Here is a 144179-nt window from a genome sequence, read left to right as displayed (position 1 = left end):
AATCATTTCATCTCCAGGGTCATAAAACCAACTAGAGGAAAACTATGAATGATTTAATCTTTTAAAGTTTCTATCCAGTTCCTGACTTTATTTTTCACTTGGACATTGCAAATAACATCATCGAACCCTGGCTTGTGCCTTTGCAAAGCTGGCATTCCCACGATCATTGTTGGGCAGGAACTATAGGGAATATTTGATCCACCATATCCATGGTAACTTGTACAATATTGAACAGACAATAGACAATAGGTGCAAGAGTAGGCCATTCAGCCCTTCGAGCCAGCACCACCATCCATTATGATCATGGCTGATCATCCACAATCACTATCCTGTTCCTGCTTTATCCCCATAACCCTTTATTCCACTATCTCTAAAAGCTCTATCCATCGCTTTCTTGAAAGTATCCAGAGACTTGGCCTCCACTGCCTTCTGGAGCAGAGCATTCCATATATCCACCACTCTCTGGGTGAAGAAGTTTCTTCTCAATTCTGTTCTAAATGGCCTACCCCTTATTTTTAAACTGTGTCTTCTGGTTCTGGACTCACCCATCAGCAGAAACATGTTTCCTGCCTCCAGAGTGTCCAGTCCATTAATAATTTTATATGTCTCAATCAGATCCCCTTTCATCCTTCTAAACTCAAGTGAATACAAGCAGTCGCTCCAATCTTTCAACATATGATCGTCCCGCCCTTCCAGGAATTGACCTCGTGAACCTATGCTGCACTCTCTCAATAGCCAGAATGTCCTTCCACAAATTTGGAGACCAAAACTGCACACAATACTCCAGGTGTGGTCTCACCAGGACCCTGTACAGCTGCAGAAGGACCTCTTTGCTCCTATTCTCAGTTCTTGCTATGAAGGCCAGCATGCTATTAGCTTTCTTCACTGCCTGCTGTACCTGCATGCTTGCTTTCATTGACTGATGTACAAGAACACCTAGGTCTCGTTGTACTTCCCCTTTACCTAACTTGACTTCTTTTAGATAGTAATCTACCTTCCTGTTCTTGCCACCAAAGTAGATAACCACACAGTTATCCACATTAAACTGTAACTGCCATGCATCCGTCCATTCACCTAGCCTGTCCAAGTCACCCTGTATTCTCATAACATCCTCCTCACATTTCACCCTGCCACCCCGCTTTGTGTCATCAGCAAATTTGCTAATATTACTTTTAATGCCTTCATCAATATTATTGATTATATTGCAAACAGCTGCGGGCCCAGCACCGAACCTTGTGGTGCCCCACTGGTCACCCCCCTGCCATTACTCTTTGCTTCCTGTCAGTTAGCCAATTTTCAATCCAAGTTCATTCCTTGCTCCTAATACAATGTGCCCTAATTCTGCTCCCTAATCTCCTATGTGGGACCTTATCAAAGGCTTTCTGAAAGTCCAGATACCCTACATCCATTGGCTCTTCATAGTTACATCCTCAAAAAATTCCAGAAGATTAGTCAAGCATGATTTCCCCTTCATTAATCCATGTTGACTCTGACCTATCTTGTTACTGTTATCCAAATGAGTCATAATTTCATCTTTTATAATTGACTCTAGTATCTTTCCCACCACTGACGTCAGGCTAACCAGTCTATAATTCCCTTTTATCTCTCTCCTTTCATGAAAAGTGGGACAACATTAGCCACCCTCCAATCCGCAGGAGCTGATCCTGAATCGATAGAACATTGGATAATGATTACCAATGCATCCACGATTTCTAGAGCCACTTCCTTAAGTACCCTGGGATGCAGACCATCAGGTCCCGGGGACTTATCAGACTTCAGACCTAACAGTCTATCCAACACCATTTCCTGCCTAATATAAATTCCCCTCAGTTCATCCATTATCCTAGGTCCTTCAGCCACTATTACATCTGGGAGATTGCTTGTGTCTTCCCCAGTGAAGACAGATCCAAGTTACCTATTCAACCCATCTGCCATTTCCTTGTTCACCATAATAAATTCACCGGTTTTGTCTTCAAGGGCCCAATTTTAGTCTTAACCATTTTGTTTTCTTTTCACATATCTAAACAAGCTTTTACTATCCTCCTTTATATTTTTGGCCAGTTTGCCTTCATACCTCATTTTTTCTCCGCATATTGCCTTTTTAGTTATCCTCTGTTGTTCTTTAAAAGTTTCCCAGTCCTCCGGCTTCCTGCTGACCTTAGCTATGTTATACTTCTCAACCCAGCTTTCAATTCAGTATTGATTCACTTCCTTTTGTTGATAATGGATCTAATATTAATTGCTTTTGATAGGACCTGTTTCCACAATTTACAGAGAGAAAATGTTCTTCTCCTTGATTCCTACTAATAGTTCTTTAGATCTGCAATCGCTATCTAAATTATTTAAACCTAAATATCCCCATTCAATCTCTATTTGGGTTCTTAATACAATTGATTCCTTCCTCTAAATGAGTTGGGACAGCCGATAATGTTTCTCTCTTCAGCAAGAGATCTTTTTCCAATGGGATGCTTTAGAAGTTATATATTTGTCTGGTTACCAGTAGGGGGCTTGATTTCAAGAAAAAAAATGATTTGCAGGTGCCACTGTTGGACTGGGGTGGAGAAAGTTAAAAATTATACAACACCAGGTTATAGTCCAACAGGTATTTTGGAAGCACTAGCTTTCTGAGCGCTGCTCCTTCATCAAGATCTTATACTCCACAACCACCTGATTAAGGAGCAGCGCTCCAAAAGCTAGTGCTTCCAAATAAACCTGTTGGACTATAACCTGGTGTTGTATGATTTTTTAACAAAGACAAAAACATGGTTTTGAAATACAGGCTGTCAATCACTGAAAAATAACCAGCTTTCGTGATCGCAACACTAGTTCCAAGAGGAAAGGCATAGGAAAATCCATCTTAACCTATTACTTAAAATTGCATATTTCATCTTTATTGCTGTCCACTCACAACCAAGGAAGGTCATCACCTTTGTCATCGATAACCGTAAAACACAAGCCACAGTATTAATCTCAGTACTCCAATGACACATTGAGTTCACTGCTGCCTGGGCTGGCATATTGATATTGTTGACACATATCCAAGCGAGATTACACCAAACTCATTCAAGGAAAAAGAAATTACACACTACATCAATTAGAGTCAGTAATGTAATGTATAAATGATGAGCAGCTATTATGGAACAATTATTCCCAGAAGCTTGCTGCCAAGGTATAAGGAAACTGGAAAACTGTATGTTAGCACAAGCTAGATGAGCTGAATGCCCTTTCCTCATTGGTGCATTTTATGTGGAATCTCCACCACTCTTATTTAACCTATTTGATTTTCTGCCTCATCTTCAATGGCCCTGTGCTGGCTACCATTCTATGAGTGAAAGACTAGAGAAGGGACCTGCTTCACTAGTCATCCTGCTACTCAGATGTAGACAAGAGCAGTCAGAAGTGACCTGCCATTCTTAAAACTTTTTAAATTTGCTACAGATTAAGATACCACCACATTGTGCTCCACAGGAATTGTATCAAAGGTAGCATTATTGAAATTCCCTCTTTGCCTCTTTCAATCTAATTGTTTTATCAGCCTCAATCACTTTTTGTGCACATCGGCAGATGGGAAAGATGTGACTATCTCTGAAACATGCACTGAGACTAAAACTAATCATTTTTATTGAGTGAAACTCCCTCTTGATAAAAACAAAAATGATCCTTTCTGTTGCAGCAACATAATACTATACATCTTTCCTAATTTTTACACTTTTTGATCAAGTCAAAACATAAAATTAATTTTGTCTTATGCAAATATGATCCCGATTGACATTTGCAGTAATTACACATTTTAATTGGGAATTTGCAGATTAAGTGATTTTCTAATTATGCAAATGTTTGTCTGGAAGCCTTTACTATAAGCTTCAACAAATAATGGGGATTAAAATGGTTATCAACAGTGACATGAAATGAGCAATGATTATAGCTTTAAATCTGAAACTTTGGATGCCAATAAGAAGAGGGGAAGATGGACAAATGGGACCATGTGTCTGAATGAATAGAGACTGAAGAATGTTAAATGAGCTGAAGTTAACATCAAGCTGTTATGAGATGTACAATGTTTTAAAGATGGAAGTAGGCAGTTATTATTAAAGGAAGGATATGGGGTCAGGAACTCACTTCAGAGTTGATTCACAAATTGTACAAATGCATTGTTTTATTCTAAAATTGTCATCATCTTAATTGTCTATCTTTAATAACAGTAACAATAATAAATGTTCATTTGTGCCCCCACAAGTGACTATGCTGTTGTTGTGAAACTTCATGGTTCTGTTGGTCTGAAGGTTAGAAACAACAGAATTTCACCATCTTGAGTAACTTGTACTGCAGTTAAATGTCAGCACCAAATAATGCCTAAAAGTAAGAATACATGAAGTACAGACATTATGTAAAATAATTGAAGTGGACTCAGGACCAAATATTATTTCTTACTGAGAGATCCTTTCCGCTCTGTGACCAGAAATAATATCCTTTGTCTGAACCACATGGCCAACAGAAATCCAGAGCTGAGTAAAAGGACTGCAGATGCTGTAAATGAGAGACAAATATAGAGATTGCTGGAAAAAATCTGCATCTGTAGAGAGAAGTCAGAGTTAACGCTTCAGGTTGACTTGAAATGTTAACTCTGATTTCTCTCCACAGACACGGCCAGACCTGCTGAGCTTTTCCAACAACTTCTATTTTCGCCTCAGGGCTGAATGTTGTGTTTCTTTGGCTGCATGCCAGATTTTTGCTGCAAGACCTAGCATGCTCTCTCACCATATCTTATCAAACAGACCTCATTAACTACCTAACCCACCTCTATGGCATTCCTTTATTCCAATTCTATCCCCACCTTTCCACTTGGCAGTCTCAGAACAATTCAGCGTTGCTGGGACCTCCCAGAATTGACCAGCATCCTTGACACCAACACCATCTTTAAAAGTTCAGGCTGCCCACTTGTATTTGGGTCATACAAGAGAGCATAAAATAAGTTATGAGAAAAAGTTTCATGGATTTCATATGTTTAAGAAGAGATCATGGGTAAGAATAATGGGAATCAAGATAAAGTGTCTCCAGGACCTGATGGTCTATAAACTATTCAAAAAAAAGGTGAGGAATTTTCGGACGCATTAGTCAAAATTGTCGAGGCTATCTACAATCTAGAATTTTTTTTTTGATGGCAAAATTACAAATGTCACTCCTGTTTAAGAAAGGAGGAAAGGAGACATTTGTGGCAGCATTTATTTCAGGAGTTAAATGTCACAGGGCAATTGAAATTCCCAGGATTGAGGCAGATACATTTTTATTAACTAAGATTATCAAAGGGTAGAAAACATGAATCAAATGAAGTTGCGTTACAGACTATACACTACCTAACTGAATGGAAAAGGAGGCTTGGGAGGCTCACTAACTTAGTCCTATGTAACTAGAACAAAATGTTTTCTTAGAACAAAACTTCTTATTTGCTGGACATGCCACCCATGAGTCAATGTATTCACACCATGGATACCCAAATGAATAAGGCATACACAAGAGGAATTTGGTGAACTGTTTGCTACACCTCCGATCCTCATTACCTGTGTGATAGTATATCCACTTTCCCATCCATTCTCTCCAAGATGAAGGAATCATAGGGATAAAAATACATCTCACATTAACGTACCACTATTATTCTGAGCATCATTGTATTCTTGATGTATTGAGTTATGGGATTTCTTGTTTTAAGCTGCTATTGTAAAGTGTACCTCTGTAATGTCACACCCTGATGTGATTCAGATCTCAAATCGAGCTCTAATCAAGAATCAAAGGTATTGCAGTCCCTGTGTTTCCATTGTGCCTGAGATGTGGGGCCATAACCACTCTTACCTCTGAATTCCAAGGTCTGGTTTCAAGCCTTATTCCAATTCTTGAGCATAACAATCAAGGCTGACGCTCCAGTACAGTATTGAGGGGGAATTGCACTGAGAGGTGCAGTCTTTTGGTTGAGATGTTTACCCAACACCTTAGCTTCCTGCATGGGTGAAGCATAGAATCATACAGTCATAGAGATGTACAGCATGGAAACAGACCCTTTGGTCCAACTCGTCCGTGCTGACCAGATATCTTAAATTAATCTAGTTCCATTTGCCAGCAGTTGGCCCATATCCCTGTAAACACTTCCTACTCATATACCCATCCAGATGCTGCCATTGTCCCAGTTTCCACCACTTCCTCTAGCAGTTCATTCCTTACACGCATCACCCTCTGCATGAAAAGGTTGCCCCTTAGGTCCCTTTGAAATCTTTCCCTTCTCAGCTTAAACCTACGCCTTGTAGTTCTAGGCTGCCATGGCACAGTTTTGAAGAAGAGTAGAGGTGTTCTCGCCCAGTGTCCTAGCAATATTTATCCCTCAATCAAGGTCACCAAGATTGTCTGGTCCTTACCACATTTCCATTTTTGTGAGACTATACTGAGTGCAGTTAGCTGCTACATTTCCTCTGTTACAATAGTGACTACACTTCAAACATTACTTCATATACTTTCAATCTAAGCCTTTTCTTCCATATAAACAGCTGGAAAATCTGGGACTGTCGGTCTGCGATTTCATAATCAGAACTCTCTTTGAGCACATTCCAGAATTACACTGAAGTTACAATGTGTAAATAGGCCATTTAACAACTTGTCAGGTAGAGCATTTACCCTCTGCATGAAAACTAATCACATTTATTCCCTGTCTCTTCATCAACCATGTTTCTAAAGTGCTGTTATTCCCAAAAGAGTTATGAATTTACATAGAGAAGGAAGTGATGAAGAAGCAGTTATTGTGCATTTAAGAACAATATGAAGAAGAGTAAGATATTAGAGTTAATATATGGTAAACAAGTTAAGAAACTACTTAGGAGCTGTAAAATAAAAATAGCATTGAGCTCTGAGACAAAAAAGCACAACATAAAAATGATTTTATAAACATCTGCATTGCAAATACATAGCCAGTGAAACAATTGAATTCCTGCAGGTTCCTAAAGATATCATGATTTTGGGTGACCTAGAGAAACATGAATTGCTGAATGATTTATTTGTGTCTATGTTCAGAAAGGCAGCTGCCTTCTCAATTCTGAGATACAATTGCAAATCATTAAAAAATTGTGAATATATCGAAAATAGACAGCCTGAGGGCCCCAGAAAACAAACACAGACAAAGCACCAGACACAGATAAACTGTTAGCAAGCTCCTTAAGGTAGTGATTCATAAAATTCTAATATGTGATTTTAGGAATTAATTGGAAATTTCCAAGGAAAAGCAGAAGGGTAAGTGTAAAAATAGAGTCATTCAGATCCCTCTAACAAACAATGAAGGAAGCCTGATACCTGCAAGTAAGTAATGAAAGGGTCATCTGAAGGATATAGTAAAGTATCTAGAGAAACAAGTCAAGAAGGCAGTCCGCCTGGGTTTATAAATGGAAGATTATGTCTGGAAAATCCATTGTAGCTCTTCAAGTTTCTAATGGAGTTGGTGGATCACAAGCCCTTAGCAAATGCTAACAATATGAAATATGTCACAGATAGAAATGGTGTGTTCCTTTTTTACTGCCCATTATCAATATTGCTGTTTGTAAGGATTCTGTGTATTGTTAGTCTCAGAGCAATTTAATAATTCCAGCAGCACGTTTTTTGTGATCCTTAACATAAAGAAGGTTGCTTAGAATTGGAATTAGAATTTCTTTTTAGAATTAGAATCCCCACAGTGTGGAAATAGGCCCTTCAGCCTAACAAGTCCATGCCAACCCTCCGAAGATTCACCCACCCAGACCCATTCCCCTATCCTATATTTACTCCTGACTAATGCACCTAACCTACACATCCCTGGACACTATGGGCAATTTAGCATGGTCAATTCACCTAACATGCACATCTTTGGACTTACTTGAGCATATTTATTATCAACACCACTGCCAGGTGACACAGGGACCGCAAACACATACAAACAGAGCATTACTGTGTGCCACATCACTGTAAGGTGATGAACGCAGCTTCTTGGAACAAAGGTAATGCTGCCCATATAATCACACTGCAGTGCAGAGGCTAACTCCTGAGGGTCAACTTCTCTATCACTGAAATCAATTGAATTCTTTTCTCTTGGTGTGATGAAACATTTCAATGTGAAATAAGACCATAAGATATAGGAGCAGAAAACAGGCCAGTCAGCCCATCAAGTCTGCTTCAGCATTCAATCATGGCTGATAAGTTTCTCAACCCCATTCTCCTGCTTTGTCCCTGTAACTCTTGATCCTCTTGATACTCAAGAACCTATCTATCTCAGTCTTAAATATACTCAATGACCTGGCCTCCACAGCCTTCTGTGGCAATGAATTCCATAGATTCACCACTCTCTGGCTGAAGAAGTTTCTCCTTATCTATGTTCTAAAAGGCCTTTGAATGTTCCTTTATTTTATTCACCAGCATTTATTTATATATTCTCTTTACTTTCCAGATTTCTTTTTTAAGCAACCACTTTTCATATAATTCTAGATTTTCTGGTACCTTTTCTGGAGCCCTGTGTATCTGCAATAAACTTCCCTTTTTAACTCATCTAATCCTGTAATTATTTAATATCCAGGATTCCCTAGAATTGTTGGTTCCAACCTTCATCTTTAAGGGTACATGTTGGCCCTGCACTCTCACTATTTCCTTTTGGAAAGACTCCTATTGCTCTGATGTAAACTTTCCTACGAATAGCTGCTCCCAGTCCATCTTGGCCAGAATCTATCCTGCTTTTTCCCAGCTCAGAATCTTTATTTCTGGTCTTTCTTTTCCAAGACTATCTGAAATCATATTGAGTTAAGGTCACTCCCACTGAAATACTCTCCCATTGATGTATGTATCATTTGCCTAGCTTTGTTCCCTAAAATTAGGCCCAGCACCACCCTTCATACCCCCTCTCTGTAGGACTTTGTAGTCTCTTGTAGGACTTTTTAACATGCTGGCTTAAAAAAGCTCTCTTGGATACATTTTAAGAATTCCACTCCTCTAAGCCTTTCATACATTCTCTATCCCAGTTAATATCAAGAAAATTGAAATTCCTACCATTAATGCTCTATTGTTTTTGCACATAACTTAAATTTGCGTTCATATCTGCTCTTCTATCTCACCTTGATTGCTTGGGGGTTGATAATACACTCCCAACAATGTGATTGCCCCATTTTCTTTTTAACTTCTAGCCAAATTGCCTCAATTGAAGAACCTTCTAAGATACCATCCCGCCCTACTGCAAAAATTGACTCATTGATCAATATTAGAATTAGAATCCCTACAATGCAGAAACAGGCCCTTCATCCCAACAAGTCCACACCGACCCTCTGAAGAGTAACCCACCCAGACCTCTACATTTATCCCTGACTACATTTACCCCTGACCTACACTATGGGCAATTTAACATGCTCAATTCACCAAATCTGGACATCTTTGGATTGTGGGAGGAAACCAGAGCACCCCCACGCTGACACAGGGAGAATGTGCAAACTCCACACAGACAGTCGCCTGAGGCTGGAATCGAACCCAGGTCCCCGATGCTGTGAGGCAGCAATGCTAACCACTGAGCCACAATGCCACCTCAAGGAGCACTATCTCTCCTGTTACACCCCTCCCTGTCTCACTGAAGATTCTATAACACGGGATATTGAGGTGACACTTCTACCCCTCTCTTAACCATGTCACCATGATGGCAGTGATGTCATATTTCCATGTATTAATCAACGTCCTTACTCAACCTCCAAACTTGCAAGACTTCTTGCATTAAAATAAATGCTACCCAACATTGCTATAATCCATTATGCCTTAACTTGGCTATATATGCCCTGGCTACAAGACTGTCTTGGTTTTTCTTCATTATTTGTCTATGCATAACTCCCTATGATACCTCTACTGGATATTCTGTGCCCCTATCAGATCAGTTTAAACCCCTACCAAGAGCACTAGCAAACAACTCGCAAGGAGTTTGTCCCATTACAGTTCAGGTGTAACATATTGCACTTTTACAGGTCTCATCTTGCCCAGAAACAGATTCAAGAATCAAAAGCTCTCCTTCTGCACCAACTCTTCAGCAATGCATCCATCTATTCCACTGTTATTTCTACTTTTTACTCATTGATCACTGGTCATGAGTCCACAGACCAATCAGCTACTTGTTGCCAACCAGAGTTCCATCAATACATGCCCTTTGCCTATAGTTCACCTGCAAACTAGGCTCCAATCCTGCTTGAGCAAGCAGCTGTATAAACAGTACTTACATTGAGAGTCAGGTAGCTTTCATTTTAAAAGTGCAGCAATCATTCAGCTATCCTTTGGTTTTAAAATAGTTCTTTTCCCACTTCAGTCCACAATCAGGAATACAGAAAAATTAAAAATGAGGTCTTTAAAAATGCCTTCAGCTAGCACATTGTAAGTGGTTGTGGTGATATCAAGTGTTAATTCACTATGTGGCCAAGGTTCTGACATAGACAGCTGCAGTTACAGTGTAAGCTCTTGTGGAGCAAGTGACCACATCATCCCTGATTGGTCCTCAAGTGGTTGAGGATGTTTGGATATTCACTGAAATGTGGAAACCTGGGACTTCACCACTCGGTTTAATCACCAGGATGCGGTTGGTGGTGTTTATAAATGATCCCGAGGTGTGTCATTGAGTGGTGAGACCATCACCAGTTTCTTAGTCTGTGATCTATGTTCCGGTAAGAGCTACGGGATTTCAGATTAGTGTGTTAGTTTTGTTTGAGGTCCTGTGGCATTGAGAGTCTTATGTTAGCTGTGATCCAGTGGTGCTGTTTAAGATGGAATATTTAACCCATGGACATCTGGATGTTCAATATGTGCTGGCACAGAAAGCCACTGGAATTATGTTGGTTTCAGACAATCCACATGGCTTTCCAGAGATGGTGATTGACCCGTCAACCCTCGACCCTGAACCAGATTGAGAAACAGCACTCTGCTGTTGGGTAAACCAGGGTGAGTGAAGCACTAGGTGGTATGCTGGTGAAGTGACGACAGGTTGTACCCAGCAGTGTTGGTATGAAATTTGCTCTCATCTTGACCTTGGCTAACGTGTTCTGGAAGTATTGCTAGCCTGTCAATCTCCAATCAAGGATGCTGCCTGAATTGCTGTGCTCTTCCAGCACCACTGATCCAGAATCTGGTTTCCAGCATCTGCAGTCATTGTATTTACCTCAATCTCCATTCAAGACTGATGCCAAAGTATTTTGGCAGTGAGTCAAAGGTGAGTGCTCAACCTTAGAACTCAACACAAAGTTCTTCCCTGGCCTTTGAGTTTTTGAGGTAGAAGGCTGAAATTATATCAGTTGAGTCAGTCAATGAGAAGCCAGCAACAGTTTAATGTCAGCACACATTATGGGGAAGCAATGGGATAATAAATGAACAATCCAGAATGCTTTAGGGCCATGTACCATATCTCACCATGGTAGATGATGACATTTGAATTCAATTTTTAAAAATCTGGAATAAAAATAGAGCCTAATGACAACACTGTCACCAATGTCAACAGTGGTAAAAAAATCCATCTGATTCACTCATGTCCTTTAGGAGAAGGAAATCTGCCATCCTTACCTGTTCTGACCTATTTATGACTCCAGATGAATAAGAATGTGGTTGACTCTCACCTGCCCTCTGAGATAGCCCCAACAAGTTATTTAGTTCAAGGGGAATTAGAGATGGGTAATAAACATTGGCCCAGCTAAAGGCACCCACATCCCATAAGCTTTATAATAAAAATGTGGAGGGGATAGGAATAGGGAAATTAAACAGTTTAGACTGTTTTAGAGGTTGTGAATATATGAAACAGGAAGCAAACTCAAAAGGGAACTAGTTGCATACTTGGCACAAAGGATATACTTCAAGCTTTGGACTGAAGCCAGGTCCTGCGCAGTGGTGTCTGTGTTCCAAAGATTGAGAATAATAGTTAACCTCATTAGAACGAGAGATACTTTAGAGATAGCACATCCCACTCAGGAAATCTGTCCCACTGAAACAAGCGAACAGGGTAAGCCAGACGCTAACCCTATTCACTTTTCCCTTAACCCTTCATATTACAGTAAATAAAAAGGTTGGGGACGGCCTCAGCCATCATTAACATTCTCTAAGATTCCTGAAGATGACGTAAGGCCTTGTTGGAACCGAGAGGTGAGGACACTGAGTTATTCTAAGTGAGTAACTGAAATGCAATATATGACGACAACTGAATGGAGCAGTTCATTCGAAGAGGCATAAATCTGGAAAGAAAATAAATGTTTGATTATGAGGGATTCTATTTCAAAGCATCCTGAGTTTTATGAACAATCCCTTCAAGTTGTCAGAATTTAAAGAGCAAATAGTGTGCTGGTAACTTGAAATCCTTGGGCCTGACCTTTGAACTTGAACCTTATTAAAAAGTTAGTAAACCATTCCTCCTGTATTCCCCCCCCCCCCAACATCCAACGTCAATTCCTCTCAGCTCGAGCTAGTGAACCACAGTCTAAATGTCAACTAACGAGATCGTGGATTTTTTTCAGGTCTCTTTTTAACTCTTGGAAATAATTTAAATAAGTATCAAACAGCAAGGCTTGTGGCGTTTTCTGTTAAACGTGGCTGAGACCTGGCCTACCATTTCCTGACGATGTTATTTCAAATTGCAACCACTTGGGCTGCCAGTGCTTTTACACAAAGCAAGGTCACAGCAGGTGACTTTCAATTTCAACTCCGGAAAGGGAGAGAATGGAACAAAATCATTTGCACAAATTTGAATAATCCAACCCCTTTTTTTCAGGCTGACGCTGCATCTTCCACAGTCATTTAAAACGCGAAATATTAGACTTGTATCAGGGATTGGAATGAAACAGACACGACACATGAATCCAGGTGTTAGAATAAAGCCTTCCACACACCAGGGAATTTGAGTTGCCTCTGGTGAGCTCTTAAACTTATCATAAATGTATCAAGATTGCCTTGGGCCATGAAACAGCTGTAGACAATTAATCTTCCACAATTCTTCACCAAAGAATTGGTTTCAGAAGCAACATCTGCTGGGAGAGGTGATTATTCAAAGGCAATAGAAGGCTGCAGTACTTTATGCATAGTGTGATCGTTGCCAATGAAGCAAAATTTATCGTTTCTCTGGTTCAGTGGAATAACATTCAGCTGCATTAAAACATCATCCATCAGAATTGTCCCAGAGCTGGGCCAATATCATCTGAAGAAATTAAAAAAAATGCATTCAATTTAACAGGAACTTGTGATGACTACAGTAAGATAGCTTTCAGATATCCAGGAGTGGTTGTATATAAAAAAAAGGTTACAGAATGCAGTGAAGCTGGCGATTAAATACAGCAATACACACTCATGACATCCCAATTACAGCACTTCTGCTTTTAATGTATTCATTGCTTGAAAATACTTAATCAAACCTCTTGGCTGGTGAAACAGTATGCAGAAACCTCTATTCGGTTAAATATTATTTTTGCATAATCCAGATGATCATCTTTTAATAAGAGGGAAACAAAATACAAAGGAAAATATAATGGCGCAGACCCTTTCTACATTATATCTACTTTTAAATCTACTACATGAAAGATCAACTTAAATAAATCCTTTCAATTGTTAATTAGTGAGGGATAGGATGGCGTGTAGCAAAAATGTATTAAACAGCAAAGCTGTGACATATTGAATGTTCATGCTGGCCTTTGCTGCCTTAAAACAATGGTTCTGAATGCCTTCCCTAAAAGTTCAATTCCATTTGATTCAGAAACTAGAAGATATTTTGCTCATTATCAAGATACTGATTGTAGAGTTTGAATTACTTTAATTTGTTGATTGATAATGTACTTCTAAGACATACCTTGCAATCCCGTCTGTGCACATTATGTAAAGAAGACACTTGCTTCTGGTCCTTATCAATACCTCTAATACCTCCTGACATCTTTGTCGCAACTGTAACCTTTTTTTCAATGGACTTGTTGGGATGAAGGGCCAGTTTCCACACTGTAGGGAATCTAATCAAAAACTAGAACTGAGGGGCTGGCCTTTAAAAGGCAGAATTAATTTCATAAAACTACTTCAAAATAACCTGGCATGGTCTGTGTTTGTTTGACTTGTGCATGAGGGGATAGCTGCAATTCTTAAGAGGTTTCAAGATTGTAAATGTAAGACCATCTCCAGCAATTTAAGTGTGTAATTCAAGCTTACATTTCATTACAGTATTGAGGAAGTGCTGCACTGTTGGATATACTAATGAAATGTTAAACCATGGACTTGCCTGCTCTTTTGAAAGAACTCAGAAGATCCCCTGGGATATAATGATGATAAACAAGCATTTCCTGCCAGTGGCTTGGTTGATACCCATTTATTAAATCTCACTGGAAACAGATGGTATGTTCATTTTTCTCCTTGGTCTGTGGGATCTTGCTGTGCTCCAATAGGCTGCTTAAATTTCCTAACATACAATGCTGACTCCACGTCAAAGACAGTTAACTGGTTAAAAAATACCTTAAGATGTCCAAGTTTATAAAGGTTGTTATATACAGTAGCGCCTCGACATACGAACGACCCCGTTCACGAACAAATCGGTTTACGAACAGGATTGTACGTAAAATTTTGCTTCAATGTACGTACAAAATTCAAGGTACGAACGAAGGTACGAACGCAAAAAGCCTGTGTGAGACCATGTAGTTTCATTGTTCTGCTTTGCTACGCGCTTGTTGAACGCAAAAGCTCTCGGGCCCCGCGTGATCTCATTCAGTTCCTCTTTGGCGCGTGCGCTGTGAACAGCTTTTCGGTTCGCGAACCGGGTCCCGGAACGGATTAAGTTCGTAAGTCGAGGCGCTACTGTAATTGCAATTGTTTCTTACAATTACTTAATAATTGCAATGTTCCAATTATAATCATAGAGTCATAGAGATGTTTACATGGAAGCAGACCCTTACATCCAACCTGTCCATGCCCACCAGATATCCCAACCCAATCTAGTCCCACCTGCCAGCGTCCAGCCCATATCTCTCCAAACCCTTCCTATTCAGTTACCCATCCAGACGCCTTTTAAATGTTGCAATTGTACCAGCCTCTACCACTTCCTCTTTCAGCCCTTTCCATACACATACCACCCTCTGCGTAAAAAAGTTGCCCCAACGTCTCTTTTATATCTTACCCCTCTCATCCTACACCTATGCCCTCTAGTTTTGGATTCCCCAACCCCAGGGAAAAGACTTTGTCTATTTATTGTATTCATGCCCCTCATGATTTTGTAAACCTCTATAAGGTCACCCCTCTGAGGGTGAGGGTCGCTCCAAGGAAAACAACCCCAGCCTGTTCAGCCTCTCCCTATAACTCAAATCCTCCAAACCTGGCAACATCCTTGTAAATCTTTTCTGAACCCTTTCATGTTTCACAACATCTTTCTGATAGGAAGGAGACCAGAATTGTATGCAATATTCCAATAGTGGCTTAACCAATGTCCTGTACAGCCGCAACATGACCTCCCAACTCCTGTACTCAATACTCTGACCAATAAAGGAAAGCATACCAAACGCCTTCTTCACTATCCTAACAACCTGCGACTCAACTTTCAAGGAGCTATGAACCTGCAATCCAAGGTCTCTTTGTTCAGCAACACTCCCTAGGACCTTACCATTAAGTGTATAAATCCTACTAAGATTTGCTTTCCCAAAATGTAGCACCTCGCATTTATCTGAATTAAACTCCATCTGCCACTTCTCAGCCCATTGGCCCATCTGATCAAGATCCTGTTGTAATCTGAGGTGATCTTCTTCACTGTCCACTACACCTCAAATGTTGGTGTCAACTGCAAACTTACTAACTAAACCTCTTATGCATGCATCCAAATCATTTATACATAGGAACATAAGAATTAGGAACTGGATTGGGCAATTCAACTCTTCAAGAACTGCTCCGCCATTTAGTATGATCATAGCTGAACTCATCTCGGCCTTGACTCCATTTTCCTGTCTGCTCCCCATAACCCTTTAACCCATTATATGAGAACCTAAGAAATAGGAGCAGGAGTAGGCCATCTGGCCCACTGACCCTGCTCCACCTTTCAATAAGATCATGGTTGATCTTTTCATGGTCTCAGCTCCACTTACCCGCCCACTCCACCATAACCCTTAATTCTTTTACTGTTCAAAACTCCATCTATCTTTGCCTTAAAAACATTCAACAAGGTAGCATCAACTGTTTCCCTGGGCAGGGAATTCCACAGATTCACAACCCTCTGGATGAAGAATTTCATTCTCAACTCAGTCCTAAATCTTCTCCCCCTTATTTTGAACCCATGTCGCATCTGCCCAATAGGACAACTTTTATCCAGATGTCTCGCTATTTCTTCCTTAATTATAGATTCAAACATTTTCCCAACTACAGGAGGTAAGATAAGTTACAAATTAAAAATCTGAAATATTGAAAAGTTGCGCCCAAATTTGGAAAAATGAGAGCGATCTTATTGAGATATGTTTAATTCTGAGGGAGCTTGACAGAGTGGATGCAGAAAGGACATTTCCTCCAGTGGGACACGAATAGGAGGCACATTTTAATGATAAGTGGTCTCCCATTTAAGATGGGGATAAGGAGGATTTTCTTCTGTCAAAGAGCCTTTTGTCTCTGTAATTTTCTTCTACAGCCAGCATTAGAGGTTGGGCTATTGAATACATTCAAGACTGAGTTAGACAGAATTTGGGTTGATAAGGAATCATGGGTTATAGAGAAATGCAAGAATGCGCTGTTAAGTTCCACAGCCAAATCAGCCATGGTTTTAGTGAACATCAGAGTCAGATTGATGGGCCAAACAGTCTACTCCTGGCCCTATTTCCTATATAAACAAAGGAATAGGAGTACAAGTAGGCTATTCAACCCCTTGAGGCCACTCTGCCATTTAATAATGTCATGGCTGATCTGATTATAATCTCAAAACCACATTCCCAACTGCACTTGATAACCTTGAATCTTATGATCTAATGAGCAATCTGAGGACATCTAGGAGAAAAGACATGCCTTCAGAGCAATCCTGTGAGTTAGACTATACGATGGTAGGAGCAGACGTAAGCCATTCCACACATTAAGATTACTCTGCCATTTGGTGAGATTATGACTGATCTGAAAGTCCTCAATTCCACTTTCCTGTCCTATCCCTGTAGCCATTGATTGCCTTACTGGTTAAAAATCTAATATCTCAGCCTTGAATATGCTTAATGACCCAGGTTGGTCGGTCCTTTGCAGTAATAAATTCCACAAATTCACTATCCTCTGAGAGAAGAAATTCCTCACCATCCCTGTCTTAAGTGGGCAACCCTTTGTTCTGAGATAATGCCCTCTGGTCCTGGATGTTCCTACATGGGAAACAACATCTGCACATCCATATCGTCAAACCTCCCGAGGAACCTGTATGTTTCAATAAGATCTCCTCTTAACTTTCTGTACTCCCAGGAGTTCAAACCACACAACATACTCATTCTCTCCTCATTAAAAAAAATCCTAGATAACCTTCCCTGAGTGTCCCTAATGCTAGTCTATCTTTCCTTAGACAAGGGAACTAAAACTGTTCACAGTATTCCAGGTATGATCTGACTAGTGCCTTATATAGTGTTAACAAAACTTACCTACATTTATATTCAGTTCCTTTTGAAGTAAAAGCCAACAGTTAATGTGCTTGCCCTATTACTCACTGAACTTGGATGCTAGCTCTTTCTGGGTTCATGCACAAGGACTCCAATTCCTTTTTGCAGTATTCTCCAGTTCTTCCCCAAGGACATAATATTCAGCTCTTCCATTCTTCCTACCAACCTCAGATTTTCCCAAATAACATTCCATTTGCCAAGTTTTTGCCCACTCACTTAACCTGTCTATCCCTCTGTAGATTCTCTGTGTTATCCTCACTACTTGCCTTCCCACATATTTTTGTGTCATCCACAAACTTGGCATTAGTACATTCACTTCCCTCATCCATGTCATTAAGGTATGTTGCAAATAATTGCAACCGTACAACTGATCTCTGTAGTAATCTATAATTACAGGTTGCCACCCTGAAACTCTCACTTTTATACCAACTCATTTGTCTACTATTAGTTAGGCAATCCTCTTTCCATGCTACTATACTACCCCTAACACCATGAGTTCTTATCTTATAATTGAGCCTAGAGTGAATCCATCTCAAGCTTCAAGGTCTCCCACGACTGGATTAGCCCCTCCCCTTTCGCTCCTCTCTCCACTTCCGTATCAAGCTTCCCATTCAGGATTCCATTCCCCAGGAGCATATGCTAAACCTGGGATAACAAATAATATTAATCTTTAGGTTTGCCACACAAAACTGTTACCTCGCACTTACCTCTTTCCATTTGTGTCAGAATGATAAAATTCATTTCCCCCACCCCTAAATTTCAATTCTCAAATTACTCAGACTAGACTCCTGATTGGGTTAGTGATCTTGTCAAGCATTTTGTTTTACTGAATGTTGATAGGTGTAGATGGTCAAGACAAAATTTGACATTTTGCATTCCAGCAGTGCACTTGTAGATCATTTAAAATAGACCCAGGTTGGAGCTCATTAATAATACCCTGAACAGACGTGCAGCAACTCCAATCATTGTTCCTAAGATTAGAAGGTCAAAGAAATGATTTCAAAGGATTTGTACCAAAGTTTTAAAAAATTCAAGAGTCACATCTTTCTGTATTTTTGCAATTTGCTTCATAAAACATTGATAAGGAGTGTGATGATTGAAGCATAGGGCATCGCAGCAGTAACCGTTGGTGATTCTATGAGTTACACTGAAAAGTGAGCATTAGAATGCAAAGACAGAAAATAATACATTCATTAACACTTCAGATGATTTTAAACACACCTTTTTAAGGACTCCCCTCTACTAATTCAAAAACAAGAACTCTGTCATAAAAGAATATAAAAAGGTTTTGCTGGAGATTTCAGTGTGATTTGAACAAGTTGAGTGAGTGAACAAATGCATGGCAGGTGAAGTATAATGAGGATAATCTGAATGGCAATAGATTGGGAAAGGGGGAGGTGCAACAAGATCTGGGTGTCCTTGTACACCAGTCTCTGACACCTTGAATTCAAGGTGAGAGAATTCAAGTACAGGAGCAGGTATGTCTTGCTGCAGTTGTAAAGGGCATTGGTGAGACCACACCTGGAGTAATATGTGCAGTTTTGGTTTTCTTTTATGAGGAAGGATGTTCTAGCCATGGAACTGGTGTAACTGAGGTTTACCAGACTGATTCCTGGGATGGCAGGACTGACGTATGACAAGATATTGGAGTTTATTGAATGAGAGGGGATCTCATAGAATCCTACAAAGTTCTAACAGGACTAGACAGAGTAACTGCAAGCATGATATTCCTGATGACCAAGGTCCAGAACTAGAGGTCACAATCTAAGGTATGGAGTAGGCAATTTAGGCAGAGATGAGAAGAAATGTTTTCACCAAGAATTCTCCACCACAGAAAGCAATTGAGGCCAAGACATTAAATATTTCCAAGAAGGAGATAGATATGTAAAGAGAGAAAGCAGAAACAAGGTACTGAGCTGAATGATCACCCATGATCATGTTGAATGTCAGAGCACAATTGAAGTACCGAATGGCCTACTCCTGCTGCTATTTCTGATGTTTCAATGTTAACAGAGAAAACATTAAATAGTTCATACCTTCTTTGACCATTTTCACAAAACTGACAGTGACTAGGATTACACCAGAATCTAAGACCTTCCTGCTGTTTTTGTCAGTTTGTCTCCTTCTTAGGCAGTTCATTGAGGACAAGGATGATTATCTTTAATTTTGGAATCATAGGTCTTCCAGGTGACTAAACAGACCAATGTTGGATTAGTACATACTTGTGCAATGAACTTGAACAGGCCGGTGAGTGGGATGCTTGTGTTTTCAGATGATCCTTCCACTGTTTGTGCTTGTCCTCCATCTAGGCCTGTTTAGGAAGAGTCAGGGTAGTTGGCACCTTCGCATTTGCATTTTCTCAAGTTTGGGCAGTCCAGGGCAAGGGATTTCCACAAATCAGTAAGGTCATTGCATTTTTTCACAAAGGCTTTGAGGACATCTTTGAAGTGTTATCTCTGCCCTCCTGGTAACCACTTGCCATGTCGAAGCTCAGAGTAAAGTCTTGGTTTTGGAATTCTCGTGTCAGACACGTGGACATTGTGGCCCACCCAAAGTAGCTGATTGACAGGAACCACTTTAATCCTGGAGTTGCTGGCCTGAGAGAGGACACTGATGTTGGAGCAAAAAAACCATAGAAATTGGTGCCATTACACTCACAGGAATTTTCAAGGTATAGTCAACATTCTACTCCACCTAATTTTAGTACAAATTTAAAATTATAAATGAATTAAAATTGTGCACATAAAATGTACCTGAATAATAATGACATCAATCATTTCTATAATGTATCATACTTTTTTTACATCTTGTCTTTTTCAGTCACTTGTGCTATCGTATCCATTTTTGGCTCGATGGGATGTTTCGTATTACGTTGCTGTTAAAACCTTTGCTACTTTTTCACAAAGGTGCTGGGGTCAGAAATGTTGTAAAGGTTATTTGGAGTAATCCTTTTCAGAAAATCGTATTAATCCTTTAGCAACTAATATGTTTCTATGGTTACATTTGTACCTAAGTATTAAAGGTACTATATAAGTGCACGTTGTTCCTTCATTTATTGTAGTGCCAACACTAAATATGATGGAATACAACTAAAGAATAGAGCACCAGGTGGGTCTGATACTCAACTAATTGGCAAATATGTGGATTATCCACCTGCTGCATACTGCTGCTAAACAGGAATTACCCTTCTCCAGTTAATTGCTCGGTCACACAATAGTGCACTAATTATTTTCACTATTCAGGAATCACATCAGGCCTAATAGCTATTCAAGTGTTCTCGCTTAATACAAAGTGATCAGGAAATTTGTGGTCATCTTGTCAACTCCACTGCTCCATGTAAAGGAATGCCCTCACTGCAACAAAACATCATCCATTTGTCCTATCAAATAAGAGATACTTTTTTCACAGACATGACATAGCATTCAACACACTGCACAACATACGCATCTTATCATCAATTGTGATATTTTCCCAGAAGACATATCCTAGCACCTTGTGGTATGTGCCACCCCCACCTGTATGTGGCGCTGTGTAAGGGTTGTTTGAGGTAGGTTGATATCACCAATCCCCCTTTTTTCCTTAGTCTATCTACTGATTCATCTTACAGGATAAATCACTGTTGAGTACCAACCAAAGAGGTATTGCTCTTAGTTAACAGGAAAGTTTATTGCATGCCAACAATATGGACAATCACATCTGATCAGGGATAAGTACAAGGTTTTTGGGGACCTAGTAAAAATACGTCTGCTCCCTTCAAGAACTCTTTGTCTCCATCCACTAACAATGTGTGACATCAATCAAATCAGTAAAGCCACTGGAATGTGAACACTAATCCCTTCGCTACTTCATACAACATGGATAATATTCATCATTGTGTGGCCGAGGCTATGATATCATTGAAGTGTGCTGTACATGAAAAAAGACAAAGTGATAGACACGGGATGTATTGAAAACAGATAGGGTGTGAATCATATCAATCATAAAGAATTAGTGAAAGACATTGCAGTGAAGACAAGTAGAAAAGCCATGTTCTCAACTAACAAAACAATCAACACCTTATTCCTCAGAAACCCTCATTTCCCTGGTGTGCACTTCTGTTTGAGTTTTTAAAAAAATATTTCATAGGATGTGGCTATTGATGGCTGAGCTAGCATTTATTATCCATCTCAAGGTACCCTGAAACAGTGATGGTGATCTGCTTTCTTAAACCACTGCAGTCCATGTAGCGTAGGTATGCTATAGTGTTGTTGAGAAGGGAAGACCAGGATTTTGACTCAGTGACAGTGAAGGAACGGTGATATATTTCCAAACCAGGATGGGAACTTGCAAGTGGTGGTATTCCTATATATCTGCTGCTCTTGTCCTTCTAGGTGAATGATACCAATCTTTTATTCTATTGTTCCATTAATTATAAGCTCCATATCTCACGCCCAGTTCAGCTCATATGACCAGTCCATACACCTGTTTTTCCACAAATAGGCCAGGAAAAAGTTTCTAAGCTAAACTATTTGGCAACACAAGTACCACAAACTCAGGTGGAAAGTTATAATCGCTGGCCTTCTACTGTCTCCTCCAGGAAATAAAGTCACAATGCATGTGGGTAAACACATCCTATCCTGAATTCAGCCCCAACATCAATATAGTTCAAATGTACCACAATCCTAAATTACTTCAGGGTCTTTATTTTTGTATAATATACCTTGCATAAAAGAATGCATCAAAGCACGTGAAGTCAATATTTCAGTCAAAGCCCCAAGTGTGCACATAAGGATCTAGTTAAAAATCCCCTGATGAAGAAACAGCGCTTCGAAAGTTAGTGCTTCGAAATAAACCTGTTGGACATAACCTAGTGTTGTGTGATTTTTAACTTTGCGAAAGTAAGGACTGCAGATGCTGGAGATTAGAGTCAAGAGTGTGGTGCTGGAAAAGCACAGCAGGTCAGGCAGCATCCGAGGAGCAGGAGAATCGACGTTTCGGGCAAAAGCCCTTCATCAGGAATAAGGCTGTGAGCCGAGGGAGTGATGAGATAAGTGGGAGGGGGGGGTGGGGCTGGGGGGGAAGGTAGCTGAGAGTGCGATAGGTGATGAAGGTGGGGGTAAAGGTGATAGGTCGGAGGGGAGGGTGGAGCGGATAGGTGGGAAGGAAGATGGACAGGTGGGACAGGTCATGAGGATGGTGCCGAGTTGGAAGGTTGGAACTGGGATAAGGTGGGGGGAGGGGAAATGAGGAAACTGATGATATCCACATTGATGCCGTGTGGTTGGAGGGTCTTGAGGCGAAAGATAAGGTGTTCTTCCTCCAGGCGTCGGGTGGTTAGGGAGTGGTGATGGAGGAGGCCAGGACCTGCATGTCCTTGGCGGAGTGGGAGGAGGAGATGAAATGTTCGACCACAGAGCGTTGTGGTTGGTTTGTGCAGTTGTCCCAGAGATGTTTTTGAGGCACTCTGCGCATAGGTGTCCTGTCTCCCCACAGTAAAGGAGATCACATTGGGAGCAACGAATACAGTATGTGTGGAAGTGCAGGTAAAACTTTAATGGATGTGGAAGTTTCCTTTGGGGCCTTGGACGGAGGTGAGGGGGACATGTGGGCGCAGGTTTTGCAATTCCTGTGGCGGCAGGGGAAGGTGCTGGGAGGGGATGGAGGTTGGTGGGGCAAGTGAACCTGACGAGGGAGTCGCAAAGGCCTTTACGGAAAGCTTTGTCCACCACAGTCCAACACTAGCACCTCCATATCATAAGGATCTAGGGATCTATGTGACCTGATGTCACTATTCCCAATGTTCATTAACTTGTGCACCCACCAAGAAAATCATCAAGAATGCTAAACTGCCAATCCTAATGAAGAATTCTCACAAGCAGAATGGCAAGAAGTTTAATGGAATGAAAGAAAACCATTAGCTCTCCCAAAGAGCGAAATAATTGCCTATGTTTGACTTGAGGTTAAATTACCATAGCTACCACACCCTACGCCTCTGGCTGATACTCTGTATGACAATCTGGACACCTAACCAATTGAGTTAACTGACCACCCAAATTGAAAGATAAAAAACAAATATTACCCTTCATTTCCTTATCATTCTAAAGAGGTCTAAATAAGAGTGAGTCATGCACATTGGATTTAAAATAAAAATGGAAATGTCGTAAATTTTGAACAAAGAAAATGTTGCATTAAAGTGATAGGTAGTGGGGTGTTGGTGAGGGGTGTGCTCAAGCGCCAATCCCATTTCCATTTTAAAACCATTGATTAATTCATGCTCATAGTGAGGGAGCTTTGGCCCATTAACAGCCATTTCAGAAAATAAAATTTCCTCTAGCCACTTTAACAACTGTGACTTTTTGTGTTGTTTTAACTTTAATTTTTTAAAACTTTCAAATTAAAAGAGAAAGAGGTGTTTTAAAACCAGTGTTGGAAAGAGTAGCTGCAGTCTTGGAAAGCTCGTAACCTGAACCAGTATTTAAATTCATTCACAGGATGCGGATGTTGCAGGTTAGGCCAGCATTTATTGCTTATCCTTATTTGACTTACGAGTCAATCATATTTCCATTAGTCTGGAGTCACATGTAGACAGGACCAGATAAGGCAGGCAGTTTCCTTCTCTAAAGGGAAATCAGATGGGTTTTTTATGACAATCAGCAATGGTTTTCATAGTCATCATAAGACCCTTAATTCCAGATTTTTATTGAATTCAAATTCCACTATCTGCCATGGCAAGCTTCAAACCTGAGTCCCCAGGACATTACCTGGGTCTGTGGATTAATGGTTTAGTGATGATAGGCTGGTGATAATAGACCATCATTTTTCCTGTGCCAAACATCATGTAAACAATTATTTGAACAAGCAGTAAATACAGTAATTGCAAATAGTTTGGAGCTGAAGGGGTGTATTGATGCAGATTTTACTGACAATAAGAAGTTGATTGATCTACAGACTCTTGACCAGTTGTCAATGAAATAGACCTTTTTGCTTTGTGAATTGTTCTCAGGAAACTGAAAAGCTTGGAGCTGGGAACATGTTACAGACAGACAGGGAGAGAAGTGTTCTTCCTAAGTTCAGGAACAGTTTGTCTGTTCTCTGCAGTCAAATCTCAATTTCTCTTCCTTGCAACAGTTGTTTATGCTGTGACTTTTAACTAGGAAGTCAGAGATTCCTTATAAGTGTATCAACCATCCTATGTCTCAGCAATCAGTGGAAAATGATTGAAGCAACATGTTTAGCCAACAGAAAAGTCATAAGGATCATCTCATCATGGAACAAAAGCTACTGAACTGCATTTTCATATTTCCCCTCTGTCCATAACCTAGGTTACACTGTCTATCTCTTGTGTGTGTGCACACAAGGAGAAGTTATACAGGGATTAGAGTTTCAATTAGTAGTGTTATATGCCAATAGCTTATGATTGTTTACTGTAGCTAAAGTCTAATTAATTATAATAAATATTCATTTGTGCTCAATACAGAAACATCATCCATGGTTTCTATAACCTGTGCCTGAAAGTCAGGTAAATTGGGAACTTTGCTTACTTTATAAAATATTTAACTTTTGTGACAACTTTGGAATAGAAGAGTGTGATTTACACTGTGTTAGCCCAGCATCCCAACTTGTCTAAAATGAAAAACTGATAAAACTGTCAAACGAGACATATTGCTATAACTTGTCCTGTGAACTTAAAAATAGAGGTCCAATACATTCATTTCCCAGTGTTACCAGTTTTAAACTTTCTTTTTCCCTCTAGGCCCAAAACCCAAAACCTAAAACCTGTGCCACCACTGCTTGTACTATCTATTTTTGTGGAATAACATGCCCTTATTTTGCAAGAGCGAGATGAGGTTTTGATTGTGTCTTTTGTCTTTTGAAGGCTGAGAGGGAAGGAAGGCAAAAAGGTATTTTAAGACAGTAGACATGGCACGTCACTAACGATGGAACAGATAAAGCTCCAGTAGCAAAGCGTTTAAATTACAGGATTAGTAATCAAGAATCTTGAAGTAATAATCTGAACTTGAATCTCACCTTGGTAGCTGACGAATATAAATTTACTTTATTGAATAAATTTGGACTAAAAAGCTTGTATTAGTAATAGTGACTATGAAATAAATGGATTGAAGAATTGGTAACCATTTTGAGCCACTCTGGGGGGCATGGTGGCTCAGTGGTTAGCACTGCTGCCTCATAGTTCCAGGGACACAGTATAACTCCAGCCTTGAGTGACTGTTTGTATGGAGTTTGCACATTCTGCCTGTGTCTGCATGAGTCCCCTCTGGGTGTTCTAGTTTCCTCCCACAGTCCAAACATGTGCCGGTTAGGTGGATTGACTATGGGAAATTTCCCATCATGTCCAGGGATATGCAGGCTAGGTGGATTAGTCATGGGAAATGGGTTATGGGGATAGGGTAGGGATGTGGGTCTGGGTGGGATGCCCTTCGGAGGGTCATTGAGGATTCGAAAGCTGAATGACCTACTTCCAGGTTATGGAGATTCTATGATTCTTTGGTTCACTAATAGGGAACATTGTCTTTCCTATATGTGACTTAGGGCGGCATGGTGGCTCAGTGGTTAGCACTGCTGCCTCACAGCGCCAGGGACCCGGGTTCAGTTCCAGCTTTAGGTGACTGTCTGTGTGGAGTATGCACATTCTCCCCGTGTCTGCATGGGTCCCCTCTGGGTGCTCCAGTTTGCTCCCACAGTCCAAAGATATGCAGGTCAGGTGAATTGGCCATGCTAAGTTGCCCATTGTGTTAGGTGCATTAGTCAGGGGTAAATATAGGGTAGGGAAAAGAGTCTGTGTGGGTTATCTTTGCAGGGTTGGTGTGGACTTGTGGGCCGAAGGGCCTGTTTCCATACTGTAGGGAATCTAATCTAATCTAATCAAACTAACTGCAAGGTATTTGATTGTTAACTGTCTTCTGAAATTGCTCAGTAAACCACTCAGCATTAACTGAAACTTACGAGGAGCTACAGTAGCTCACATGGCTGTAGCAGTTCCACAAGGCAGCTTACCATCACATTCTCAAGGATGTGTAGGGAAAAGCAGTAAATACTGGTGATATCTACATTTTGTGAGTGGATGATTAAATAACGATTTGTAGTGCACAGGTGTGGAAACCAGAATGGAAGTACGTTCTTTTGTTATTTGATCACTTCCTGAGGAGATTGCCTCTCTCAAACCCCATCTGTCGAGTGGTTGGCTTTGAACTAAGCAGGAGAGGAACCCACTAACCAGATTCAGGAAAGGCCAGGGCCGTTGTAGAGCTATGGGACCTCAGGATGCATTTGTGAAGAGACACAAACTATGCTGCACATCACCACGGAGTGTCCACTTTTCTGATCAAGTGGCGGATTAATGACCATATATTCAGCAAATGAGGAAACTTTTACTGGGCTTTGAGGATTTGCATTCACCAAGTAACAAAATTGTTGAAGAAATTTGTTTTAATATGGAAACAGGCCATTTGGCCTAACAAGTCCACACCAACCCTCTGAAGAGTAACCCACCCAGACCCATTCCCCTACATTTACCCTGACCATAATGGGCAATTTAGCATGGCCAATTCACCTGATCTGCACATCTCTGGATTGTGGGAGGAAACCCACGCAGACACGGGGAGAATGTGCAAACTCCACACGGTCACCTGAGGCAGGAATTGAACCTGGGACCCTGGTGCTGTGAGGCAGCAGTGCTAACCACTGAGCCACCATAAGAAAACAAGTTTAATAGAAATTGCTTCTTTCTGGTATTTTGTTTCAGAAGAGGAGAAGCATGATGCTTGCACAGTCATTGCTTCAGCTTATGAAGGTCTGTATGACATTTTTCCCTTAGTCTCTGAATTTCTGGAATGGTCACCTCTTCTCCATTCACTGCGCTGAACGTGAATCAATTCTATGAAATGTTACTTGCGAAGTGACCTGTGTGGCATTGCTGAAGTACATTTCCTGCATTAAAAAGCACTTTGGATGCAGCCAGAACCTAGTGGTTGTAGAATGGTGGCTAATAACCACCTGCATAGAAAGAACAGCACTTTCAAAATGGTCCCTGGGGGCGTGTAGTGCACAAATGAATGGTTAGGATGAGTAAAGGACCTTTTTGCAAGATCTTGAACTGCGGAACGATGGATTTTGCACTAAAGCTGACTGAATTCCTGTAATTCACTAAAGCTTTCAGGTCGCTGTTGGTTGGGTAAGGTTATTTCAAAAACTGGAACTAGATTGTCGACCCCATTTAACCAGCAGGAGTCTATCCTGTTTAACACCTGACAAAATGGATTTCTGTGTTTTAGAGAAAAATTCAAAGTACAGATGAAATTTTTAGTGCAGCCATGTATTTGGTTAGGAACTCTCAAAAATCTCTCCAAGGCTTTCAATTCCAAATAGTCTTTCATCAGTGAATGCAACATAAAACTATTACCATTTGGTTTTAACTTGTACTATTTTGCATTTGTAACATTTGATATGCCTGGATGGCAAAAGTAAATTAACACAAAGGGACAAAACTGTTTCAACAGTAGTTCAGCAATTCCTTCACTTGCTGCTGTGCATCCCCACTGTTTATTATCTTCCACTTCCCCTGTGTTGTAACTTTCCTTTGATGCCAACCCAATCACCTACGCACTCTAAAGGAAATCTTTAGTCTTTTATTCCACATTCAAATGTAAAGAATTCCTCAGTGTTCTGAGGGCTATGAATTATCCAGAGCAACTCCTACAAACAATTCAATGTGATAGAAAGGAACAGAGCTTTATCTCATCACAGGTTGAGGTTGATGTTAAGGTAGAGATCAGTGTAATTGCGCTGACTGTTCAGGAATCTCTGCTGAGTGGCCACAGGAAATTTGAGAATGGATTTTTAAGGTTTCATTAAAATTGATGCTTGACAATAAATGGTTAGGTTTAATCTGATCATTATAAAACTCCTATTTTTGACATCCTGCAACAACTCAATAAAAAGCCTTTAGCATTCTAATTATTTGGTCAAACATATCAACTTCTTGAGAATATCCACAATTCAGATAGTTTGGGGGGAAAAACCTGATTCCTGAATTGGCTGAATTATTTAGCCCGTTTGTTAACTGGTACTTTTTTTTAAAAGTGAGGACTGATTTCTAAAATGCCTGATCTGTACAATCAGTGCGTTTCAGGTGGAACTCAGTTCTCATTAGGGGATTGTTGTTTCATTGGCTCGTTACAGCTCTTTTCTCTTCTCCTTTGAGAAAAAGACAATGTTGATTTTGTGATAGGGCTTAGCCCTTGCACTCTAGTTTTTGTTGTTTTTTGGTGTCTGGACTGAGCCCTTGTGAGAAAATACATCTTACCAGATGAGCTGTTCTTGTGGGTATGCCTGACCCTAGGATTAGGCCTCTGCAAAGACTGGACATCTGTGTGTGCACTGGGAGGTGAGCTTTTGCTGGATCCTGGCGTTTGAGAGTTGACCCTGCCTTTGGTAGTGGACCAAAACCCCTGTGAGTTAACTGCACCTTTACAATGTACTGTGTTCCTGTGAGTGGGCCTGTTTCTCCAAGGATGGGTCAGGAGTCTATGGAGACTAAACACCTGTGTCCATTTGCTGCCTTCCAGAGTGGACTCTGCCCTTGGTTGTAGACTCTGTTTTTAGCAATGGACTCTACAGTTTGGAGTGGACTCCATTTCTGACAATACACTTTGTATACTGGAGTGGACTCTGATCCTTGGAATGGACTCTACATTTTGAAGAGAACTGTTTATGGTAATGGACTGTGTACCAGAAAGGACTGTTCGTTGGTAAGTAATTGTCTTGTGCTTGTTGGGGTTATCACCTACATTGTCTTGTGTCCCTGGGTCTGGCAGGCCTTACTGTGAGCTGGGAGGCTCATAGGTCATCTTGAATCTGTCACCCAGAGAGCCGGAGGGTGGGTAGACCATCCTGTGAGTCTGAAGGTGGTTAGTCTGTCCCGAGAGCCAGAAGGTGGGTAAGCCACCCTGATGCCAGTTGCCTGAGAGCTGGAAGATGGGTAGACCATTCTGAGTGCTGTCGTCTTGTGGAGGGGTGATCGGGACGGACTGTTATAGAGGTGGTCGGAAGGCGTCAGAGTGGCCGATAGCCAGAACGTGTGTAGGGGCAGGCTGAGATCTGGAAGGCTTGTGGGCTGCCCCGCATGCTGTCGTCCCAGGGAAGGGGATGGGCTGTCCTAGAGGTGGCCGGAAGGTGTCAGGGCAGTTCACAGACCGGATGGCGCATTGGAGTGGGTGAGAGCCTGATGGTACGTAGGGGCAGACCGAGAGCTGGAAAGTGGGTAGGCCATCCTCAGTGCTGTCACCCTGGGCAGGTACCGGGGCGAGCTGTCCTAGACGTGGCTGGAAGGTGTGAAGGGCAGTTACGGAAACTTGAAGGTGGGCAGGCCATCCTGACCGCTGTCATCTTGGGGGGGTGTTGGGAAGCAGGACGGGCCATCCTAGAGGTTGCCAGAAGGTGTGTCAGGGCAGACCGAGAACCGGAAGGGGCATTGGGTGGACCAAGTGGCGGAAGATGCGTTGGGGCGGGCTGCCTTAGAGTGGTTGGAATGCAGGGGGATAGGGGGGCTTGCTGAATTGCTGGAGGTCTGTATTTTATGTACTTATGTAATTGGACTGTCTTTTATGTACTTACTGTTTTGTAATAATTGAAATGGGGATTTGAGGTTTGTCCTCATTTCCCTGAAAACTGGTTGAACTGTAGGGTTTGGGGCCTGGCTTTGACACTCCTCTCCCTTGTAAAATTGCTGTCTCTCTGTATATAGCTGTTAATGTTAATTGTTTTGTAAACTGTGTATTGTTTAATAAAATAAAAAGTGTAATCAGGAGGTTAAGCATCTCCTCAGTTTAGGGAATTGACTCTATGTTAGCTGGTGCTACAGGCAGTGTTACTGCTGCTGTTGGTTTCTGCTTTTTTTTTGGGGGGGGAATACCTGATTCTTGAACCAGCTGAATTATTTAGCCAGTTTGTTAACTTGTGTTCCTTTTTTAGTGAGCACTGATTTCTAAACTGTCTGATCCACACAGCCAATGTGTTTCAGGTATAACTCTGTTCTGAATAGGGGACTGTTGTTTCACTGGCTGGTTACAGTCTGTGTGTCACTCTTTTACTTTGAGAAAAGGGCAATGATTTTGTGGCAGGGCTTAGCCCTTGGACTCTAGTTTTCTTTGTTTTTTTTGTATCTGTCTTCACTGTTTTTGGTATTTGAACTGAGCCCTTGTGAGAAAATACATCTTACCAGATGAGCCGTTCCCATGGGTAGGCCTGACCCTACAACTAGGCCTCTACAAAGACTGCACTGTGTGTGCACTGGGAGGTGAGCACTTGCTATATCCTGGAGTTTGAGAGTTGACCCTGCCTTCGGGAGTAGACCAAACCCCTGTGAGTTAACTGCACCTTACAACGCACTGTGTTCCCGTGAGTGGGCCTGGTTCTCCAAGGATCGGCCAGGACTCTATGGAGCCTGAAAACCTGTTTGCTGTGAAGTGTCCATTTGCTGCCTTCAGGAGTGAACTCTGCCCTTGATTGCAGACTGTGTTTTTAGCAATGGACCCCATTTCTGACAAGGCATTTTTGTATACTGGAGTGGACTCTGATCCTGGGAATGGACTCTACATTTTGAAGAGAACTGTTTATGGTAATTGACTCTAACAGAAAGGACTGTTTGTTGGTAACTGACTGTCTTGTTACTTGTTGGGTTTATCACCTGCACTGTCTTGTGTCCCTGGGTCTGGAAGGCCTTACTATGAGCTGGGAGGCTTATAGGTCATCCTGAAAGCTGTCACTCAGAGAGCCAGAGGGTGGGTAGGTCATCCTGTGAACCTGAAGGTAGGTAGACCGTTCCGAGGATGTGTAGGCCACTCCAATGCCAGTCGCCCCAAGAGCCAGAAGGTGGGTAGACTGTTCCGTCTTCTTGAGAAAGGGTGATCAGGATGGGCTGTCCTAGAAGTTGTCGAAAGGTGTCAGAGCGACCAAGATCCAGAAGGCACGTAGGGGCAGGCCGAGATCTGGGAGGCTTGAGGGCTACCCTGTGCGCTGCCATCCCAGGGAAGGGGATGGGCTGTCCTAGAGATGGCCAGAAGGTGTCAGGGCATTCCACAGGCCAGATGGCGAATTGGGGTGGGTGAGAGCCTGATGTAATGTAGGGGCAGACCGAGAGCCAGACGGCAGATAAGCTGTCGTCAGCACTGTCACCCTGGGCAAGTACCAGGGTGGGCTGTCCTATAGGTGACCAGAAGGTGCAAAGGGCAGTTAGGGAAGCCTGAAGGTTGGTAGGCCATCCTGACTGCTATCATCCTGGGGTGTTGGGGAAGCAGGATGGGCTGTCCTAGAGATGGTCAGAAAGTGTTTCGGGGTGGGCTGCCTTAGAGTTCCCAGAAGGTGGCAGGGACAGGTGGATTGCTGGGGGTCTGTATTGTATGCACTGTTTCTAATTGGACTGTCTTATATGTACAAATGTTTTGTAATAGAAACGGGGATTTGAAGTTTGTCCTCATTTCACTGAAAATTGGTTGAACGGTGGGGTTTGGGGCTGGGTTTTGCCATTCCTCTCCCTTGTAAAATTGCTGTTTCTTTGAATATGGCTGTTAATGTTAATTGTTTTGTAAACAATACACTGTTACACAGTGGGCGGCACGGTGGCACAGTGGTTAGAACTGCTGCCTCACAGCGCCAGAGACCCGGATTCAATTCCCGCCTCAGGCGACTGACTGTGTGGAGTTTGCACATTCTCCCCGTGTCTGCGTGGGTTTCCTCCGGGTGCTTCGGTTTCCTCCCACAGTCCAAAGATGTGCAGGTCAGGTGAATTGGCCATGCTAAATTGTCCATAGTGTTAGGTAAGGGGTAAATGTAGGGTTATGGGTGGGTTGCGCTTCGGCGGGTCGGTGTGGACTTGTTGGGCCGAAGGGCCTGTTTCCACACTGTGAAGAAGTAATCTAATCTAATAAAATATATAATCATATCCAAGGATCTTTATAGTCTGCTCCTGGGCCTAGTCATAAACAGGTTCAGGCAGTGGGTCATGGAGGGGGTCATTATGGCTGATTGCCTGCCCCTCTCCCACAGTTACATCAGAGCCCAGGTCTACCTGGAGAAAGAGCACACGATGTCCACCAATACCCTCCAGATTTTCAGGGAAAGGTGGGTACCGCAGGGAGTGGAGTGTATCATTTGTCCCTCCAACTCTCTTTTGATTTAGTCCCTGCCATTCCTTTCACAGTTTGATCACACAGCATTGTCCTCTGAGAAGGGCACTGCTTGTCACTGGACACTCGGGTGTTTCCTGTTTTCCTGGTGGTGGAATATAAATAAAGATTTACACACTTGTTGTTTTTCACTGTGTCTGACACCTGCACACACGATATGGGGAAAAAAAAGAAAGAAAAATGAAAGGAAAAAAAAACAAGGTCAAAGGCTGTCCTTGTTGGTCTGCTTCTAGGCCTGGCCAAAAACAGGTCCAGGTATAGGGCCATGGAGGGTGTCATTATGGCTGACTGTCTGCCCCTCTTCCATGGTTACGTTTGAGCCAGGTTGTGCTTAGAGGAGGAACACACAATGTCTAGCAACATTGAGGTTTTTCAGGGAGAGGTGGGCACTGCAGGGTGTGAAGTGTTTTATTTCCCCCTCCAATTCTATTTTGATTTAATCCCTGCCCTCCCCTTTCACTTTTGGATCATGCCGCATTGCCTTTTGATGAGAAGGGCATTTCTTGTCACTGGCCACTCAGTGTGTTTCCTTCCTGCCTGGTAATGGTGGAATATAATAAAGATTTATGCACTTGTTCTTCACTGTGTCCTACACCTGCACACACACAACATGGGTGCTGGGGAAAATATAAGCTCTACTACTGCTAGATGGTAGTATGGGGGAAAAAGAAGAAACAAATATATGTAACCAGAAAATTAACATCTACTCAGTTCAGGCGACTGACTCTGTGCTGGAAAATGAAAAAAAATTAAAATTATAGATATAACCCAGGTCAGAGGATCTCCTCGTGGGTCTGCTCCTGGGCCTGGCCAAACTAGTCATAAACAGTGGGCCGTGGAGGGGATTGTTAGTGCCGATTGCTTGCCCCCTCTTCTGTGGTTACGTTTGAGCCAGTGTGTCCATGGAGAATGACTTGTGGTGTCCACCAACACCCTTGAGATGTTCAGGGAGAGATGGGCACCGCAGGGTGTGGAATGCTTTATTTCTCTCTCTGACTCCATTTTGATTTAATCCATCCCCCATCCCCCTTCACTCTTTTGATCATTCAGCATTGCCCTTTGTTGAGGAGGGCAAGGCTTGTCACTGGCCACTCAGCTGTTTCCTTTCTTTCTGGTGGTGGAATATGAATAAGGTTTTATGCACTCGTCATTCATTCACTCTATCTTACACCTACACACACACACAAAACATGGGTGCATAAAAAATATATAACCAGGGGATAAAAATGTCCTAAATTCAGGTGAATGACTCTGAGCTTGCTGGTTACATGTAAATAAAGGACAACTTTGGTGATGGGATACCAGCCTCTGAACAGTTATTTCACATAGTTATGCCAATAGATTTTGAAGATTTTTTACAGCATGTTTCTCCTTTCAAGTTTTTTATTGTGGTAGGTCTAGCACCTCACAAGAATGAAAGGTTCCCTTGACAGAAAGAAGGACTTGTGTTTTAGCATGTATATGGCACTCAAAGCCAAGCATTGGTATTGCAGAGTTCAGCTGTTCTGTGATTGGTTTTGTAAGTCTGGTAAAATAAATACAACCAGGAGATGAGAATCTCCTCAGTTCAGAGGACTTACTCTGAGCTGCATGGTCACAGCAGTGCACTGTGCGTAAGTAAATAAAGGGTGACTTGGTGATGGATACTGGCCTCTGGGCAGTTCTTTCACTTAAACAACATGCACAAGCAAGATGAAGCACAAAGAACTCCGGCAGGAAATGCCCTAAAGAATCCTGGAGAAACTCATCCATCAGATGCTTCGATAGTCAATGAGACATATTTGGGAGTTGGCAACTGACACCAAGAAACCTGTCAATGTTTCTCAGAAAGCTTCAGATATTTCATGTTTTCATGTGTCACAAACTAACCGCAACCCTCGACATTGTTCGTACTCAGTTTCACAATGTGAACACTTCTTTTGCACCAAAAACTTGTGAAATGCATATTGTTATTGATTTATATATTATTTACAAAAATGTTGATTGGACAGAATATTCTAGTGGGTCCAGTCTGTTTGAAACGTATCAATTTGAGCATCTATTCTGCTGCAAAAGAGAACAGGTAGATTTAGTCCTTAGTGTTCATCTGTCTACACTTGGGTTTAGATTCTTCTGTTTCTCTTTGTCACTCTTGCACCACAGTATCACCAAAGACTCGCTTCTTTATATATGTCTCATATTCAACACCAACAAACAAAAACTGGAAAAGCTCATCAGGTCTGGCAGCATCTGTGGAGAGAAATCTGTTAACGTTTTGAGTTGAGTGACCCATCCTCCAACCCTTCCTTTTTTTTTTGTCCCATATTCAAGTTGGATATGCTTCCTTCTTCAGGTATTACAGGGCATCTGCTAAATGCTTTAGCTCCTGGAATACAAATGAACAATGAGTTGGAAGATCAGATAATATCTTAAAAAATTCACATCACCTTATAATCAATTGTACTTCAAAAAATTACACATGCATGTCCACTTGTCCAATTGATAGCTTTATTATGTTGGATAATTATTGTTAATAATCCTAATTTTATGGATTGTGCCCTATTAAATTATTTCATAGTAGCATAGACCTCCCATACGATGTGTGCACATGTAACGGAGTGAGGAGTAAGCTTTACATTGGTTGGGAGCTGTGCTCCTGCAGTCATGCAGACATTGGACTGTGATCCCTGCCGTAGTGCATTAGAAACCAGAAGTGGAGATTGTATTTAAACCCAGACATCTATTGTTAAATGTGACATGCTCAATTTATCATTACTTATGAAGAGAGAACGGATGAATACACATTCAATTTAGTTTGGTCGCTTTCTTCATTTATCACCAGCCTTCGCCATCCATCATTCCTTTTTCTCTGATGCAACTAATACACAGTTTCATAAGTTTAATCTAATTAATCATAATTGTAATGTAATTTTATTTTAATGAAACAAGCAGTGGGATTCGTAAAGTTTACCATAATTCGATAAAATGTGTTCAAGGTTTTTTTTAAAAAGTGGCATTAAATAGTTCTGTAGCTTCTATCAGCAGTCAACCAGGTCAATCCAGCTGTTTACCCCAGCTCCTGGCATATGGAAAATGATTGAGATTTCAAAATAGTCACACATTCATAGTTTGCATTGCAAGATTATATGTGAAATCTCAGCATTACACTATACATCACCTGGAACAGACATGGACACTGGTGTTAGCATTCTGAACACATAATCTAATTATGTTTCACAATGTATTAGTTATGTATTGATAAATCCTTTCCATACCTGTTTATGTATCAATCAGAAAAAGTTGTCTAAAGAGCTATGCACAATTATCAAGAATTAATGATAACTGTACATGTTAAAACACAGATTAAGCTCATCCGACTGCAGCATGTGCTGCAAGTCCAGTGAAAAGGCTCAGGAGGAGATCAATTATACCAGGTCCTTACCTAATTTGGCAATCCTGTTCAGCCTCTGTGCCCCTAATACAATGTCAGCTCCATCACAAGTAGGGTGGACTCCCGACACTGCAACTGCCCCAACTTCACCCACCATAAGATACTTGCTGGAGTGTCATAGAGTCATAGAGATGTACAGCACGGAAACAGACCCTTCGGTCCAACCCGTCCATGCCAACCAGATATCCCAACCCAATCTAGTCCCACCTGTCAGCACCTGGCCCATATCCCTCCAAACCCTTCCGATTCATATACCCATCTAAATGCCTCTTAAATGTTGCAATTGTACCAGCCTCCACCACATCCTCTGGCAGCTTATTCCATACATGTACCATCCTCTGCATGAAAAAGTTGCCCCTTAGGTCTCTTTTATGTCTTTCCCCTCTCACCCTAAACCAATGCCCTCCATTTCTGGATGCCCTGACCCTACGGAAAAGACCTTGTCTATTTATCCTATCCATGTCCCTCATAACTTTGTAAACCTCTATAAGGTCACCCCTCAGCCTCCGACACTCCAGGGAAAACAGCCACAGCCTGTTCAGCCTCTCCCTATAACTCAAATCCTCCAACCCTGGCAATATCCTTGTAAATCTCACAAGTATAAGAAATAGGATTGAGAGTAGGACCTTCATTCCCTCAAACAAGCCATTTTATAAACAAAAACATTAATTGCTAGAAAAGCTCAGCAGATCTGGCAGCATCTGTGGAGAGAAATCAGAGTCAACGTCTCAGATTGAGCGAGTCTTCCTCAGAAAACATGATGTCAAAATGTTCTAGGGAGGAGTGAAGGGCAAGTGATATGGCATCTGACGTAGGTCTGTTGGTCTGATAGGCAAATTGGAGTGGGTCAAGAGTAGTGGGGAGGCTGGAGTTGATTAATGCCATGACCAGCCTTTCAAAGCACTTCATGACCACTGAAGTTAGGGCCATTGGGCAGTAATCATTGAAACATGCTGCATGAACCTTCTCAGGTACGGGTATGATGTTGGCCCTCTTAAAACAGGCAGGGACAGAGGCCTGCTGCAGTGAGAGGTTGAAGATGTCCGAGAAGGCCTCTGCCAGTTGATCTGCACATGCTCTGAGTGCACAGCCTGGTATTCCGTCTGGTCCCATCGCTTTCCTTGGATTCACACAAAGGAAAACTGATCTGACCTCTTATGCAGTGACTGTTGGGATAGATTTGTCAGGACTTGTTGGAATAGGTGTTACCTCTCCACTGAAATTCTGCTCAAAGTGAGCATAGAAGGCATTGAGACAATCTGCGAGTGATATGTCATCATCTGCTATCATTTCACTGTCTCATTACAGAACCTGTGATGTCATCAATCCTTGGTATATTCGCCAGGTGTCCGCCAGGGTCTCTAGTTTGGATGAGTATTGGTCCTTGGCTGTCTTAATGGCTCTGAGAAGGTCATACTTGGATTCTTTATATTTGATTGGGTCTCCTGATCTGAGGGCCTCACGCCTGGTTTTTAGCAGGGTCTGTATGTCCTGATTCATCCAGGGTTTTCTGTTGGGGGACACCTGGATTGACTTCCTCGGTACGCAGTCCTCCATACACTTGCTGATAAAGTCTGTGACAGTGGTGGCATACTCATCCAAGGTACCTGTGGACTGTTTGAACATGGCCCAATCAGCCAATTCCATACAGCAGGGGAGTTGATCCTCTGCCTCCTCTGATCAGTGAGTATCTGTATCCACAAAGAGGTCTCCTGCTTGAGCTTTTGCCTGTGCCGGGAGAAGAGCACGGTTGGAGTTCCTGAAATGAGGGAGATGGAGCGGTAGGCATCTTTCACAGTGGGGTAGCAGTGGTCTAAAATGTTTGGGCCCCTAGTGGGGCAGGTAATGTTTTGGTGGTACTTGGGCAATACCTTCCTTAGATTGGTTTGATTGAAGTTGCCAGTCACAATAAACAGGGCCTCGGGGTGTTCTGTCGTCAGGGTGTTAATGGTGGAGTATAGCACATCCAGAGCTTCCTCAACCTTTCTTGTGGCGGTATGTACACTGCTGTTAGTATAGCAGCGGTAAATTCCCATGGTAGATAGAAAGGGCAGCATTTGATGGTGAGGAATTCAATGTTTGGGGAGCAATGGCTGCCCAGGGTTGCAATGTCCGTGCACCACAAGTTGTTGATTAGAAAGCAAACCCTTCCAGCCTTTGTCTTACCCAAGGATCCATACGATGGATAGAAAACCCATCAGCAAACTGCGTAGTCGGGAATGGATGGGTTGGATGCACTGCCTTCCTAACCTGCAATCTTCTTCCCGACCTCTCCGCCCCCACCCCAGTCTGACCTATCACCCTCACCTTGACCTCTTTCCACCTATCACATTTCCGACGCCCCTCCCCCAAGTCCCTCCTCCCTACCTTTTATCTTAGCCTGCTGGACAAACTTTCCTCATTCCTGAAGAAGGGCTTATGCCCGAAACGTCGATTCGCCTGTTCCCTGGATGCTGCCTGACCTGCTGCGCTTTTCCAGCAACACATTTTCAGCTCTGATCTCCAGCATCTGCAGACCTCACTTTCTCCTCCAGAATGGATGGGTTGAGCCAGGTTTCTGTGAAGCAGAGTGTGCAGCAATCCCACAGTTCTCGCTGGAAGCTGGGCCGTGATCTGAGTTCATCCAGCTTGTTCTCCAGAGGTTGTACATTTGCTAGGAATAAGCTAGTAAGGGTATCTTGAAACCACGTAGTCTCAGTCTTACTAGCAGGCCAGCACGCTTACCCTGCTTCCTTGCAGGTTTCTTACATTTGAGTGGTCTGGTGGTCTGACGGAGCGGATTGCGACTGCTTCCAGTTCAGTGATCCTTCCTCAGACCCTGTGGACAGGTAGGGTGCAGTTTAGTGTATTTTTACAGAGGGCCTGCTTAGGACCCAGCATAGCAGGTGTGGGTTTTTTTCCAGGTGGAGTTTGCTTAGGACCCAGTGAAGAAGTTCCTGGTTTCAGTTGCTGCCAATTTGTTGCTCCAGGTCCAGACAGAGTCAGCGGAGGATGACTAGTGAGGGTGAATAGCTCGGAAAGGGAAGATACCAGGAAAACAGCAATTGGGAAAAGGACATTGGATGCTTTGCTAGGGTTGGCAGCAAGTTGGGCTGTTACTCTGGTGATCGGGGCAGAGTAATGGTGCCAGTCGATGTCCTTTAAGTGTGAGGTCAAGTAGAATATCATGGGTGATATATGTCATGCTTACGACAAGTTTCCACGCCCTGCCCACCATACGTAGGCAGAGAAGTTGCTGTTACTGGCCTAATGATCCAGAGGCTAATGCTGTGAGCATATGGTGGACCGCTGGTGGAATTTAAATTTAGTTAACAAATCTGGAATGTGAAACTAGTTTCAACAATGGTGACCACAATAACTTCATTGTTTATTTCAAAAACTCATCTAATCCACTAATGCTTTCCTTCAGAAACCCTAATCCATATGATTTCAGATTTGTAGCATTATGGTTGATTCTTGACTGGCCTCTGAAAATGACCGAGCAAGCCACAGACTTTAATCGCAGTTATGGACAGGCAAGAAATATTGATCTTTCCAGTGAAACCCACATTTCATGAAAGAATAAAATAAGTTATACCCTAAAATTTGGGTTACTATAGAACTGAGTTCTAGGTCTCTGTGTATTACCTCGTGTCACAAGAGTTGTGCGTAATTCTGAATGCACACAAAGAGAACAAAGAACATTACAGCACAGGAACATGACCTTCAGCCCTACAAGCCTGTGCCGATCCCTTTGTGAAAGAGAGGGATCATTGTGTTTAAAGATGTTCCGTTTTCATGAAGATCCCACCTCAAACACAAACCAATTCTCATGCTCAAATGCTGAAAAATCTGTTATGAATATCTAAGAGTTTTCTTATTTTTTCATCAAACAATACAATTCAGAACATGAATAGAAGGCGCATCATTTGACCATCACCATTTAGGATATCATCAAAACACCTTGATTAGATTTTTATCTTCCAAAACTTGATCTCTCTTTGGAAACATTTATTATACTAGTATGTTCATTAAAAGTAACTATAATCTGTACGTAAGATTATGGTTCTGAAGGGGTTGATGTCCATGTTTCATTGCTTCTGCCCATTTTACTGACACCACACAAACTCTGTTGGAGGAGATTTGTCCACCTCATCCTTCTCTGGTTTTTGGAGGGAAGAGGTCCAAGTAACTATGACTGACCAAATGTAGTGATACTTGTTGCTATCATGTAATACATCTAACTTATCTAAGAACAGTCCTCCTTCTGAAGGCACTCTATGGCCATGTGCTCCATGTCATTAATCATTAGATAGACGCAAACCAAACATGAGTCAAAAAGGGTTAGTGACAGTAAACTACCTCAAACACTCCTTACCAGTACCACACTAGTGCAGTGGCAAATACTGCAGGATTGGTACAAATCTGACCCTCACTATAGAAGGAGAAAACTAGAAGAAAGTAAAAGATTTCAAACAAGTGAGTTTTCTACTTTATGGCTGTATAAGTTTTAAGAAGACTCATATTCAATCAAAAACTGAAATGTGATTTATGACAGACAGATAGATAAATATGAGATGGAGAGATTGTGTTTTGTTTGAAACGCAATCATATACAAATGTCCTTCCTGGTCTGCCATAGTCATGCAAATTCTACCATATGGCACACATACTACAGGCAGCTATCTTACTAACACTTCAATAAAAATTCATTCTGACCAGACTGCTGCGCTCAGAACAGACAATACCAGCCATGAAAACTATAAAAAGGCAAGCTCAGTACTCAGAAAAAGCAAAACTTAATTCAGAAATTGATAAGAAGCACTGGGGAAATAGTGTGGACCACAAAAAGAGAAAAACCCTAGGCACACTTGGAAAATGTAAAGACTTAGTATACAAGGGTAAGCTTGGGGCAACTGAAGGTAAAAGCAAAGATGCCTAAAAGATAAAGGAATAACTACATGAAAAATGGAGCAAAGACCAGAAAGAGAAGTGTAAAAGAGGGTTTTCCCCTTTCACAATGAGCATCACTGTCATCAAGCTGAGGATCCATGAGGCTCAGCTGTAAGGAAGAGTGAAATAATCAGAAGATAAATCTAGACAGAAACTACCAAATCAGCAAGACATGAGAATTCATTTAATCTGAAAATGAGAAAATTTAAGGAAATCTAATTAAGCAGTGTAGCAGAAAAAGAAAAGTCAGGACAAGTTAAAGATTTGGAAGGACCAACAGTCAGTAATTAAGCTGCAATCTTGGTGGGAAGATTTATAAAGCACACAGCCAGAGAACTGTTTATAAATTACATAGAAAAGACCAGGAAAGACAGTGAAATATTAATTTTACTCAGGAAGAAGTGAGAAAATTCCATCTTAAATGCAGAAAGCAGGAAAACCTGAGAAATACCAAGTAACATCCATTTCAATTGTTAATAAATGTGGGCAACACTGAAAAGTGTGATTAAACCCAGGACACAGCAAAGAGATACAGTATTACAATGAAACAGATTTTAAAACATTGAAAGTAAAATGTTGCTACATAATAGCCATATGAAACTTTATTGAAGCATTCTATACAATATTACACAGGTAGAGCTTTAAAGAGTGACAGGTAAAGGAAATACTGTAAATGAATAATGAGTTGGAAGATCAGATAATATCTTAAAAATTCCACATCACCTTATAATCAATTGTACTTCAAAAAATTGCACATGCATGTCCACTTGTCCAATTGATGACTTTATTATGTTGGATTATTATTGTTAATAATCCTAATTTTATGCATTGTGCCCTGTTAAATTATTTCACAGTAGCACAGACCTCCCATATGTTGTGTGCACATGTAACAGAGTGAGGAGTAAGCTTTACATTGGTTGGGAGCTGTGCTCCTGCAGTCATGCAGACATTGCTATATTAGCAAACTTTACATACATCCAATTTAGAACAGCATTGAAATACAAGAAGAACAACAGATTTACAACAATATTGGAATGATATAAATTTTAAAAATCCCTTTGCACTCAGTCACAGAGATTTATAGTACAGAGAAAAGGTGTTAGAAATGCCCGTGCTGGCCAAAGACAATCACCTATTTTAATCTAATTTTCCAGCACTTGGCCCAAGTGCACATCTAAATACTTCTTAAATGTTCTGAGGGTTTCCACCTTTATCTGCCTTATAGGTATCAGATTAATCAGCACATTAAGAAGAAAGGGAAAAGAGATATACTGCTTCTGAGCAGATTATGGTCAGAGGAGGACCATACAGATCAAAAAGATTGGACATTTCAGACAGTTCTCAAGGTACATAATTGCCTCAAGATTAAAACACTAAGACTGAAACTGAGCAAGTTAATACATGATTATATTCAGTTGGCCTGATTGTGAATGATGTTATTAACAAACAAAGTGTCAAAGACGTTATAGATATTTTTGAAGATGTCCTGAAGCTTTTGAAAATTACTTCAATCAGATGATAAATGAAATTCTTGAACAAACAAAATTTAACAGAAGAATCACTTCCGGGGAAATCGTCAATAATTTCATTAATGCCCTCTACAAATTAATGAAAAACTGGGATTGTGGAGCTTTGAAATCAGAATTCAGGTTTATTGTTGAACTTCCTTAGGTTTCTTACAGTCCAAAGAAGATTTAACTTTGGCGACAGCTGTTTAGGTTGTGCTTGAAGCAAAAAGCAGAAAGACACATTGACAATTATTAAAGAAGAACAACCATACTTCAGGAGTTCAAGAATCCATTTACTTTATACGATATGTACAGACCTGCTAAAGAGGCATATGAGAAGCCAACACAGAGTCCAAATGGTGAACATTTATGTCAGTGCTCTGAAAAATAAGACCTCGTTTGCACAAAACAATGTCTAAGGGATACAATATTGACAAAACTGTATGTCATTTTCAGAAGATGTGCTGAAGTAAGAAATAGTAAAGAAAGTACCACAAGAGAAAATCCACTATTATTAAAAAAGATATCTGCATTTTAACAAAATGCTCCAATTTGGGCGTGTAGAAAAGCTACATATTCCACAACAATATAGTGCATATCCAAGAATTGAAAATATGTTAGTTGTTTACAATCACCCAACTTCACTGTTGAGTTTACACACATATCTTGACCTTAGCTCCATCAGAAGAGTTGTTGGAGGAGATTGACAATCTCCAAGAGAATAATGGGTCCAGAAGCAAACAGCTGTCCAAATACTGTTATGAAAACAAACCAATGTTGACCAACCAGTCAAGGGACACCAGTCAAGACTTTGGTGAGCTTCCTAGATTCATAGCAGAATCGAAATTAATGGAAGAATCAAATGAGATCACTTACATTGACATTAGAGAGCTGTGTAGCATAAAAGAAGTCACAAGCTTTACAGGAGTGGTAGAAATATTCAAACCCCATCTTCTAACATGTGTCAGTCAATGCCAGTGAGAGAGATAGCACTAAGTGTTCAGCAAACTTTCAGTAATATGACTGGGAGCCCAAAAAACATCAACTTCACCAGTGAAGTAACCACAAAGGTGACCAAAGACATCAAACCTGATCAACAGCTTGAGGGAAATTATCTGCATATGCTTCCATTGGAATCAGACCAACATCTACATATCCAGGTCAGAAAGAAGAAACTACCTCCGGATACTCGAAAAAAGAGGCCACCTCTTTTGGCGTGAAAGCAACTACATGACCAAGAAATCCAGGATACTACCAGGAAGAAAGTAATTATTTCAACAGTACAGCTGTATTCCAGGAAAGGATTTCAGGAGGTCATTGGTATTCCAGGTAAATTGATGGACCAACAACATTAACTATCAAGAATAAGAACCATCGTAAAAGATATCTGAGAAATAAAAGTTCCTCCAGGAGAAAACTGATCCACAGATCAGAACCAGGCTCACTGGTCCTCAAGTAAGAGACTGACCATTCTTCCAAGTCAGAAAAGAGTGCATTCTGAGAAAAATGTGAAATTCCCAAACTGTCTTCCTTTGTGAAGTCAGCATCTGAAGGAAGAAGTGTTAAATGTAATATATCTCTTTGTATAATAGCCTAACCAGGAGGAAAATGCTTGTTGGGGGAGATGTTATGCAAAATGATGGGATCGATGTTCCTGTTTCATTGGCTTACCATTGATATCTCAGACAATCTGTAAGTGGAAACAAACAGTATTATCATGGTTTTCAGAGGGAGCAGATGTATCTGCATCAACTCCTAAAAGTCCAACTCATAATGCCTAACCCCAAATGTCATTGTACTGATTTCTATCATACAATACACATTCTTGTTATCTGAGAATAGTGCCTCTTTGACAGATTCTCACCAGTGGTGTTATCTCCAGCACTAATCACTCGGTAGGCCCTAGACAAATTTGGACTGGTGGCAGCAAACAACTCTTACTAATAGCACATACTTCTCGACGTGATAAATATCATAATGTGCCAACACTGAGAAAATACTATAAAATCTGCAGATTTTCAGTACTGAAGTCCAAATTATAACATGTTGTGTTTTGCTTTGCTCACCTTTATATCAAATGTTTAGCATTTTCTAGTCATTCTCTGCGGGAAAGTAAAACAAGTATTAAAGTAACTAATAAAATCCAATTTATGTAAGCCCTTTAACGCTAATCTCAGAACTCTTTTTTTTCAGTTCATACACAGCCTCCCCTGCAGTTAAAAAGCACATACAATTATAATGTAACTTAAATTTTATCTTCGTGCCACTTTTAAGAACATGTAGAATACCAAGTAATATAATTGTCTGTTGGTGTGTTTAACACAATGCAGTAATGTCATAGTGCTGTTGTTCTACACCAGAAAGGCTCCATGTTCTCACAGACTATATGTAATGAAGGTTGAAATATCCAGCAGAATCTTACTAAGGTATCTTGAGGGTCTCGAATGCTAGCTGGAGAACTGGCAACAGATTGGCTGTGTCTCTTCTCAGCAAAATCCAAAGAATCTTGTGCCAATCAGGCCTTGGTGTGGCCACTGATAGATCTAACCTTAGAATCAAGACCCTAAAGGTTATTGAATCATAGAATCCCTACAGTGTGGAAACAAGCCCTTCGGCTCAAAATGTCCACAGTGACCCTCCGAAGAGAAACCCAACCAGACCAATTCCCCTGCCCTATATTTACTAATGCACCTAACCCACACATCCCTGAACATTATGGGCATTTTAGCATGGCCAACTCAACTAACCTGCATATCTCTGAATTGTGGGAGGAAACCAGAGCACCCAGAGGAAACCCATGCAGACATGGGGAGAATGTGCAAACTCCACACAGTCACCCGAGGCTGGAATTGAACCCATGTCCCTGGCACTGTGAGGCAGCAGTGCTAACCACTGAGTCACTATGCTGCCATGCCCAGCAAGTGCTACAGGCCAATCAGAAGATAGAGGCTCTTGCACTCTCAGCAGGGCCATGGAGGAGGCCATGGCTGCTGAAGGCCCAGGGATCATGGAGAATCCACACTGAAGGAAAAAAATCATTAAGACTGGTGTGTGTGATATATTGCTCTCACTTATCTTCTATTCTTCAAAATGGAGGTCCATACAACCCAATGCTTTTGTTCTCATTTAATTTTTTTTTGGTTTAGGTTGGAAAATGACAAGTGATGGGTAGGGGTGTAGTGTCTGAGATTTGGGGGAATCGTGATGGGAAGGGGCAGGTTGGCAGCAAGTGTGTGCTGGGCGAATGGCCTTGCTGCCCCAGAATTGTGAGGACAGAGGTGTGAAGGGAGCAGGGTTTAGGTATGCCTCCACCTAACTAATTAACTGCCCTGCTGTGGTCAAGCTCATCACTGCAAAGAGCAGGATATTCCGTGGATATGGAGTGTTGTCACTGTTTAATGTACATGAAACCCTAGCAGAGTCCGGTAGTGTAACACATAGTAACTAGGTGACCTGGACAGCACTAACCTTTGGTCCTCACCACTTCTCTATTATTTACCATTGGACCATTACTCCTGTGAGGCAGAGGGTCCAAAAATGTAACAAATAACCCATCAGAATAACAATAAAATGCCCTAAGAGTAACTCAATAAAACAGGAGATAAACAGGAGATCAATGGAACCAGTTAAGTCCTCCGAATAAAAATACTTCTTCTTATTTTTAAAAAATTATTCACAATAAGATTACTTTAATTCTGGGGTGAAGATTACAAGAATTTGTATGGCAAGAACAGAATAACGGGGGTAGTTAATCTCGAAAGGTTGTGTAATACGTGGACTTTAATATCTGACACTGATTTACAACTTAATCCTCTTTTTTAATTGGTGTCTCTGAAACATTTTATTGTGGTATTGATCATTCCCCACTCAATGGCTTTCAGTGGTGCAACACAGAGCAATGAGAGGTCAGTTCCCACCGTTTAGTATATCAGGGGCAAATTGTAATTGTCAGAACCGCACCCAGAGACAGTTACAACTCCCCTAATGGCACAGCAAGTAAGTACTGATCATTGTACTTAAATCTACGGGGAAAAGAAAATCCAAAGTTTTGATATTACATAGATGTAGGCAAGTGTAATGGATTTCATAGCACTATTTGAGCATCATTTATAAAATAAATTTAATTGGTTATCTCTAAGCTGTTTTTAGGACATTGTCCTCAATTTAATTGGCTGCCATGTTATCCTACTTTATATGAATGACTTCAAAATATTTACATGTGAGACATTTAGAAACATCTTAAAGCAGTGATAAGTATTATGCTAGTGAACTTTCTCTTTTTTCTGGTCCATTTCCCTCTTAAAAAGGAATTCTTTATTTTTATTTGGACAGTTGCTTTGTGTACTTTTGGACAGATATGCATCCAGGGTATTCAGAATGGAACAACTCCTGTGGGCAATATCATCCAGGCTCCTTGCACAGTCTGGCATCCATACATTCTGAAACTGACAAGTCTGTGTGTACAAATTTTTTTTCCTATACTGGTACACATATTTCTTACATATGATCAGCTATAAATATCTCTTTGTGCCATAGCATCCAAAAACTGGAAATCTGTTACTATCTACCCTTCATTACATCTTAAACTCTTCTTTTTTAATGAAAGCGACTCTAATTTGTAAGTTCACACCAGCAGGTATCAAAGTGAATTTCTGACATATGTCCTTTATTGTCTTAATGTTTTATTCCTGCAGTTTGGATAACTGAATAGACCTCCAAATCTGATCTTCCTTTAGTTTTATATAAATGCGTTAAATATTATCTATCCTTTTTCATATATCCGATATTCCACGTACTTGTCTACAGTATGGCCCTATGCACTTGAGGAGCTAGTTATATTGTCTTGCAAACTTGGATGCCTAGATCATTCTGTTGTTTTGCATTACCTCGTTTTCTCCCATTCAAGGCGTAATTGATTTTGGTTTACCAAAATACATCACTTCATACTTGCTGATTTCCATCAGTCACCTTATAACCATTGCTTCAGTTTACCAAAAGCCCCTTTGCAGCGTCCTTTGGTTTCCCAAAGAGTTGAAAATGTGTTGCTGGAAAAGCCAGCAGGTCAGGCAGCATTCAACGAGCAGGAGAATCGACGTTTCGGGCATGAGCCTGAAGAAGGGCTCATGCCCGAAACCTCGATTCTCCTGCATCTTGGATGCTGCCTGACCTGCTGCGCCTTTTCAGCAACACATTTTCAGCTCTGATCTCCAGCATCTGCAGTCCTCGCTTTCTCCTTTCCCAAAGAGTTGTCTAATTTTCTTTTTGGTATCGGGCTCAGATTTCAACACCACTCCCTTCAAGCCTATATATTACTCATTGACAAATACCCAGGATGGCCAAACCGTGGCTCACAGGTTGTATGTGTCTCTTTGACACACAAAGTGCAGCTCATGGAAAGGTATGGGGGCAGTGACCAGGGGAGGACCTGGGCCATTGCACTAATACTTGGAGGAAGCAATACAGGGAACTGGGAGGAATGGTTAATTCGAGTAGTGGCATTGTGCTGTAATGTGAGTGTGGTGAGTGGAACGGTCATCACAATCTTTGTGATTCTTTCCTTTCCCGTGTTTGTTATTCATTCATTAATCCTCAGTGAATGCACACAAAAGCTTTGCTGCAACTTAAACGTATTTCTTTCTGAGAACAGTCGGTGTTACAGCAGCAAAAACAGGGCCCTAAGTCACTCCTTGACTATCTGCAACTTCACAAAGTAGAACAGGGAAAAAGGAAGTGGGTGTGGAGGGAGGTTGGTGCAGAGATTGTCCAAGTTGGAAAGGAATTATGGATTGTAAGGAAGCAACCTACAATTGAAGGGGAGACAAATAGTAAACATTAGTAAACATTTTTGCATATTAGTACTTTTTATGCTATTTGCACCTTCATTGTTCATTGTAAAGCGAGCGCAATAAGAAAGAAATATGTGTCTGAATGTTGTCCATGTCTTGTGATTTTTGAAGGTTTAAACGGTATTGTAGGTGGCTCTAAGGTACAGAAATGTTGCCCACCCTGATATGCACAATGAATAAAAGTGAGACCAGAAACAAATATCTATGCAACATCACTACTGACTGCCAGCCACATGAAGAAACTGCCTTTAACACCTGGTCTCTATTTATTTCCCAACCAATTAGTTGTTAACCACAATTGCTGCTCTTCCTTTAATTCCATACCTTATAATTTTCTCCAGTAGTTCTTTGTCAAAAGCATCCTGACAGTCCTTGAACACCATGCCCACTCCATTTCCCTGTTCATCTTCCATTTCTGTACTAACTAATGTGATTAGTTGAGATGGCAGTGGGAGTTTACAATTGACTCCAGCAGCCATGTAAAATGGAGTCCAATAGAATTCCAACTTTTGCTTGCTACAATAAACAACTTCCCTGTCCTACAAGTTGGATGAGTATCTCAAGAAGTTGGATTGGAGCTCTGTTGTGTAGTCTCCCGTTTGTCCAAGAACTTGCAAACAGTCCAACGAGAATCATACGTGAAAAGTGATCATATAGTTGAGGTAATTGAGTGGAGTAGCCAAGAACTGAGACTGACTTTATGGAAAATGGATGTAGAAAAGGAGGACAGGAGGAATGAACACAAGGCAAGGGAAGAAATACATCACCATAGTTCTTTCCAGAGGTCAGGCGATTGCAGAGAATTAACATTAAGTTCATCATCTGCTTCTCCATCTCATTATTTTGGGTTCAGAACATGTTTAGACAGTGAGTACAGATGATATTTTTGAGCAGCTGGTTTAGAGGTGTGAGGCAGCAGAATTAATATCAGTAAAGGTATAAATTATTAAATCCCATTAGTTCTTTAGCTGCAACTGTGCAGGTTAATTCAGCTGCCTCTTGCGATTGGCTGGTAACTCCCAAGAGTCAGAACATGATTTAATCTCCTCCACATTTGCTAAAAAGCACTCAAAAATAGTATTGCGACAGAAATAAACAAAGAGACATCAAAGTTAGTGATAATATCTTGACATTACTTCCTTTTAAAAACGCTGCCTTGATTGTAAAACTAATAATGTTGATTATTCATCATAAAATGCACTTGCCTGGGATTGCTTCAAAACTGATATTATTTTTAAAAAGTTACTATGTATTTTTCATTAAATGTAACTTTACTTCTGGATTTTCAGTACATTTATAATTATCTTTCAAAGCAATTTGAAAAATTAGTTTCATAGTTATCACTCTGTCATGCTATCAGAGACAATTTTCATTCCCGAATTATTCAGATTGCACTCAAATACCCATTGAAATAGGATGAATTTTACTTCTAATTTACATCATAATATTCACAGTCTGTTAGAAAATAAACCATCCTGAAATAGCAAAGGGAGCTGGGACTGAAATATTCAGCAGTCCATGTAATGATGTTAGTTTGCTTACACTGTTCATATCTGCTTTGATTAAATAAGCAGTGCTCACTGTAAAAATTGAATGATGTTTTCAAAGAAAAACAATCTGAGCAGAGATGGAGAATGTAAGAGATTTATTTTAACATATTTTTAAAATTTGATTTTCTAAAGATGTCTTGGATGGGTTTCTTTAATCCCTCAGTGCTCTTTCTTTGTCTACCAGGATTGATGTCAGGATCCTTCAATAGCCCCTGTGATCAGCAGTGCAGTGGCCTAAGCCCTGCCAGGGATAATACAACAACAGGTTAAGACTACATTAGGAGTGTCCTCAGAATGGTTCATAAACAAGATTCTACAGCTTGTACGTAGCCCCCATTTTGTTTTGAATGTTTCTATTTAGAAATAATCATCAAAACAGCTTTGTGTTTAAACAAGAAAAAAAATTCTGTTGCAAAACTACTGTTTTGGCTATTCAAGTCCAGTATAAGTGAAAAGGTTACTGGTTAAAAGTACAAATACAAAGATTAAAAGCAGATGAGAATAAATGATACTGATAAAGATCAAAGTAAGATCAGTCTCTGTGCTCATTGTAGGCATGTTACGTTTTTGAATGTTCTCTTTCTGAAATGAAATGAAAATCAAAAGTCAGAAGTGAAATTGACAAGGCTGACACCGAACTGACAGTCTGTCCAGGTAGATCAAGGGTTCTCTTCCTCGAGCACAGGGCACAAGCAGTTTTATAGGGGTACTGTAGTGTGGTGTGAATTACAGAGCAATCAAGAGTAAAACACAATCAATAGGAGGACAATCAGCCATCCAGTAATGTTTCTCATCCTGGCATCAATGGGTTTCCATTGTGATTAGTCTGCAAGTAAAGAACCTTGGCGCCTTTCAGTCTGAGCATCCTTTGTGGAGTTCTAGTATGCGCGAGGAGCAAAGCTGCCGTTAGGGCTTTGGGAACAGTTGTATTTGCTGAGGGCTAGGGAGTTTATTGTCAGGCTGTCTCAAGAAGTGTATTCACCAGTTGGGAAGTGGCTTGAGTCATCTCCTGTTTGCTGCCCAGTGTCTTAGTTAGCCTGTTTGGTCAAGGCTGAGGCACTCTGGGTAGTTTCTGTTGTGGAGAAAGTGAGGACTGCAGATGCTGGAGATCAGAGCTGAAAATGTGTTGCTGGAAAAGTGCAGCAGGTCAGGCAGCATCCAAGCAACAGGAGAATCAACGTTTCGGGCATAAGCCCTTCTTCAGGAATGGAGAATCGATGTTTCGGGCATAAGCCCTTCTTCAGGAATGGAGGATCGACGTTTCGGGCATAAGCCCATTCCTGAAGAAGGGCTTATGCCCGAAACGTCGATTCTCCTGTTCCTTGGATGCTGCCTGACCTGCTGCGCTTTTCCAGCAACACATTTTCAGCTCTAGTTTCTGTTGTGGCTTGGGCAGACACGGTTCCTTATGTTCTTTGTGGCCATGATGTGGGTGGACAGGGAAGTGGACTTTCTCCCATAATTGTCTTTTGATCAAGGTAATTAATGTTTAACTTACACTCTGTAAGGATTTTCGTGAAGTAGGAATTGCTATTCACACCTCCAGGGGAAATAGTGTCAAGGAATTTCTGTCATTCTCGGAAATGGTCATTCAATTTCAAAAGGTTCCTCATGATGTCTTCTTGAGATAATTACAGTCCAGTCCCATTATCAACAGATTCCACAAGGCGTGTCATGTGATTTCTGGGAACCATTTTGTAAAACTATTTGCGTCCATTTTAAAGTCAGATTGGTCTGAGAGTCATTGAGATGTACAGCATGGAAACAGACCCTTAGGTCCAACTCGTCCATGCCAACCAGATATCCAAAACTAATGTAATCCAATTTGCCAGCACTTGGCCCATATCGTTCCAAACCCTTCCTATTCATATACCCATCAGATATCTTTTAAGTGTTATATTTGTACCAGCCTCCACCACTTCCTCTGGCAGCTCATTCCATACACACACACCACCCTCTGTTTGAAAAAGTTGCCGCTTAGGGCACTTTTAAATTTTTCCCCTCTCACCCTAAACCTATGACCTCTAGTTCTGGACTCCCCCACCCCTGGGAAAAAACCTTGTCTATTTACCCTATCCATGCCTGTCATAATTTTATAAACCTCTGTAAGGTCACCCCTCAGCCTTCAATGCTCCAAGGAAAATAGTTCATTTAGCTCATTCTACTTTTATCTCTGGCATCTGATGTTAATAAAGTTCAAAATGATAGAATGATTTACATGTGGGAAACACAAGTTGAGCCAGGTCCTCTTTTACAAAATATAAAATATTAGAATTACATTTAACATTAAAAAGTTCCAAGGCACTTCACAAGCATGTTATAAAACAAGATAGGACATTGAGCCACATAAAGAGGAATTCGAGGATGCTACAGAGTTACAGAATTAGAGGAGTGTAGGGAAGGTTACAAGGTTGGTGGATATTTCAGAGACAGGGAAGAGTAGCCTGTGGAAGGATTTGAAAACAAGGCTAAGAATTTAATAGGTGCCTTGAATCAGTAGGAGATCGGCCAATGGCTGCATTGATGCTCACTACCCAGGGCATGACTTATCTATTAGAATTTCCTTCTCCACTTCCACCTCTCAACCATCCTTTCCCCAACACCACCCTCGCCCCAAACTCCTAATGGAGTTATCACCACTGCTCAATTCCTGTGATTTTTATTCATGCTGATTGAGAGAATCTCATTTTTAAAATGGCCATTGCTGCCTTTCTGAAAACATCCTGTTGTAATTTAGCTAACTCAATATCTGGTGCCTCGTGTGAAATTAAATCCTTTACATTTGAAAAATCTGTAAGTTACAATGAATGGAGCGACTCGTCATTTTTGCCGCATATTTGCTTAAGTTGTTAACTGCTGTATTTATGCAGCCTTGATAAATGAGTAACTGCGTCAAACTATGTCATTTATTTTGGCAGTTTATTGCTGTTCCTTTGTCCTTGCTGGATCAAAATCCTGGAATTCCCAACCAAACTCTAGCATGGGAACAACATTACCTTGCAGACTGCAGTGGTTCAAGGAGAAGATGCACCAGTACACATTCCAGGTGATCAAGAATGGGTAATAAATACCAGTCTACCCAGCAACTCCAATATCCAGAGAACTAACTGCTATCTGAAATTTATCAACGATTCCAAATTAATTGGATATTTGCTGGTTATCTGAATAGAAAGTATCAGTATAATTATGATGATAATTGACAAATATAAATTATTACTACATTACCATTGTGTACTTTCAGTAATAATATGCCAGTTTAAAGAATTGCCCTCTACGCTATCTTAACAAAAGTGAAGTAATAAGCAAAGTGACCATAGTGCGAATGGATTATAGAGCTGCTCTCTCACTAGAGAGAGAGATGGTTGCTTGTGGGTTAACCTGAGGGTTACCATGCCTCAAGTGAGGGGAGGGGTTGAGAAGCAGATTCTTTCATGGTAACCTCAGCATGTGCAAGAAGTGAACCCATTCTGTTGGCGTTATGATGCATCACAAACCAACTAACTGACCCCTGATGTTTGAAAGAAAAATCAAGTCTCATTCAAATATATTAACAGATATATTGTAAAAATTACAATGTTAGTTCTATTTCCTTCTTCTATTCAAAGTTTTCTCAAGACACAACACATTTTTGAACCAATTATATGATAAGCACAACTTATCTGTTTAATATATATGGCTGATCTTTCGTTAGCACATCATAGAACATTATTCTATTTTTTGGGGATTTAGTGAAGATTTAAAAGTATTCTATGCTGCTGCAAAACCATCTGAAGTTAAATCATATTTCATTTTACAGTTAATATATAGTAACATCCTGTCAATTATATCTTACCATTTTAGATTTATAAATTGATTTAAATTTTATTTCGCTACACTGTAAATCCTATTGCTTTGTTGCAAATTATCAGTAATTTCAAACATAAAATGAGAATGTTATCCTATTGACTAGAAGCCCAACTCTCTGAAAGAAGTATTTTCCTGCCTGTGGAACAGGTCACAACCTGAAGTAAAAGTACATAGAACATTTAAATGAGAACATAAGCGAATGCACTGAAATAAACTGTAAGTTCTTCATACTTGAGTTCCTTGCCTGAAACTGATTGCAATGTTCTGACTCAGAAGACCTCAGATATTATTGCAAGTGAATTTTTGATTGCTTGGAAGAGGTATGGTTGGAAATACTTTTCATAGATGTATTGTACAGCTGCATAAAGAGGTCATTTGGTCCATCAGGTCCAGTCTGGTTCTCCACTGAGATTGGAGCACATCAACACAATCAACTTTTCCTGGTTTGTAAGGAGGATTTATAGCCATGAATTATGGACAGCACTACAATCTCAGGAACATAGGAACAAGAGTAGACCACTCAACCCTTTGAGCCTGCTCTCCCATTCTGGATATTGGCTGATCATCTACCTCAATGCATATTCCGATACTATCCCACATTCTTTGAAATCTTTCCAGATCAGAGGCTGGATTTTCTTTCACTTCACCATTTGGTTTCAGGTTGGCAGCAATATTTAGATTGGCATTCGATTGCCTTTTCCAGTGGGTAAGATCAATGCCATTGGAAACACCCACCTCAAACAGGCAGGTACACCAATATGCACTTGGATGTTTGTCTTGCCTCCACATCAGCTTCCATAGCTTAGTGCAGGCAAGTCACATGGAATGCCTAGAGGTAGGCATTAATGATAATGCAGGAAAGTTTCTGAGATATGCTCTGATATAACTGTGCCCTCAGTGGCATGTGATAGAGACTCTTCCAGAACCATAGAAGCTTTAGGTAGACATGGCAAATGCTAAATAATTGTAATGTTTATATTATTAATAAATATCATCTAAGGAAACATCTTGAAGTCCAGCCTGGGATTAACTAAACAAATGAATGCATATCAAGACAGAAAGCGGACATTTAAAATGGGCATCAATTGCCAAGCAACATCCAGAAGCTGATGGATAGGATATATGTGGAGGAGAAAGGATTTTAGTCATTATTAAGCTTACCTCCCTTTTCTTACCTTTAGTTCACTTTTAAGTTTTGAAATGCTTTTCTATCAATTTATCATAATTTTGAATAGACTCAGTCAGCATCTTCTGTTCAGACATGAAGAGAACGGGACTCTAGAGAGAGTACCAGAAGATTTTAGTGACACTGTATAAACATCAGGGTATGTACATGCATATCTGCCTTGCTTTTGGTAGACGATTAGTTCAGGAAGAGTCTTTTGACATTCTCATCCTTGTTTTCAAATTTCTCAATCATCTCAACTTTCCGAAACTCCATTGTCTCGTACAACCTTCCAAAATATTTGTCATCCACTGTGACCTCTTCAGCATTCCCAATTTTCATCATTCCACCTATGGTTCACATCTTTGACTTTTTAGACCTTAAGCCAGGAAAATTTATCTCGGGAGATTCTCTCTTTACATCTTTTCAATGCTATATTTCTTTCTCCGCTATTAGGATGGTCCATAAAATGTACCTCTTTGATCATCTGTCTTAATGTGGTAAGATTGGCTGATGATCCTGACTTGAATCAAGTGCCTCAAAGTATTTTCCTACATTAAAGGTACCACAAAAATTGGTGTTGGTATCTCAAAGGATGTTGAGAGGGCATAGCGGAGCCATAGGAATGCCTGACTAATCTTAACATCGGATAATTCTGCAGCATACTGTGTCTTCTGTGACACAACATGAATACCAGTGTGATTGAGAGGCTATGTAGCCTCATTGATTCCACCCACCATGTTTCTACAGATTCTGCCACATTAGCCTTCCATAGACTAAGAAGACTGTGTAAGACTGCCATCGGATGTGAGAAGACTTACCGCTACCATGTGGTGAAAGAACTGGCAAATCCAGTGTGAGTAATCATTGTCTATAGTCTGAAACTGGACTGGACCTCTTGTGTGGGGATATTGCAATGCCAACCAATGGAGATAGAATAGTGTGGCAGCTTGGAGGGCACCCCTTCTTGCAACCATATCAAGAAACAGCACCTTGCCTATCGGGATCATGTTCCCTGGAGCAATTTAGTGATGATGTCACGGAACTATACATCACTGAGTATGAATAATCACAGTAGGAGGAGTTAGAATAAGCTGAAAGAAAGCACCAGAGACACTAAAGTAATACCCTGGACTAGAAGACTCATATGAACACAAGGACATAGATGCATAAAAAAGACAGATTAGTCCATATGAAATGTAATTCAGAGTCTGATTATATCTATGAAGTCATGTATCACAATATATAGTATTAATGTATAATAAGTGGTATTAGTTTGAAGTCTTTAGCCTGAAGACAGTTCTTGATTGTATCTTCCTCTGGACCGGTCTGTCATGAACACAAGGTCATACTGTGGCATGAAACGAGAGATTAAGAAACTTACAATGGCACCTAAACAGGATGTTGGATATGTAACTGCATTGTCGCAATATTCCACATGACGTTTTGCAGTTCTCTTCTACTTTACCCTATATTTCTTAACATTCTTCAGATTCAGCAGAGGGTTAACATGAAGTTTAAAGCATTCCTGAGGCATAACGGAGTTCTATCCCTCTACTCTGACATTTCTATTTAATTATCCTATTCCATCAAATTTCACTTCGACACTAAGTAACTGCTGCAATAGCTTTTAAAAGGCCTGTAACAGCTAATTCAGGGAAGTTTCGATGTCAAAAGGTTGCACAGACTCAGAACCACTATTGTGAATAAACAACATCAATACGCAATGAGAGGTGTCCTCCACTATTCTAATGGAGCAGTGGAAATTTCTGTTGAACAACTGCAGCTTAGGAGACTAGTTTCCTTGTCACATTGACCATCAGTTAGAATGCCTGGGAAGAGGTGCCAATCCAAATCAATCCTAAAAGCATTGTGTTGAGGCTCTGAAAGAACTTTCATCATTCTTACAAGGCGTGCTAAAATAGGAAACCTCAACCCAAAACCTCACAATAAAGTAATTTTTAACCTCTGATCGACACAATCAAAAGCAACATTCCTACACAGAGCATGCCAGGATACAAAATCATCCATATTTGTCCATTAAGCAGCAGGGAAGAATTTGCCATAAGTCCACTTTGCAATTACAGATACTTTCGTTGACACATTAAAATGATGTTCCCTTAACAGCTCCTTCCATTTATTGAAATGGAACTGTAGAAATTAGGAGAAGGAATAGGCCATTACGGCCTTTTGAGTCTGATCCACAATCCAATATGATCACGACTACGTTAAAATGTTTTAGTTTTCTACGAGATTCCCCTCATTCTTCTAAACTCCAGTGAATATAGTTCTATTAATATGATTCATATCCGGTGAATATAGTTCTAATGATTCAATCTCTGATTATATCTCAGTCCTAAATAAATCTGGAAATAAGAAGGTTTGTAATCATTTTTAATGATTTACTGTAATCATTGTGAATGAGGAGACTCTGCCTTTGTCCAGACCTTATCGAGATCAGGAAGGAGAACACTAAGCAGATGAGGAGGGAACCATGCCAGAAGAAATGGCACCTTTGGAAAAGGCAGTGCAAAACAACTAATGCTCTTTCTTTTTTTCAACCAAGTCATTTGCTCACTGTGTCAGTCACAGAAATCAGAGGAGGCGTTGAAGACCATTGGTCATAAAGTGGAAAATGAATTGTGACCAGATTGGCTTCTGCTCTCCCTTTTGTTCCCTTCCCCTAGGTTTGGTACATAAATCACGTCTGTACAAGCAGCATCAATCACTCCAATCCTGAAAGCACCAGCACAGATATATATTCCAACTGGAATTTTGCACATGAGTTTGAGGTGAATGGTACAGAGAATAAGCTGTTTATCAGGAAGAAAAGGAACCAGTCAGTGTTGTCAACCAAGGAGGATAACAGTGCTTCATTGATTTCCAAAAGGACTTTCATTTTTCCAAGTTTTCAACAAATGGTTTCTAATGTGGAGGCATTCCGCAATGCACATCTGGGAATTCTGTGACTTATCCTGGAGATATGTCGCAGCAGACATCCCTCCCTCCTTCCAGCAGAGAGGGGTGTGACAGAGATCGAAAATCAGTCTCAGAGCGTTTCACAGCAGCGACCCACTTCGCACAGGCAACACTGGAGAGACACAGCGAGGAAGCACTATAATAAAAAAAAGGAAGCAGCATTTCTAAATTTGTAGACGAGAGCAAATTATGGGAATTCGTCAATACTGAGGAGAGCTGCAACAAATTACAGGAGGGCATTCATTAATTTGTATATTGGGCAAATAATTGGCAAATGAAGTTCAACATGGATCCGTGTGAGGAAGTAAGTTTTGGTAGGAAGAATAGGGAAGTCACTTATTATGTGGAGGGTGCAAATCCAGGTAGGGTTCAGAAACAGAGGGATCTTGGAGTACAATGCACAATAAATCTTTGTACCCAAGTTACTATTGAAATGATTGATCTCCAGTTCCTTTGCCAATCTTAAAAGTCTTCCAAATACCTTCTGCTCTCTGTCCTCTTTATCTTTTAAACTGCATTTTTATCCACATTAGACTTGCCCTGCAACATTCCCAGTCTGCAGCCTCAATAAAATTAAAGCTATCGTCCTTGACTTTGCTACTGTGCCTCTAAATGTATACTCATCAAGGTGGCAACACGCATTGAGAATGGTAAGTACTCCTTCTTTACCCTCTATCCTTTGCTCTGTCCTTTTGCACCACCAAATGAGAGCTTCTGCCCTTGCCTGCCAAGAATTTTTAGCTTTACTCACTGTGTTCTGAAATGATCACTTCACCATTAACCCTCAGATCAAGGTTGCCTACAGATCCTTCTTCTCCGATGGCCTTACAGAGGTTTATAAAATCATGAGGGACATAGATAGAGTTAATGGTAGGTTTCCTTTCCCCAGGGTGGGAGATTTCAAGACCAGCGGGCACACTTTTTAGGTAAGAGGAGAGAGATTAAAAAAAAATGACAGGCACATTTTTTACACAGAGAGTGGTTCGCATGTTGAATGAACTTGCTGTGGAGATAGTGGATGTGGGGACAGTCACAAAAGATACTTAGATAAGTGCATGAATAGGAAATGTTTGGAGGGATACAGGCCAGGAACAGGCAGGTGGGACTAGTTTAGTTTGGGATTACCTGTGGCATGAACGGGTTTAACTGAGGGTTCTGTTTCTATGCTGTATAACTCTATGACTCTATGACACTGTAACTGCCAGGTGTGATTAGCTTTTTAAGTTGTTACTAACTCACACTGCTTCTCCTGCACTTTTTATCTGGTCTGAAGTGAAGGTTTTAGTCCAGAGTGCTGCTTCTACCTTGTTCCTTCCATTTGTGACTGTTTCTTTGTACAAGCGTTTGCAGTTAATGACTGAATGGGTATTTTTAAAAGTGGTAAAATATTAAATGTGACAAACCCACTCGTCTTCTGAATTTTTTTCTCTCTTAGGCCCAATGGATTTGGTCTACCATTGTTACATTGTGATGTTTAATGAGTAATGCCAACTGCTGATCACCACATTGTATCTGCTACAGAACCAAGCTGAAACTTTATTGCTGGAACAGCACAGCAGGTCAGGCAGCATCTAGGGAACAGAAGATTCGACGTTTCGGGCACATGCCCTTCTTCAGGACCAAACACTGCAAGCAAATGGTTGGGGTTAGATTGCTGCCACTAATCTTTCTTTCTCAACTAAATAAACATTATACAGTCCCTGGTGAAGATTCTTCCTTTCTAGATAGTTTTGATCAATTTGTGAAGCCACGTCACTTTGGGCGAGGTGGGACTTGAAATCTTGTCTTTCTAGCACAGAGGGTGGGACACTAACTCTGTACCACAAGACCTTATATGATTCAAATCAAAGTCAGACACTTAATGAAATGCAAGTGAATCTTCCTTTCTGTTCTTAAGTAAACCTTAAACAGTTTAGACAGCCCTAGTAAGGATGAACCACTAATGCATCTTAATGAGAATTGGCACTTGTCTTAACAAGATATAATTTCTTGCATGATAGGAGAAGGTACAATGATGACTGTTATAGCCATCTGTATGATTGATCCAGGTTCGTTTCTCGGCAATCACTGTTTAAAGGGTTCTTGAGATGCGATGACAGTGTCCCTATTTCTGGGCCAGAAGATCTGTGTTCAAGTCCCATCTACACTGGAGATGTGTCACAAAATATTTGAACATGTTGATCAAAATAACTACAAGCTATCTTGGCTGGTCAGACATAATAACTAAGACTATCAGAAAATATTGATGACAAATCTTCCTCCTTCAGAACGTTGAGTTCATCATGACGGTACTAGCATAATCAGATCTTAATGTAGTCTCCAAAGTTAACCTTTTCAGAACCATCACCTTGTACAATAACCAAGATACAAAGAAACCACAAGCCCAGTGCTGCGGTAGAGGACACACACTTTGCCACCAATCAGTAAATCCTCAGAATTGGCAGCATACCTCTCCCCATTGCCAGCAGTTTCTGGCAAAGTAGATTTTAACAGCTCTCCAGTCTTGACTTTTAACCACTTCAGAGCTTAACTAAAGCAATTTGCCAACAACCCTTCTCTCCATGCTTCTTTTTTTCCCTATTAGCCAGACTGGGATTCACACCTATTGGGGCAGCAAAGTGACTCACACTGCTGCCTCACAGCACCAGAGACCTGGGTTCGATTCTAGTCTCGGGCAACTGTCTATGTGAAGTTTGCACATTCTCCCTATGACTGCATGGGCTTTCTCCAGGTGCTCTGGTTTCCTCCCACAGTTCAAAGATGTGCAAGTTGGATGGCTTGGACATTCTAAATTGTCCATAGTGTTTGGGGATGTGCAGGCGAGGTGGATTAGCCATGGGAAATGCAGCCTTTGGGTGGGATGCTCTTTGGAGGGGCTGAATGACATGCTTCCACACTGTGGGATTCTATGGTCTACTAATTGATTTTTACTTGTCAATTGGTGTGCCATGACCACCATATTAAGCCATCCTATCAAGCACTCATACCAATAGCCAGGAGAAAGGTGGTTTCCTGCAGCCGTTCAATGCCCAGTGCCTCTGAAGAAGAGTTACATCAGATTTGCATTGCTAACTCAGCTTCTCTTTCCATGGGTGCTGCCAGGCCTGCTGGGTTTCTCCAGCATTTTCTGTTTCCTTTATTATTACACCAGACCTCAGCTCGAGATTAACCAATTTCACATATTGAACAGTGCAGTGATGAGGAAAGGTTAGAACCAGTCCAAGTAAGAAGCGAATTCTCCACCACATGTTTTGACAACAGCCTTGGGTTTTGTGCCCTTACATCTATAATCTAACTGCACTGCAGGGGGAAAAAAAAAACTTAGGTTCCAGTACATAATTATTTTCTGACCCAAATAGTTGGCAATCCCACCGCAAATCAATCAGCTCTCCGCCCGTTGAGATTCTGACTCTATCTTAGCTCAATCAAAAAAAAATCAATCAAGACCAATTATAGCCAATCTACTTAAAGTATGCAAATAGAAATCAACAGAAAACAAGATCTGTGTCTTATACAGTCCCAAGAAGATTGACTTAGAGAAGTCTAAAAGTGTATCATTACTGGCCTCTAGCTGTCTGTGTGTAAAATGTGCATCACCCTCTGTATGTAGCTGGTAGTACCAGTGCTATGGTCTTATAGAGCACAGAACAAATAACATTACAGTGCAGTACAGGCCCTTCAATGTTGCGCCGCCCTGTCATACTAATCTGAAGCCCATCCCACCTCACTATTCCATGTACATCCATTTGCCTGTCCAATGATGACTTAAATGCACTTAAACTTGGCAAATCTACTACCGTTGCAGACAAAGCATTCCATACCCTTACTACTCTCTGAGTAAAGAAACTACCTCTGACATCTGTCTTAAAACTATCTCCCCTCACTTTAAAGTTTTGTCCCCTCTTGTTTGCCGTCCCCATACTTGGAAAAAGGCTCTCCCTGTCCACCCTATCTAACCCTCTGATTATCTTGTATGTCTCTATTAGATCACCTCTCAACGAGAACAGCCTCAAGTCCCTCAGCCTTTCCTCATAAGACATTCCTTCCATACCAGGCAGCATCCTAGTAAATCTCCTCTGCACCCTTTCCAAAGCTTCCACATCCTTCTTATAATGCAGTGACCAGAAAAGTACACAATACTCCAAGTGTGGCCGTACTAGAGCTTTGTACAGCTGCAGCATAACATCCTGGTTCCGGAACTCAATCCCTCTATTAATAAAGGCCAAAACACTGTATGCCTTCTTAACAACCCTGTCAATCTGGGTGGCAACTTTCAGGGATCTGTGTACATGGACACCGAGATCTCTCTGCTCATCTGCACTCCCAAGAATCCTACCATTAGCCCAGTACTTTGCATTCCAATTACTCCGGCCAAAGTGTATCACCTTACACTTGTCCACATTAAACTCCATTTGCCACCGCTCAGCCCAGCTCTGCATCCTATCTATGTCTCTCTACAACCTACTACATCCTTCGTCACTATCCACAACTCCACCGACTTTAGTGTCATCCGCAAATTTACTAACCCGCCCTTCTAAGCCTTCATCCAGGTCATTTACTCTCATCTACCTATTTGGTCACTTTGTCAAATAACTCAATAAGATTCATTAGGCACGACATACCCTTCACAAAACCGTGCTGACTGTCCCTGATCAGATTATTCTTTTCGAGATGGTTATACATCCTATCTCTTATAACCTTTTCCAACACTTTACCAACAACTGAAGTGAGACTCACTGGTCTGTAATTACCAGGGTTGTCTCTACTACCCTTTTTGAACAAGGGAACCACATTTGCTATCCTCCAGTCCTCAGGCATTATTCCTGTAGACAATGATGATTTGAAGATCAATGCCAAAGGCTTGGCAATCTCTTCCCTTGCTTCCCAGAGGATCCTAGGATAGATCCCATCCGGCCCAGGGGACTTGTCTATTTTCACACTCTGCAGTATTTCTAATACCTCTTCCTTGTGAACCTCAGTCTCTTCCAGTCTAGATGCAACTATCTCTGTACCTTCCTCGCCAATATTTTCATTTTCTATAATGAACACTGTCGAAAAATATTTATTTAGTCCTATCTCCTCTGACTCCACACGCAACTTCCCACTATTATCCTTGATTGGCCCTAATTTAACTCTCATCATTCTTTTATTCCTGACGTACCTATGGAAAGCCTTAGGGTTAACTCTGATCCTATCCGCCAACAACTTCTCATGTCTCCTCCTGGCTCTTCTGAGCTCTCTTTTTTGGTCTTTCCTGACTTCCTTGTCACCCTCAAGCGCCCGAATGAGTTTTCACATTTTGTCCTAACATAAGCCTTCTTCTTCTTCTTGAACAGGGATTCCACTTCCTTAGTAAACCATGGCTCACGCGTTCTATATCTTCCTCCCTGCCTGACAGGTACATACTTATCTAGGACACCCAGGAGCTTTTCCTCGAATAAGCTCCACATTTTTAATGTGCTGATCCCCTGCAGTTTCCTTCCCCATTCTATGCTTCCTAATGCTTTCCTAATTGCATCGTAATTTCCCTTCCCTCAGCTGTAACTCTTGCTTGGTGGAGTACACCTGTCCCTTTCCATCACTAAAGTAAACCTGACAGAATTGTGATCGCCGTCTCCAAAGTGCTCACCTACTTCCAAATCTAACACCTGGCCAGGCTCGTTACCAAGTACGAAGAAACGCGGCGCTCAGGCGAACGGCGAGTGGGACCTAGACCGGCAGCGTGGCTCCCCGCGGGATCCCGGCTTCCCAGAGGTGGGAGGCCCGGCAGCTGAGAGAGAGAAAGACGGCACCTCCCTCGCGTATCTTCCTCCCCGAACAGCAACCCCGCACGTGTCCATACCCCACATCCCACCCACCAGCCGTAACCGCATGGGGCATGACCACCCATTGTATCCACATGCCCTCTGCCTGGCCCCGAACCCCCATATCCACCGGCCACATCTAACCGTATCCGTGCCCAGACCCCAGCCTACCTCATGCCCGAAGAAGGACTTACACCCGAAACGTTGACTACCTTGCTCATGGGATGCTGCCTGACCTGCTGTGTTCTTCCAGCGCCACATTCTTCCCCAGCATCTGCCGTCCTCACTTTCTCCATATCTGCACTGTCCTGTCACCATCCTATAGTATCTGTGCCCTGTCCTGCTGTGCCCATTCTCCAGTAATCCCCGCTCTTCACCCCATTCTGCCACGCCTGAGTGCCCATTCTGTCCCACTTTAACCATTCTTACTTTACACATGCCCCCCCCCCCCACTTGTCCTGCTGTACCCAGGTGCCCTGTTCTGTCATGCTGAACCCATTCTCCCTCACCCAGGTGCCTTGTTGTGTCCGATGTACTCATTTTCCCCTACCTCATAGTGTCTCACCAGATGCCTTATTCTGTCCTGCTGAACTTGTTCACCCCTATGCACCCCCCACCCCACCTCACCTGGGTGCCCTGTTCTGTGATCCTTTCTCCCCCCATCCCCCAAACACCATCTCAGCCTACATACCCGAGTGCCCTATTCAGTCCAGCTTTTACCCTGTTCCCGCCCCCCCCACCACATCTTGCTCCAATCTCATCCTGCCGTATGTGGGTGTCCAGTTCTGTCTGGGTATACCATTCTCACCTAACTTCTTGGCGGCACAGTGATTATCATTGCCACCTCACAGCGCCAGAGACCGTCTGTGTGGAGTTTGCACATTCTCCCCATGTCTATGTGGGTTTCCTCCGGGGTCTCCGGTTTCCTCCCATAGGCCAAAGATGTGCAGGTTAGGTGAATCGGCCACGCTAAATTGCCCGTAGTGTTAGGTGAAGGGGTAAATGTAGTGGAATGGGTCTGGGTAGGTTGCCCTTTGGAGGGTCGGTGTGGACTTGTTGGGCCGAATGGCCTGTTTCCACACTGTAAGTAATCTAAAAAAAAATCTAAAGTGGCTTCGCCCCTTGTAGGCCTGTCTACATACAGTGTCAGGAAGCCCTCCTGCACACACTGGACAAAAACTGACCCGTCTATAGTACTCGTACTGTAGTGATCCCAGTCAATATTTGGATAGTTGATGTCCCCCTGCCTCTCTCACTCCTATCGAGAATCAACTTTGCTATCCTTTCCTCTACATCTCTGGGACTATTCAGAGGCCTATAGAAAACTCCCAGCATTGTGACTTCTCCTTTCCTGTTTCTAACCTTAGCCCATACTACCTCAATTAACGAGTCCCCAAACATCCTTTCTACAACTGTAATATTGTCCCTGATCAACAATGCCACACTTCCCATCTTCTTTTACCACCTTCTCTGTTCTCACTGAAACATCTGAATCCCGGAACCTGCAACAGCCATTCCTGTCCCTGCTCTATCCATGTCTCCGTAATGGCCACAACATCGAAGTCCCAGGTGTCAACCCACACTGCCAGTTCACCCACTTTATTTCGGATGCTCCTCGCGTTGAAGTACACACACTTCAAACCAGGTTCTCACTTGCCAGTGTCAGATACTTGACTTGGGAACTCCCTACTCTCATCCTCTTCTGTACCTGTCCTACAATTTTGGTTCCCATCCCTCTGCTGTATTAGTTTAAATCCACCTTAATAGCTTTAGCGAATTTCCTACCCAGGAGATTGGTACCCATTTGGTTTAAATGAAGACCATCCTGCTTGTACATGTCCCACCTACCCCAGAAAGAGCTTCAATTATCCAAAAACCCGAAACCCTCCCTCCTGCACCATCCCTGTAGCCACGTGTTCAACTCCTTTCTCTCCCTATTCCTCACCTCACTAGCATGTGGCACAGGCAGCAAACCAGAGAAAACAACTCTGTTTGTCCTAGTTCTAAGCTTCCATCCTAGCTCCCTGAATTTCTGCCTCAAAGCCCCATCTCTCTTCCGACCTATTCGTTGGTGCCAATGTGGACCATGACTTGGGGCTGCTCTCCCTCCCCCCGAAGGATCCCAAAAACCTTCTTTACAAGAAGCAGCATCTGAGACCATTTGCCACAACCAACATGGAGTCAGAGCAATTAGACTCGCATTCTGATAGAATTCACTGTAAACTCCTTAGTAATTGTCCTAAAAATTGATAAATATCCATATCACTGGACACAATGCAGAAGAAAAAGTTAACTTTTAAAAGAAATATTGAAACATTTTCATGTCCACCTTACATTTTCAAAGTTTTTAGACCAACAGATAGTATTCCTAGTCTGACAGGAGGAGTGTGATGGGAATCAAGCCCATTACTCCAACAGTCACACAAAATTGTAGCTGCCTTCTTTAATCTACACAACTGCCAATTTGTTTCTCTTTATCTATAACAAAAGAGACTTCCACCAGTTAGCTCAATAAACTCAAACAAAATGCATGTTTATTAGGGCAAAATGTATTCTTACAGAAAGGGTAAGAAAAAGATTATCAATTAAGCTACTATAGAGGATTAACATATATCCCTCTTCATCCCAAACACACATAGATTTGTGTACTGTATAGAGGTTTATAAAATCATAAGGGTCATTGATAGAGTAAATAAACAAGGTCTTTTCCCTGGGGCGGAGCAGTCCAGAACTAGAGGGCATAGGGTTAGGGTGAGAGGGGAAAGATTTAAAAGGGACTAAAGGAGCAACATTTTCATGCAGAGGGTGGTGTGTGCATGGAATGGGCTGCCAGAGACATCAGGATGGGTATATGAATAGAAAGGGTTTGGAGGGATATGGACCAAGTGTTGGCAAATGGGACTAGATTAATTTAGGATATCTGGTCAACATGGACACGTTGGACCAAAGGGTCTGTTTCCATGCTGTACATCTTGGCGAATTAGTGATAGCTCGGTGTGTGTGTTTGTTTGTTGGTGGGTGGTGGAGGAGGAATGGGCAAAAAGAATATATTGCTCCTGGTTCAAGTACAGAAGGTAGAATGGGTTGGATTTCCTGTCGACAGGGTCCAATTGCTGTCAGTCACAAAACGATGGGATGATCTTCAGATTTCATATTCCATGGAGGAACAGCTAGTAACACGAATATTTGAAACTCTCAGGATTCACGAACACTTCAGTAAGAGAAAGATAGAGAGAAAGAGTAAGAGCACTTCTTGACTTGCAAACATTTCCAGTGACTGTCGCAGCCAAGTGTGTAATGTAAACAAACCACACTTCACATTAACCTAGACCTTGTTGCTAGGCAATGAAAAGGACACATCCTTAGGACTTTTCCAAGCATGTTTGTCCAACACCTAAAGGTAACAGACCTATCTCTTACCTTTCTTTAAAGCTTCAGCCTGTATTTGTTACAAAGTTAGTTGGGAACAGTATTAAATTCCCAGTTCCCTTTAACCTTTTGACTTTCGAGTCAATTGGTAAACCCTCTGCAATGCAGGATTTGTCTAAATCTTCCATTTTACAATCCTCATAAACTCTCATCATGCATGTATTTCTAACAATAGTCACAAACAAATCCAAAAGCAACTTCAGGGGAAATCTCTATAACCAGAGAATGGAACTGATTACCACAAGAAGCAATTGAAACAAAAAGCATAAATGCATTTTAGTGGAAACTAGCTAAGGACATGAGGAAGAAAGGAACAGGCACAGATGAAAATGGGTAGGAGGAGACTGTGAACCATAAAGTCTAGCACAGATCATTTGAATGAAATAATACTATAAATTCTGCATCTATAAATCTTATGCAATCCACAATGTCCAACCAAAACTGTTTCCTTTGCACGCTGGGGATCTGGGATGCATCAAAGCTGAATCTCTTTTGATTGATAAAGGCCTTAGCCTTAATTGAGTTGAATATACCACCTTTGGGGACATCATTGATGTCAGCACACCCAAAGTGCAATGGGCTAACCTTGTTCTAGGAGAACCATCTACAAAATAAGATGGAACAGCAACAGTCCAGGAAGCCCAATGTCAACTTCATGGACAATGAGACTTCCAAGCAAACCTGATGCAAAGTCCATTCCCTTATATCTACCTGGCAGGGGAGAGACCATGATCATGAAGGTGGTTCTTCTAGCAGTACTTTGCAGTCCCTTTCAGATGGACAGCCTTGAGGAAATGTGAGCTATTAATATTTTCAAATTGATGGATTACTGGACAGCAGAGCAAATGGTTTTTCTTTTGATTGAACAGAAAGAAATGAAAGGTAGAAAATTTGGATCTTCTATTTCAATTTCAGATTTCCAGCATCTGCAAGTTGTTTTTTTTTTACTTATGCATTTAAATAGCAGTTTGGACATTGTGAAATACCTCAAGGAGCTTAAAAGCAGTGCTGGCAAACAAATTGTGGCACTAAGCCAAGTCAGGAGGTATTAGAAAAACTTGATTCAAGCAGGCAGGTTTTGAAATGCATCGTGAATAGAGAGGTAGAGAGATGAGGGAGGGAGTTTTCAGAGTTTCGGGCGTAGGCTGCTGAAGTTGCGAAATTAGGGGATAAGAGGCCAGAATTAGGACAGAACAGGGGGAGATTGTTGGGCTGGAGCAGGAGAAAGAGATAGGAAGAGACATGGCCTCAGAAGGATTTGACACTGAGGATGAGAATTTATACATGATTTTGAAGTTGCATAGGTGATGTACCGAAGGGAATTAAAGGGAGCCAAGGACAGTGCTCAGACTAAGATTCGATCCATTTTCCATTGTGCTTGAACATTCCCGGACAGCATTATTTCTCAAGCCTCTCATGTTAGACATGCAGCTTTTAAACCTTAAGCCCCTGTCATGCTCTCATATACAAATTTGCAACTCTCATGCCAAACCACTAGTGTTGAGAATTTGTTTGATCTCGCCAAGTAAAACAACCAGTGATGTGTGAAATGGTTTGTTACACTCTAAGGTTCCAACCAACTATTATCCTAACTAAGCGTGTGCCCAGCTTTTAGTCTTGGCTCTTGCTAGAGTCACCCTTGTCTGACAGCACACAGTAAGATAGCAAACAGTTTATTTACATAATCTTATCAAGCTGCTGAAACAGGGTTGTTTTTAAGCCAGATCGTTCTCGCAGCTTGTGGGATTTTAATCAATTTGAAGAATGATCCATTTTTACTAACAGTCATTGCTGTATATTGGGAGGTATAATATAGGTTATGAAATGACAATTTCACTAAATGAATCCATTATGTGTTGACGGGGATAAATTGCTTAATGAGTGGCATAATAGATAGATGAATATCCCTCATCCAGTGCTGTGAAAATGTTAACAAGACATCAAGAAATGGCAGAGAAGTGGCCTTTTGCCAATACAGTACTAGTGATTGACATATCACCTTAATGCCGTGAATATAGGGATCTCATGGAAAGGGCTTTTTGTGATACATTTCTAATTTCGTTAGTGGATGGAAGAACCCTGCAAAAAGACGTTCTCAAAAATCTTTAGTGATATTTAAGACATGATATAGTTTCTTTACAATTAAGTATTTTATGTTTACTTTTTGCTTTAATTTACTGCCGGAGTTTATCAGACATAACTAATGTGGTTAGAAAGACAGGTTGCGGGTTTGCTTTCAGTGTTCAATAGGACTGGTGATGTTTCATAGATTTTCCCATTTGTTTTTATGCATTCTCCATTATGCTCCATTATTTATGGGGAATTAAGGAGCCTGCATGAAATATTGTTCCTTAAACTATGCCATGTGGTCTCTTTGCAATGAAATATGATTTACTGTCACATAGCACATAATTGTGAACAATGAATTTACCAATCATGTTTTGACTCCATTGAGTTTAATTTAAACAAAGGCTACATCAACTAAGAAGAACTGCATTGTTGGAATTGTCATTGTTCAGTTCATACAGTAAATAGGGGTCCGGTTTTATTATTTGAAAGGATGTATAGGAATGCCTGGCACTGTTTGGAAAGCAGGGGTATTCTCCCCATATCCCTCAATCAAAATATATGGTAATAGCTAATTTAGCTGATTGTTTTTTTTGTACTGTGCATTAAATATCTGTCATTTTCACTCATCAGCAACTACACTTTAAATAATTCAGTGCTGTGAAGTGAATTGGGATATCTTCAGGTCATGAAATTCGTCATGTTTGTAAAGGTTCACTGGCTTGCTTTGTGAAAACCTGTTGAGAAATTTGGCCAAAGTGTTTAGGCTGCTCAGTTGTTTACACCACCGTCGCTCAATTTGTGCTAAGTTACTTCTCAGGGTCAAGGAGACAGAGAAACCACAGCAGTGAGAGCAACTGTTTGTCGCAGCAACTTAGTGACCCCTGCTGGAAAGTGCGGATATGCAGGTGCCAGGAAATGACAAGATTTAACTTAGCGACATTGGTCAAAACACAAGCTGAGATGGCTGAGGAACTGAATGACAATGCAAATCAATATAATCATTATCATTATTCCAGGACAAATTATCACCTCAATGAGTCAGCATCGCATCTATCGTTCAAGGACCAAGTGTAAGTTAGCGTCCTGACATCAGTCTGTACCCCAGTGAGTCAATGTAAGCCACTGACCCTTTGCATTGCATTGAATCAGAGAGTGAGGTAAGCTTGGGCCCCAGCACAAATTAATCCCCCCTACCCCACCACATTGGGAGTCTGAATTTAATTATCGCCTGCACACCCTCACTAATGAACCAAGTGTAAAAATGGAATGGTACACTGCCTGGAGAACTGTAAAACTCTGACAATCCTAATGTACAGAACCCTCTGAAATTCCATGCAGTCTATATACCAGTAGCAGGAGGTTGAATTCTGTCTGGAATGTATTCCACACTAAAGGTGAATTTCCAAAGCATTAAAGGGTTGTAGCAGCTTGTCAATACTGTGAAAAGGCAAAGTACTCAAGATGCTGAAATCTGAAACCAGAACAGAGAATGCTGGAGAAACCCAGCAGGTCTGGCAGCATTTGAGAAAGAGTCATATTGGACCCAAAACATAAAGTCTGTTTCCTTCTCCACAAATGCTGCCAGACTGTCTCAGTTTCTCCAGCATTCTCAGTGTTTGTGCCAATACCTTGGCTAGATTATTGAGGGAACAACATAAATTTATATCAAGATTTAGGTCAATGAAACAATCCAAAAATGTTGCATTGGGGGGATTCAACAGTGAAATATTTCAGCCTATACAGCTTTGAAATGTACGATCACCATCCTCCACCTTCCAAAGGTCATATGGAACTCAAACACCTTTGTGCAGCAACTCAAATATAATGACAATTATTTACTTGCGTCACCACTGCAATTGAGAGACTCTGGAAAATGTTCTCTTGATAACGCATTGCAGTAAGTCTTAACAGCTACAAGTATGATCTCTCTGGGTTACGTGTCCTTTTTACAGCTGTATTATGCTCTTTGTGCTACCTCATACCTGGCGTGTGAAATCAGAATACATTTAATCTGGCTCTGGTCAGTCTGATTTCCTTAATTATATTACACAACAATCAGTATCATTGTCTCACTTTTTTTTGCAAAGTGTGCAGAAAGATACAGGTCAAGTTCACCAGCTGAAGTAGCAAGCAACTCAACACATTCTTGTGATTAAAGTCTTTGAATCAATGTCAAGAACAACATCAACTTTAAGTTGCAGTGACTGCAGTGTAACTGAACATACGTCTTTTTTTCTTACCTCAGGAAGTTATTAAAGAGTGCATTCACAAAACAGCAGCCAACTTGCATTTATGAAATACCTTCAAAATAACCAGATTTTTGTTCAGCAGGTGCTTTATCAGATGCAAGTTGAGTCTAAGGATAGCTGGAGATGTTAAGGCAGGGGTGCTTAATTGAAGAAATAGGATTTAAACAGCATCTGAGGGGACAAGAGCAAGGTACAGAAGCAAGAGGATTTGGGGAGTGAATGCGAGAATCTACATCACGAAAGGCATGGTAACCAATGATGAGGCAGTTGATTTGGAAGATGTGCAAGAGGCCATGTTGGAAGACTGCAGCACTTTGGGATAGAACAAAAAACAATACAGCACTGGAACAGGCCCTTCCCAAGCTTGTGCCGACATGTTTTGCTTTTCCATACTAAAACTGTCTTCATTTACAGGATCCGTATCCCTTTGGTCCCTTCCTATCCATGTATTTGTCCAGGTGCTTCTTGAATGCTGCTGTTTGTCTGCTTCCACCACCTCCTCTGGCAGCATGTTCTAGGCTCTCACCACCTTTTGTGTGAAAAACATGCCTCAGACGCATCTTTTAAACTTCTCTCCTTACACCTTGAACCTGTGTCCCCTATTAACTGACTCTTCCACCCTGGGTTGAAACTTTATTGCTGGAACAGCACAGCAGGTCAGGCAGCATCCAGGGAACAGGAGATTCGACGTTTCGGGCACAGGCCCTTCCTCAGGGGCCTTTATTGTTCCAGCAATAAAGTCTCAACTTTGATCTCCAGCATCTGCAGACCTCACTTTCTCCTCTTCCACCCTGGGAAAAAGCCTCATACTTTCCACTCTATACATGCCATTCAATTTTATAAAATCAGATCACCCCTCAACCTCCTGCGTTCCAGTGAAAAGAAACCCAGTCCAGCCAACCTTTCTTCATAGGTAAACTCCTCTGTACCAGATAACACCCTGGTAAACATTCTCTGTACCCTCGCCAAAGCATCCCACATCCGTCTGGTAATGGTGGTGACCAGAGCTGGATGCAATATTCCAAGTGTAGCCTAACAAAAGCCTGCAGCATAACTTGTCTACCCTTACACTCAATGTGCCTTCAAATGAAGGCAAGCCTGCCATTGGCCATTTTTACTACCTTATCTACCTGCGCTGCCACCATCAGTGATCTGTGGACCTGCACACCCAGTCCCTCTGCATATCAGTCCCTTTGCTAATCACCGTGTAATGTCCACCTATACTTGACCTTCCAAAATGCATCACCTCACATTTAGAATCATAGAGATGTACAGTTCAGAAACAGACCCTTTGGTCCAACTTGTCCATGCCGACCAAATATCCCAACCCAATCTAGTCTCACTTGCCAGCACCCAGCCCATATCCCTCCAAACCATTCCTGTTCAGATACCCATCCAGATGTCTTTTAAACGTTGCAATCATATGAGCCTCCACTACTTCCTCTGGCAGCTCATTCCTTACATGTACCACCCTCTGCGTGAACAATTACCCCTCAGGTCTCTTTTATATCTTTCCCCTCTCATCCTAAACCTATGCCCTCTAGTTCTGGACTCCCCCACCTCTCCCCCAGGGGAGAGACTTTGTTTATTTATCCTATCCATGCCCCTCATGATTTTATAAACCTCTATAAGGTCACTCCTCAGCCTCCAATGCTCCAGGGAAAACAGCCCCAATCGATTCAACCTCTCCCTATAGCTCAAATCCTCCAAACCTGGCAGCATCCTTGTAAATCTTTTCTGAACCCTTTCACATTTCACAGCATCCTTCCGATAGGAAGGACACCAGAATTGCACGCAATATTCAAAAGTGGCCAATGTCCTGTACAGCCACAACATGACCTCCCAACTCCTGTACTCCATACTTTGAACAATAAAGGAAAGCATACCAAATGCCACCTTCACTATCCTATCTACCTGCGACTCCACTTTCAAGGAACTATGAGCCTGCACTCCAAGGTCTCTTTGTTTAGCAACACACCCTAGGACCTGACTATTAAGTGTATAAGTCCTGCTAAGATTTGCTTTCCCAAAATGCAGCACCTCGCATTTATCTAAATTAAACTCCATCTGCCACTTCTCAGCTCATTGGCCCATCTGATCAAGATCCTGTTGTAATCTGAGATAGCCTTCTTCACTGTCCACTACACCTCCAATTTTGGTGTCATTTGCAAACTTACTAACTATACCTCTTATGCTCACATCCAAATCATTTATATAAATGATGAAAAGTAGTGGACCCAGCACTGATCCTTGTGGCACTCCACTGGTCACAGGCCTCCAGTCTGAAAAACAACCCTCCACTACCACCCTCTGTCTTCTACCTTTGAGCTAGTTCTGTATCCAAATGGCTAGTTCTTCCTGTATACCATGAGAGCTAACCTTGCTAACCAGTCTCCCATGTGGAACCTTGCTGAACGCCTTACTGAAGTCCATATAGATCACATCTACTGCTCTGCCCTCATCAATCCTCTTTGTTACTTCTTCAAAAAACTCAATCAAGTGTGTGAGCCATGATTTCCAGCGCACAAAGCCATGTTGACTATCCCTAATCACTCCTTGCCTTTCCCTCCAACAACTTGCCCACCAATTTGTCTGGATTAAACTCCAACTGCCATTTTTCTGCCCATGCTTCCAACTGATCAATATCCTGCTGAGTCCTATGACAATCCTCCTCACTTTTCGCAACTCCACCAATCTTTACATTGTCTGCAGACTTACTAATTAGACCACATACGTTTTCCTCCATATCAGCAATGTAGATCACCAACAGAGGTCCGAGCACTAATCCCTGTGGAGCATCACTTGTCACATCCCTCCATTCCACAAAGCATCCTTCCACTGTTAACCTCTGTCTCCTATGATTAAGCCAGTTCTGTACCCATGTTGCCAACTCTCCTCTGATACCATGTGACTTCACCTTTGGTGCTAGTCTGCCATGAGGAGCCTTGTCAAAGGCTTTACCAAAGTCCATGTAGACAATATCAACCACTTTTCCCTCATCAATCATCTTCATCACCTCTGCAAAAAACTCGATCAACTTTGTGAGGCAAGATCTCCCCCACACAAAACCATGCTGTCTATCTCTAATAAGTCCACTTACTTCTAAATGGGTACAGATCTTGTCCCTGAGAATCTTTTCCAATAACTTTTCTACCACCGAATATTAGACTCACAGTCCTGTAATCTCCAGGATTATCCCTGCTTCCCTTCTTAAACAGTGGGGCAACATTTGCTATTCTCCAATCGTTTGGCACCTCACCTGTGGCCAAAGAAGATACAAAGATGTCTGTCAATGCTGGGATGGTTCTTATCATTCAGAGGGCTAACACTAAATATGCAAACACCTATTATTCATTATCAGGGAAGTAAGAGGTAGGTTTACCTCAGTTGGCTGGATTGTTGGTTTACAGAGCAGTGTGATGCTAACAGTGTGGGTTCAATTCTCATCACCGGTTTGAGGTTACCATGAAGGACTCTCCTTCTCAACCTCATCCCTTGCTTGAGGTCTGGTGGCCCTCAAGTTACATCACCATCAGTTGCTTCTCCCAAAATGAGAGCAGCCCCTATGGTCTGACAAGACAATGGCAACACAACAAGAAGAGATCACATGACAACAGACACAACAAACAGCAGATAATCTTGTGCTACATCTTCTGCAAATAGTTTGAAGAATATTCAATAAAAGGTAATTGTTTCCAACTTTTGCCAATCTATTAACAATTTGTCTTTAACATAGCTCAATATCTAGAAGCACTTCATAGATGTTATGCCAGCCTCAAAATAACATTGGTAAAAGTTTGTGGAATTCTGATTAATATTTCCCATCCAAATCACTAGGTGGTAGCTGCAGTTTGTCAATAAAATATCACGTGATCAAATCATGGTGATATTGTAGCATTTGATTTAAAAAGATGTCATTTTTCAATGTTTAATATCGAGCAAAACCATTGTACAAGGAACTAAATAACGTTAATATTGAGCAAACAATTCTCCTCATTTCTTGTGATGTTTCACCAAATTGTTGAATTGGCCGCATTCAGATGTCTATTGCTATGCATCTGTTGCCAAGTTTTAAAAAAAATATTTTGGAATTATAAATTAAAACCATTATTCTTCAGGGCTTTGACCCATGGTAAGGGCACAATGCCATATCCCTCTGCAAATCTCTCCATTCACTTTCCTTTTATGATACTGAGTAAAAACTGTTCTTTGATCAAGCATTCTGGGTTACTTAATTCATTCTGTTGTACTTGTAGCACGGCCAATTTTCATGGCATTTACACTCCTATGTCAGAAAGATAAAAGCAATTTGTTGTATGTATGTATGTGTGCGTGTGTGAATCTACATACAGTTACATTGTTGGTGAAATGTTTCATGAAAAATTATCATCCAGCTGAAAGATGACCTAGAATACAACAATGAAACCTGAATACGAAAAATGTGGAGACTGAATAAAAGCTTTTGACAGCTTTCTCAGTTCTTGGATATATTAAAGAAAGCAGAAAAAGTAGATAAATAGAAGAGTATTTCAAAGTATTGGGGAATTGTGATTTTATCTAGACAAGACAGAAGATCTGTTGAACTGACAGAATATAAGTGCTTTGCAGGAAATCCATACTATGATAAACTATACACTGTACAGACTAACACTGTAACAAAGCCATAACATACAATTCAATTTACAGACCCACATTTTAATCAAGCTTTCTATTCAAAGTCAAGCATAGCTTTAAACATTTGGTGTATGCCTTTCAGTTTTTTCTAGTTATCAGTTTGAGAAAAGCTGCCATGCATATTTGCTTATGACTGCCTTCAGTGAAAGCTAATCTCAGCAGCACTTTGGTGGAATGTTCTATGAGCGTAAGGTTCTGGGCTTTTATGGTGAAAAGTATGAAGATCTTACAAGTGTATTTGTGTCCTTTTTCCAACCTTTAACAATAGTTAGCCTACAAACTCTGCTTAAAACCAAATTAACTGCTGTAAAAGAAACCAGCGAATTTTGGCATTGGTTTAAGAGGGAGAGGGCTAGTAGATTGCAGAAAAGGAATGGGGACAGGAGCCTGACTTCTTCCTGTCACTATGGTTTGTGGGTGACAGTGGGAAACCTGACACTGCAGCCACCCACTAGGTACCCAATTCATCCACTCCATCGAGAGCTATACCCCACCTGCACAGAATCTCCCACTAATTCAGGAGGCCCCAGCCACTGCTTCCACCAGCCTGAGGGCATCCACCATTGTGGTGGCCACACACTTGAGTTATACCCTCAGCAACAGTGCTCTCCTTGGGCTATTAGGTCTTGCAAGTGTAGCCTCTCAATTGGATATCAATGGCAAAAGTGTCACTTTCAGTCCCACTGAAACTGAGATGAACAACCTGTGTTCAAAACAAAAACACTGTGGATGGTTTGAAATGTGAGAAATCAAAACAGAAAATGCGAGAAATCAAAACAGAAAATGCTAGGAATACTTGGCCAGCGTCTGCAGAAAAAGTAAAACAAGTGGTTAATATTTAAGATGGTCAATGTTTCATTAAAACTGACAAAAGATAGCGATGTGAATGTTGCTAACCAAATAAAGGGGGGATAGGAGGGATCAGGGGAAAGAACAAAAGGAAGGGTCTGAGAGAGGGAGGGAAACAGAGGAGATTAAAAGACAAAAACGGATGATGAAAATGGAAAAATGAATGAGTAAAAGATGAGTCCAGAAGATCAGTACATGACAATGATTAACCATTTTCACCCCCTTGTGTCTGAAAAGGTAGGAGCAGTCACGTTCTGTGATTCACATCTCAAATGGCAACTGGCCTGTTCTCTTCACAGACCCCGACTGTTCTGACCTCCTGATTTACGATGCCAAACAGTTTCAGACTTGGCAGTTCTGCTCTGCACATTTGCAAACTTGTTATCTGTGGCTCTAGGTGTCTCTTCTGGATTCGTGTGACCCCAATGGTTTCTTCCTTATCTACGAGTGATTGTCGTCTGACTCTAGTAGGTTCTGCAACTCTGACTTGATCTGCAATACACAAATGTTGATTCTCTCATACACCTTTCAGGTATAAGTTGTTCAAATTTTGCTTCATCATCTCTGGTATGATATTAATGTTACATCATCTCATTAACATATCTATTCTCATTATACTACACTGAGTTTTTTAAATTACATTTGTTTCTTTAACAAGTTATTTTTGCAGAGAAAACAAGTTTGTTACCGATACTCCTGCCTAATCTGATATTTCTTCTGTGTTCCATACAGAAATGACCAGCTGAGTGTTTCCAACATTTGCTGTTTCTGTTTCAATATTTCTTGCATTTGCAGTTTCCTTTAAAGTCTAGATGCTGCAAGATCATCTGGATCAATATCCTGACAGGAACATTCATCAAGAGCACCAGAACCTTTAGTTGTTTGAAACATCAGCTGAAGTGGACCTCACAGTCTATGCCTAGGAGTTCATAATGTCTAAATACTGGCTTGTCAAATAACTTTATGTCTATCAGTTCAGAGTATACTAAGAATTTCATCTTCTGCCTTCTTTGTTTTCATTTACAAAATGATGGGGTCAGTTGCTGTGCCAGAATGTATTGCCCATCCATAATACCCAAAGGATCAAGTTAAGAATCACCCATATTGCTGAGAGTCTGAACTCATATGGAAGTCAGACCAGATAAGGTTGGCATGACATTAGTGAACCAGATTGGTTTTCGCAACAGTCATTTCATGGTTTTCATTAGACTCTTAATTCCTGATTTTTATTGATTTCAAATTCCACCATCCACCTTGGCAGGATTCAAACCCGGGTCCGCAGGACATAATCTGTGTCTCTGAATTAACAGTGAAGCAGTAATACTTTGAGGTCATCACCTCCAGATTGATACAAGCCACTGAGTGAATGAATGAGTACTCTTGACAACTAAAGCCTGACAAAAAAGTCATGACCTAACAATCATTTGTTAACCCTACAAATTAGTTGGCAATACTGAAAATGCAAACAGTTAGTGAATAGGATTATATCTGACTAGTATAGCCATACAATCTTCTGTAAACCCCCTTCACTGTGCCACTTACATATATCAAGATGGTCATTTATACAGAAACCGTTCCAAATAGGAAAGGGCATTGTTTTTAAAATTGAATCAGCGTACAAGCCTGTGATTTTGATTTGTTCTTTTCTTGATATTTTCTAATCAACCCATCCGGAGATATTGTTACACAGCTCTAGAGCCACTGAGACTTGAACATGGGCCTCCTAACTCAGAGGTAGGGACACCACCATTGCATCACAAGTGCCTTGTATTGCTGGTGAGGAATGTATTGGCTGTCACAGTATACTTCATGCCTTCACTAGCAGTAACCCACTCCTTTTATAGCATTTTAAGATGACAGTTCTTAGTACTTCCCACCTATAGCCTTTAATCAGAAACCATCTCCAAACTTAGATAATGGCATAGATTTCCCACTTTCTCTTTATATGCACTTGAGATAGAAGCAGAGGTTGTCATCTCTGCTCAAGAAAAGTGATATCAACTTCAACATTGATAAGGCAGAGAAATGAGAAACTAAATTAATCATTATAACTCTTGGCAGGGAGGAATGATTTTTCTTTTTATATTATAGGAGAAAGGGCCATGAGAGGCAGGAGACTTGGCGTCACAACCAAAATTTGAAGTTCAGATCCTAACTAAATCAAGTTTGTTTCATTTTTGAAAGGTTCATGCCCACTAACGGGCAGATTCATAACTGTTGATGGGAATAGCATTGGTTACGATCCAATGACAAATAAAAGTTTGCTTCTGAGAAAAAATTATTTACATTTCCCTTAATGGGCTTTGCATGTAAATGAATCAATTGGAAATCATGGGTGAACTACTGGTGGTGGTTAATAGCTGAGAAAAAAAAACCATGGTTGATTTGGCAGTGGGGGAAAAATACATTTAGTTGTACATACTTCCAAATCTTAAAAAAAAGGAAAGGTTATTTGCAGGGACTCTTGTGGAAGAGAAGTAACGTCCTTGGCCTTTGAGGCAGGAATTGAAAAATGTGGTGTTGGAAAAACACAGCAGGCCAGGCAGCATCCGAGGAGCAGGAGAATTGACGTTTCGGACATAAGTCCTTCTTCAGGAATCTGAAGAAGGACTTATGCCCAAAACGTCGATTCTCCTGCTCCTCGGATGCTGCCTGGCCTGCTATGTTTTTCCAGCACCACATTTTTCAACTCTGGTACTCCAGCATCTGCAGTCCTCACTTTCTCCTTTGAGGCAGGAAACCTGGGTTCAAGTCCAATCTGCTGTGAGGTGTTAATGAAATTACTGAACAGGTTGATTTGAATATATATATAAAAGGTTATTTGTAACACCCTCAAAGTATTAAGAGAGGAGTACATTATTTCCCATTCCAATTTGAATTAGCCCAGCTTTCTTTCCCTGTCCTTCTGTTATAGGTGCAGTGTCTCGGTGAGCAATGTTTGTGTCTTGTACTTTTAATAAGTAAAATGGGTGATTCAGTTGTAGGATATTTAAGGAAAGAATAAAATGTACTAACTACTGAGAAAAGCACTCCTCTGATGTGTTTTTTTTTGGATGCCCCAGAACATCATACAAGAATCCCCTCAAGTATTACTCCTGACTAATTCTACAGAGTACACATAGCAAGTGGGCACTGAGGAGTCAAGGAGTCAGAGATGTACAGCATGGAAACATTCCCTTTATGCCAACTTGTCTATGCTGACCAGATAGCCTAACCTAATCTACTCCCATTTACCAGCACTTGGCCAATATCCCTCTCAACCCTTCCTAATCATATACCCATCCGTGCCTTTTAAACATTGTAATTGTACCAGCCTCTACCACTTTCTCTGGCAGCTCATTCCATGTATGCACTACTCTCTGTATGAAAAAGCTGCCCCTTAGGTCCCTTTTATATCTTTCCCCTCTCACCCTGAACCTATGCCCTTTAGTTCTGGACTCCCCCACCCCAGGGAAAAGACTGGAGTCTGCAATGTAACAATTCAGAGTTGATTCAAATATTACTGAAAATAATCACTGAATATCCAAGGCTTTTATATTATTTTGAAGCCAAAAATGGATTGAACAAGCAAAATAATGTACTGCTATGCTATTTAGAGTCATAGTCAGAGATGTACAGACCCTTCGGTCCAACTTGTCCATGCCGACCAGATATCCCAACCCAATCTAGTCCCACCTAACAGCACCCGGTCCATATCCCTCCAAACCCTTCCTTTTCATATATCCATCTAGACGCCTTTTAAATGTTGCAATTATACTAGCCTCCACCACTTCCTCAGGCAACCCATTTCATACACACACCACTCTCTTCATGAGGTCTATTTTATTTTTTCCCCTCTCACCCTAAACCTATGCCCTCTAGTTCTGGACTCCCCCACCCCAGGGAAAAGACCTTGTCTATTTATCCTATCCATGCCCCTCATGATTTTATAAATCTCTATAAGGTCACCCCCTCAGCCTCCGATGCTTCAGGGAAAACAGCCCCATTCTATTCAACCTCTCCCTATAACTCAAATCCTCCAACCCTGGCAACATCCTTGTAAATCATTTCTGAACTCTTTCAAGTTTCACAACATCCTTCCGATAGGAAGATCGGAATTGCACGCAATATTCTAAAATTGGCCTAACCAATGTCCTGTACAGCCGCAACATGACCTCCCAACTCCTGTACGCTGACCAATAAAGGAAAGCATACCAAATGCCTTCTTCACTATCCTATCTACCTGTGACTCCACTTTCAGGGAACGATGAAACTCCACTCCAAGGTCTCTTTGTTCAGCAACACTCCCCAGGACATTACCATTAGCTGTACAAGTCCTGCTAAGATTTGCTTTCCCAAAATACAGCACCTCACATTTATCTAAATTACATTCCATCTGCCACTCCTCAGCCCATTGGCTCATCTGATCAAGAACCTGTTGTGAATGAATTATTAGCTTTGTTTGATAAGAACGAGAGAAACGAATATTTATATGATTTTATTATGTCAATTCAACTTTCATCATGAAATATTTGTGTGTTAACATCATACTTGGCATTTTACGTATACTTACATTAGAACTTGTACTAAACTAGGAGAATCTACTTTTCTCTCGGTGTTATGGAATGTGGTTATGAACTGAGAAAATAGCTGCAGGATAAGTTTCTTTTGTACAAAGAAGCTGCAGTTACGTATGGTAGCCACAGTAGCCCTACACATAACAGAACAAACTCCATCCCCACTCAAAGTAAAGATGAAGAATGATCTGCAGCTATTATAGTTCCAGAAATGTTTATTTCAAACATCACCAAATTCTAGTCCACTGCTGTGGTTCTGTACACCATCTTGGCAGTAAAATCAGGCACCAACTGATTTATTAGAAGATCTACAGATTTCAGAATCCACTTAGCTTTCCAGGACCAAACCCCCTCCCAAAAACCAAAATTAAACTACATGGAATGAGCAGAAAACATTCAACAGCTAACATCCTGCTTTGATATTGTGCCTTTAATGTGCTGAGATGTCTCAAAGTGCTTCACAGAAGTATTACTCATATTTAACACAAGCTACATAGGGAGATATTAGGGTGGGTGATAGGCAGCACTGTTGCATTAGTTCAGGTCCATGCAAGGTGAACAGTGAGACATCAGTCATAACAGCACTGGAACAATGCTGGTTCAGCCAACAATGCCAACATCCCATGAATACATTTTTTAAAAGTCTAGGTGGTAGGAAAGACACAGCTTAAAGTTTCAACAGCAGCAAAGTTGAGCTATTGGCAGAGACACTGAGGTGGAAGTTGGTTGCCTTGGTGATATGGCGGCGATATGCAGAGAAGTTCAGGCCTATTCCCACTCCTAATTCATGTCACTAATCTGTGACAGCAACAGAGTCGGTGGTGAGGGGACAGAACCAATAATTAGTTGGAGCAAAGTTCTGCTCATTCAGCACTGGATGTCACACAAGCAGTGAGAAATCAGAGTGTGTGAAGAGTGTTTTGAGAGAGTAGCTGGTGAGGTAGAAGCTGGAAGTCAGTTGCCTGTATGTGGAAACTGGCATTTCTTCGGATGATATTATTTCAGAGCTGCATGCAGGAGAAACAAGGTGGCTTGATTTTAGATTGTCTGCTACACCCTAAAGGGCAAGAGCTCAGATACGGAAAGAATAGCCACCGGAAGCCAAGTAAACACAGATAAAATTCAAAAACCACGTTTTTTCCCTGTCATGCTTTCCTTATCAAATAGTATTAACGGTCAGTCTGCTGATCAAGAGTGCAGTCTTTGCAGCATTTCCAACACACGTAACACAACACATCAATTCCTCTCTGGGATCAGGGCACCCTCAAGACTACTCAGTGTTTTCCAAGCTGCACAGAAAAGTGTTGGAAGCCGAGACAAAGCTGGTTAGCATCTCACAGTTTCAGAAATCCATTAAAGATGAGGATTTTGTCTTAGGCCTGTCATCCCATCACATATATTAAACAGGAGCATTGCTTGCAAGGACACAGACCAACTAAAACAAATCCACTAATCATCTACTAACGAATCAGATTTGTCGCTAAACTAAACAAAACAAACAATTTTGAATCTTTACCATTTGTGTATATTGTTCTATTTGGGACTCAATGTATAAATTTGCTCAGTTTACAAAAATAAAAAGGCATTCATTGAAAACCCAAGTGGCATAAAGACGTAAACAATGACCATAAGGACGGAGGGACTAACATTTCATTTTTCTTCAGCTGCTTTCATTCCCAATGATCATGTTGCTGTAGAATTTCTGCTGCTGTTCTTTCATACTGTCTTTGACTTTGGCTCTCTTCAGAGCTCCGTCCCTGGAGAGAGAGAGAAAAAAAATGCACTCTCATCTTCGGAGATTTATGAATTTATAAGGACAAAGCTTGGATTTACTGGAAACATCTAGAGAACACACAAAATCAACAGTAACACTGGTGCCAGATGCCCATCCTTACATGAATTTTGATAATATCCAAACACATTCAAAACAGTACTCTTTTGTTAGCTTCAAGATTAGAAGATTGTGTTTCCCATGCTTGGCAGAATTATTAGGGAGCTATTAGTTGTGCCAGCGTGATCAGTAGGCTATTTAGTGTAGAATGTGGAAGAGGGTACTGCAGATGCTGGAGATTAGAGTCAAGATTAGAGTGGTGCTGGAAAAGCACAGCAGATCAGGCAGCCATCCGAGGACCAGGAAAATCGACGTTTTGGGCAAAAGCCCTTCATCAGGAATGAGTCCTCAATCCTGATGAAGAGCTTTTGCACGAAACGCCGATTTTCCTGCTCCTCGGATGCTGCCTGACCTGCTGTGCTTTTCCAGCACCACTCTAATATTTAGTGTAGTATGTTCATCCACACAATTTTTTTTTTTTTAAAACACATCCCTTGCTTCCACTGTTACTCTTTTCATCTTCCTCAGACCTGCATTCCCATCCCCACAATCCCTCCATCCCAGAGGGTGGCAGAAGTTCGCAAATTGTACAAAAGTACTCTGATACTGGAAATAAAATAGAAAATGAAGAAAACAGTCAGCAGGTCAGGTTGTACCTCTGGAGAGAAAGAGAGAGTCCGCATTTCCAGACAATGACCTGGCTTTACGGAAGTGAGATACATTAGAAATGTTAAGAAGTTTTGAGCAAATGGAAGTGGGGGGTGGGGAGGGGAGATGAAAAAGGGAAGATCTATAATAACATAGACATCAAAGAAAGTAATGGGAAAGTAAAGAACTAAAAAGAATTCTGTATTATGATTATGGTGTAATTACTCAACTTTAATGCCCAAGGTTTTCATGGACTAAAAATGGTTATAAAAGGATACTACTCTCCCAAAATGGCTGCTGTGATCACCTGACAAGCTCAGGGAACCCAAGTGGAATACATGAAATGGGCTGCCTCAGAATTACCATGTGGAACTGAAACTCAGTGAGGAGTTACATTTCATTTTCCACTACCTTGGTTGACTTAATATCAATCAAACCCCAATTCTTAAAAGAGAAGTCTCCAAACATTCACTCCAGTGCATTATCCATTTAAAATAATTGCACAGATTAGTTACCAGGCGAGATCCACCAAGCCTCCCTGCTGAGCTATAGCCGCTTTGACTCTGTTGGCAAACTGCACAGCATCTTCATCTTCCTGTAGAGTAAAGGGAGAGGCAAATGGTCACTCAGTCATCACTCAGTTCCTGAAAGTTAAGATGTGCAAGAGTCAGTCCTTCATGAAAAAAATATAATATCTCAACTAACATGATCATACAAAAGAATTTTTAAAGCATTCATTTTCAGAGTCTCAATTTCAGTGTAGCGCGCGTGCAAACCTCCTTTGGTATCACTCATGCAATTACAATTGGGGCAACTGTTCTTCATAAGCCTTGCTCCTGACCCAAGGAATCAAAAAAATCTGGTTGACACCAAACTGCTGGACCTCCAGCCATTATCAAGGGGTGTTCAGGATCTGTGCAGAATTGACCACCCAAAGAGTGGCAGCAGACTCCTTTGAGTCAGAAGGTTCCAGTTTCAAGACCCACTCCCAATAACAGTGCACAAACTGTAGACTGACACTGCAATGCAGCATTGAAAGAGTGCTGCACTGGTTACGGAGCAAATCTTTCAGAGCAGATTTGAGACTTCTCTGTCTTTGCTTTTTAGTGATCTTAGGAAATTGCAACAATCCATCACTATGTGCTAGAATGTGTTATTTTCCCCCAATTCTTCACCCTTTGCCAATCTTTATTCCTCAACAAACAAGTTTTGCCTGAGCATCATCGTCATCTTATTGGTTCTGAGACTTTGCTGGGAGTATATTGGCTCCTGTTTCTCTCAGGTTTCAGCAATGGCTACACTACAGGAGTAACACCATTGGCTGAGAGGCTTTGGGATATCCTGAGGTGTGAAAAGGTTCAACACAAATACAAGTCTTGCTTTCTCCTTACATTGCCTCTTGATTGCTTTTCGATGGTCAATCCAGCATTGGACTTACAGTCATGGAGTCCTACAGTCAGACAGCACAAAAAGAGACTCTTCAGTCCAAATAGTCCATGCCAAGCGTAATCCCAAACTAAACTAGTCCCACCTGCCTGCTCCTGGTCCGTATCCCTTCAAACCTTTCCTATTCATGTACTTATCCAAATGTCTTTTAAGTGAAGCCTCTTCTGGATTACTGTGTCCAGTTCAGGTCACCTGGTTATAGCAAGGATATCATTAAGCAGGGTTCAGAAGAGATTTACCAGGATGTTACCGGGTATGGAAGGTTTGAGTTATAAAGAAAAACTGGATAGGCTGGGACTTTTTTTTTCTCTGAAGTGTAGGAAATTGAGAAGGATCCTTCATTGGATAAGTACAATGTCTGCCTAAAGTTCACATTAAACCCACCAATTCCTCAGCCTTCTTTCACAAAAAGCCACAAAATGCTGAACCGTGACCATCCTTTATATTTCAGCATATTTGGTTTTGACATTGGCATTGAATTTTTGCCCTTCCTGTTTGTTGAAACTTCCTCCGTGCAGCTGTTTCCTGTTTTGTAAGTATGATTACCCAGTAATGAACAATGCTTGATGCCATCTCAGAACAATCCATATCCAGGGAGGTGCTACACAAACACTGCCTGAGTACAATTAGCCTTATAAAACTTACCCGTCTCCAATTATTCTTATACAACTCTCCATGGAATTCTTCATTACCTTCAGGCATTTTGAGTCTTTTAAATTTGGTGTCACCGAATACCTTTCCTTCCTCGCCTATTTTTGTTTAGTCTCTCTGATTTCGGTGTCATCTGCAGTCCAAACCCTGATAGTTTAATTCATTTTCTAATTAAATTTGGTGCACAATTTGGCAAAACTGAAGTCAAAGGTAAATCAGTTCAAACTGAAGTGAGTGTATCAGCAGCTAGTGCTGGAGTGAATACCCTCAGGAGTGCAAGTTCCTGCAGTACCAGGGTTAAAGGGAAATGAATTCCATGAAACTGCAATACTGCCATGTCAGTGGACTGGAATCACCACTTTTTAAGTCTGAATGTGAAATAGTAAAATCAATGGCCTGTTCATCAATTATCCAGTTATTGCAATATAAAATGAGTTGGCAATTATTGTGATTCTGAGAAATCATACATGGGATGGGCAAATAGGGTTGTTCTAATGTTGAGAATGTGAGACATGATTATGGGTTAATTAGTGAGAAATTTGCCCTGCTGTACCTGCCCGGGAAGTCTTTATTAGGGATAATGTAAAGGGAGCTTTATTGAGAATCTAACCCATCCTCTACTTGTCTTGGGGTGTTTGTTAAGATATTGTAACAGGGAACTTTGGCAACTAAATATCCCAGGATATCAATGCTTTAGGCAGGATGGAGAGGGAAGTAAAAGGGGTGGAGGAGTTGCATACTGATCAGAGAAGATATCACAGCTGTGCTGAAGGAGGGCACTATGGAGGCCTCGAGCAGTGAGGCAATATGGGCAGAGCTCAGAAATAGGAAAGGTGTGGTAACAATGTTGGGGCTGTCCTACAGGCCTCCCAACAGTGAGCATGAAATAGAGGTACAAATATGTAAACAGATTATGGAAAGATATAGGAGCAACAGGGTGGTGGTGTTAGGAGGTTTTAATTTTCCCAACATTGACTGGGATTCACTGAGCGTTAGAGGTCTAGATGGAGCATCCAGGACGGTTTTCTAGAGCAGTATGTAAATAGTCCAATTCGGGAAGGACCATACTGGACCTGATGTTGGGAATGAGCCCAGCCAGGTGGTTGAAGTTTCAGGAGGGGATTACTTTGGGAATAGTGATCACAATTCTGTAAGTCTTAGAATAATCATGGACAAAGATGAGAGTGGTCCTAAGGGAAGAGTATTAAATTGGGGGAAGGTCAACTCTACCAAAGTTCAGCAGGAGCTGGGGAATGTAAATTCAGAGCAGGGGTTTGAAGGCAAATCAACATTTGATATGTGGGAGGCTTTTAAAGAGAGGTTGATTAAACTGCAGGAGAGACATGTTCCTATGAAAATGAGGGATAGAAATGGCAAGATTAGGGGACCATGAATGACAGGTGAAATTGTGAAACTAGCTAAAGAGGAAAAAGGAAGCATAAGGTGTGGGGGAATGAAGACAGATGAAGCTTTGGAAGAATATTGGGAATGTAGGACCAATCTGAAATGAGGAATTAAGGTGGCTAAAAGGGGTCATGAGATATCTTTAGCAAACAGGGTTAACGAAAATCCCAAAGTCTTTTATTCATATATAAGGAGCAAGAGGGTAACTAGAGAAAGGCCCATTCAAGGACAAAGGAGGAAAGTTATGTGTGGAGTGAGGGGAAACGAGTACTTTGCGATTCTTAATGAGTACTTTGCATCGGTATTCACAGAGGAAAGGGACAGGATGCTGAGGTTAGGAATACATGTCTGATTACTCTAGGTCAAATCAGCACAAGGAGGAAGGTAGTGTTGGGTATTCCAAAAGGCATTAAGGTGGTCAAGCCCCAGGTCTGGATGGGATCTATCCCAGGTTACTGAGGGAAGTAAGAGAGAAAATAGCTGTGGCCTGAACAGATACCTTTGCAGCATCCTTGAACACAGGTGAGGTCCCGGAGGACTGGAGAATTGCTAATGTCGACCCTTGTTTAAGAAGGGTAGCAGGGATAATCCAGGTAATTATAGACCGGTGAGCCTGACGTCAGTGGTAGGGAAACTGCTGGTGAAGATACTGAGGGGTAGGATCTATTTCCTCCCCCCCCCCCCCCCATTTGGAAGAAAATGGGCTTATCAGTGATTGGCAACATGGTTTTGTGCAGGGAAGGTCATATCTTACCAATGTAATAGAATTCTTTGAGGAAGTGACAAATTTGATTGAGGGAAGGGCTGTCATATACATAGACTTCAGTAAGGCATTTGATAAAGTTCCCCATGGTAGGCTGATAGAGAAAGTGAAGTCACATGGGGTCCAGGGTGTACTAACTAGATGGATAAAGAACTGGCTGGGCAACAGGAGACACAGAGTAGTGGTGGAAGGGAGTTTCTCAAAATGGAGAACTGTGACCAGTGGTGTTCCACAGGGATCCATGTTGGGACAACTGTTGTTTGTGATACACATAAATGATCTGGAGGAAGGTGTAGGTGGGCTGATTAGCAAGTTTGCAGAAGACACTAAGATTGGTGGAGTAGCAGATAGTGAAGGGGACTGTCAGAGAATACAGCAGAATGTAGATAGATTAGAGAGGTGGGCGGAGAAATGGCAGATGGAGTTCAATCTGGGCAAATGTAAGGAGATGCATTTTGGAAGATCCAATTCAAGAGTGAACTATTCAGTAAATGGAAAAGTCCTGGGGAAAATAGATGTACAGAGAAAACTGGGTGTTCAGGTCCATTGTTCCCTGAAAGTGGCAACGCAGGTCAATAGAGTGGTCAAGAAGGCATTTGGCATGCTTTGCTTTATTGGACAGGGTTTTGAGTAGAAGAGTTGGCAGGTCATGTTACAGTTGTATAAGACTTTGATTCGGCTACATTTGGAATACTACACACAGTTCTGGTCACCACATTACCAGAAGGATGTCGATGCTTTGGAGAGGGTACAGAGAAGGTTCACCAGGATATTTCCTGGTATGGAGGACACTAGCTATGAAGAGAGTTTGGGTAGATTAGGATTGTTTTCATTCGAAAGATGGAGGCTGTGTGGGGCCTGATTGAAGTCTACAAAATCATGAGAGGTGCAGACAGGTGAAAAGCAAGAAGCTTTTTCCCCCCCAGAGTGGGAGACTCAGTTACTATAGGTCACAACTTCAAAGGGAGAGGGGAAAAGTTTAGGGGAGACATGCATGGAAAGTTCTTTACACAGAGGGTGGTAAGTGCCTTACCAGCGGAGATGGTAGAAGCAGGCATGATCGCGTCATTTAAGATGTATCTAGACAGATACATGAATGGGCAGCAGCAGAGGGATACAGATCCTTAGAAAATAGGTGGAGGTTTAGATGGAGCATCTGGATCAGCGCAGGCTTGGAGGACCGAATGGCCTGTTCCTGTGCTGTAATCTCCTTTATTTTGTTCTAGTTTTGGACTTGCCCACCCTAAAGATAAAAACCTTGACTATCTATCCTAGGCACGCCCCTTGTGATTTTATAAACCTCTGTAAGGTCATCCCTCAGTTTCACACACTCCAGAGAATATAGTCCCAGCCTATTCAGCCTCTACCTATAGCTCAAACGCTCTAACCCTGGCAACATCCTTGTAAATCGTTTCTGCATCCTTTCAAGTTTAACAAAATCTTTCTGATAGCAGGGAGACCAGAACTGAATGCAGTATTCCAAAAGTGGCCTAACCAACATCCTGTTCAGCTGCATAATAGAACTATCTGAGTTTTTCTGATGATCCGACAGCTGTTGAGGTCAGATTTCATCAAGCCATATATGTGACTTGAATGTTTCAGTTCATTTTCAGTATTGGTCCTGAGGAGATTTGACCTTTGCCTCAGGTGGTTAATCGGTATCACTGCAATTGGTTTCTGAGGGGGCTGTAACATTGGCAGTCTAATTACAAGAAGATTGCAAATACCATTTGTGATCTTCATACAACTGCTTATGTTTGGACTCCTCAAAAATATTATTGGAACAAGTGTGAACAGTGCTTGACATGATGAACATTCAGGGTAACAGTATAGGTTGCTACGTTGTTAAATCCATCCCACACAAGCTAAAGCAGGTCCATACTGTTTTTGCTTTGAACATTGTCTGATGCTGATGAAACTCTATTGCAAGCTTGCATTCTTACCACACAAACATCCCCAATACATTTGCAAGTCATGCATTCTCCTTTTTTGCACACTTCTACCAAATATTCCTCAATCCACAAGCATAAAGGAAACGGCCTGTCTAAATATGCCACGCGGTAAGTTGGTCTGGGGACCAAGAGTGACACTGTAGCTCCGTTGTTTAATTTTCTCATCTGGTACTGCAGAGAAACGTTTACTCTCCAACCTGCTCTACTTCACAACTTTCCAAGTTACGACAAGTTTTCCTGACCAACTGAAAACAATCATATAAAAATCTTCCATAAAATACAAGCCGCTGGATGCGAATACGAAATAGGAAGTGAATTACCCCTGAACCAATTACCTCCTGCCCTCTAACCTTGTAGAACTTGGTGGTCCACTTAGTCTCAACTGCTGAATGACAAAGTCATGTGAAGTCAGTTAACAACAAACAAATCAGTTACCTGTCTGGTCATTGGAGGCAGGTACCAAACGTTGCAGACTATGGCCCAGCTGGTCATCATCTGGAGCAGGTAGGACACCATTCCATATTTGCTGCTATTCCAAAATGCATCACCAAACTGAGGATCGTACTGTGACAAAAACAATGAAGCAAGCTCACTGAATGTTTGTTACTCTAGTCAACATTCAAAGAGGACAACTGCAGCAAGTAAAAATATTAGGTGTTTATGAAAGCAAAATCTCACAATTAGCATGATTTCACAAAGGCAGCCTTATTTTTTCGTCAGCCAGAAAGGTACTGAAATCTTACACTGAAACTCAAGAGGAGGGGATTGATTATTTTGAAAAAGCAAAGAAATTAACTCTCTGCAATTATCTTGAAGCAGAACACACAATCCTATCAATATCAATAACTGCAAATTTGAGAACATGAAGGGTCACATGGTAACAAAGGAGAAATTTGTTTCCACTAGAAGAGATGTCTATAACCACTTATTTTCTAAAGGTTGTGGCTTCAAATAAACCTGTTGGACTGTAACCCGATGTCATGTGATTTTTTTTACCTTTTTTTAAAAATACACAGAGTGGTTTGTGTGTGGTGCAAGTACACTTACATTATTTAAAACACATTTGGACAAGTACATGAATTAGAAACATTTGGAGGGATATGGGCAATGTGCAGGCAGGTAGGACTAGTTTAATTTGGGATTATGATCAGCAGGGACAAAAGAGTGCGTTTCTGTACTGTATGACTCATAACTAGAAGACACAGATTAAAAGTCATATGAAAAGAGCCAGTGGTGAGATGAGGAGAATTATTTTTCTTAAACACAAAGAGTTATGATCATCTGAAAGCAGAGCTTCCAAAAAGGTGTAGGATACAGTGGTCTTGAAGGGAGGAAACAAAAGCAATTTCCCACAACTGATTCTTACGCCTGAAGGAATTTCAGAGATGAGACTTTTAACAAGCGCACTTTAGTCAGTTTGAGCCTGCAACATAACTTGATGGCCAAATATCTCGAGAAGTAAAATATATTTTCTTAAAAATTGAAACAAAATGGTAACAGTCAAATTCAAGATGATCACTAATCATTTACCTTGATTGCAACAGGATATATTGTTCCTCCTATTTCAAAACTTCCTTTTTTAAACATCATCACAGACGTATTGTTTATGCAGGTACCTGGAAAGCAAGTTTCATATTCAACAGTTAGTTTGCAAATGTATACCCAAAAGGAAATACACTTTGCAAAAGATTCCACTGTTAATCAATCAAGCTAACATTCCATAGTATCACATAGCCTAGGTCAACATCCAGTGTTTTTGTTTTAGGTGTTATTCCATTTGCTACAGTATGATCCATTCCTCATGTAAGGATCAAAAGGAAATATTTGAATGTAAAATTGACTTATTTAAGAATCTTTATTTGTAAATTTAGTATCACAAGAATTATCTTCAGACCTGAAGCAGGAGCATGAGTCAGCAAATGAACTGTTGGCTAAGTAAAGACCAGTGACCCTGGACATTCCCAAAGACCAGAAATCAATCAAGTCTCAGAAGAAAACCTTTGAATCCTAGACAGCATTCTAATTTCTAACATGTATGCACACCTTTGCATACCAAAATATACATAAAAACAAAAGAATGGAGAGCACGAGTAGGCTATTCAGCCTCTTGAGCTTGCTCTGCTATTCACTAAGACCTTGGTTGATGTAATTGTGTATTCTCACCTCCTCCAATAACCTTTGACTCTCTCGTCAGTCAAGTATCTATCTACTTCTGCTTAAAAATATTCAATGCCCCTGCCTCCACTGCTCTCAGGAAGACAGTTCCAAGGACTCTCAATCCACAGAAAAATATTTCCCCAATTTTCACCTTTGAGTAGAAGGCCTTTTACTTGAAAACTTTGCCTCCTAGTCCCGCAAGGGAAGACATCGTTGCAGCATCCACCTTATCTGGTTCCCTCAAGATCATATAAGTTTCAATACAATCAGCACTCATTCTTTTAAACTTCAATGGTCATACACTCAGATTGCCCAGCCATTCCTCGTAAGGTAACCCCTCCATTTCAGGTATCAGTCACACAGATTTTCTGTGAACTCCATCCAATGCATTTAGATTTTTTCTTAAATAACGAGACCAAATGGTACAGAGTATCCAGAAGTTCAATAAGAATATGCAAGGGATGGAGGAGAGATTACACGTAGAGCTTGTGCTAAATTATGGGACAGGTAAGCACATTTCTTTTAAATATGCCAGTTAGTTCAAAGTGATTCCTTTTGCACTTTCATAGGCTTTCAAGTAACACATGAAAGAAACGTGCTGGCCCTAAAGTTGTCCTTACCTTCAGGAAATATTAAAATTGGCAATTTTGTCTTGTCTGCAATGTGATCACTTAGTCTGTGAACAGAACAGAAGACTCATCACAGGGGAGAAAGCCTTTTGACAACTGTAATGGTTCTCTAATCTTTGTTCTATTTATTAAACAACAGGCCAGTTATTAATGCATATTAAAAAACCCAAAACATCAAACTCTAGACTACTCCGACTCACCATGCTCACCCATGATCCTCACCATGAAAGCTCCTCCCCTCAGAAGATTTTTTCAGGTTGAAAATATCAAACTGAGATTCACTGATTTTTGATGTGTAAGGGTACTGAAGAATACTTAAGCAAGGCAAGTAGATGAGGGTTAAAATAGAAGTTCACAATAAACTAATGGAATGGCAGAACAGTTTGAGGAGCTGAATTGTATACTCATGCATCTATATTCCACTCTTTTGAGTGAATGTTTGTTACAGAAGGCAATTAGTTATACTGTCTGTGTGGTAGATTCTGAGTCTGTATTAATTACAATGCCTGGAAAACAAACATACAGTTTTATCCCCAACAAGCATCACCATGACTAAATGATGACTGAATGACCAGCAAAACAGTTTTACTCAGAAGTTCAATATTTGCCTCCAGCAGAAAAAAAGCAGACATTTTGAAATGTCATCGACTGCTTGCCTTTCCATCAGACAGCACAGAAACAACATCTATTCACAATACACACACTGCCATGCATTTTCCAAATTCACAGCAACCACTCCCAATGTCCTATACAATCCCATCGTCCTATACAATCGGAAGGCCATCACAGAACTTCCCATTCATTGAGTCTCTGAGAAAGGGGGCAATAACAGCCCCATTACTACCTGGGAGGTCACATCAAAGGAAGAAAGACCTTGCCCAATATAGGCAAAACAAGATATTGCGGACATTGGCAAGCTGAAATTAAAGCCAAAATTGCTGGAAATATTCAGCAGGTCAGTCAACATCTATGAATAGATGGAGCTAACATTTTAGTTCTTAAAAAAGATTCTCAACCTTAAAGCTTAACTTAGACGTTCTTTTCAGAGATACTGATGCACTGTACTGAGCATCACCAGTAATTTCTGTTTTGTATAGGTAGCATCGTCCAGCAGCAAAGGACATGGCGAAAGCACTTTGCAGCCTGTGTAATATTTCTGAAGTGTGTCATATTGTAAGGTAAAAATCACAGCAGTCTACTTGCACTCAAATATCATGGTCCTGTAAACAACAAGGTGAGAATGACTGTTTAAGTGATGTTGTTTAAGGAACTCAATGGCCAGCATAGGAATGGCTCGGCAGAAAAGATTTACAAGGTTGTTGCCAGGGTTGGAGGGTTTGAGCCATAGGGAGTGTCAGAATAGTCTGTGGTGTTTCCCCTGGAGCATCGGAGGCTGAGGGGTGACCTTGTAGAGCAGCATGGGTAAGGTGAATTCCTAAGTTTTTCCCCCAGGGTAGGGGAGTCCAAAACTAGAGGACAGAGGTTTAAGGTGAGAGAAGAAAGATTTAAAAGAAACCTAAGCGACAAGTTTTTCACACAGAGGGTGGTGTGAATGGAATGAGCTGCCAGAATTGGTGGAGACTGGTACAATTACAACATTAAAAGGCATCTGGAAGGGTTTAGAGGGGTATGGGCCAAGTGCTGGCAAATGGAACTAGATTAGGTTAGGAGATCAAGTTGGGTATGACAAGTTGGACTGAAGGGTCTTTTTCCATGCTGTACATCTCTGTGACTCTCTCTCAATATTACAGTAGGATCATCAGCCTTCATAAGCTCAGCCCTGGAGCGGGAAGTAAAGCATGATCTTTCACCTCAGAGATGTGAATGCTCCCACTGAACTGCAAATTATAATCCAAATGATAAACCTTATTAAAGGAATGCAGGAAATACAACATTGTGGATGCTGCCTCTACTTTCGAGCAGTGTGTTTAAACCCTTGTTGGGACAATAAAAAGATTAGCACAATGATAAGTTGATAATTACTAGGCTGATAACCATTACTGACCCAATCTTTCTCCACTTTAACTCCTGCAATCACCGACAGGAAAATCTGAACGAATGCAAGTTCATGATTGCCACGTGTAACAGTCAGTGTGTCTAACCTTTTTAAAACGAGATGGCGATCTTTCATTTCAGATCGTTCAAACCAGACATGTGGGCAAGCCTTCACCATTGACCTCTGAATGATTCCCATCAGCCCACCGTGGACTTGTCCAACCTGTTCAGAAATGGACCAATTAACTTTTTTTGCAGCTGATTTCTTTTTCCTCTCCACCATCATCACATTGAAAGAAAACAATTAGCAAAGTACATTAAAAAATGTATCAAAACACCCATTACAAGTTTTGCCTACCCTTTCAAACTCATGGATACTTCATTAAAATTGTCAACGTTTCATCAAACTGATGCTCACTATTTAACAAAACTCACAGCAATTCTAAAGCAAGAAAACAAATATTGACAAAATATTATGTTGCAGGTTTTGTTGCAGCTGTATAGGGTGCTGGTGAGGCCACACCTGGAGTACTACATGTAGTTATTATCTCCTTACTTGAGAAAGGAGCCACACCTGGAGTACTACATGTAGTTATTATCTCCTTACTTGAGAAAGGATTTAGAGCAGTGCAGAGGTGCACAGGAGATTCACTAGGTTGATTCCAGAGTTGAGAGGTGTGGCTTATGAGGAGAGACTGAGTAGACTGTGATTATGTTATGTACAGAGAGATCTGGGTGTTCGGGTCCATTGTTCCCTGAAGGTGGCAACGCAGGTCAGTGGAGTGGTCAGGAAGGCATACGACATGCTTTCCTTCATTGGACGGGCTATTGAGTACAAAAGGTGGCAGGTCATGTTACAGTTGTATAAGACTTTGGTTCGGCAATATTTGGAATACTGCATACAGTTCTGGTTGCTTCATTACCAAAAGGATGTGGATACTTTGGAGAGGGTGCAGAGGAGGCTCACCAGGATGTTGCTTGGTATGGAGGATGCTAGGTATGAGGAGAGGTTGAGTAGATTAGGATTATTTTCATTGGAAAGACAGAGTTTGAGGGGAGTCCTGATTGAGGTCTACAAAATTATGAGAGGTATTCACAGGGTGGATAGCAAGAAACGTTTTTCCAGGAGTGGAGGACTCAATTACTAGGGGATATGAGTTCTAAATGAGGGGGGAAATGTTTTGGGGAGATATGCGTGGAAAGTTCTTCACACAGAGGGTGGTGGGTGACTGGAACGCATTGCTAGCAGAGGTGGTAGTGGCAGGAACGACAGCATCATTTAAGATGTATCTAGACAGATACATGAATGGGCAGGGAGCAATGGGACACAGGCCCTTATAAAATAGGCAACAGGTTTAGATAGAGGAACTTGATTGGTGCAGGCTTGGAAGGCCGAAGGGCCTGTTCCTGTGCTGTAATTTTCTTTGTTCTTTGTATATTCCTTAGAATTTAGAAGAATGAGGGGGTATCTTATAGAAACATCTGAAATTATGAAGGAAATAGACAAGGTAGAAGCAGGGAGGGTGATTCCATTGGCGGGTGAAACTAGGACAAGAGGACATAGCCTCAAAATTAAGGGGAGCAGATTTAGGACTGAATTAAGGAGGAACTTCTTCACTCAAAGGATTGTGAATCTGTGGAATTCACTGCCCAGTGTAATAGTTAAGGCTTCTTCCTTGAATGTTTTTAAAGCTAAGAATTTTCTGAACTGTAAAGGAATTAAGGGTCACGATGAGTGGACAGGTAAGTGGAACTGAGACCCCAAAAAGATTAGCCAGGATCTTATTGAGTGGGGGAGCGATCTCGAAAGGCCAGATAGCCTACTCCTACTCCTAGTTCTTATGTTACTATTATGTCAAGCCTTTTGTTTTAAATCACGCTGTTGACAGGGTTGGATTGAATCACCAAGCCATGTTTGCAAGGAGGAAACAGCAGCAGGTAACTATGGTTATTACGTGATCTGCAAACCATTTGTTTTCCATGTTTTCCTGTTTATGTGGCATTCTCCGATTGAAATATTCAAACTAAAGGAAAAATCTAGAAGGAGTAAATGGCTCATTGGCTGGTGTGCCCATATTTTCTCAAATAAAATTGCAGGACATACAGCACACTTACACTATCAGATGTTGCAGAGTACACTCTGTATCTGTTCCTGGGACATCTGTATACTCTGCTGCAGCCATCACTCAAATCTAGTTACCAGTGTGCCCAATTATTCCAGCATATTGTCTCTATGGTAGTTTTCTCATCAACCAAATTTCAGAAGAAAACCATATGTGCACATAGTATTGATCGTGGTGGATGGGAGTAGACATTTACGTTAGTTGGAGAACACAGTCCACCCACTGGTTGAAAGCAAGCAATTATCATCCATTCTGCCAACTGGAACCCAGAGTACTATATAGCCCCATCCACTATGCTGAACAATCATAGGGCAGATTAGGATCACATGGCTTCTGATGTAAACACACAAATTATTAATAATAAAACCAAAATACTGCAGATGCTTTAAATCTGAAATAAAAACAGTTCTGAAGTCATATTGGACTTGAAGTGCACTTTGTACTGGGCAGTTACTAAGCTCCAGTCAGAACTAAAGAACATACTAACTCAATATTTGCTGCAACTCAACTTGGAGGCTTCATTCCAAAGTTGTGCATTCCAAGAACCCCAAACAAGTTTGAACAAACCCACAAACCCGGCTGATGACCCACCAATGTTCATGTGACACATTTTTTAAAGGGATGCTGTCCAAACATTAAGATACACCAACTATAATACAAAACAAAATGTTAACTCTGTTTCTCTCTCCAGAGATGTTGTCATAGTTGCTGAGTTTCTCCAACATTTTGTTTTACTCCACGCAATCATTAATGGAGCATACAATGGATGGACATTTAAGCAACTCTTGGATAGGCACATGGAAGATACTACAATGAAGGATATGTAGGTTAGTCCGATCTTAGGATAAAAGGCTGGCACAACAGTGAGGGCCGAAGTGCCTGTACTGTTCTATATTCCACACAATCAAGGACATGGTTCCTGAAGCAAGGATATTATTTAGTCTGGATAATCACCAGAAAACAGAGACAATATGGTGACTCCATCATTAGCTCAGTGTGCTCCTCTTTACTCAAACTTAGCTCATGCGAATCTGTTATTTCAGGTTTTTGAGCCATAACAATATAGCACTCCAGTGTCAGTTGGCTAGATGGCTGGTTTGTGATACAGAATTACACTAACAGCATGGATGCAATTCCTAAATCGGCTGAGGTTACCACAAAGGACTCTCCTTCACAAACTCTCCCTTCGCCTGAGGCGTGGTAATCCTCAAATTAAACCACCATCAGTCGTCCGTCTCTCTCTCTCTCTCTCTCTCTCTCTCTAATTAAACAGCAGATCAACAGTCCCATAGGATTACGGTGATTTTACATCTAAAATGGGCATTCTAAAACTAGGGGGCACAGTCTGAGAATTAGGGCCAGAGATGTTGGGAAGCTTCTGCACACAAAGGGTCGTAGATGTTTTGAACATCCATTTCCACAAACGGTAGTGAATGCTGGATCAGTTGTTAAATCTTAAATCAGACAGAGACAAATTTGTTAAGCAAGACCTTTTAACTGATATGGGCCAAAGGAAGGCATATGGAAATTAGGTCTCAGATCAGCCATTATTTCATTGAATAGTGGAACAGGCTTGAGAGCTGGGAGCTCTACTGTTGTTCCAATGTTTTATTGAAATTGCTTCACCCAAATCATTTCATAAATCCAATTGTGGGAGCAAAACAATTTAATTCACTGGAGAAGAATTCAGGACATTCCTTTTATTTTTGGCTGAGGAATAATAGTTGTTAATGAAGGAGATCAAAGCTAAGAGAGAAAAGACTGGATAATAGCGATGGGAGAAGAGTGAGAGAAGTGGGTAGGAAAGGGGAGGAAGAGATGCAAATGGATACAAGAAACAGAGGAGAGAGGATCATACAGAAACAGAGATGCAACAGAGAAATGGGGACAAATCAATCTCCGTAAAAGGATAAGCTGTCTAAGTAGCCTACAGCAGGGAACTCAAATGTTTCAAACAATCATACATTGGTGTGAGGCTTCTTAATCTGCATATTTCTTGCTGTTTTTATATAGAAATAAACAAGTTACAGGAGCATCATCCCTCTCACCATTGCGTAGCCTCCATCATTGGCTAATATGACGACATCAATTGGTGACGTGTGGTTGGCTACACAAATGCCTCCTCTCTTGGGTTTGTTTTCCCTGTAATTACAAAGCATTACTCAAAAGGTTGCCCAATATCAGAGTTGACAATCCCTTAAACCTTCAATATCTTAATTTATTCTACATCAAGGTGAAAGGTGCCCATACCCTATATTAACCAAAACACAAAAAAAACTGTTAGCACTTGTGATTCTGACCAAGTCTAGACTATGACAACCTTTGGAGACCATCTCCAACCAGATGGATTAGACTAAACTTTGTTCAGAGCTGGCCACAGCCAGACTGAAACTGCCTTTTGTACTGCAATCCAATTCTTTTCTCATGAAGGGAGGTAAACAACCTGCCAGCTGTTTACCATCCAGGCAGAGAGTGGCACCAAGAAATAGTTAGTGCAAATAAGCAGTGTTCATGCATACCCTCATTATCATTTACACAGCATGTACACTACTGAAACAAGTCACCAAGACCAACCAGCTCGTGTTGACATTTATGCCCCACTCAAATCTACACCCATCTTTGCTATCTAACTCAATCATCATATCCCTCTACCCCCTTCTCCCACATATGCTTATCTAACCTTCCCTTAAATGTACCTGTATATCTGTGATGCTAGGAATCTCTAGAGGAGGCCAAGATGGATTATTCACTCAGCATATCTGACCGAAAATTGTTGCAAATGTTTTTGCACTGCTTTTTATTAAGGATGGAGATATTTGTGGAGCTTCCTCCTTCAATGAGTTGTCCATCACCATTCATAGCTGGATGTAGCAAGACGGCAGTGTTGGATTCTGATCTGTTGATCCATGGAATTGCTCAGCTCTATAATGTGCTGCATTGGCATGCAAGTAGTCCTGTGTTGCAGGTTCACCAGTTTAACACCTCATTTTTAGGTATGCCTGGTGCTGCTCCTGGCATGCTACCTGCACTCTTTGTTGAGCCAGAGTTGATGATAATGGTAGAGTTGGGGACATGCTGGGCTATGAGATTACAGATGATGCTACATTACAATTCTGCTGCTAATGGCCCAAAGCCCCTCATCATTCCCAGTCTTGAATGGATAGATCTGTTTGAAAAGCTATCCAATTTATTGTTATTGTGTTGTACGGCAGCACTAAAGGGTATCCTCAATGTGAAGACAGGACTTTGTCTGTTGCTTGACTAGTCAAAGACAGCTCTCCCAATTTTGTCACTAGTTCCTCCAATAAGGAGGACTTTGCAGGTTGGAGTTTGCCACTCTTGCTTCCAGTACTTGATCAATGTCAGGTGGTCCATCTGGTCTCATTCCTTTTCTGAAATTTATTAGTGGTTCTAGGTCACTGAAGAGGGCATAAGAGTTAATTACATTACTGTGGGTGTAGAGTCACATGTCGGCTGGACCAGCTTAATGATGGCCAATTTCCTTCCATCTAGGACATTACTGAACTAGATTAATTTTTTTGAGAATGGATATCATTAGACTACAATTCTAGATTTAGTCAAAGGTATATTTCACTAACAGCCGAAGTGGGATTTTAACCCATTCTCCAGAACATTACTTTGATTTCTGGATTACTAGTCCAACAGCTATAATATTCTATTGCCTCCCATCTGTTCCAAGTTACAAAGTGAATCCAACTAAACCATGAGAGTTAAACAATGGGGCATAGCATTAACTCGGAGCTGATTTCAGAACAGCTGCAGCCAGATACTTACGAATATACAGACTGTTGTCCAGATTGAGCAATGGAGGAAAAACTTTGAAACATTTTAAGAAGCTGCTGGATGTTATCATGGGGGAAAATGCGTTGGTATGACTAATCGGTCAAATCACACGAATGAGCAGAGATCAGGAAAGTGTTTCTCTCCAGTCCTTGCTTATCTGGTGGCCAGAGCTTGCAAAACAAAATACGAAGATCATGCCAAAAAATGGCACAAAATGACTCGTTCAGCAACCATAGCCATTCTGCACTCCAGTTGTCACTGTCCTATTTCTTTTGAGGCAATGTGATGCTGTATGAACACAGACATGCCACAGACAGAAGCATTACTCTAAATACAGACTTGATACTAAGAACAGACATGCTCGCCATGTGCAGCGTACTGTATGCCAAGTTCAATTCAACTTTTCCCATCTCTTTTCCAGTCAAATTTGGAGTTTGGGCAAATTGGCTCTTCCACTTGAGCCAGTCATAATTTGGATGAAATTCTAACCTTCAAAGATCTACCAACTCTTCAAAATAATTAAAATGGAAAATGAAGGCTAGAGAAAGCCCACACATTTCAGAATGTACAGCACTTGCTTCGGAGCAGGTTTAAACTGCTTAATCAGGATAGAATAAAATGGGCAGTTGTTTCTTGTGTGATTAAATCAAAGAAAAGCTCACTGGGAATTCAGTGGAATGTGTAGGAAAACAGAGAAACTATTCAGAATCTGTTAAGTTGAAGTAAGCCGATCTGAAGCCAAGCCAACTGACAACGGAGCAAGACACATGCACACTAAAACAAGGGATTGAAGGTGGAGGGGGAGGCGGGGAAAGAGGTTGGAGGGGGAAGCAGGAGGGGGAGGGCAAAGAAGGGGGAAGAAAGGGGTGGGGAGAGACATAGGGAGAGGCACACACACAGTGCAACTTGCACAAAGAGCCCCATCTTTGGATGTTTAACAATGCAACTAAGTCATATTCCCTTAAACCAATTTGCTGGTACCTGTATTATTAGAATTTGGGTGGTTGGCAATTTCTGTTCCAATTCCACTTTCAGCTCCCTTTACTTAAAAAAAATGCATTTCTTTTGAAATCCATTCAATATTTATAGCAGCAGTTAGATTGGTTTTTTTTACACAGTCAGGCAGAGAGAATACAAGAAGAAATTATAGAGAAATGAAACTCGGTTCAGACCCTGCACATGAGAATGAATAGTTATCAGGAAGGAAATAGGTTAAAAACACAAATAAATGTTTCAATCAGCTCATTTCCCAAACGCAAATCAACTATCATGGGGAAAAAAAAGCTTTCTAAACCCTAAAGAAAAATGGTTTTGCAGTCTAAAATAGTACCAGGTTAACATAATCATTTTCTATTAGTGTTGATACCAGTGCCCAGCCCTGATGCGTCAAACGTAGGGTGACTAGATCTACAGAAGTGAACAAAGTTAAAAATCACACAACACCAGGTTATAGTCCAACAGGTTTATTTGGAAGCACACTAGCTTTCGGAGCGACGCTCCTTCATCAGGTGATAGTGGAGGGCTCAATCCTAACACAGACTTTATAGCAAAAAATTTACAGTGTGATGTAACTGAAATTATACATTGAAAAATTGATTGTCTGTTAAGCCTTTCATCTGTTAGAATAGTGATAGTTTCACTTCTTTCATGTGTAAATCACAAAACCTTTTTTTATAAAAAAGGTTGCATTCTCAGGTTAGCTGTTAACAATGGTGATAGCTAGACAATATGTTGAAGGTGTTGGCCCCCTGTGTTCTCTGTCTATGCCATGATGTTTAGATTGATTCTAATCTAAAAAGTGAGATAACGGAGTTTTTCATAAATGCATGCAGTTTTTGAGCAAAGTACAATGTAATCCTGCAAGTACAAATTCACCCCACAAAATATATGTGTGCATGTGGGTCTTTGTCTGTCTGTGTGTGTGCCTGTCTGGGTTGGGGGTTGTGAGTGTGAGAAAGTGTATGTGTGTGTGTAGCGAGTGCAGAGTGTCTTAAGTCTGTGAGGGGGTGCATGTGTGAGTGTGGGAGAGTGTGTGTGTCTGTGTGCGCATCTGTGTGTATGTGTGTATTGGAGTGCGTGTGTGTGTGTGTGTGTGTGTGTGTGTGTGTGTGTGTGTGTGTATAGGAGTATGTGTGTGTGTATCGTGCAATGGTGGTCACCTGTAATGTGACATGAACCCAAGGTCCCGAACTTAGCTATCTGCTCGGCCACTTTTCTCTGCTGCCTGTCCCAAAGTCCACCTTGGAGGATGGTCACCCGAAGGTCCGAGGCTGAATGTCCTGGACCACTGAAGTGTTCCCCAACTGGGAGGGAACCCTCCTGTCTGTTGATTGTTGTGCGATGCCCATTCATCCGTTGTCGTAGCCTTTGCTCGGTTTCCCCAATGTACCATGCCACCGGGCATCCTTCCCTGCAACGTATAAGATAGACAACGTTGGCTGAGTCACATGAGTACCTGCCATATACAAGGTGGGAGGTGTCCCCACGCGTAATGGTGGTATCTACGTCCACACTCTGACACGTCTTGCAGCGTCCACCGTGACAGGGTTGTATGGAGTTGTCCTGAGAGCCGGGCAGCTTGCTACGAACAACGATCTGTTTGAGGTTTGGCGGTTGTTTAAAGGCAAGTAGTGGAGGTGTGGGGAAGGTCTTGGTGAGGTGCTTATCCTCATTGATAATGTGTTGCAGGTCACGAAGAACATGGCATAATTTTTCAGCTCCTGGGAAATACTGAACAACGAAGGGTACCCTGTCGGTTGCAGCACGTGTCTGTCTCCTGAGGAGGTCATTATGGTTCCTTGCTGTGGCACGTTGGAACTGGAGGTCAATGAGTTGAGCATCGTACCCCGTTCTTGTGAGGGCATCCTCGAGTATTTCCAGGTGTCCGTCACGTTCCTCCTCATCTGAGCAGATCCGGTGTAAGCGTAGGGCTTGTCCATAGGGGCTGTTTTAATATGTTTTGGGTGGAAGCTGGAGAAGTGTAGCATTGCGAGGTTGTCTGTGGGTTTGCAGTAGAGTGTGGTGCTGAGGTTTCCATCCTTGATGGAGACGCAGGTGTCCAAGAATGAGACAGATAGTCGAGAGTAGCCCATGGTGAGTTTGATGGTGGGATGAAACTTGTTGATGTCACTGTGTAGTTTTATCAGTGACTCCTCGCCATGGGTCCAGAGGAAGAAAATGTCGTCAATGTATCTGGTGTATAATGTTGGTTGGAGATCCTGCATAGAGAAGTCGTCTTGTTCGAACCTGTGCATAAAGATGTTGGCATATTGGGGTGCAAATTTGGTCCCCGTGGCTGTTCCATGTGTCTGGATGAAGAACTGGTTGTCAAAGGTGAAGACGTTGTGATCAAGGATAAAGCGGATGAGTTGTAGGATGGTGTTTGGAGATTGGCAGTTGTTGGTATTGAGGCTGATGCCACGATGCCATCATTGTGGGGGATGCTGGTGTAGAGTGCGGAAACGTCCATTGTGACGAGGAATATTCCCAGTTCGACTGGTCCATGGGTGCTGAGTTTCTATAAGAAATCCGTAGTGTCGCGACAGAAGCTGGAGATCCCCTGTACAATAGGTTTCAAGATGCCTTCCACATAGCTGGAGAGATTCTCACACAGGGTCCCATTGCCCGACACGATGGGACGTTCCGGTGTGTTGGCTTTGTGTACCTTTGGAAGGCAGTAGACGTCGCCTACACGAGAAGTACGTGGGATGAGGGCGCGTAGGGAACTCTGAAGGACTGGATCCAAAGTTCTGATCAGTGTGTTTAATTCACGGGTGTGTTCTTTGGTTGGATCAGCTGGTAGTTGCCTGGTTGTTCCTGGTTGTTCAGTTGTCAGTACACTTCCTTGCCGTAATCTGTTCTATTATGAATGACAATGGCTCCTCCTTTATCTGCTGGTTTGATGACAATGTTGTGATTGGTGTTGAGAGCCTGGATGGCATTGCGCTGTGAACGGATGATGTTTTGCTTTACCTTGTGGGTACGGCTGATGAATCTGGCATTTATATATTTCCTGACGGTTTGAGCATACATGTCAAGCCCAGGACAGTGGCCCTCCGGTGGGGTCCAAGTTGACACCTTCTTTGATCGCTCCTCTAAAGATCCCTGTGATGACTGTTCCAGTTCATCAGTGGGCTCATTGGGATCACTGCCAGCAACTTGAAAGAATTCCCAGAGTCTCATTCGTCTGATGAACTCCTCCATGCTGCCAGAACCAAGGGTCCATTTTGGTGGTGGGGCAGAAGTTGAGACCTCCTACTCAGGACTTCAATCTCTTCCGGTCGAAGGGTGTGGTCCGATAAGTTGATAATAGACTTCCCCGCAGTGATAATGTTGTCTACTGTGGTTCCAGGGTGGGCTTTGCTATTACTGCTGAGAATGCCAATCCTCCAAGGTGGACTTCAGGACAGGCAGCAGAGAAAAGTGGCGAGTAGGGGCTGAGAGCTAAGTTCGGTACCCATAGGGAGGGCCTCAACCGGGACCTTGGGTTCATGTCACATTACAGGTGACCTCCATTGCACTATACACACACACAGATACTCCTACACACACACACACATACACAGGCACTCCTATACACACACACACACACACACACACACACACACACACACGGACACACATATACACAGACGCGCACACAGACACCCACACACACCCTTACAGACACACACTCTCCCACACTCACACATGCACCCCCTCACAGACTTAAGACACTCTGCACTCACTACACACATACACTTTCTCACACTCACAACCCCCAACCCAGACAGATACACACACAGACAGACAAAGACCCACATGCACACATATATTTTGTGGGGTGAATTTGTACTTGCAGGATTACATTGTACTTTGCTCAAAAACTGCATGAATTTATGTAAAACTCTGTTATCTCACTTTTTAGATTAGAATCAATCTAAACATCATGGCATAGACAGAGAACACAGGGGGCCAACACCTTCAACATATTGTCTAGCTTTCACCATTGTTAACAGCTAACCCGAGAATGCAACATTTTAAAAAAAAAGGTTTTGTGATTTACACATGAAAGAAGTGAAACTATCACTGTATTCTAACAGATGAAAGGCTTAACAGACAATCAATTTTTCAATGTATAATTTCAGTTACATCACACAGTAAATGTTTGCTATAAATTCTGTGTGTTAGGATTGAGCCCTCCACTAGCACCTGATGAAGGAGCGTCGCTCCGAAAGCTAGTGTGCTTCCAATTAAACCTGTTGGACTATAACCTGGTGTTGTGTGATTTTTAACTTTGTACACCCCAGTCCAACACTGGCATCTCCAAATACAAAAGTGAAAATCGTGATACCCTGAACTAATTAATGTTTCCTCACACACATACAAATTTCTCTTTTCAGCTCCAAAGGAACAGCAATTCCTCCCTTTGAACCCTTGTACAAACTGAAACAAGTCCAGTATTCCATAAACTGGTGCCCTTTCTTCTCTTTCCAAACTTGATTCCCTGATATGTCTTGCAGATAATCTGGCCAATCAGGCACGGACTTCCTGCCACATATTTTTGCTCCACCTTACAAGTGCTCTACAAGTTACCCAGAAATGCAATGTTGTGGTGTGGAGCAAAACGACAGATCAAGCTTGCAAGCAGAATGCTAAATTCAGTTCAAACTCATTCCAGTCTGTAGAATAACAGGAAATCTGAACCAAAGGACATTTGAACCATTTTGGGCACAGTTGTCAGGACACAATGAGGTGCAAACATAACTCTGGAGTGTCTTGGCAAAACAAGGATGTTTGATCAACCCAGTCTAAAATTATCCTGTTATATATTTGCACACTCACAGGTATTATATACTGGCATGGACCCAATGGGCCAGCATCTGCAGTCCTTGTTTTTTACCTCGATGCTATAGACCATTATGACTCTATTTCACAGGTATGTTTCACCCACAATTATGTAAAGAAAGACCAGGAGGTCACCATGCTAAAAAGTTAAAGCTACACTAAAGATAAGCCCCAGGGGTCATGACTCTGTTTATTGATTGGCAGTGAAGTTAAGTGTCACATTGTGTTCTTTTGAAAGTGATTTTTCTCAATGTTTGAACCCTGAGATTGTCTGGAGCCTGGTAGTGATGGGGGACTGGAAAAGAAGCAAAAGATTTAAGAACAAATTTCAAATTTAGAAAATGGTAGGGAAGGTAGATCACTCAAGATGAAAAGAAGTATTTAAAAATGTGAACAAGTCAAAAAGGGGACGGAATTGAAATGAAAAAATAAGTTAAACATAAAGCAAAATCATCATTGTCCTAGAAAACTGTTCTCTCGTGAAAGAGAAATGACCGGTGGTGGTTTAACTTAAGGAGGCTCACCGCAACTCAAGCAAAGGGAAAGGTTGAGGAGTACAGGCCTTCATGATAACCTCAGGCAGCTTGGATGAACCCATGCTGCTGATGTTATACTACATCGCAAACCAGCCATCCAGCCAACTGAGCTAACCGAATTCCAAAAAAAACCCAAGGGAATAAGAGCTCAAAAATGGACTGGAAAGTGGCCACATAAATGCAAATCTATCTTTTTAATATTCGCAATTACTTCACTGGTCTTGCATGAGCTGAAAATCATTGTTGCTTATTTCTTTGAACTTGCAGAGCTAAACTATCTCCCTCACTGAAATTTACCAGATCACCTTCCATACATGTCGACAATGAGTTTTGAACGAGTTAAGCTATAAAACCTAATATAATCCAAAATAGGCAACTATAATGGGAAAAAAAGGCACATAAGATAAAATACCTGCACTGTGCTGAGAGATATACTTGGAATAAATTATATTCTGTAATTAGAAAGTAATGTGTGTTTCATTAATTCGAACAGCGTAGAGAAAAAAAAAATTTCACCCTACCTCATCCCAGCATGAAGCCAGCCTTTCTCTACCTCAATACTTCTCTCAAGTCTATAGGTATACACAACTGAGTGAGGGCACATTCACTCTGTCTGCCTGAACCCTTCTACAGTTCTGCTGAAACCCTCATTCAAGCCTTTTTTGCGTCTAGCCCCAACCACACCAATGCTTTCCATTTTGCATCCTTCATGCTTATCCAAACCCTGCTAACCATATCCTCATATGCACCAAGTCCCATTCACCCACCACTCCTGTAAGTAAAACTTAAAATTTTAAACTTCTCAACTTTCTTGTCAAATCCTTCCTTAGTCACACCTCATTCCATCCCCATGGCTTTCCATACACTTCTCCAAATTTGGTCTCTTGCCCCACATTTAATCTTTAATCCAAAACTGGTACAAATGCCTTTGATTACCTCAGCACCAAGCTCTGAAATTCCCTCCCTTGATTTCCATCTCCATATCTCTCACTCTCCTTTAAGACCTTCCTTCACACCTCTCTTTTTGACCAAAGTTTTGGTCACTGGCTCTAATATCTGCTTAGACGGTACAGCACTAATCTCCAGTGAAGAACTTTAAGACATTTTATTCTTGTGATCCCAAGATTCATTTGAACTGTTTAAAACCCGGAGGAGAATCAAGGCCAGATAAGAATCAAAACGTCCACAATTGCTAACAGTACCATGTTGAATAAACTCACACTATATACTGAAATACAAGAGCTTTATTGTAGTAAAAACAATGACTGCAGATGCTGGAAACCAGATTCTGGATTAGTGGTACTGGAAAAGCACAGCAGTTCAGGAAGCATCCAAGGAGCAGGAAAATCGACGTTTCGGGCAAAAGCCCTTCATCAGGAATACAGGCAGAGTGCCTGAAGGTGGAGAGATAAATGAGAGGAGGGTGGGGGTGGGGAGAAAGTAGCATAGAGTACAAGAGATGAGTGGGGGTGGGGATGAAGGTGATAGGTCAGGGAGGAGGGTGGGGAAGGTAGCAAAGAGTACAATGGGTGGATGGGGGTGGGATGAAGGTGATAGGTCAGAGAGGAGGGTGGAGTGAATAGGTGGAAAAGAAGAAAGGCAGGTAGGACAGGTCATGGGGACAGTGCTGAAGCAAATGTGGCTGTGGTAGTGAGTCTGTTTCAGGACATGCAATGAAACATTGCTAGTTAACCTGAAGCTCCATCAAATTAAATTGTAGAGTGTTCAAATTCAAAGGACAGAAGAGCAAAAAAAATTCTTCATTAAAAGTAAAGATTATATTTTCAATAGATTTGGCTGGAGACAGTGGTGTAGCGGTAATTTCACTGGGAAAGTAGTCCAAAGCCCCAGGTTAATGTTCTGGCGACATGGGTTTGAATCCCACCATGGCAGAGGGTGGAAGTTGAATTCAATTGGAATCATCAGAGTTTCGTGGAATTCCTACAAGTGTGGAAAGAGGCCATTCAGACCATCAAGTCCTAACCAACCCTCCAAAGGGCATGCCAATAGACCCACACCCCCACGACCCTGCCCCTCTAACCCTACATTTCCAAAGGTGAATTCACCCAGCCTGCACAACTTTGGACTGTGGGGGGAAACCGGACCACCTAGAGGAAACCCATGTAGACACTGGGAGAATGTGCAAACACCACACAGTCACCCAAGGGTGAGAAGCAGCAGTGCTCACTACTGAGCCACTGTGTCGCAATTTCAAAAAATTTGGAATAAAAGAAAATGCTAGTCTAATGGCAACCATGGAACCACTGCCATTTGTCATTAAACACACATGGCTCACTAATGTCTTTTAAGGAAATAAATCTGCCATCCTTACTTGGTCTGACCTACATGTGACTCCAGACCCATCATAAATGTTTGATTTTTCACTGCCTTCTGGGCAAATAGAAATGGGCAATAAATGCTGGCCTAGCCAGCCGCCAACATCTTTTCATGAAGAAGTTAACAAAAAACATCAGCATGTATTAATCGCGTTATTATATTCCCAAATTCAAATTGCAATGTTTGTAATTTTTTTATGGAGATCAGAACTGTTCACTATATTGCAAGAATAATCTAAGAACTGCTCCATAGGAACAAGAATAGGCCATTCTGCCCCTCAAACCTGTTCCACCATTAAATGACATCACGGCTGATGTATGGCTTAACTCCATATACCTTTGCTTAACAAAAGTTTATCTGTCTTGGATTTAAACTTAACAACTGAGCTGGTTTAACATCTCTGATTTTCAATTTGGCCCCTCTAGAAATAAGCTTAAATGTATGTTTGCTTCTTTAAAGGTTTTATAAATCTGTGTCACTAGGTTTTATAATCTGTGTATTGATATCACTGGAGCCTTGTACTCTGCTCCTGTACCTACTAAGGAACTTAGTTTCTTAAGAGTATGTAGAGTCTTTGTACTTTCTATCATAGTGAACCTCACATGTACCTGTACATGCACATAACTGGTAACAATATATTCACTTTCCAGATGCTCATTCTGGGAGTGCTGTCTCAGAGTGAACTTCAAATGATCACTGTCAGTTCATTACAACATCACCATCTCCAGTTATCCCACTTTGCAATTCAACACAATTTCATTCTTAAGTATATATAACTGTTGTTTATCAACTGAATCTAACACACATTTATGAATATCGTGCTCTAAGTCACACATCACTGCTCGTGGTCTGAACATTTCTATCCTTCAACATGGAACAATTCCTAATGGTTAAAGTGTAAAATTGGAAATCCCACTTCAGTGCTCACTGAATTTTCTGGTAAAACTGTCTGCACATTTTAGATCAACGTAACAATCAAGTACTCGCAGATCTGATATTTCATTACGTTGGATTAAAGGAAACTCTCTCCTATAGTATGGCAGAAACCCAAATCATCCTCTCCTATGACAAAAAAGCAAAAAGACTTGCATTTATGTCACACTTTTCATAACCACTTGGGCTTTGCAATGTGCTTCAAAGCCAGTGAAGTGTTGCAATATTGGGAAAAATTGTTTTCCAATTTGTTATTCATTGGAATTTGCTGGGTGTGCAATGTGTTAATGACCAGAGAAGCTGTGTTTTTATAATGTTAATTGAGGGATAAATATCAGAATACCAGGAAAAATTCACCTACTCTTTTTCAAAGTACTATAGTGAAATTTTAGATCGATCTCAACAGATAAATGCTTTTATTTAGGTGTGTTTTAGAGCTCTGGTGTTATGCCCCTCAGGGACTCAAATGGCCAAAGTCATGTCACGTGAGTCCATTATGCTACTGGAGGGAAACCATTCTTATACATGTGAATGGCCGGTCCCAAAGGTTAAAGTAACTGCAAATGACAAAAAAAGTCAAAGGACTGCAGATGCTCGAAGTCACAAACACAAATAGAAACCGCTGAAAAACTCAGCAAGTCTGACAGCATCTGTGGAGGGGAAGGAAAGTTAATGTTTCAGGTCCACTGTCCCTTCTTCAGATGTCAGCCTGCGAGACAGGCTAAGTTTTTCCAGCAATTTCTATTTGTGTTAAAAGAACATAGTGTGCTGATTCTTCATAGCACCCATCCCAAACAAATAGACGACTTACAACATAGCCCTAATGGGAGAGGAGGAGCCCAAGACTTTACTCTCTGGAAAGCAAAACAATCAAATAGAATTACTCCCCGTGGTCCTCATATTAATTAAATGGGACATCTCACCTTTACATTTTGTCGATTGGCTCTTTCAGGCTCTTTCCCTTGTTTTTCTAAATTACCCTATTTTAGAATTTACATGAAAAGTTTGGTGATTTCAGACTTACTTGTGGTGGTAATGGATCGTTGCAGACAATCCTCTTGCACATATCCTATAGCACATCAAGTGTACAAGTTCACTAAGCCACATCTTCACACTGAGGAGAAATGTACAGTGATTTCAAGTGACCCACAATCACTCTCATATTGGTGAGGCTTGTCACCTTAGCAAAGCAGTTGCATTAGTTCAAAAAGAGTAATTACAACATCTTCACAGTTTAACAGGGGTAGGTGGTGACATGATGATAATGTCATCTATCTAATGATCCAGAACCTTAAGTCAATGTTTTGGAGACATGGGTTTCAATCCCACAATGGCAAACAGTAGAATTTTAATTCAACAAACACAAATATCTGGAATTAAAAACAAAGAGTAGTAATGATTTAACTACGGGTGAGGTCCCGAAAGACTGGAGGGTAGCAAATGTTCTGCCATTATTCAAGAAGGGCTGCAAAGGAAAGCCTGGGAACTATAAACCAGTAAGCTTAACATCTGTGATGGATAAGTTACTTGAGAAGATTCTGAGGGATAAGATACACATGCATTTGGAAAGACGGGGTTGATTAGAAGTAGTCAGCATTACTTTGAGAGTGGGAGATCATGCCTCACAAATTTGTTCGAATTCTTTAATGAAATGACCAGGAAGGTTAAGGAGGGCAGGGCGGTAGACGTAATCTATATGGATTTCAACAAGGCATTTGATAAGGTTCCACATGGTAGGCTGCATGAAATCCAGGGCAAGCTGGCAAATCGGATACAGAATTGGCTTGATGGTAGGAAGCAGAGGGTAATAATGGAAGGATGCCTGTCGGACTGGAGGCCTGTGACTAGTGGAGTGCCTCAGGAGTTGGTGCTGGGCCTATTATCTTTTTGTTATCTGCATCAATGATTTGGATGAGAATGTACAAGGCATGATTAGTATTTTTGCTGATGACACTAAAATAGGCAGTATTGTGGACAGTGAGGAAGGTTATCAGAAATTGCAGCAAGACATTGATCAGCTAGGGAAGTGGGCCAAGAAATGGCAAATGGTGTTTAATATAGATAAGTGTGAGGTCTTGCATTTTGGAAAGTCAAATTATGGTAGGAGCTTCATGATGAATGGTAAGGCTTTAAGGAGTGTGGTAGAACACAGGGGCATGGTTCTCTGATTGTGGAGTCACAGGTAGACAGGGCAGTGAAGGCAGCTTTTGGCAGATTGGCTTTCATCAGTTAGGTTCTAGATTAGAGTGGTGCTGGAAAAGCACAGCAGTTCAGGCAGCATCCGAGGAGCAGAATTGCTCTATTCTTGATGAAGAGCTTTTGTCCGAAACATCGATTTTCCTGCTCCTCAGATGCTGCCTGAACTGCTGTGCTTTTCTAACACCATTCTAATCTAGAATCTGGTTTCCAGCATCTGCAGTCCTTGTTTTTACCTACCTTCATCAGTCAGGGCATTGAGTATAGAAGTTGGGAAGTTATATTGCAGTTGTACAGGATGTTGGTGAGGCCACTCAGAGTATCATGTTCGGTTTTGGTCACCTTGTTATAGGAAGGATGTTATTAAACTGGAAAGAGTGCAGATGAAATTTGTAAGGATGTTGCCTAGACTCAATGATCTGAGTTATAGGGAGTGGTTGGACAAGCTCGGACGTTTTTTTTCCAAGCATAGGAGACTGAGGGGGGAGCCTTATAGAGGTGTATAAGGTCATGGGAGGTATGGATAGGGTGAATGCATTCTGTCATTTTTCCCAGGGTTGGAGAATCAACGACTGGAGGGCATCAGTTTAAGGTGAGAGGGGAAAGAATAAAGGGGAACATGAGGGGCAACATTTTTTACAGAGAGGGTGGTACGCATCTGGAATGAGCTGCTCCTTACCTGCTGTTTGGCAGTTGTCCTACAAAGGTGGTCCCAATCACCAGCCAGCTAATGCCAATCAGACCCAAAGTAATCCTGCAGGAGAGAACAGGTTACGAGGTCTTGTTAAAATGTGTTACACAATGGAAACCACCTGTAATGTATAGGACTGAATTCACTCACTATACAATGGAGTAAAAAGTCACAACAAAATTATCAAGAACAATTGAATACTCCATGCAAATGATCAGCAGATAAATATGTTCTTCAGAGGTCTGAATTTCAACACTAGATGTTTGACTACATCTAGATGTAGTTTCAGGGCAGTATGTTTGGTGAGTGACGTGAATTCGCAGAACCAGAATATACTGCCTGTTCTGAAACAGTAAAACTCATAAGCATTGCTGATACGAAATGCACAAATGATTATTTTCACTGAGTGCTGTTACACTGTAGGCTGTGAGAAGCCCACTTTGTTGCAATGCTACTTTAGATTGTACAGTTTAAGTGATGGTGGTGACAGCCCTGTATCTCTTGTAGTGCTGGTTTATGCCATGGTAACCAACTCCATATTGGGCATTATCTGGTGAAGCTCGGGAACCCCAGTCTGGCCTGGCATTCTCTGCCACATTTGCTGCAGAGGAAGAATGTGGACTTGGAAGATGAAGGACTCACTGGCCTCTATTTCTCTCTCTCTGGGCCCTCTTCTCATCAGCTTTTCATTTGCCCACACTTCTTCCAATGCCTTTCCAAATAGTCAGCCTCTAGAAGTCACAGCCAACAATGAGTGAGGAGTCAGTGTTAATGTCTGTACTTACGGGATGTCCTTGTAGTCAAGATATTGATGGCCAAGAGATCATGACCTAGTAGACAGTTCACCATATAGAAGGACTTTGTACATATGACCACTATTCAAATGACTGAATGTGACTGCACCAGAACAGATATTGTTGGCTCAGTAACAAGTGCATGTTGATAAAATTAGCACAGAAAGTGTCTAAGAGCTGGTAGCTTTGGCCTGACAAGAGTTACCAAAGATAAGTTGAAGACAACCAAGATAGAAGCAGGTTAATCTTTCCTCCTGCCTTGTCCGGATTCCCCAACGTAGGGTAGTGCAGAGGACGAAGGTTTGATAGATTCTCAGTTTGATATTCTCAATCATCTCTTACTTGGCATAAAAGCGGCAGCATTAAACACAGATAAAGTGTTTAACCATCAGGCTATTGATTTTTTTTAAAAAAGAACTTACTGTTTCATTGAGTTTTGTTTTCAAGGAGAAACAGGCCTTATTCAGGATAATTTAGGCAATACCAGCCTTTAAATAAACACAAGGATTTAAAGGGGCTACTCATCTGTCAACACTTAGTAAGGTAGAGCTCATGTCAGGAATTGCTGACTCAGACCTGGCAATCCCAATGTGGTCCCACAATTTGGGAAGCCCTGATTGAAAGGGAAGCTAAAATAAGTACCTGAGGGAGAAATATATAGTTCATGGGGGATGGGGTGGAAGATGTGTAACAGGATGCAGTTTGTGCAAAACAGAAACATCAGCATAGATCAGGTGAGCTGAAAATTCTGCATCCCATTCTTCCTACATAGGAGTCGGCTGTGATCATCAAATTCTTTCCACTGATGGGAAAAGAGGAGACATTTTAAACAAAAGGAAACTCATAAGCAAAAGATGCAAAGCCAAAAAATGGAAAATGAAATAGATATGGAAATTGAAATGGAAACACAACATGCAGTGGATATATGAGATTTTGTGTCTCATGTTGTCTTTTTGTCGACAGCCCAAGATCTGACAAATTTTACCATGTTGCAGCACGTATGGATCACAAACTCTTACATTTAAATCCTGTTCTCTCTGAAGGATTATGTAAAATACTTTCACACACAATTTTGGATCACACCCTTCATCCCCAACCACTCCCCCTCCCCCACCAACCATAAAAAGGCTTTATTTGTTGTTAATTTGAATGCTATATCCATATATAAAGTGCCATACTACAAAACCTGTGGAGTCCTGTTAAGATTTATTTTACTTACCGTAGGGGCAGGAGGACTCCATATCGAAACCCAACTCCCAAACCCCATAGTATAGTCAGACGAACACTTATATGCTGAAAGTTTCGGTTAGTCCTTGTTAACAGATTCCACAGGACCAACTCCTCAGAGCTGAATCGAGTGGTCACTTCATCCTCAACAATAGCTTCAAGTCCTTTTTTTGAGAAGTAGATCACATCAGACATGTCAAAGTCACCTTCATGAAGAGGCCTATTTCGATTCGAAAAGCGTCTCAATTCTGTCATCTCTTCTTCCAGTGACACTTTATCACGCTTCTCGATGATTTCTGTAACTCAACAATGAACTTGTTTTATTTTAATATGAAATGATAACCAGAGAGAGTGACAGCAAAGGTTAAATGTACATACATACAAGTTGGTTGGGGAGGGAATAACACAGAACGAAACCTCTCAGAATTATAGAGATGCACAGCATGGAAATAGACACTTCAGTCCAACCAGTCCATCGATCAGATATCCAAAATTAATCTAGGCCCATTTGGCAACTTCAGCCCATATCTCTCTAAACGCTTCCTGTTCATGTACCCATCCAGATGCCTTTTAAATTATGTAATTGCATCAGCCTCCACTACTTCCTCTGGCAGCTCATGTACCACACTCCCAACGAAAAAGTTGCCCCTTAGGTCCCTTTTAAGTCTTTCACCTTAAACCTATGCCCTCTGGCTTTGGACTCTGTTACGACTATGTAAATGAGCTGCCAGACATTTCAAAAGATATACCTTCAAAGCAGGGGCAAATGTTCCACAATGCAGAACAGAATAAAAACACTTCAATTCATTCATGAGATGGGAACGTCACTGTCTGGGCCAGCATTTATTGCCCAGCCTTAGTTGCTCTTGAGAAGGTAGAGGGGCTCCTATAGCTCTTGGAGGCATAATATTTATATGGATAGTCCAATTCAGTTTCCATTCATGGTCATCCCCCAGAATGTTGATTTATGGATATCAGTGAGGGTTATATTATTGAATGCCAAGGGGAATGATTAGATTCTCTCTTGTTGGAGATGGCCATTTCTGGGCATTTGAGTGGTATGAGTGTTACTTGCCACTTGTCAGCACAAGCCTGAACATGGTCCAGATCTTACTGCATTTGGACATGGACTGTTTCAGTAGGAGGAGCCATGAATGATGCTTAACTATGTTAAGTATCAGGAACATCCCACTTCTGACCTTATGATGGAAGGAAGGTCATTGATGAAATAGCTAAAGACAATTGTGCCTTGGATATTACCCTGAGGAACTAGCTTCCACTGGATGCCCTCCAACAACATCCATATTTATTTACAAAGACCTGGCACTGTACTATTTCACACTCTACCTTGCTGAAGCATTCCAGGAAATCACTGGTACCAGCATAAAGTCCAGTTATGATCAAAGTCCCATCTGGGCTGTTGTGAATTTTCAGATAGAAGGCTTCTGACCAGTGATGTGCCAAAAGGATCAGTGCTGGGTCCACTGTTTTTCATCATTTATATAAATGATTTGGATGTGAACATAGGAGGTATAGTTAGTAAGTTAACAAATGACACCAAAATTGGAGGAGAAAGGCCAATGCGATGAGTGGCAGGTGGAGTTTATTATAAATAAATGCGAGGTGCTGCAGTTTGGAAACACAAATCAGAGCAGGACTTATACACTTAAAGGTAAGGTCCCGCAGAATGTTGTTTAACATTTGAATCCAAGATGGAGGACGGGACAAATAACTGGCTGTAACAGCTGCTCCTTTTTTGAGGTATTTTGGTGCTGGAGGTGATTTCCTCGAATTCCAGGAGCAGCAATTACTGTTTTATATGCTGTTGCATTGTTTTGGAACTTTGGAAAAAAAAGTCAAAACAACAGCAATTTTAAAAGGGAGAAGAACAGACAAAGGAAGCACATGGTGAAGTCATTGCAGGAGAGAGAGAGAGAACCTGCACAGTTACTGTCTTTGCTGTTTGAATTCATGAATCGCTGGACGTCAGAGTACATCTGGGAAATAAAACAAACAGTGAAATTCACAACTGATCTTGGAGGAACTGTTGGGTGAAGTTCATAGCACAGAATCAGATAAGTTAATTGTTGTTTTAAGTGTGGCCTACAGAGAATTTGCAGTAGTGAGTAGAGTGGGTTCTTTCTTGATTATATATTTTTGGAGATATGTCTCTTGATCGAACTTAAAATATAAGCCATAACTATTAATTTAACCTGGGGCAGTGTTTGTAGAGGAATAAGACTGTGTTATTTTCTGGGTCTATAGATTGTGAAGGAGCAAAAGTGGCCTTTAGTACAGTGAAATGTACTTCTTGTCAGATGTGGGAATTTAAAGAGAGTTTAAAGGTTACTGCGGATTATATCTGCCATAAATGCTGTTGGCTGCGAATCTTATCAGATCGAGTGGATCGGTTGGAGAGACAGTTACAAGCAATGAGGAATTTGCTACAGCAGTTATAAGGAGGGGGATAAATCTCAGATACTGTCACAGAGATGGGTTAACTCCATGAAAGGTAAGAGAGGTAGGCAGGTAGTGCAGGAGTCTTTTGTGGATATACCCATTTCAAACAGGTATGCTGTTTTGGAAATTGTAGGGGGTGATGGATTCTCAAGGGAACGTAGCACGAACAGAGCTGAAAATGTGTTGCTGGAAAAGCGCAGCAGGTCAGGCAGCATCCAAGGAACAGCAGAATCGACGTATCGGGCATAAGTCCTTCTTCAGGAATGAGGAAAGTGTGTCCAGCAGGCTAAGATAAAAGGTAGGGAGGAGGGACTTGGTTGGAGGGTTCCCAGGCAGAAGATGAGGCGCTCTTCCTCCAACCCCGTGGCTCAACACTTCCACTCCCCCTCCCACTCCACCAAGGACATTGCAGGTCCTTGGACTCCTCCATCGCCAGACCATAGCAACACGACGGTTGGAGGAAGAGTGCCTCACCTTCCGCCTAGGAACCCTCCAAACACAAGGGATGAACTCAGATTTCTCCAGTTTCCTCATTTCCCCTCCCCCCACCTTGTCTCAGTCAAATCCCTCGAACTCAGCACCGCCTTCCTAACCTGCAATCTTCTTCCTGACCTCTCCGCCCCCACCCCACTCCGGCCTATCACCCTCACCTTGACCTCCTTCCACCTATTGCATTTCCAACGCCCCTCCCCCAAGTCCCCTTCCCTACCTTTTAGCTTAGCCTGCTAGACACACTTTCCTCATTCTTGAAGAAGGGCTTATGCCCGAAACGTCGATTCTCCTGTTCCTTAGATGCTGCCTGACCTGCGGCGCTTTTCCAGCAACACATTTTCAGCTCTGATCTCCAGCATCTGCAGTCCTCACTTTCTCCCCTCAAAGATCAGCAAGGCAGCCTTTGTGTGGAGCCACAGAAAATGGAGGAGATACTAAATGAGTATTTCGCATCAGTATTTACTGTGGAAAAGAATATGGAAGATATAGACTGTAGGGAAATAGATGGTGACATCTTGCAAAATGTCCAGATTACAGAGGAGAAAGTGCTGGATGTCTTGAAATGGGTAAAGGTGGATAAATCCCCAGGACCTGATCAGGCATACCCTAGAACTCTGTGGGAAGCTAGAGAAGTGATTGCTGGACCTCTTGCTGAGATATTTGTATCATCGATAGTCACAGATGAGGTACCGGAAGACTGGAGGTTGGCTAACGTGGTGCCACTGTTTAAGAAGGGTAGTAAGGACAAGCCAGGGAACTATAGACCAGTGAGCCTGACCTCGGTGGTGGGCAAGTTGTTGGAGGGAATCCTGAGGGACAGGATGTACATGTATTTGGAAAGGTAAGGACTGATTAGGGATAGTCAACATGGGAAATCTTGTCTAACAAACTTGATTGAATTTTTTGAGCAAGTAACAAAGAAGATTGATGAGGGCAGAGCAGTAGATGTGATCTATATGGACTTCAGTAAGGCGTTCGACAAGGTTCCCCATGGGAGACTGATTAGCAAGGTTAGATCTCACAGAATACAGGGAGAACTAGCCATTTGGATACAGAACTGGCTCAAAGGTAGAAGAGAGAGGGTGGTAGTGGAGGGTTGTTTTTCAGACTGGAGGCCTATGACCAATAGAGTGCCACAAGGATCAGTGCTGGGTCCTCTACTTTTTGTCATTTACATAAATGATTTAGATGAGAGCATAAGAGGTACAGTTAGTAAGTTTGCAGATGGCACCAAAATTGGAGGTGTAGTGGACAGCGAAGAGGGTTACCTCAGATTACAACAGGATCTTGACCAGATGGGCCACTGGGCTGAGAAGTGGCAGATAGAGTTTAACTCAGATAAATGCGAGGTGCTACGTTTTGGGAAAGCAAATCTTAGCAGAACTTATACACTTAATGGTAAGGTCCGAGGGAGTGTTGCTGAACAAAGAGACCTTGAAGTGCAGGTTCATAGCTCCTTGAAAGTGGAGTCGCAGGTAGATAGGATATTGAAGAAGGCGTTTGGTATGCTTTCCTTTATTGGTCAGAGTATTGAGTACAGGAGTTGGGAGGTCATGTTGCGGCTATACAGGACATTGGTTAGGCCACTGTTAGAATATTGCATGCAATTCTGGTCTCCTTCCTATCAGAAAGATGTTGTGATGGACGGGTTGGACCGAAGGGCCTGTTTCCATGCTGTACATCTCTATGATTCTAAAGGCACCTTGGAATGCAGGTTCATAGTTCCTTAAAAGTGGAGTCACAGGTAGATCGGTTAGTGAAGGTGGTGTTTGGTCTGCTTGCCTTTATTAGTCAGTGCATTGAGTATAGGAGTTGTGAGGTCATGTTATAGCTGTACAGGACATCGGTTAGGCCACTTTTGGAATGTTGCATGCAATTCTGGTCTCCCCGCTTTGGAAAGCATGTTGTGAAACATGAAAATGTTTAGAAAAGATTTTCAAGGATGTTGCCAGGGTTGGAGGGCTTGAGCTATAAGGCGAGGCTGAATAAACTGGGGCTATTTTCTCTGGAGCATCGGAGACTAAGGGGTGACCTTACAGAGGTTTAAAAAATCATGAAGGGTATGGATAGGGTAAATAGGCAAAGTCTTTTCCCCAGGGTGGGGGAGTCTAAAACTAGAGGATATATGTTTAAGGTGAGGGGGAAAAGATTTAAAAGGGACCTAAGAGGCAGCTTTTTCACAGAGAGGGTGGTACATGTATGGAATAACCTGCCAGAGGAAGAGGTGAAAGCTGGTACAGTTACACCATTTAAAAGATATCTGGATGGGTGTATGAATAGGAAGGGTTTATAGGGATAAGCACCAAATGTTAGCTAATGGGACTAAATGTATTTAGGATATCTGGATTGAACCAAAGGCTCGGTTTCTGTGCTGTAAATCTCTATGACTCTAATTCGAAGACAAAACTTTAAGGACTGCAGGCCAGCTGGAACTAGTTTTGTTTGGGATTATGTTCTGGACAGATTGAACCAAAGGGTCTGTGTCCGTGCTGCATGATTATATGATTCTAACGACTGACCACCAGTTCTATCACCTTCCTGATTGAACTTTTTTTGAAAATGATTTCTCTTTCATGATTTGGGTACCACTGCAAAGCCAGAAATTATCAGCCAATCCGTCATAACTCTCAAATCAGCAATGCAATGTAACGTAGTTAATTTTAGCTGAGCCACTTCTGGCACTGTACAGCTGTAGAATTTTAGCCACGTCAGGTAACGAAGCAGGAGGCCTTGTCTAAATACATTACTGGATGCCTGGCTAAAAGTTTTAAGGTAATTTTTCAGTTTTTTTCCTCTATTGAAATTCTCAAAATGCCCTTGTGGGATTTTCCTGGGATGTTTCTTAATTAGTTCATGGGATATTATTGACACTGGCAAAGGCTAGTACTTACTGTCCATCCCTAGTTTCCTCAATGCTACTTCCTTGTACGCAACTGCCTTGCTAGTGCATTTCAGGAACAGTTAACCACACTCTCATGGCTGTTCAGTACATATAGACCATACCTGTTTGATTTTGTTTCTGAATTAACATTAGTGAACCAGATGTGGTTTTCCAACAAATCAGTAGATGGAATTTAAATTCCCTAGTTGCTCTTATGGATTTAATTTTATTGAATCAATAATTCAAGACTCTGGATTATTAGCCCAGAAATACAATGATCACATTACCATGACCATAAGGGGACAAAAGAACTATCTACAGTGACCACTGACAATGTCTACTAAAGCTTCTTGTATCCCTCTGTATTACACACTTTATTCGTTAAAACGGGATGATCCTGTTCAACAGCTCTTCCTTTGGTTAATCAGGAAGATTATTACCCAAAGCACACTAATGAGTCTAGATACACACACCAACATGCAATGAGTACATGCAGGCTTTGACACCGTGATCTCCAACACTTGGATCATGATCAACTGGTCAATTCCAGAAACTACGACAGTTGATCTCCCCGCCTGCTCACATTCCCTCACTGCGCACATGTTGATCATCATAAGATGGTGCATAACATCTACTTCCAGGAGCTGTGCAGCTTGAAATAAGTGTGCGTTCTTAGCAGGCTTTGCCAGCTTGTTCCAACATGTTTCAGTTTGGTCCAGATGGACTATTATTGCAGGTTAAAGCAAGTTTGTAATGGTAATGCAAACAACAGGAGAAGAAATATTTTGGGAAGTGATGTGAGCCCGATATATTACAGTACCAGAAAACAGAGCAGACCATTTAACCCATCATCTTCATACAGGTTTTTTTGTAAGAACATGTCGGCTGGTTTTTAAAAGGACGTAACAAATAAAAAAGGATCCTTTCACCCTTTTGCCCCTTAAGGATTCTGGGTAATCCAAGATGGAGGATGGGAAAAATATCTGGTTGTAAGAGCTGCTCCTTTTCTTTTGAGGTATTTTAGGTGTTGGAGGTGATTTCCTCGAATTCCAGGAGCAGCAATTACTGTTTTATATGCTGTTGCATTGTTTTGGAACTTTGGAAAAAAAAAGTCAAAACAACAGCAGTTTAAAAGGGAGAAGAGCAGACAAGGAAGCACATGGTGAGGACAGTGCAGGAGAGAGAGAGAGAGAACCTGCACAGTTACTGCCTTTTCTGTTTGAATTCATGTATCGCTGGATATCGGAGTGCATCTGGGAAAATTAACAAACAGTGAAATTCACAACCAATCTTGGAGGAACTGTTGGGCGAAGTTCACAGCACAGAATCAGATAAGTTAATTGTTGTTTTAAGTCTGTCCAAGAGAAAAGCTGCAGTAGTGAGTATAGTGGATTCTTTCTTAATTGTATGTTTTTGGAGATATGTCTCTTGATCAAACTTAAAATATAAGCCATAGTGATGAATTGAACCTGGGGCAGTGTTTGTAGAGGAATAAGATGGTGTTATTTTCTGGGTCTGTAGATTGTGAAGGAGCAAAAATGACATTTGCAGTGATATGTACTTCTTGTCAGATGTGGGAGTTTAAAGAGAGTTTAAGGGTTACTGCAGATTATATCTGCCATAATATAGCTGTTGGATGCGAATCTTATCAGATCGAGTGGATTGGTTGGAGAGACAGATAGAAGCGATGAGAAATTTGCAACAGCAACAGTGTGTGATGGATGGCAGTTATAAGAAGGGGGGAAAGTCTCAGATACAGTCACACAGATGGGTTAACTCCAGGAAAGGTAAGAGAGGTAGACAGCTAGTGCAGGGGTCTTTTGTGGATAAACCCATTTCAAACAGATATGCTGTTTTGGAAAATGTAGGGGGTGATGGATTCTCAGGGGAACGTAGCACGAACAGCCAAGTTTCTGGTATTGAGACTGGCTCTAATGCAACGAGGGGTACGTCAGCTTCCAAGAGATCAATTGTGTTAGGGGATTCTGTAGTCAGAGGTACAGACAGACATTTCTGTGGCCAGCAGAGAAAAAGCAGAATGGTGTGTTGTTTCACTGGTGCCAGGAATAAGGATGTCTCAGAGAGGGTGCAGAATGTTCTCACGGGGGAAGAGGGGCCAGCAGAAGGTCACTGTCCACATTGGAACCAACGACATTGGACAGGAAAAAGTTGAGATTCTGAAGGAAGATTACAGAGAGTTAGGCAGAAATTTAAAAAGGAGGCCCTCAAGGGTAGTAATATCTGGATTACTCCCAGTGCTATGAGCTAGTGAGGGCAGGAATAGGAGGATAGAGCAGATGAATGCATGGCTGAGGAGCTGGTGTATGGGAGAAGGATTCACATTTTTGGAACTTTGGAATTTCTTTTGGGGTAGAAGTGACCTGTACAAGAAGGATGGATTGCACCTAAATTGGAAGGGGACTAATATACAGGCAGGGAAATTTGCTAGAACTGCTTGAGAGGATTTAAACTAGTAAGGTTGGGGGGGGGGGGGAACGACCCTGGGAGATAGTGAAGAAAGAGATCGATCTGAGACGGGTACAGCTGAGAACAGAAGTGAGTCAAACAGTCAGGGCAGGCAGGGACAAAGTAGGACTAATCAATTAAACTGCATTTATTTCAATGCAAGGGGCCTAACAGGGAAGTCAGATGAACTCAGGGCATGGTTAGGAACATGGAACTGGGATATTATAGCAATTACAGAAACATGGCTCAGGGATGGGCAGGATTGGCAGCTTAATGTTCCAGGATACGAATGCTACAGGAAGGATAGAAAGGGAGGCAAGAGAGGAGGGGGAGTGGCATTTTTGATAAGGGATAGCATTACAGCTGTGCTGAGGGAGGATATTCCTGGAAATACATCCAGGCAAGTTATTTGGGTGGAACAGAGAAATAAGAAAGAGATGATCACCTTATTGGGATTGTATTATCGACCCCCCAATAGTCAGAGGGAAATTGAGAAACAAACTTGTAAGGAGATCTCAGCTATCTGTAAGAATAATAGGGTAGTTATGGTAGGAGATTTTAACTTTCCAAACATTGACTGGGACTGCCATAGTGTTAAAGGTTTAGATGGAGAGGAATTTCTTAAGTGTGTATAAGAAATTTTCTGATTCAGTATGTGGATGTACCTACTAGAGAAGGTGCAAAACTTGACCTACTCTTGGGAATCAGGCAGGGCAAGTGACTGAGGTGTCAGTGGGGGAGCACTTTGGGGCCAGCGACCATAATTCTATTTGTTTTAAAATAGTGATGGAAAAGGATAGACCTGATCGAAAAGTTGAAGTTCTAAATTGGAGAAAGGCCAATTTTGACGGTATTAGGCAAGAACTTTCTAAAGCTGATTGGAGGGAGACGTTCGCAGGTAAAGGGACAGCTGGAATATGGGAAGCCTTCAGAAATGAGATAACAAGAATCCAGAGAAAGTATATTCCTGTCAGGATGAAAGGGAAGGCTGGTAGGTATAGGCAATGCTGGATGACTAAAGAAATTGAGGGATTGGTTAAGAAAAAGAAGGAAGCATATGTCAGGTATAGACAGGATAGATCGAGTGAATCCTTAGAAGAGTATAAAGAAAGTAGGAATATACTTAAGAGGGAAATCAGGAGGGCAAAACGGGGACATGAGATAGCTTTGGAAAATACAATTAAGGAGAATCCAAAGGGTTTTTACAAATACATTAAGGACAAAAGGGTAACTAGGGAGAGAAGAGGACCCCTCAAAGATCAGCAAGGCGGCCCTTTGTGTGGAGCCACAGAAAATGGGAAAGATACTAAATGAATATTTTGCATCAGTATTTACTGTGGAAAAGGGTATGGAAGATATAGACTGTAGGGAAATAGATGGTGACATCTTGCAAAATGTCCAGATTACAGAGGAGAAAGTGCTGGATGTCTTGAAACGGTTAAAGGTGGATAAATCCCCAGGACCTGATCAGGTGTACCCGAGAACTCTGTGGGAAGCTAGAGAAGTGATTGCTGGGCCTATTGCTGAGATATTTGTATCATAGATAGTCACAGGTGAGGTGCCGGAAGACTAGAGGTTGGCAAACGTGGTACCACTGTTTAAGAAGGGCAGTAAAGACAAGCCATCGAACTATAGACTGGTGAGCCTGACCTCGGTGGTGGGCAAGTTGTTGGAGGGAATCCTGAGGGACAGGATGTACATATATTTGGAAAGGCAAGGACTGATTCAGGATAGTCAACATGGTTTTGTGCATGGGAAATCATGTCTCACAAACTTGATTGAGTTTTTTGAAGAAGTAACAAAGAAGATTGATGAGGGCAAAGCAGTAGATGTGATCTGTATGGACTTCAGTAAGGCGTTTGACAAGGTTCCCCATGGGAGACTGATTAGCAAGGTTAGATCGCATGGAATACAGGGAGAACTAGCCATTTGAATACAGAACTGGCTCAAAGGTAGAAGACAGATGGTGGTGGTGGAGGGTTGTTTTTCAGACTGGAGGCCTGTGACCAGTGGTGTGCCACAAGGATCGGTGCTGGGCCCTCTACTTTTTGTCATTTACATAAATGATTTGGATGCGAGCATAAGTAGTACAGTTAGTAAGTTTGCAGATGACACCAAAATTGGAGGTGTAGTGGACAGCAAACAGGGTTACCTCAGATTACAACAGGATCTCGATCAGATGGGCCAATTGGCTGAGAAGTGGCAGATGGAGTTTAATTCCGATAAATGCGAGGTGCTGCATTTTGGGAAAGCAAATCTTAGCAGGACTTATACACTTAATGGTAAGGTCCTAGGGAGTGTTGCTGAGTAAAGAGACCTTGGATTGCAGGTTCATAGCTCCTTGAAAGTGGAGTCGCAGGTAGATAGGATAGTGAAGAAGGCGTTTGGTATGCTTTCCTTTATTGGTCAGTGTATTGAATACAGGAGTTGGGAGGTCATGTTGCGGCTGTACAGGACATTGGTTAGGCCACTGTTGGAATATTGCATGCAATTCTGGTCTCCTTCCTATCAGAAAGATGTTGTGAAACCTGAAAGTGTTCAGAAAAGATTTACAAGGATGTTACCAGGGTTGGAGGATTTGAGCTACAGGGAGAGGCTGAACAGGCTGGTGCTGTTTTCCCTGGAGCATCGGAGATTGAGGGGTGACCTTATAGAGGTTTACAAAATTATGAGGGGCATGGATAGGATAAATCGGCAAAATCTTTTCCCTGGGGTCGGGGAGTCCAGAACTAGAGGGCATAGGTTTAGGGTGAGAGAGGAAAGATATAAAAGAGACCTAAGGGGCAACATTTTCACGCAGAGGGTGGTACGTGTATGGAATGAGCTGCCAGAGGATATGGTGGAGGCTGGTACAATTGCAACATTTAAGAGGCATTTGGATGGGTATATGAATAGGAAAGGTTTGGAGGGATATGGGCCGAGTGCTGGCAGGTGGGACTAGATTGGGTTGGGATATCTGGTCGGCATGGACGAGTTAGACCGAAGGGTCTGTTTCCATGCTGTACATCTCTATGACTCTACGACTCTATTAAACAAGGAGCAAAGGCTGAGGATACCCATAACAAATTCAAAAATGTTACATGCTTGAAAAAAACATTCCAATCAAGAAACTGAGCACACTTTATCACATTTTGAAAAAATGATCCTGACATCCCCTCTTCTGTCAATTATCACTTATTATCCACCAGCAAGCATTACTGAGTAAAGTTATACACTTTTCTCATATAATTAAAATTGTTAAGGCTGCAAACTTGATTCGAGCAAGAGTCATTAATCACTTGGTTTAAATCCTTACTTGACAAACTTGATGCTGCCTATGGTGAACTAATCCTCCATGCCGCTGTGAGGTGGTTAAGTCGAGGGAAGGTCCTCGAAAGACATTTAAATCTGATCGCTGACATTATACCTTTTCTTAAAGCAAGGAATGCATTGTGCAGTGAACTGCTAGACAAAGTGATCGCTAGACTTAAAGTTCCTTACAGACAACTTCAAAACCAAACAAGCTGAACTGTGAACTGCAAGGAATGAACAGAGACTTAATGCCTACAATCAGGACTGCGATTGCATTCCAATTGAAATTGGGTCTTGATATGGAGATAATTACTCTGCAAAACGGTTGACCTGAAAATCAAATCAACAGATGGTGATTTTTGGGGACTCAAAGACAGAAAAATGCCCACTTCTATCATTGTCCCTTTAAAGTAAAAACTTATTTTGACTTCATATATCTCCGAGACAGCATTCTCCCAAGTGAAGATAATCAAGTCCAAGTATTGCAGCTGCCTCTCAGATACCCATAGGATGGTCTGCAGTGTCAAACTACAATCCTGACTTCAAGACAGATAACATGAAGTCAGTCATAGGTGTCACCCTGAAAATTGGTGAGCAGAGGATAAAATGAATAATTATACATACTTGATTTAGATTTACAGCACAAAAAAAAACACTTATTCTATGTTTTCTTGGGGATACATCCAATGTTGCATTTAAATTCATTGATCTTTGTAATCAAACAGGTTTCAGACTATTAACTTCAACAGAAGTAAAATGGTCACATTAATAAAATGACATTCAAATGGCAGATAATTCTTTTATAAGACAAATAAATAAATGATGTAGATTAGATGCTTTGGTAAAGCAGAAGGCAAGTAAGCTGACACTAATTGATGCTAATTATCCAAGACCAAATGCGAGAGCGGTGTAATTTAGTGCTTATAGAAAGAAGAACTCTTCATTTGGGCTATAATTTATGAAATGTGATAAATTCTAATTTTATCAGAAATTAACTCATTAGACGCACTCTGGAAAAGCACAACTGAAGCACAAGAGATTTTCTTTTGCAATGGTAGTCACTGACAACTGGCTAGTTTGCACACTGCAAAGTGAAATATTCAAAATGATGTGCAACCATCGTCATTAATTATCATTTAAATCTGTGGATTTAGCTGATCATGTTCTCCACTGCAGTTCAAATGTACACTTATGGTGTTCCCTGATTAGACAATGGCAGTTAAAGATACTGGGTGCTATTTTATTCTGCCTTCAGCAACTGTGCAGTACAAACAAGGTGGGGCAGGGAGCTCCAAAAGCACTGATGACCATCTGTTGGCAGTGCTGATTCCACTTGTGGGGAGAACGCTTGGCCCACTCAAATAGGCATAGAATCTTTTCTTCCCATCGCTGACGAGTGTGGAACTTCCTGCAACTAGAAAGAACCAACTCCTGAAGTACAAGCTCATGAACACGATGTTGATACTTGGGTTACTAGCAGTGTTCTCAATGAGTCTAGGTAACGTAAATAGAGCCAGTCAAAGGATAGGGTTCCATTCAAATCAAAATATGACACAAGGCATGACTGGTCAAAGAGGACGAACAAATCCTGACTCTCTCACTTTATAAGTTACAATTAGATTAGATTCCCCCACAGTTTGGGAACAGGCCCTTCAGCCCAATAAGTCCACACCAACTCTCCGAAGAGTAACCCACCCAGATCCATTTCCCTCTGACTAATGCATCTAACATTCTGGGCAATTTACCATGGCCAATTCACCTGACGTGCACATCTTTGGACTGTGGGAGGAAACCGGAACACCCGGAGGAAACCCACGCAGATACAGGGAGAATGTGCAAACTCCACACAGACAGTCGCCAGAGGCTGGAATCGAACATGGGTCCCTAGCGCTGAGAGGCAGCAGTGCTAACCACTGAGCCACCGTGCTGCCTCAATTAAATCAAAACATTGTGACAACATTTCCCTGTAAATTCATCTAAGGTATCAAAGACACCTTAAATGAAGATTAGCATCACATGCATTAGTTCCTCAAAGCTTCCTGGAATTATTTGAAGAAAGAAGTTGTGTCTTGTATTTTTAAAATTTGTTCACAGGAGACTCTATGTGGGCGTTGCGGCTAGGCCAGCATTTATTGTTCACCCCTAATTGCCAGGGGGGAGTTAAGAGTCAACCACATTGCTGTGGGTCTGGGGGTCACATATAGGGCAAACCATGTAAGGATGGCAGTTTCCTTCCCTAAAGGACTTTAGTGAACCAGATGGGTTTTTCCGACATCCGACAATGAATTCATAGCTTTAATTAGAGGCTTAATTCCAGATTTTTATTGAACTTAAATTTCTGCCATGGTAGGATTCACACCCAGATCGCCAGAACATTTCCTGGGTCTCCAGATTAACAGTCTAATGATAAATAACACTATGCCATTGCTGCCACTTTGGATATCCAAGATGGATATGGATTAATGATGCAGAATCCAAAGGTAGCCTAGATGATTCCAGATATAAATTTCCTGTGACAGACAGCATGACAATAAAATTCAATATCCTTGTTTTGATTCACATTTTAAAAAGTTGTGATCATGCACTGCTTTGCATGCATTTAGAATTCTCTCAGATGGTCAGAGTTCTTCTTGATGAGTATATGAATAGGAAGGATTTAGAGTGATGTGGGCCAAGTCCTGGCTAATGGAGCTAGATTAGGTTAAGATATCTGGTCAGCATGATCTGCTTGACAAGGGCTGTGGGAGTCAGCACAATAGGAAAATTTGTGCTTTGTATGGCAAAATTGTCTTGTTCCACTGTATTCTCAGCAATAACTGTACTCGGTTCCTTTCCAGGCAACTATTCTGTAAGATTTTGCCTTCACTTTCTTATAATGTATAATCCTGCTGCCAGAAAACATCTTCTTTCCCATATGTACTGTTCAGGACAGGATTACATACATAGGAAGAATTGAAACCTTCTTTCAGCAGGTGGGTCTGATGTCTATCACTCTAAGAGATGGAGAAACTTTTGAAAAATGCTGCTATCTCGTAATATAATCTGAGCAGCTTGCTTGATACCATTGCCACAACAATTCAGAAAGAGAATATGATTTCACAAAATTTTGCTTAAATTTAGTCAATATATGAAACTGAGTTTGTATTCTCTTGGTGCTTCCAAAGTTTAACCAAAGAACATGACATTCTATCTTTCTGTTTGGGCTCCTGACACCATTCCCCACTGGTGACTGCTTCAAGCAGAAAAGCAAATGTCAGAGAGTCATAGAGATGTACAGCACTGAAAGAGACCTTTCAATCCAACTCGCCCATGCTGACCAGATATCTTAACCTAATCTAGCTCCATTAGCCAGCACTTGGCCCACATCCCTCTAAATCCTTCCTATTCATATACCCATCCAGATACCTTTTAAATGCTGTAATTGTACCAGCCTCCACCACTTCCTCTGGCAGCTCATTCCATGAACACTCCACTCTCTATGTGAAAATGTTGTCCCTTAGGTCCCTTTAAAATTTTTCCCATCTCACCTTAAACCTGTGCCCTCTAGTTTTGGACTCCCCTACCCTGGGGAAAAGATTTTGTCTATTTACCATATCCATACCCCTCATGATTTTATAAACCCCAATAAGGTCACCCCTCAGCCTCCAGTGCTCTCTGGAAAATAGCCTGTTTGAGCTACAGCCTCTCCCTGTAGCTCAAACCCTCCAACCCTGACAAAATCCTTATAAATCTTTTCTTAAACCTTTCTAGTTTCACAATATCTTTCCTGTAGCAAGTAGACAAGAACTAAATGCAGTACTCTAAAAGTGGCCTAACCAATGTCCTGTACAGCCACAACATGACCTCCCAACTCGTATAGTCAATGCACTGACCAATAAAGGCAAGCGTACCAAACACTTTTTTCACTACCCTGTCGACCTGCGACTCCACTTTCAAGGAACTATGAATCTGCATTCCAAGGTCCCTTTATTCAGTCAAACACTCCAGGACCTTACCATTAAGTGTAGAAGCCCTGCCCTGATTTGCCATCACTGGAATCAAAATAAACCTCAACATTTCCAATTTCAACATTATTTGCTTGTCCTTTCAAATAGATGGAATATCACTGTGGTAACAAAGTCTAGAGAGTGATATTGACTGAAGACCAATAGCAAGAAACCTGCCTTCTGCTCCTAACCAAACCATTACCTGTTCCTTACTTTAAGGCAGGTTGCTTTACCTGTAGAGAAGGGTGGACTAGACACTCCTGGCTATTTCAGAGTTCCTTCATCTTTGAAGACTGTACAGATGAAGTTTGCTGATCAATTCATTAGCAACATTTCTTAAAAGTAAAGATCAAAGTGGTAGTCATATCCCTATCACTAGGCAACTGGACTTATGTCCATGAAGGTTTCTCATAACATGTCTAAACAGGTTAACACTCTTTTCCCCAGAATGGTAGCCTCAGTTGTTGCTTCCAATAATAAGCTTTTACATGTTGTGCGTTCATCATTTATTTATCATAAAACATCATTTTTCTCAGTTTTTGTTGCAGATTTTAATAGAGAAAAGCATAAACTTTACCATTGGAAGGAGAATAATGGCGGCCAGGCTGCTCCTGTGCTCTTTTTTGTATTTTCCGAGTCGCCCACTAAAAGATAACAGACAGCACCTCAGTTAGGAAAAGCTCAAGTCAAACATTTCCCTAATGTTAAAATCAGGCATAGCTGTTCTATAGATCAATGTATAAGGTGTGAATCACATTGAACTGTTCTAAGTACCAACAAGTCCTTTAACTGGCAAGCCATTCAATTATGGAGTTTCCTTCTGAGCACCATCTCCTAGCTCTTTACACCATTACCATGGTGTGAGAGGACCTTGGTGACAGGCGGGTTTGGAAAGGCATAGTGTGTCTGCCTGTCAATGACAGTTTCTGTGCGTACTTGAAAAGATGACCTGGTGGGAGAGGAGGATGTGCATGCTATACTACCTACACATCCTCCAACATTCCCACTTACCTTTATTCAGCACTGCTTTCAAAATGGCTTTTTCTGGAATCAAAAAATGATTGGAAGATCCCAAGCACTGAGTTGTCCCATATTGTCATCTGTTTCAGTACCACAGATAATTACTTGCCTTTTTTGAACTATAGGAGAAAGTGAGGACTGCAGATGCTGGAGATCAGAGCTGAAAATGTGTTGCTAGAAAAGCGCAGCAGGTCAGGCAGCATCCAAGGAGCAGGAGAATCGACTTTTCGGGCAGGAGCCCTTCTTCAGGAATGAGGAAAGTCGGCTCATGCCCAAAACATCGATACTCCTGCTCCTTGGATGCTGCCTGACCTGCTGCGCTTTTCCAGCAACACATTTTCAGCTTTTTTGAAATACACCAGAGCTTGATTGTCTGTTAACTACTGCACCATGACACACTAATCAAAATTACATCTCACTTCACAGAAGCTTTCCCATAATATAGGAGGCCGAGAGATTTAATCAATTATCTGCTCAAGTCTTTGCTTCTTCTTTCTAAACTTCCCAGCTGTAATGGAAGTTGTAAACTAAACTGCCAAGAGGTGTCAAGAAAAAATAAAGTGTTGCAATACTTATCAAGGTCCACCCAATTCAGAACATTCGTACAGTGTTAATGAGGTTAAGAGATGCAATGTAATTTTACAATGAACAGATGAGGCTAAGTGACAGTTTACATGAGAGAAGGTTTTGGAAACAATGTCTTTTTACTTTGGACAAATATTCTTATTTTTCTTCAGCTAACAGAATAACCACACCATGAAAACACTTCTTTCGAGATCATATTTCAATTAAAAACAGCTGCGCCAGGAAGAGAAGAATGTTGGATCATTGCTTCCAGCATATGCTGGCTGTAATTCTTTTTCATAGAATGATCCAAACCAGTTATTGAGTGAAGGCAATATCGTTCAGTTTTTTTGTGATAAAAAGTGAGGGCCGAGGAGACATGGGGAGCAGACGGGCATGAATGGATAAGATTACAGCAACACGTGGCCCTGCCAACATCCAGCTGTGGTCATTGGTTGGTGATAAACAGTGGGAATCCTGGAGTACTGAAAACAAATTCTCATACCATCCACCGAGGAGAAACCTAACCAAACTCATCAAACCAGAACTATCAACAGTTAAGTTGCTCACCACACAAACCCAGTGACATTGCAGATGAATTTATTGTAAAAACCCTAAACAAAAAAGAAAGCTAGAGCACCTTAAAATTGGCGTTTCTTTGACTTGCTAAATAAACATACATACTTCGATGTGTTACAAGAGCCAACGGCTGCTGAAATGAACAATAACTATTGAATAGCCTGAAATTCAAGAGAGTGATGGACCCATCATGATCCATTGAGCTAATTAGGAAATAGCCACCTCCAATACTTTCTTCCAACGTAAGGCACATTCCCACAACTTAAGCCTAAATGTGATTTGCAATACATCCCTTATTGAATCAAAGATTCTTACCTCAAGAGTCTTGACCAGAATTTTCATGTAAAGTTCGGTTATTCCCAATGAAACCCCAAACATGGCAGGCAGCATAATGAGTGTGATCCCAATAATCAGCCATATTGACAGCAGCTTCAACAGGAATTCCCAAAGTCCCTCCATCTCCTGGCTCTCTATTCTTCACAACCGGAGTGCGCTGGTATCCAGTCCTGGCGGCTACGGAATAAAAGTGAATTACTGGCTACTGATAATGGGGACATTCTTCTGACGTACACAGTTGCTGCTATTTCAATGTGTCAAACACACCCCACCCTCTCCATATGAATCCACCCAAAACAATACCAACCAAACAAAACAGTAATCTGTATTTAAATAGAATTCAATGTAGTGAAACATTCCAAAGTGCTCAACAGGGCATTTGCTACCAAGTCATAAAGAACTAATAAGCCAACCGATCAAAGGTCTACTCAGAGTTCATTCTGAAATAGTGAGTTAGAGGAGGAGAGGTTTTAAGATGGTAGCTGAGAGTTTAGAGACCAGGCTAGCTGAAGGCATTGTTATCACTGGAAGAGTGAATAAAATCGAAGATGCTGAAGGGGCAAGACTTGGAGGAGTGCAGATACGTTAGAGGATGGTTGGGGTGAAGCAGGTAATGCAACACAGAACATAACTCTCTGCAACGGAGGGGGGGGGGGAATGGGAACTGGCAGCTGTTCCTTTCCTTCCCCATCAGGTACTATAGAGGACTCACAGCTCTGCCAATCACACACAAGTCAGAATGTAGCACAATTACTGTGTAACAGTGTACCCTAACAATCTCCTCCAATACACTTTGAAAACTCACTTTCCTGCACAACCCCACTCCTGCCCAGTCAGAAGTGGGAGCTGAAATGTTTCAAGGGTTCACCTAAATATTTCTTAAATATCACAATGGTTCCTGCCTTTATCACCCTCTGGTTCCTTCCTATCGATAACCTGCAATCTGGTACACCTCAACTGGGTTCCCCTTCATCCCTCTCAAGTATCAGAACTGAAACACATCAACCCAGGTAACAAGCTGGTGGGGTGCCTCTGAACCCTCTCTACAGCAATGACATCATCCCTTTAGAGTGGTAACCAGAACTGCACACAGTACTCCAGCTGTGGTACAACTAGCGTAATATACAGCTCCAACATAATCCTCCTGCACTTGTATTCAGTGTCCTCGACTTATTAAGGCAAGTATCCCATATGCCCCCTTAATATTCAAAAACCTCTTTGGGAGTGAGGATCCAGTCATCCTCCCTCGTGCTCTTCTCTACTGTAGTGAACAGCTGACCCAGTCCAACAGCACTGGGCACAGGGCTCCCAGTGAGGAAGGGACATGCAGTGGCATCTCACACTCCCTCCTTACTCCAACTGTCATTCTGGTCGCTCTCCCTCCTAGTCATAGAATCTTACAGCACAGAGATAGATTCTTTGGTCCAAACTGGTCCATGCCGACCAAAATGTCCGTCCACACTAACCGCATTTCCCTGCACTTGGCTCATATCCTTCTAAACCTTTCCTATCCATGTACATGTCCAAATGCCTTTTAAATGTACCCACCTCAACCACTTCCGCTGGCAGCTCATTCCACATGTGTACCACTATGTGTAAAAATGGTGGCCTCAGATTCCCTTTTATTCTTTCCCCTCTAACCTTAAACTGATGCCCTCCGTTCCTGGATTCCCCAACGCTGGGAAAAAGACTGAATGCATTCACCCCATCTATGCCTTCATGATCTTATACACTTCTATAGGGTGCCCCCCTCAGTCTCCTATGCTCTGAAGTAAAAGGTCCTATCTTGTCCAACCTCTCCCTATAACTCAGATCATTGAGTCCAGGCAACACCCTTTTAAATTTCTTCTGGACTCTTTCCAGTTTAATAACATCCTTCCTATAACAAGGTGACCAAAACTGAACACAATACTCCAAGTGCATCCTATATAACTGCAACATAACTTCCCAACTTCTATACTCAATGTCCTGACTGATGAAGGCCGGTGTGCCAAAAGCCTTCTTCACTGCCCTGTCTACCTGTGACTCCATTTTCAGAGAATTGGGTACCTGAACTCCAATGCCCCTCTGTTCCACTACACTCCTTAAGGCCCTACCATTCACCATGCAACTCCTACCTTGATTTGACTTCACGCTTACCTATATTAAACTCCATGTGCCATTTCTCAGCCCACTTCGCCAGCTGATCAAGGACCTGCTGCAATTTCTAATAACCTTTCTCACAGTCCATAATACCACCTATTTTAGTGTGATCAGCAAACTTACTAATCATGCCTTGTACATTCTCACCCAAATCATTGATATAGATACAGTTAACAAACAGCAATGGGCCCAGCACAAACCCGAGGCACTCCGCTAGTCACAGGCCTCCAGTCCAACAAGCATCATTCCACTATTAGCCTCTGCTTCCTACCATCAAGCCAATTCTGTAACAAATGGTCAGCTCGCCCTGGATTCCATGCGATCTAACCTTCCAGAGCAGCCTATCATGTAGAACCTTATCAAAGGCCTTACTGAAATCCATATAGACTACATCTACCGCCCTGCCCTCGTCAACCTTCCTGGTGACTTCATCAAAAAACTCCATCAAATTTTGAGGCATGATCTCCCACTCACAAGCAATGCTGACTACTCCTAATCAAACCTTGTCTTTCCAAATGCATGTATATCTTATGCCTCAGAATTTTCTCAAGTAACTTACTCATCACAGATGTTAAGCTTACTGGTCTATAGTTCCCAGGTTTTTCTTTGCAGCTCTTCTTGAATAATGGCAGAACATTTGCTACCCTCCAGTATTCCAGGACCTCGCCCAAGGCTAATGATGATGCAAAAATATCAGCCAGGGCCCCAGTAATTTCTTCTCTAGCCTCTTGCAGTGTTTTTGGATATATCTGGTCAGGACCAGGAGATTTATCCACCTTCATACATTCTAAAAGATCCAACACCACCTTGACTGTGATATGGATTGTTCCCATGATATCATCACTAACCTCCCCAAGCTCCCAGTCTTCATGTCTTCTCCACAGTAAACACAAGAGAAAACACAGGGCAGCACAGTGGCTCAGTGGTTAGCACTGCTGCCTCACAGTGCCAGAAACCCGGGTTCAATTCCCGTCTCGGGCAACCGTCTGTATGGAGTTTGCACATTCTCCCCGTGTCTGCGTGGGTTTCCTCCGGGTGCTCCGGTTTCCTCCCACAGTCCAAAGACGTGCAGGTTAGGTGAATTGGCTATGCTAAGTTGCCCATAGTGTTAGGTGAAGGGGTAAATTTAGGGGAATGGGTCTGGGTGTGTTGCTCTTCAGAGGGTCGGTGTGGACTTGTTGGGCCGAACGGCCTGTTTCCACATTGTAAATAATCTAATCTAAATATTCATTGACAACGTTGTCCACTCCTGCGGTTCTACACATATATATCCACTTGGGTTCTTGAGGGGCCCTATTTTCTGTCTGGTTATTTTTTTTCCTTTAATATACTTAAATAGCTCTTTGGATTCACCCTAACCTCAGCCTAGGCTATCACATGCCCCATTTTTGCCCTCCTGATTTCCTTCTTCAGTAAACTCCTGTATTCCCTGTATATATATATCCAGAGGATCTCTTGATCCCAACTGCCTGTACCTGAGGCACACGTCCCTTTTTTTCCTGGTCAAAGCCTCAATAGGGTGCCCTATTCCTGCCGATCTTACCCTTCACTCACACGGGACCTTGAACTCTAACTATCTCACTTTTAAAGTCACTATCCTACTTCTGCCCTTATTTAGAGATGGGCAGCACAGAAACAGACCCTTCGGTCCAACACGTCCATGCCGACCAGATATCCGAGATAAATCTAGTCCCATTTGCCAGCACTTGGCCCTTAGCCCTCTAAACCCCTCCTTTTCGTTTGTTTTAGCTTTTAACTTTTCTCGGCCCTTACTCCCCAGACACTACTTGACACCGGCTCCTATTGCTCTCACTCCAGGTTCGCCCCTGGATTCTGTCAGTCTGAGTTCGAAGTGAAAACCTTGCACCTTGTCCCGGGCTCGCTCTTTACTCCTTGCCCCTTACTCCGGGTTCGCTCTTGGCTAATTATTCCCTAACTTCAGATTCCAACCCCCCTCCAAAAATGTCGCCACTTGCTTACATGCCCGGTCCCCCACCTTCGCCCCTTTCCTCCCGGGTTTAAGCCCTCCTTCTGATCCTTACCGCTGTAGTTTTGACTGTGTGTTCCCTCCTGACTCCGTACCGGGCTCTGCTCTGGTTCCAGAGTTCAGCTGTTCCTTACCGCGCCCACCCGGAACTCCCAGCGCCGTCATTCCCCGGGTCCGGATCAGCTGGGACTTAGAACTTTCCCACCCAACTCCTGCTCCAGCTCCCCTTCCCCAGGACTGAGTGAGCCAGCAGGAAACCCACAGTTACAACTTGCTGTTCCCCTGGCTTTTCTCCTACTTGCACTCTTGGCCTTTTGCGGATTGTTTAGCTTCCCTTTCTAACCTCTCGCACTGCCGCCTACCCTCCTCGCTTGTTTTTTTCTTTCTATTTAAATATGTTTTCGTGAACTTCACGCTGCCAGCCTGTGCATTAGGGAAACGGGGAACAGACCGTGATATTTTAGTCTCACCTACTTCTATTTTTCACCGTGTGTTTCTGAGAGGAGATTCTTAATGTTTAAAAAAAAGGTAAAATTGCTATACTGGACCCATAGTGCTGTTGTCTCATAAGAGAGATACAGGCTGGTGGTAGTTTAACCTGAGGTCCACCTCGCCACAGTCAAGGGGAGAATTTGAGGAGGAGACTCCTTCAAGGTACCCTCGGTAGGTATTGAACCCCACACTCTGCATTTCAGACACTGACAGCACAGGGTACACGGGTTAGATTCCAGCTTTGGGTGACTGTCTGTGTGGAGTTTGCACATGTCTGTGTAGGCGGGAGTAACTATGACTCTCTTTCTTGACCTGGTCAAGGAAGCACAGTTGCCGACTGTGACGTTTTCACGTATTTTTGGCGCATAGTGTGTGTCGTGCCTCGCTGCCAGTAAGCCCAATATTCCTGGATGTTGGGTGACCAAACAACCAGAAAAAGTACGAGACGGCCGTGGTCTACACTGACCAGCTCTCAAAAAACCAGTATGAGTCTTCCATATTCAATGGAGCAGTCCGGCTGGGAAGCGTCCCAGAAAAACAACCTCCCCACAGCCTCGTCCACAACCACGAGCTGTGATAAATCATTAGGTTGTAATTGTATAAAACCCGCAACAAGGTCCATCTCGGTCCAGACTGAGACAGCGACCTTGAGACGTTACCTCCAGCCTTACATGGAGTTGAGACCGATAACCCCTCTCGGGGAGCCAGCTCGCCCTGTAACGGATGACATAGATAAGGTTGGATAAGGTACCGTAAGGGCAGCCCACCCTGCGGTTGAGATAAGCATAACCACCCAGACCTTCTACAACAAACGCTATCGAGATATAAAGCAGGGCACAGACATGAAATAGACTATAAATGAGACTGGTGAAGAAACAACTGATACAACTGCCTTCATGGAAGGAGTTGTAATCGAGCCAGTATGTGACAGAACGTCTGCCTCGGAGGTAATCATCCACTATCCCAACGATGGGCTGTTCTGTAAGGACTGCGACACACTCTTCCCCATGGTGAGCATGTTTAAGATCCATGTGACTAAAGTGCATGGAATAAAGAACATCCATACAAGATGTTCACGCTGCGATAAAGCAGGAGAATACCACTCAATAGTCTGCCATTACCCAAAATGCAAAGGAACAAAACAACCCCCAGCTGGGGACTTTGCATGCAGCGCGTGTGACCAACGGTTTTCAACACAATCAGGCTTTGGTCAACACGAGAGGCACAGACACCCGGTTCTACGAAACGAGAAACGCCTCAAACCGGCACCCAAAGTCCAAAGCAAACCTGGGAGAAGCGACCGTGTATAGTCACAGGAGGAGGTGGCACTCCTGAGGGAATTAGAAGTGAGATTTGCTGGATGCAAATTCATAAACAAATCCATCAGTAGCATCCTCAAAACTAAAACACCAAAACAAATCTCAGACAAACGCAGGCTCCTGGCAAACACCCCGACGGAGGTCAAGAACATCAGCGAGCCAACGGCAGGTATAGATTTGCACGATTCGGAGGCAGAGAGTGTCAAGGAGAATTCCGACGACCAAGCCCAGCGCCAAAGAGCCAGCCAAAAAACACCGGCTTCGATCCCAAAACATCGAGACGTAGATGACCAGCTTACACAAGCTGAAGAGCTCTTGAGCTCGAGGAATGACCCGAACACGCTTGCCCTCGGAATCTGACTGGTGGATAGTATTACCAACCTACTAATGAATAGTAGGAAAAGGCAGGACAAACACAAGAGGCCTCAAAAAGATCGGGCCAAGAAAGATAAAATGCCCGGTAGTAATACCGGAGCCAAGAAATAGTGGGCAGCACGTAAGGCGCTGTTTCGAGCAACACAGCTGCTTTACAAATCCAACCGGCGCCAACTAGCTCGCGAGATCATGGGGGCGCCGACCTCATCCGCTTGTCCTCTATCAAAAGAGGAACTGGAGACATGTTTCCGTGAGAAACTGTCAGCACCAAATAATAAATCAAACATAAATAAGTATGCCCCATACACTGGCAAAGTCGATGACGGGTCCTTGATGAAACCCATCGAGGTAGAGGAGTTTGAAGCGGCCATCAAGGGGATAGATGAGAACAGTGCCGCCGGACCAGACGGCCTGAAACTGCAGGATATAAGAACACTCCATGAGCAGGAGGAAACCCGTCTACCCCGCCTCTTCTTATGGCTAAAGTCAAGCAGGATCCCTGATTCACTGAAAAAGAGTCGAACGGTCCTGATTCCTAAGTGCGAGGATAAGGAACGCTTGAAAAGCATTGGTAACTGGCGACCAATAACCATCGGTCCAATGCTGCTCCGGCTGTTCACGAAAACAATGGCTAAACGCCTAAGTGAAACAGTCGAGATAAACCCCAGGCAAAAGGGGTTCCTAGCAGCCATTTCTGGATGCAATGAAAACGTTGTAGTCCTCGAAAACATTATCAAGGGAGCAAAGTACAATCGGAAGGTCCTCGCAGTTGTCTTTGTTGATCTAGCGAAAGCGTTCGACTTAGTTGGGCACAAGCTACTGATCAAATCTTTGCAAAGACTGAAACTACCCAAAGCCTTTGTAAGTCTCATCGCAGACCTATACACTGGCAACACAACAGTGGTGGAGGGGAACGGAAACTTAACCACCCCAATAACTATCGAGAGGGGCGTAAAACAAGGCGACCCACTCTCACCAATATTATTTAACATTGCTTTGGATCCGTTGGTGTGCTCTCTGGAGAGGGCCAACTCAGGGGTCTTCATGCCCCTGGGCAGCAGAAGAGTCAACTGTTCGACTTTGGCCTTCGCGGATGACATTGCCCTTCTAAGCGACTCACACACTGGTATGGCTAGGAATCTAAAGCTGCTCCAGGCATACTGCGACCATACAGGGCCTCAGTATTAACACAGCGAAGACGAAGGGATTCCACTTCACTTTTAAAAGGAAAACCTTCTTGTACAATCACTTCGCGAACTGGAAGCTGCGGGACGAATCCATAGCCTACATACCCCCAGGCGAGACAGAGAAATACCTGGGTGCCCGGATCGATTCATGGGCAGGTGTGGCAGAAGGAGAGTGGGAGGAGAAGCTTAAGTCCTGGGTTAAAGGAATACAGGCAGGATTTCTCCGACCATGACAACGGCTGGAGATCTTAAAGATACATATCATCCCCCGATTGTACTTCCATCTGATTCTGACAGAAGCGTCACAGGCTACTCTCATAAAACTGGACCAAATAATACGCAACGCCACCAAAGAATTCCTACACATACCACCTCATACCGCAGACGGAGTGCTATACGCTAGCAACAGGAACGGCGGTCTAGGCGTCCCAAAACTGGAGGTGCAAATCCCATCCGCGATTGTTCGCAAACGTGAGGCACTAGACATGTCCAGTGATGTAGTCATTCAGGCATCCTTTCAATATCAAGGAGAGAGCAACACAGAGACAGTTGCGGGACTGCGTGAGCTCAAGGTTCTCATGGAAATTGAAAATTTCCAACCCAGTAGCCACAGCAGCGGCGAAGGGGAAATTGACCTGATGACTGCCATCCAAGACATCATGCCTGCACTCCAGGAGGCAAATGTGGGGCGACCAAAACCACCAAATAGGTATGCTGGCTGGAGGGAATGGGAATTCGAAAAATGGCAAAAGCTGGAATGTCAAGGAGCAGGCATCCAGTACTTTAGAGATGACAAGATCTCTAATTCTTGGACAAAAGCCGGAGTACAACAAAAATCCTCTAGATTCATTAATAACGTGCTCTTGCGGTGTAACCTGTGTCCAACAAGAACCACATTATCTAGGTGACAGCCAAACCGAAACAAACTATGCCGAAGGTGCGAGATGGCAAACGAGACCATATCACACATCTCAGGAAGCTGCCCATTCGTGAAAAATGCTCGAATAAAATGCCATAACAAGATCGCTGACCAGTTGCAGAAGCAAGTCAGTAAGTACGGCTGGACATCGTACGTGGAGCCCAGGCTGTTTGCCAAAGACAGTTCCCTATGGAAGCCCGATCTCATATTTAGAAAAGAGCAGAAGATCGCGGTTGTAGATGTCACAGTGCGGTATGAGAATGATAGTAAAGCACTGGAAACAGCATGGCGAGAGAAACAAGAGAAATATAACACCTTAATGCCGAGGCCAGGGAACTGACTGGAGGCACGGACCCCAAATACTTTGGCTTCGTGATGGGCGCACAAGGCAAGTGGCTGGATATGAATAACCGCCTCATGAAATTCCTTGGCATTGAAAGATACGATATGTTCGCCCAAAAGACATTAAGACTCACTCTGTCACTGACACTTGAACTCTTACAACTCTTCAGTGACAAGTGAGCAAAAACCATAAACGGTGCGATAAGATCCTCCACCGAGACAAGGACAGGACGAACCCCACCAAAAAAATATAAAAATAAAAATAAAAACGGGGGAGCCGGTCCACAAAATCCGACAACATCAACAACATCAGTAGGTCCCTGCTAATAATGACGATAACAACCAGCCTCATATAACATCAATATCACTTGATCCTTGGTCTGTGGTGATGCTAGAGAATATACAAACATCGACCAGCGATGTAAAGACTCAGAAAAGGCACTTCCCCGAGTGTTCCAAAATTAACTCTGGGTGCTCTGGTTTCCTCCTCCAGTCCAAAGATGTGCAGAAGGATCGCCCTACCCGAAAGGTTAATTCTGAGTTCCCCCCACAGATGCTGCCAGACCTGCTGAGCTTTTCCAGCAATTTCTGTATTTGTGGCAAAGATGTGTAGGTTAGGTGGATTGGCCATGCTAAATTACCCATAGTGTTCAAGGATGTGTAGTGTAGGTAGGTTAGCCATCGGAGATGCAGAGTTAAGAGGATAGGATAGGGTAGGGGAATTGGTCTGGGTGGGATGCTCTTAGGAGCTCCAGGTGGACTCGATGGGTGGAATGGCCTGCTTCCATACTGTATTATTCTAACAGGCCATTTAGACAACTGAAGCTAACTGAACCCAGCTATGTTTTGCTCCCAATGTATGATGAAGGTAATGGATTCTGCTGCAGTTCTGACCCACAGCATGATCTCTATTACAGATAAGGCAAGGAAGCAGGTTCCCAGCCAGAATGAGAATCGAACCCTGTGTTGTTGGTATCGATCTGATGTACACTGACTGTCCAGCCACCTGTGCCCCCCATGCCAAGAAGACATTGTGCCCACAAGAGCCTCATCATGCACGTTGGAATCGGGAGATATGGATAGTGATGACAGAGGCTCCAATTTCTTTCCTTCACATGTTTGAGCAGGAACCTCTCCCGCTGTTATTGCCTGCCATTGGTGTAAGTTAGATGGATTTATAAGGTTTGTCCCTTTGCCCATGTTATGAACATACCTTTCTTGACCATTAAAACTTGCATATGGACTTGAACCTGGAGCTTCTGATTCAGAAATATGGACACTACCAACTACACATAACCATTTCTGACTGATACAGCCCAAAAAGCACCAGGTAAAACATCCTTAATTGAAAGGATTTTGACTGAGTAGAGACTTCTTGTATTTTGATGTATGCACATATAAGTTTATAAACTAAGCTGACATTGTACTGCTGTGGAGATGTGCATCTTATTACGAGCTATTTTTCAGATTGAATGCTAAATAAACTATCCATCTGTCCAGTGATACCGAGATGTCTTGGCCAGCATCTTTCCCTCAATTAACATCAATGAAACCTGATGAACTGGCCATCACCACTTTACTTCCTTTGAGAAGCACAAAACATTTTTTACTTTTTATTCATTCAAGGGACATGGACACGGCTGGCTCAGCCAGCGTCTATTACCCATCCCTCATTGCCCAGATGACAGTTAAAAATCATTGCTGTG

The 144179-nt window shown here is 41.8% G+C and overlaps 1 protein-coding gene across 5 annotated transcripts; it reads right to left on the bottom strand.

Annotated features, from left to right (window-relative positions):
• Positions 1-75527: 75527 nt before the first annotated feature.
• On the bottom strand, positions 75528-138034 carry gpat3 (glycerol-3-phosphate acyltransferase 3). Of its 5 annotated transcripts, XM_043674288.2 has the most exons (14): positions 137895-138021; positions 133690-133887; positions 131789-131855; positions 115628-115931; positions 113603-113677; positions 111752-111841; positions 99340-99433; positions 95276-95391; positions 93165-93220; positions 91918-92003; positions 90823-90951; positions 84687-84766; positions 83340-83449; positions 75528-77628 (listed from the first exon to the last, which is right to left on the bottom strand). In XM_043674288.2, exons 2-13 carry the CDS (start codon positions 133831-133833, stop codon positions 83353-83355), a joined length of 1338 nt encoding a protein of 445 aa, XP_043530223.1. In that variant the 5' UTR covers positions 133834-133887; positions 137895-138021; the 3' UTR covers positions 75528-77628; positions 83340-83352. The 5 variants fall into 5 exon arrangements, with proteins under 5 accessions (XP_043530223.1, XP_043530222.1, XP_087836129.1 ...); XM_043674287.2 differs by lacking the exon at positions 75528-77628 and having other exon boundaries at positions 81599-83449; XM_087980003.1 differs by lacking the exon at positions 75528-77628 and having other exon boundaries at positions 81599-83449; positions 111752-111796.
• Positions 138035-144179: the final 6145 nt, after the last annotated feature.

This window comes from Chiloscyllium plagiosum, unplaced genomic scaffold (genome assembly GCF_037043375.1).
Source record: "Chiloscyllium plagiosum isolate Xiang-an unplaced genomic scaffold, Cpla_swu_hap1 HiC_scaffold_36, whole genome shotgun sequence".
NCBI lineage: Eukaryota > Metazoa > Chordata > Chondrichthyes > Orectolobiformes > Hemiscylliidae > Chiloscyllium > Chiloscyllium plagiosum.
Note: the sequence above shows the minus strand (reverse complement) of the source record. Positions and strands in the feature narration are given on the sequence as shown.

What these genes read in the sequence shown, in the direction of transcription:
- gpat3 (XM_043674288.2), bottom strand. Translation starts at nt 133,833, where the DNA reads ATGGAGGGACTTTGGGAATTCCTGTTGAAGCTGCTGTCAATATGGCTG. An exon ending in TGCCTCCAATGACCAGACAG is followed by an intron (nt 84,767 to 90,822) that starts GTAACTGATTTG and finishes TTTACTCTACAG; the next exon opens with GAAGATGAAGATGCTGTGCA. An exon ending in GGCTTGGTGGATCTCGCCTG is followed by an intron (nt 83,450 to 84,686) that starts GTAACTAATCTG and finishes CTCTCTCTCCAG; the next exon opens with GGACGGAGCTCTGAAGAGAG.